The sequence below is a fragment of the Tachypleus tridentatus genome, chromosome 13 (assembly GCF_004210375.1).
Source record: "Tachypleus tridentatus isolate NWPU-2018 chromosome 13, ASM421037v1, whole genome shotgun sequence".
NCBI lineage: Eukaryota > Metazoa > Arthropoda > Merostomata > Xiphosura > Limulidae > Tachypleus > Tachypleus tridentatus.
In genome coordinates, this window is record NC_134837.1 from 237,296,948 (window position 1) to 237,437,217 (window position 140,270).

A 140,270-nucleotide genomic window follows, 5' to 3' on the forward strand; every position below is an offset into this window, starting at 1 on the left:
CACTTGAATTACTCATCTTTGTTGCAAAGTGGTATCACTGACGATGTATCCGATTCGATCTATGGTAGTTTTTTAACCTTTAAAAGCCCTAAGAGGTCCGAAAGATAATTCCAGATGGTCAAACTTTTTTCTTGTCACCCTACTTCATGGCTAATTGATAGTTACAATACCTATTCCCACTAAAATCTCTTCGTAAAGATTTAAACTTGTAAAGTGACGAGTCCTCGAGCCTCTCAGAAAATCTGTGAATCAAACGACATACCGTTGACGCGCTGACTTTATATTCTACCTATGGTCCATTATGCACTAGCATACTGGACATAGGCAAGAACAAATTAGTTTATTCTGAAGGCGCATTTTAAAGAACAGTCAAATCATGGAGGAAGGTCCTGAAAAACTCGCATCAGTAGTAAAACTCAATTCTCAGGTATATGCATTTAATTTTAACTTTCATACACTTAATTTTTTATTCATTTCCTCTGGTTAACGATGTATTTTTTGTGTTTTACTTTTGCTTTCTTGGTGTAATATGCTTAAACGATATTCTAATTATCTGGCTTGCTGTCGTAGTTTTATTTCACGATTGTTGATTTTGATAAATTACATTTTTATTTACCTCATGGTTGTTGGAATTTGTGTGTGGGTGGCATGGCCTCAGTTAAGAAAGATTATTATAACTAATCTGTAATTGAAGTACCATTCAATTAAGATAGTTTTAACGTTGTGGGAATAACCTGAAATAAAGTTTTTCAATTTCCCGCAACGCTACATGAGGCCTATCTTATCTGCACTAGCCGTCCCTATTTTAGCAGCGATAGACTAGAGGGAAAGTTGCTAGTCATCACCACCCACTGCCAATTCTCTTACCAACGAATAATGGAATTTTCTATTACATCATCACGCCCATACAGCTGAAAGGTCGTGCTTGTTGGGATTTGAACCAGCGACCCTCAGATTGTGAGTTGAGCATCCTAGTCATGCCGAGCCCTAAAACAAGGGTTGCAGTTGAAATTGCACTCTTCCTCAAATAGTTTAAAATATAAGGCATATTCCAAAATTTTCTATGCATGTGCTGTGCATTCTGTTAATTCATTCTTGCAAGTCAGATATTGAAAGATCATAAACACATTAATCCTTTTACTCAGATGAAGGTTACATGCAAAACGGATTATCTTATGGAAGGTTGTATGAAGTTAGCTGTGTCCATACCTGGAAGAGAAAGGAATCCATCTCAAAAGGTTGTAACATGTTATTTCGAAAAAAAATATGTTAGTAATCAGCAGATTATAGGTTATCGTACAAAGGGTTAATACTACTATAAAAGTGAACTATCTACAAATTTCTGTAACTTTACTCCATCCTATATAACCTGTGCACATTTAGAATTTTTCCAGCTTCAGCCATTGGTTCAAGCACAATGAAGTCCACCCAGGTGGTAAACACTTTAATTGACGAGTTCTGGAATTGAAAAAAAGGCATCTTGGGCAGCGATTGGCAGGAGACTTGAAACCAAATTTTCACACACCTCTTATATTGAATCAAATGAGCTAGTTAAAAGAAACATGGAAAGAAAAATATATACAGTTCACGCGTTTCTGTTTTTAGTTTAGTCCTAATGATTTTAAATGCTTCATTAACTTTTGAGCGCTTGCTAAAACAACAATTTTTTTTACTATCCCCACCCAATTCATTCTTTGAATTATATTTCGGAAATCTACATTTTGTGGATATTTTAAACTTATCTGTTGGTTATCAGTATACTTAAATTGCCTTAAGTACACTCGTTACTACTTAAGTTTACTGTTCGCGAGGATCGTAAAGTAGTTGTGTTGGAAAGTAAGTAGGGTTTCGAATATATCAAGATAATCTAATCAAGAAAATCAGTTTCAATATTATTTTATTAGCCTTTACTTCACAAGTCCGTTAAAATTTCAGACAACATTCATACATTTTCACACTGAGGTAACAAATATTGTTTTCACACAAGTCCAAATACTTCTTTTCCTGATATATTATGGACATTTTACAAGAAAAGTTACGAAAAAAAACACTGACCATGTCATTTCATGTTTTATATAACACACAAGCACAACCACCACAATTTCAACGTCCTATCTGTCTGATCTGCACTTTACAGACTCGTCGTTTAATGCACAATAATAAAATAAAATTTAAAAAAAACTTATTTAAGCTAATAAAATTCAATAAAAAAATCAGAACAAAATGAATGTGGTTAATTACGTATAAATGTCCTCAACTGACACAAGTACAACTGCTTAAAAGAATTATGTTGTAGAATAAGAAATTTTCGCGAACAATAAACAGCTGTTAAACTATAAAATTAAAAAAAAAAAATTGAGTTGCTATATACCGTAATATAAAAAGTAACTTTGGCTCTATTCATATAAGTGGTAAAATTTACAGAAACTAATTAGCCAACATACCCGAAACTGACAGAAAAAATGCAGTAAAATTCCAAACAAAAATCTTAGTACTGATTGGTTTATTCGTTTTATATCGAAGTAATGGAATATGTTGAAACGTCAGTTACTGAACTTCACACGTTATTTGGAATTGAGTAATACAATATCCATTAATTTTTGTAGAATTTAAAAAGTTTGTACATTAAATATCAATCAATTCATGTTTAAATTTTCATGTTTCATACACTTAACATATCGTACAACACACACAGAAACACGTCAACATATAACAACTTTATATAAATACAAAGGTTATTTATTGAAACATTAAAATGTTAATCAAACATTAAACTCAAACTATTTCCGCTTTGTAGATCAGGTTATCACCATTTTAATGATAGACGTGTAATAACTAGTTAACTGGTTCCACTTACAATGCAATCTGTACTGCTGCAGCCTGTCTACTCTTCTTCAGTGCCAGTTTTAGTTTTTATTACTATTTTCAGATCCATAATTGAATACAATTTCGTTTATATGTTAATACAAACCACTACTGAAAACTCGTCCACAACTTCATATGGCATTCCATTATAATTACTAGGATACACAAAATACATCTCCATATATGTTAAACACTGACGATTTTTAAAGTGTTACGTTTCAAGTTATTTATCGTTTCAAACATTAACGGCAAAAGTAGATCTCGGTATTTTTTTTATTTAATTTTTTTTTAAGTTTTCTTCTTGTTAAGCACAAAACTTCAAAATAAGTTATTAAAATCCGGTTTTTAGCATAATAAACCGCTGAGCCACTGAGAATATTTTCTGAGAGTAAAAACTGAACCACCTCCAAGATTCGAGCCCGTGAATGCATTTAATGGTACAGTTTCACTTTAAAACACAAAATTCAAACTTTACCGTAAAAAACAGGAAACTATCAAGTTCTTGGAAAACCAATAAACTAAAAATTGAATCGATGTTTAGGGTTACTGCTGGTATTTGTATTTTTTATAGTCATGGTCACAAATGTTTTAGTGGCTTTCCTCATTCCCAAATCAAAACAGTAACTGAAAAATAACATCAAAGTATTGTAAAAACAAAACTGAAAAAAGTGAAAAAATATTTTTCTATAGTTAATAATAAAATTCATGATAGCTGACGAACAATTGGTATTTATACATTTGAAGGCACATTACATTGTGTTAATGAATTTTTCTTGTAGGAAAGTTTTATATTCTAATCAAATTTTAATAACATCTGAACCTGCAATCTGAAACAATGTTGTTGTTAAAAAAGTTAAATCCTACAAGCTGATTGAGTTATTTTTGTGATAAACATTTTTATTTTAAAATGTTCAACCTTTATCAGTCATATGTTATTAGGCTTAAGACTTCCAAAAGTCGAAAAAACAAACAAACGTGGTTTCTTTATCCAAGCTAAAATTATCCCTTCTCACGTAAAAACTATTTTTATAAATGATAAAAGCTAAAGTTACCCAAATAGTAAGCAAGCTATTGAACTTTAATTGTGTATTTAATGATTAATATTTGAACATTATGATTATCTTTATAAAATAATTAAAATCATTTTATAATTTCTATCGTTATGAATATAAAGATACATTCAATTTGTATCAGTGCAAAAGATTTTTGTACAAGTTCTATTTTATTCTTACCACAAGACATTTTTAAATGACACCAAAGTTTTATAAATTAAATAACTTGATAAACAATTATCAAGGTGTCTGATTAAATGTATAGAATACTATACGTTTTTAAAATTTTGGTACATACTGATAAAATGTATATAAAGTATAGCTTATTCATGTAAATTTTTAATAAAGAACAACATAATTATTACTATACATTTACTATTATTGGAATAGCACTCAGCAACACACAGTATTAATTGTAAACCCTTTTCCAACCCGGAGTTTTGTTTTGTAGCTGTTCACTTTCAAATAAATGTCTAAATCAAAACTAACACAGATTAAACAAACTTAAACTACTTGCTTAACATTGTTAAAAAAAAGTTCAATAAAACAATTTTTATTCTGTTAAAAGTTCAAGAGATACTTACTGCAACTGCAAAACATTTTCCTTCAATAAATTGGTTTTCAAACAATAATAAAAAACTGCAAGTTAAATTATAGTGAAACTATATATATTTTCTACACAGCAATGGATAAGAATGCCTTTGATAAGAAAAAAAAACATACAAATACCTGTTATAAATTTTGTTTCTGGTACAAGAAACAAAAAATCAATTACCTCAAATTCTTTTTCCAAATATCCACTAATACACATTATTTATACTCATCATGAAATTCAAAATTTTCTGATATTTCAACATCTGTTTAAACTGAAGCCACATGACTTCAAAGCTTTACACAAATGTAGAAAACAAGATATGCATTTACACATCCTATGAAAAAGTGTTGTACGTAGCATGTCTTAGAAAAAAGGAAACATTTAACATTCCTTAAAAACATCAAAATTTAAGCTAGCAGACTTACAAAAACCAGATTTTGATATTTCTAAAACCCTATGTACGAATAATAAACTATAGCATGAACAAAAACTGTATATATTATACCGAAATAATACTGTTAATCAGTCATGCTACATGTACTAAAACAAAAACTGTTAACATATCCGAAATGTTGTGTTTAAAAGTGTGCAAAATTCAAACCTCATGTTGTCTCTATTTCGTTTAATACGCTTTGATCCTACAGTATTTCTTAAGCGATTATGTTCAGTATGTATTTGCATAAACTAATTTTGCAAACAAATCAGTAATGAAACACTAATTAAAAAATATGAAACCACTAAAACATTTATGCAGATTGAACGTTTACATACAATGGAATGGCTACATTCAACAACAATTAATATTTTTTTTGTTATCATACAATGCATACACGTTTCTTTTTTCTGTTGAGTAAACTAAACAGTGTATATATAAAACCAGTTTGTCTATTACTTCCATGATATGCATGGAAAATGAACACATTCATTCACTGAACAAACAACACACACATGAATTGTGTTATTAGATCTTTTTGCTAACAAGAAAAGTATCCAAAAAGAGTATACAAATTTAGGACTTCAGTTTTTGTATATTTAAGCAAACTTACACATCACCCATTAAAATCCACAAATTCTACTGCATCTCAGTTGTCCAAAATTTCCAGCCCATACCAAATTTTGATTAGCTAAGTTGCTACAAAGTGATAGTGGCTCATGGAGTTATTCTTAACCAAATAGTCAATCTCAAAGACATGTATTCACTTCTTTCTACTGTCTTAATCAAAAGAATATCTCTGCAGTGTAAGGGCAATATGGTCTTTATTTTATCTAACACTGTTTTAACATATGACTGAGCGATGTAACTTAACTGAGTTGACTAGATTTATAAATGGGTGATTATGATGTGCAGTAATAAAAACAAAAACGCTGTAAGTTTCCACTGGACTTCTTTGCTTTGTCTTAACAAAGTCTCACAGCATTTCAAAAGCAGAAAGTGAATTGCTTGCATCCCAAGGTAAGCCACTACAAAACTAAAAACATCCTGTATTTGTAAAAACTTTTAAAATAATTATTAATCTCAAAAGGAGTCATTCTGGTCCATTTTAATTTTTTTCTCTTTTCAATTCATTTGTTACTATTTGTTAAGTTGATGTTTCAATCTCTACTTTTGTCTTGGTTTCTTCTGTTACATGGTTAGATCCTTCTTGTCCTTCCTAGAATATCACAAGAGATACAACCATTTTTTAGTTAACTGACATTAAACAATATATTAACTACCATCAAATGGGAACAGTCAGTAGAGTGCACCTTTTGTATAAACAACTATTAAATACATAAACATTGTAACTTTTGTTTTTCATATGGAAAAACAAAAAAAAAACAAAAAAAATTTACAATTTAACTCTATAAATGAACATAATTATGGATATGAATTTGAGGAATTATTTTAAAGACTGAAACAAGAACACCAAAACAATAATGAAACAATTTCTTAGCCCAAACAATTCTTTCTGAGAATGGATGTTTGTCATGAAATTTCCACATCCTTTTGTCTACCTTTGGAATTCTAGGGGAAAAAAGAACTTACTAAATTGGGAATGTACCATTTCATTCTGAATTCTTTATATAATAATCAATATTGATTGGTCTTGTCTATTTATCAAATGCTCAGATGAAAGAGTGAGAGATCATAAATTTACACAAAAGCAGATGAACTGACAAATGTGAAACAAAATTCTGAATGGTTTCACCAACATTTTTATAATATAAACAATATCCAATATGCCATAAGCTTTTCTCAGCAATTTTCAAGCCAATTTTAAAATCACTAAAAACCTGTGTCAATGTTAAGTAGCCTTTAGGCTTGAAGAAAATTAAACAGTGTTAAAGCTCTACACTCTTAATTGTAAAATTTTGCACTACTCTGATTTTTAACAGAGTAGCATTTCTGAATTTGACAACTCATTTTTTTTTCCAAAACAAAATTCTCGCTGAAAAAAATGTTTAAATGAATACTAGCTTGAATATGAGAATGAATGTTCAGAAACCTCTATTATTTTTCAAAGTTATAATTTTCCTATACTGAAAATTTATTTCCAATAAGTACTTACTTTTGCTCATAAGATTACCTATTCTCCTTCAGTGCTGTTCTTTATGTGCAAACATTTTCTTTATGTGTGCCATCAGCAGAACACCACCACCACCCTAATCACAATTGAATAGTTCCAACCTTGTTCTTGTGGAATTGCATACAGAAGTGTGCTTTTGTGGTCAACCACTCCAGTGGATTGGACCTGGAAGTGGCAAGGACTCTTATACTCCACTAAAGAAAAGAGGGTAACAATGCAATGAAAAACCCAGAGGAACATCATTGCTGGAGACAATAAAATGGGTGACCATGAAACCATATTTTGAAAAGCAGACCATATGAAGTTATTCACTCAAGGCATGGCAGAGATGGGCAGCATTCCCATGTAATTTATGGGTAGTACTGTTTGGAAGGAGCATGTTCATGAAGCAAATTATTGTGAGGTAATTAACCATTAAGTGATCTTGTGGAACATTTAATCTCTATCGTAAGTATGCTAAACTATAGATGAAAGACAGCACAAGTTAACATGACCAACAGTGGAGATTTAAATTTAAAGAACACCTGGTCAGGCAGCACTTACCACAGAGTGGAAACCATGTGATAAAAATGGGAGAGAAAAGCTTTCCGAAAAAAAAAAAAGCATACCAGTTAAAGGCACACCAAAGTCTGGAGAATGGTCACAAGCAGAAGATTAACCCCAATGCAGATGAAAGTGATATGAGGACAATAGTAGGATCAACGTACTAGGAGTGGTCCACATGTCAAATTCTAAAATCTCCTCCATTGCAAGACAAAGAGAAGAAGTGAAGGAAAAGGTGAGAGATCAGATATGATGGAACAACACATGGAGAAAGGTATGGCAGGAAGAAGACAGGGAAGAACAGGTCAAATGAACCAAAAGGCAAGCCCCATTCATAAGGGTAGGAGATGAAAGGTCATGAAGAGAGGAGAATTGCCAAAGGATAAAAAGTAGGTTGCACATACTCCAAAACATGCAGTATGTGCAATATAACAATGAAGCTCCCTGATCAGACACAGAAGTCATTCTGATTCTGATATAGGGTAAAAATGGAATATAACATGTGAAAACCAATTAAACAAAATACAACAACAAATGAAAAAACCAAGATAACCGCAGAAAACATTTATTTTTACCTACAAAAGACCAACACATGCACACCACAACTATATGGTACCCCCAAACCTCACTGTCCACTGCAACCCATAATGTCAACCTATGAATCTTTTAACTACAACTGTGATAAATATATAACATGGGTATTTTCTAAATATGCAACATCAGCCAGTTCCGTTTACAAACACTCTTAACTTTAAGTATATTCTTAATCAACTAAATCATAAAGCCTTAATGGGCAGTTTTGACGTAATCTCTCTCTTCACAGAAGTCCCAACAACTCAAGCCTGCAAGATAGCTTTAAAAATTTATATTCAAGAACCCAATCCATTGATACACAACCCCAGCAACCAATCAGAAACCCATATAGAATTCACTACCACCAAAACCACCTACAAATAAATGACCTGTGTAAGGGGAATCCCGTGTCACCATTTCTAGCCAACATTTTTATGACACAGATTGAATCACAAATAATCAATTCAGCCTTACACCCACCACTATACTGGTATAGGTATGTTGATGATACAATTGCTGGATTCACATCTACAGAACACACACTTTGTTTTTTTCAATTGCCTTAACTCTATACACCTAACATTAAGTTCACCTGTGAACAGGAAAAAAAAAATAACCAAATAGCATTTCTTAATCTCAAGATCACAAGAACTGATACACAATTCAAAACAGAAATTACAGAAAAATCACCCATAGTGGATTAAACATTCCCTGGGACTCAGCACATGAAACAAAACAAATTAAGAAATCAAATAAAACACAGTCACAAAACTATGCTCACCCGATAAAATTAACAAGTCAACAAAATTAAACAACACTTCATCAACAAATTTCCTCAAAACAACTTGGAAAAAACTATACGCAAATATCTAGACCAACAACAAACAAACAACAATAAATCCCAACACACAACAAACTACAAAACCTTATACTGCTGCACATCATATGTTCCTGACATCAGCAAAAAAATAACCAACCTTTGGAAAAAACTTAAAACAAAAGATAGCATTCCAGTAAACACCAAATTTAGTCAAAAACCAGGTATAACACTCAAGTCCATACTATGTAAAAACGACACTGACAAACACAACACCAACATTATTTCTAAAGTACAATGCAACAACTGCCACAACTTCTGTATTGGAGAAACAAGCAAAAAAATGGAAACAAGATTCACAGAACACAAAATAACACCTTCACATGTTTATGAACACTGCACATTAAATAAACACAACATAACCATAGAAAAACCTAGACATTAAGTAAGGAAACAAATATAAACCAATGCAAAGTCAAAGAAGCCCTACTTATACAGCAACTGAAACCGAAAATAAACCAATATAAAGGAACACCATTATATACCTACTCTAATTAATAACCTAACAACCACCTACAATGCTCCCTACAATCCTGTACCTGTTTATACTCTCATCCCTAGGACGTGTGTCCAGCAACAGTCATGTTCAAAATCTTTCTTAACCTGAAGATGACCTAGGAAGGTCGAAATGTTGTTCTCTCCTTATCAGTAAGTGTTAATACCCATACTAGTCATTCTGAGATACATATGAGTAAGGGAAATAAGAGAAAAGGATGGACATCCCTTCCAAGCTTTCTTATGGAGAAAGAAATGGTAGAAATAAAGGAGAAAACAGGTATGGTAAAGGGTATATGAAATGTCAATGGCAAACAAATCAGACCATTGACATTAACAGGCAAAGTTTTGTTTTGAATTTCACGTAAAGCTACATAAGGGCTATCTACACTAGTCATCCCTAATTTAGCAGTGTAAGACTAGAGGGAAGGCAGCTAGTCTTCACCACCCACTGCCAATTCATGGGCTAATTTTTTTTTTACCAATGAATGTCAGGCAAAGAAAAGAAGGAAATATGTTTTAAGAGGCAGATGAAATAAGGAGCACAAGAAAAGTGGTTCAAAAGGAGGGCATGGAAGACCACAATTATATCCCAATCTGGAAGAGCAGGACATATTAAAAGCCTCCATATTTAGAACTCCAAAAGGAACCATTTATGCTAAAAAAATTGTTTGTCACACTAGAAGCACTAAAAACACAACATACATCTAAACTCAAGTGCTGCCAAACAAGAAGTGAGGGTTTGGTAGAGGGAGTCGCACTCATCACACAAGCATGTCATACTACTATTGACTTAAAAATGACATGATGATTTACATGATAAACCAAACAAGAAGTGAGGGTTTGGTAGAGGGAGTCGCACTCATCACACAAGCATGTCATACTACTATTGACTTAAAAATGACATGATGATTTACATGATAAACCAAACAAGAAGTGAGGGTTTGGTAGAGGAGGGTAGAGGGAGTCGCACTCATCACACAAGCATGTCATACTACTATTGGCTTAAAAATGACATGATGATTTACATGATAAACCAAACAAGAAGTGAGGGTTTGGTAGAGGAGGGTAGAGGGAGTCGCACTCATCACACAAGCATGTCATACTACTATTGACTTAAAAATGACATGATGATTTACATGATAAACCAAACAAGAAGTGAGGGTTTGGTGGTAGGAGTCGCACTCATCACACAAGCATGTCATACTACTATTGACTTAAAATGACATGATGATTTACATGATAAACCAAACAAGAAGTGAGGGTTTGGTAGAGGGAGTCGCACTCATCACACAAGCATGTCATACTACTATTGACTTAAAAATGACATGATGATTTACATGATAAACCATTGGAATATAGTCATTCTAACAAGGCTTGTGGCATGCATAAAGAAAGCTTTTGCATATAGAGGGCAGCACGGAACAATAACTAAACTTGTGAGAGGTAAGTACCATATTGGAAGATCTGTTTATGTTGATCAATGCTAATGAAATATATTAAAAGTAAAACAATAACAGCTACAAAAAATTGTTATAAATACTCTGAACCACTTTTTTTTTTATTCCCTCAATTCAGCAGTAATACCAATAAAATACAATTTCACAAAGCACCATCTGCTGTAAAAGAACACTTACTTTTTCATAAAAATACGCATCTTCAAATAGACTATTTCATCAGCTGACTAGTAATGCTTAATTTTTACCATACAATATCAATCCATTAAACAAAGTTGTGATGTCATCCACTGTGTAAAAATCTTACATATTCTGCAATTAACCAGTTAATAGAGCATCAGCAATTCTTTTATATGGATTTGGTTTCCTTAAATTAAAACCATGAAAAGAAAAAGAAATGAAAAACAAACAAACTTAAAATTAAATAGTTTGTCCTTTTAATGTCCTGAAGCAGGTTGAAATACATACAGTTTGGTCACAGTCCTCACAAAACCAGGTGTAGCCTCTTGGTTTAGGGGATTTCTTCACTGGAGGAACCAGACAGTGGAAATGGAAGCAGTTCTTGCACTCATCACACCTACAGCAGCCCCAATGTACAGTACCTCCCATAAGTTCAACTCAAAAAACAAAACAAAACAAACAAAAAAACAAACTAGCTCTACCAAAGTAATAATAAAAAAGTAATAAATCAATTTTAAAAATCTGGATTCTTTACCCTTTCTTTACATGCAAACAGTTATAAAAAAAATAAATAAAGTAACACAAAGATAACAAAATTTGAACATACAAAAAGGGCTTACATACCATTATGTAGACATTTAAATCAAAGCTAAATATTTGTAACAAAGATTATTAAATATTATTTCACTGTATAATAAAAATATATAATTTTTGCATTACTTATTACTAGTTTGGCAAGTATATATCTGCAAATTTCATTGGACAGAAATTTTAAAATGTCAATTAAGAGCTTTTGCAGTTAAAAGCTTAACGTGTCATAATAATGTCAAGTTACAGAACAAGATTCATAATAGATGCGATATAATGTCACAATCACACTGATAATTTAAGTCAAATTTTTCTGATCTACTACAGGTTCCTAATAAGAAGCCTGTGTAAAAAAAAACAGATCATCTAATACTGTTTGTTGAATGCCACTGGTGAAAATTCATTTCACTTAATACTTGAGCTCCTTATATCAACACTGTTATGATTGGATGAAACAGTTTTTGAGTAGTCTTTTACAAAAAAAGTTTTATATGATTGATTTATGTTTTGTGTAAGATTGTAATTTAAGTGCATAACAAAAAAACTGCAATCTGCGATTGTATCTGATGAATGAACTTGACAATTACTGGTGATTTACTATGCCAGTTTCTGTAATTATATTAAGTCTTATGTAGGGTTATAATAGCTGTTTGCACAAGAAATCAGTTTTCGTAACCATAATTGCAACCGTAATTTCTCTAACAAGTAGCCACTATTCATAAATAAATATTCTGAATAATTTTTCATCTTTATAAGAACATGGAGGAAATACTGTAACAAAAACAGTAGTACACTTCATAATCTAACAGTTGAAATCTGCATGTATAAGCATTTAAAAGGATACAGCTGACTCCAGTTTTTCAGTCACAACATAAAAGAAGCCATTTCAAAACAACAAATGTAAATTATTCATATCACTTGCTTTTCATTCCAATATAACCAAGAAGTTATTTTCCATTGAAATACAACGTTTTATTTCAAGTCAAATTGCCTATATTAGTTTTAAATTACACACTTACTGTTAAATAGTATGCAATCATATGTCCATATAGTACAACTGATCATAAAAGATATACAATGTTTCTGTAAGCCTTCATGAAAAATGATAAAAAGAAAGTTACTATAGAACAAGAATACCACAGACACCACAGTTCCAACTGATTTCTCTCACACTCAATGCACAAAACCAATTTTGTGAAATTTAAACACTGTGGAAAATATTTTTCATCGGTGGTGCCTTGAACATAAAAGAATATCATAATACATGGTAAATTAATTTAAACATGTTACAGAGATGGAGTAATTCAGTCTAGAAAGTTAAGCTTATGGTCCCTAAGTGCCACCAGAATATATATATTTTGGTTACATAAAAATTACCAAAAGAAAACTTGATTTATGGAATCCATGCATGTCTTTAGTGAACCAATTCTTTAGGTTTTGTTAGACAGAATACAAACAGCTAGTGGTGTACTTAAGGTTGTGGGAACCCAGAGGCTAATAATTTTTGTGGGCCCTACATCTCATGTAATTTACATAAAATGATTAATAGGTCCTCATTAAGACCATGGGCCTTGGGGCTGAGTTCCCTCTGGCCCCTACCTAAATATGCCACTGGAAACTGCCAACATTAAACATATCAGTTTCCTCAAAACTTTACCAGTGTGTGCTTGGAAAAGAACATTCCTCAGTTTTCTCTCTTTGGTCAACATAAATTTGATCAAAAGGAATACTATATAAACATTAAAAGACATTTTAATAATAATAAATGCATATACAGTATATTTATTTTCTTAATAAGTAAACTGTTTTAAAAACTTTCCAGCAACCTTGTGAATGACACATTATGCAATACATAATTATACACAGTGAAGAGCTAAAAGCACTTTATCCAAATAATTAGATATTTCTCTAATAAAACCTTATAAAAATTACTTGAACAAAATAATAGTCCTCATCTCATGCTGTTATACTGTGCTTATTTAAAACAAAACAGTGTACAGATTCTAGGAAACATGCAAATGACGGTCTCGCACCAAATGGATTAAACCAAGCTTTCAGTTATATTATTTAAAAACATTTCTGTTAGTGCCATGACAAAATGATGATTATTTCTTCTGAATTTTCTGCTATAATACCAATGCAACTAAAGGCCAAGGAGAATAGTTATCATTCCAAATTAAATTCTTAATAATTTTGCATTAGATTAAATTATTAAAACAAAAAAAACCAAGTTAAAGTGTTGTGGCTTTGAAGAAGATGAAAGTTATCAGTGTTATAGTAACTGAAACTTTACTGATAAATAATGTTAAAATAGTATTTAATAAGAGCGTATTTATTGTTATAAAACAAACCGAAGAATCAAGAATAAGTTAGCTTAAAAAGAGAGAGAGAGAGAGAGAAGCTAAACAACTGATGTTTTTTTTCACTACCATTTTAATTAAGAAAATGTTTGTGTATTAATCTAATTATTCAGCCCATCAAGCAAGATTTATCAATACTTCCAGCATTACTCCAAGTGCATTTTTCACATGATAGAGTATGATCAGATTTGATATTCTTACTTAAAAACTTAGTATTGCAGCTGTAGCAGTGCCTATTAAGGAGCAAAATATAGTTTCACACACATACACTACTTATTGGTCTCTGAAAATATAAATGTTTTTCAATCCACACAAACATATTCTTCACTTATGTGAGAGAGATAGAAAAGTTATTGTACTTTAAGAAAGGACAAACAACATAAAAGTTGATTAATGCATATTACTAACTTAATATAGTTCAGATTTATCTGGTTATTATGATCATATAATTTGTGTATCAGAAAATACATCAAATCACCTACAAAGCTTTGCTTGTTTTGCATTGGACTCTTAAACATCTTCCTAATTATGTAACCATAAATTAGTTAAATTTCAACACTAGTCTTGATCATACTTTGTGTATCCAAACTTATTCTTAATAATTAAATGCATAAAATGAATTACCTTTATGTCTAAGTCTCTATGTGAATTCTCAGGCCTTTTAAACTTGATTAAATAGGTTATTTTATATATGAATATAAATATGAACTGTGGTATCTGTCTCAGCATTAATCTTTTTCCTATTTGAAAAGTTGATAATGCAAGTCTCCAAAATCAATTTGGAATTGATGGGAGATTTGATTTGGTTTTTGAATTTCATGCAAAGCTACAATTGGGCTATCTGCATTAGTCGTCCCCAATTTAGCAATGTAAGACTAGAAAAAAAGCAGCTAATCATCACCACTCACCACCAACTCTTTGGCTACTCTTTTACCAATGAATAGTTGGACTGACCATCACATTATAATGCCCCCATGGTTGAAAGGGTGAGCATGTTTGGGAACTGATGGGAGGACAAACATGAATAACATTGATGTTGCATTTTATTTCACAAGGAGGATATTCTGCACTAACTTGTTAGGAATTAATCAGACTATCACAAACATTTCAAAATTTGATATTGAAAGAATAAAAATGTAGGTTTACCATATATGGTGATCCTGTGTACTTACTGCTTAACCTAGGTTTACCATGTTACTATTCAGCAGCTCTCAGTACAACTGAAATGCTCAATATTTATTTTTCACAGTAGGTAATATACAAGTAGATCAGAGCTTTGGCCCTCAATTGATAGGCTAACTTAAACTTTTTCCATAATTGGAGGTGAGTACTTTTGTCTATATATTATACAATTTACTCAAGCTGATTGATAAATCTATGATACTACAAAACCTAGTATGATAAGCAGAAAACCATCCAGTTGTGTAAGCTTTTACTGCATCTCACATACCAAACACTCTTATACACACTTATAATCATATGTTTACAACTGAACATGAAACAGAACACTAACAGAAGACCTTACAAAATATATTGTGATTACTATGACCACAAAGTACAACTGGTTAATCTCACCTAGATAGGTTGTTTCCACAATGAACATTGTTTTGTCAATTTTTTTTTCTCAACTAATCTCAATGAGTTGTATTTAACAGTTTAACATTTTTTGTTTAAATTTGTAACTTACTTTCTCATGAATGCATTAAAATTGAACTTTTGAAAAGTTATTCAGAAAAACGAAGGACACTATAAAAAGTGAAGACCATTTATGGTAATTATTCCTATTTCCAAGAAGAAGAAAAAAGTCTCTTGGACTTTCAGTACTTAAAAGTTGAAACTAGATCAGTATATAAAAAAAACTATTCCCAAGAACAAAATATTTTTTGGACTTTCAATACCTAAAAGTTATTGTTAAAAAAAATATTTATACAAGCAATTTTAATAACCTAAGCTTTTTATTCAAGTATACAAAGTCCACTTATAAATTATTGTGATTTAGAAAACAAATAATTAACAAAAATCTGGAAAAATGAAATATAAATAATTCTCTCAACTAACAGTTAAAATCTACATTACATTTTACCACATTAAACAACTATTATGGTTTAATGAACTAAGAATTAACAAGAATACTGTCCTATCATCATTGTATTACCAAAGAATGTTGCCTCATTCATCTATACAGCAATAAAGACAAACCTCACAAGGTTGGTGTTGCTACCAGATTCTCCACAACGAACACAGTCAGTTCTTAGGTCTTTCTCTGCTGCTTTACGAGTAGGTGTTGAGCTAAGTCTAGTCACTATCCTTAAAGGCTGAAAAATAGTTTGTTTTCTTAATTCATAGTTAAAATAAATCAAAACAGTATAGTTGAGAAGGGGGTGAAAGATTCTATACCATTATATATTTTTAAAGTCCAAGAACAGATAATTTATATTCTTTATTCAGTTCAATAATGGAACTTATTCTAATGTTGTATTCCAAATGTGTTACCAACATGAATTTTAAGTTATAAATTTCAGTAAGCTACTTAAATTATAAATAAACAAATTAAAAATAATGATAAAAAAAGGGATAAGGCAAGTTTTATTTCTGTCTAATATACACAACAAACTGTAAAGACAGCCTACTTTTACGATAGTGACAAATAGGTTGGCTAGAAACTGATCAAATGTAACAGAAGACATTGTAGAACAGCTTCAAGTCTTACAAATTGTGATTAGTAGGATCTAGACTTTCTTTCAGATCACCAATACAGTTAGAGTTCTGAACAGGGTTAAGTACTTTTCAACAATGCAATAAGATAACTACTATTTTAAAATATTGGCTCAAAACAACCATTGATTGTAAGAATCAATGTTTACAAGCAGTAACTGGATAAATTAGCATGAAGGTGTTAATTTAAAAACTGGTTTCTTAAGGGTCGAAATATAGGCAAGACAACTAACATGAGTAAACTTGAGTGGATGGCATGACAGTTTCTTCGACTTGTTACCACCAAATAATTCATTTTCAGCAGTCAAATATGTGGATTAATATTTTCCTATGAAATAAATCATTTTACATACAAGACATGTATATATTTGAACAGCAAAGGGCTTAGATCCAACATAAATTTCACAAACTAATAATTTTGGTAGAAATCTATACTGATTTCCATTTTTTTGTTTTAAATTGGTTATGACATGTAACTGTGAATGTTGTGAGGTATAGAAATACAGTTGTACAACCATTAGGTGCATCTGATCAATAATACTGTGCTCCCTCTCACAATGTTCAACTGTTTTAACACTTTCTGGTTTAAAGGGTATCAAATGAATAATCTAGCCATCACACTTAATGAACTCTATTCCAAATGAACAAGTTCAATTTCATCTCCAAATAACAACAAACTGAAAGCAAATCTAATGAATGAATGAGCCATGTTACCCCAGTAGTTCAATAATTCACTATTTTAAACTTGCCACATCTGTATTATACAATAGCTGATGAATGCTTGAGAAAGAGGGCCAAAAGCTTGCAATTAAGTATTTTAACAAAGATAAAAATGTGTGTATAATTCAGCAAAATAATTCATCTTAACTGAAACAGTTTGTTCTTATTTTATTTCATAAAACGTGTTTCATTACCAGCCTAAAATAATCTAACTCCCCCACACACACATCATAAATCTTGAGTAATTTACACAAAAAGCCATTTAATAAAGATTACCTATATGAAGTTAATCTCATGTATCTCATCATGAAATAATAAACTGGAAACACAGAATATTCATTTCACAACTAACCTCCTCTAGCTTATCCTCAGTTTCAGACATAAGGACTTCAGCTTTTCTTTTGGCTGAAACTCGAAGACCACCTCGACGACGACGAATATTTAATTTTTGTTTTGAGACTTGTTTTGAAGGAGAGCTGGAAGCAGTATTTTCAGTTTCTTCTGCACTTTGTGTGGAGTCCTTTGTGTCTGACACATCCATGCTTGTTTCAGTCTCTTCTCCTGCAAAACTGTCCACAGAATCAGCAGATACTCTTAACTGTCTTTGCTGTCTTCCTCTTCTCATTACCTAAAGCAGTTGTAGCAAAAACTGTTGAAATCAGTCACACTTTTCAACAGTTTATACAATTATTTAACTTATTTACATTCATGTGCGATAAGAAAATACTCTTAAACACACTAATGTTCCCTTATGCCATCACAGAAACTACTGCTACTCATAACAAACCCCTTCTACACTTGGTACAAAATCCATAGTATCAAGTGTAACACAGGATGTTTTATTTCTCAAATAATATAATAATTGCAGGATTTTACTTACCAATATGATAAAACATATTTTTTAAATTTGACAAAAAAGTTAACTATTGTTTATGTTTTGAGGATTAGACTGAATAGAATTACACACAGGTAAACATCGATATAAAACGCATCGATAAAGCGCGATAATCAGTTGGTCGCGATGGGGTCTTAGGCCACAAATTTTTTGGGGTTTCTACAGAGGCCACCGCTTAATATTACCACTGCTTAATGTAATCAGCTGGTTAATGTGATCAAAAATCAAAAACCAAATCCACTTCAATCTTTTTGTATGGTTTTCACGCCGCATATTGTGATCAAACCCCGCCTGCATGTAATAATTCCTGGCTGTCAACTGCAGTAAAGTACATAATCTGCCAGTCATAGGATAGCTCTCAGTGTGTAGGCAAGAAGTATCAAAACTTTATTTTCATTAAAACCGCAAGTCATCCTTGATCGACCGATGGATGACGAAGGATGAGTCATATACACTCATACACCAGTGACAGTGGCATGAAGTGCTGCAAATGATAGCATCAATGTTAAAACCATATAAATTTCTAAGAAACAGCTCGCTCCCCAGAAGCTTTCAGACGAAATAGTTTCTTGAAAATCTGCGACGTCAGCTATTCCCTTTTATTCTAACATCGCCGAATAACTGAAAGGTCTTGTAACACCAGCTCGTAGGCAGAATTTCGTTGACTGAATCAATTTTGTCGTGAGTGAATGGGATAGTGACCATCGGGTGGCAACAGACTGCGATTTTCATATTTTTTTCAACATACAGCGTATTTATACCCATGGAGAAGAGAGGCACCAAAAGGAATGCTTACACAGTACAAGAGAAGATACAGATTGTGCAGCGAATCCGAACAGGGAAGCAAGGACCAAGATTATGAAAGAAATAGGAGTTCCAGAGTCTACACTTGAGGTTGGCTGAAGAATGAAGATCAACTGAAAGAATTCTGCAACCAGGTAGACAGAATGACAGGACTACAGGAAGAAAGCCAAGACAGCAGCAGACCCAGCAGTGGACATGGAAGTTTATGATTGGTTTGTGAGACTTCGAGCAGACAACATTCCCATCTCAGGAACCATGGTCCTTGCAAAGGCAGAGAAGACCTACCAGCAACTATACCAGAAAGAAGATTGGCAGCCCACCCATGGATGGCTACAGAGATTCAAGGAGCGGCACGGCATCAACCAGATCAAGATTTGTGGAGAGGCAAAGTTGGCAGATATAGCAGCAGCAGTGGAATTCATCCCTCAACTACAGGATTACATCAAGGAGAATAACTTGGAACTGAACCAGATCTACAATTGTGATGAGACAGCACTTTACTACAAGGCTATGCCAGATAGGACATTCGCACTTGGACAGAGACCCAGACATCAGGATACAAGCAAGTCAAAGACAGAGCAACTTTACTTTTCACCTGTAACTGGAGCGGCACCCACAAGATTCGACCACTACTCATTGGCAAGTTTCGACAACCAAGATGTTTCCATCACCTCAACATGAAGACACTACCACTTGACTACAACAGCAGCAAAAACGCATGGATGACAGCAACAATCTTTGAAGAATGGTTTCATCAGGAATTCGTCCCAGCAGTCAGGAAGCACCTCAGAACACAGAAGAAAGAAGAGAAGGCCGTACTACTATTGGATAATTGCCCAGCACACCCGCCGCAGAGAACCTCACCAGCAGAGATGGAAAGATTACCGTACTCTACTTACCCAAAACACCACCAGCAAGATTCAACCACTTGACCAAGGGATCATCGCCAGCTTCAAGAGAGAATACAGAGCTCAACTGGTCAAGGCCATAGTCGATGACATCAGCAACGTACCAGAGTTCTTGAAGAAGATGACCATCAAGGACGCCATCTACATGAGCAGCATAGCATGGAACAAGATAAGCCAGAGCACCATCATCAATTGTTGGAATAAAGGACTCAAAGAAGCAGCACTAGAACCACAACCAGAACCAATAGAAGAAAAAGATGACATTTTCCATGGATTTACAGCAGAAGAAGTAGCAGAGGCAGAAAGGAAGTTTGTAGACTACCAGGATGGACTCCCTTGACAACCCTTGTGAAGCAGTGGGCCGAGATTGACGAAGTAGCACCAGTTACCCAGCCACCCCTCACGGATGAAGAGATCCAGAAAGCAATAGAGAACCCAGCGGCAGCACCCACAGATTTTACCACTCCAGATGAAGAAGAAGAAGATGACCCCATTCCAGAAGAACTCAGGAATTGCATCACCTCAACTCAGGCAGTACAGTACACAGAACAACTTCTATATTGGGCAGAACACCACAATCTAAGAATTTGCAAGATACTACAGATCCAGGACCTAATGAGAACTGCGAAGAGGATGCAGAACCAAGGAGGAAGACAACAGACACTTTTGGAGGCTTTTGAAAGAGAGAAGACTACTGAGTAACTATAACTTTGTGCATTTCAACTTGTTTTATGTGCTTACTATATTTTATTGTTATTAAATTTTTTGAAAAATCAGTTTTTGTTTCAGTACTGAATTAGTATTTTAAACTTTGCCATGACATTTTTTTATCTGGTAATTATATGACTTCAGTTTGTACTTAGATTTTAATAATTAGTAAATAAATTATCAAAATTAATTACTATATGTATTAACTTTTAAAATTGAACTAATTTTAATCAGCATCTAATCGTAAAAACGATCACATGATTGCTCTGACGGAACTACTTTTAGAATATCAGCCCCCATCAAAGTAATGAATTCGATAAATTTCTTTAGAATTCTGCTTTTTACATTTAATTTCAGTCTTAAAATTGAGTTTAATAAACAAAAATAAATAAAAAAAATGCTATATCATTGGTGTAAGTAGTTTTGTTTGTTTTTCTTTATTTCACTACAAAACGCGTAAATTTTGCATTATCGCTCACCCAGAGGGTAAAAAAAAAATATAATCAAATCGGTATAAGGCGCAATCAGATACAACGCGGTCGAATTTTTTGGACCCCAACTAGTGCCTTATATCGATGTTTGACTGTATTTAGTAATTTGAGTGTCTTTCCTCCCCACTTCAACAAAGATCATTTTCTTTAGCCACTAGTAACAAGAATTTAACTAAACTTCCTCCCATTCCAAAAACCAAAAATCCAATAAACTAGTTCTTCACCTTTCCCAGTTTCTATCAGTGTGATTTTTTTGACTAACACATATTGCATGGTCCCTAGTCAAAGACTTTTTGAAATTTTAAGTGAACTAAGAGTGCTCTTTTTCCATCATACAGATGGAACAATCAGGAACAGTTGTTTGGCATAAACAGTTTTGTTATTTTGTGCCATTAAGATCAAAACACCTAACTGTTATATATATATATATATCATGTTCACATCAAAACCTATATCTAATTTTTTTCTATAGGTAATAAACAGCAAATTAGTATGTACCGAGGCAAAATTCCAAATTTGTAACAACAGATTGAACAATATCTTAAGTGTTTGTTTAGGTACACACACATGCACACTAGTTGAATTCAAGTTAATAATATTTCTCAGGTAAAGAAATTTTAAACTTGTGAAGTAATGTGTGTTAGTAATAAATAAATCTAAGTTAAAAAATGTGTTATATAGAAATTTTACAATATTGATAAACATTTTGGATTTTAACTTTTTCTTTATCAGAGAGATACCCGATATTTTCCCCTTTTAGAGAGAAAATACTCTAATTATGTAAAATGTAAGCTTGTTAACCCTTAAACGGCAGCCATCATCAACTGATGTTTTCCTAGTAAAAGGTGGCCATCACCAACTGATGATTTCTTGCTTGGCTCTCGGCACAGCTACCATCAATTGATGATACAGGCTAAAAACATTAGTCGACAACTCCCCTTCCCCTAACTCCATACTGACCGTACCCACACAAAGCATTGCGCCAGAGTCATTTTCTCAGTGTAAGTCATGGAGGACAAAAGGAAGGGTGCATCAGCTACGGGAATAAAGCATAAACATTTTTCATCAAAAGAGAAAATTGAAGTATTAGCACATGGTAGTTATTCCAATGAAGAAAAACTTATTTTTCACCAGTATCAAATTCAATTGTTTCAAGCTCTGAACATGATTTATGTAGTGAATTATAATCTACAAGTGCTTTAGAATCCATTGATTACCAATGGTTAAGGTGTCACAATTATAATCCATATATTCATTTTTTTAAATAGCAAAAACACTAGACTCGCATATGAATCTAAAGAATATGAATTTTTTTACTGTTATATTTGATCAAAGTACAATGAGTCGTATTGTGCAAGAAACAAACAAATATTACAAGTTTTGTAAATCCTTGAATTCCAAAGAAAGTGGATGTCAAACTCAGTCTACTTCCTAAAGTAAGAAATGGGAAGATACAACTACTGAGAAAAGGTACAATTTTTGCTCTGTTGTTGCTTATGCCACATGTAAAAATACACCTATTGGCTGATTACTGGAAGAATGATCCCCTTATAAGAACTCCAATTTTTTTTTCAAAATGCATTACCTGAGATTGATTCAGGAAGATTCTCAGATATTTGCATTTTGCAAATTATGAAGAACCAAATGCAAATGCTCAGCTATGGAAAGTTTAAGTGTTTACAAGAGTGAAGATTAAAGCTAGGGAATTTTTTCTCCATTTCAAAAAGTAGTTATCGGTGAATCATTGATCATTTTCAAGAGTCACATTGTTTTCAGGCAATATATTACAAGCAAGTGCAATAGATTAGGAATAAAGATCTTTGTATTATGTGATTGTGAGACAGGAATTGTATTAGATATGATTATATATTCTGCAAGTGATATATATGTCCCCAAAGATACCCAATTAGGATTTTCAGGATCTGTTGTCAAGTGATTGAAGAAAGAAAACCTTGGAAAAGGTCATATATACTGATAATTATTATACAAGGGTGGAATTATGAAACTTTCACTTTGAAAAGACTTTTTTGACAAATAGTTGGAACTAACTGAAAGAACATGAAATTTACACCTCTGAAAAAGGCAAATGTTGAGACCAAGAAGCAAGGGAATACTTTAGCACTTCAACAGAAAGACAAAAGTCCAGTTACTTTGCTTAGTATAGTACATAAAGATGAAACAAAATACAGTGGAAAGAATAATTACAAAACTAAACAACCAATAACCAAACCTTGTATGATTTTAGATTATACTATCAATGAGGCTAGTTGACAACAGTAGCATGCAAATTGGACAAACTGATTGCCTTCATAGATGTGTGAAGTGGTAGAAGATGCTCTTTTTTTCACTTAATTAATATCTCAATTTTAAATTCTTGTAACATGTACCTAGTTAAAACTGGCAAGAAGTCATCACTAAGACAATTTAGTTACAATGTAATTTACCAATTATTGGAAAGATATGGAAGGGTGAGAAGACCTTTCCCAGGAAAACATAGCCTTACTCTTCCTAACAGAATTGATGGAAAAGAAGCATTTTTTTCAGGACTTTTTAGAAAGCATTCCATCATCAGGAGCTAGAAAAAGTGGACAAAGACAATGTCAAGTATGTATGCATACAACAGGAAAAGTGAAAGATGGCGAGTACCTAGTGTAATAAACATACAGTACCACCGTACATTGGATAACGTTTTTGTGATTTTCATACCTTGAAAAATATTTGAACTTGTAATAAATAAGTCTTTATTATGATTTTCTTTTCATTCATATATTGTTCAAAATTCATAATCAAATTGCTAAAGATTATATTTAAAGATTTTTTTTCTCCCAATTTATGTATGATGAGTTGCTACCTACAACATTTTTGCTGTTTAAGGGTTAAACAGTATCTAGTTTGGAAAAACTAAAAAAAATACTTTCATCTTAGTTTTTACAAATTTTGGTATAAAGTTCCATTTTATATTCAGTAAACTTCAATTTTGTTTATATTCATTTAACTCTTGCTACCAGGTCAGTTAAATCGACCAGCACTGTAATACTTTTGTACTCACTATTGTTTCTATACTATTACTTTTATTAGTACACACTGTACATTATCCCAAAATTTGATAAACTTTCAGTTTAAATTAGAAGTATTTTCCACACACAAAATGAATTTTAATGAAATATAATTTTCCACATTAAGATTAAAAATACTTTTCTTCCCCTCAAAAATAAAATTTTATTTGCATAATCTCTAAAACCTCCTAAATGTTTTATTTCAGTAAAACTGTTTTACCTCTCTTCTCTATTGCAACTTTTATACAAGATTGGTCAATTTGACTGATCTTGTAACTACTTACACAAAAAAATATCAAAATAAATCTAAATTATCCTTTTTTCTTTCAAGAATAACTTCAAATTGTGATATCAAACTATACTCGTTAATCCTAAATAGTTTTACACACACATATCAATCTATTTATTTATTTATACTTGAATTTATTGCCTTTTGAATCCTACCTAATTATTATTCCTGCCATTACAAGTTGTAAATCATTTGGCAAATATGTAGCTCACGTTAGCTATTGATTTACATTATGCACAAATTACACGAGTTGTACTGAGCAACCTTGGGGAAATTAATTATTATTATCACTACTTTTTTACTATTTTACTATTGCCTGACTCACTCTCTAAATCTAAACTCACTTAAGGTCTTATCATAAAAGAAATTTTTTGTAGCTTTTACATTAAGATATTTTGACCAAAAGGAGACTATCATAATTCTTAGATCTGTAGTTTATCCTTCAGTATTCTTAACCTCAAACATCTCACTAGATTCTGCTGTTATTTGTTGCAAGAGATGTATTGACAGTTTATAACTTGCTCTATCCAACACTATTTAACCCTGTCTGGGCCAGCAAGATGATACTGTATCACCCATTTGTTTTGCCCGACACTTGAAATGTTTAACCTAATAGCATGAAATTTGGCACCCTTTCTCTGCAATATGTGCTTGAAGAATTATGGAACTTGGTTTAATATTAGTATCATATTTTATTCTGTGAACGTGTGGTAAATGTTTTGAAACGTACTTTTAAAAAAACATAAAAAACTGCCTTCTGTCTTAGAGTGTTTTTTTAACTTTGTGTCTGAAATTACAATTGTTATTCTTCAAGTGTGTGTGTGTGTGTGTGTGTGTGTGTGTGTGTGTGTGTGTGTGTGTGTGTGTGTGTGTGTGTGTGTGTGTGTATTTACAGGTTATGTTAACTGGAACTACACAGAGATTAAAGTTCAAAAACATTTAAAATTTTCATTTGCAAATTACAATAAATAAGTTTTGCAATGTTAAAAGTAGAGCATTTTCTTCTCCTTACTACAAACCATATTTACCTTTTAAGCCATAAATATATGATATTTGTTTCTCTGTTTCAAAGTTATGCCAAAGCTACTAAGAGAATCTACCACTAACCCCAGTTTTAAACTGCTGATTGAAGAGAAGACAACCAGCTGGCAGCACATGCCACCAACTTTTGGCTACTCTTACCAATCAACAGTAAAATATTACATTAAAATACCTCAACAGCTGAAAAAGCAAACATGTCCATTGGTACCAGGTGTTGAATCTAATTTATTTATCAACCACTAGACCATGCAAGTTGAGGCATGATCATGTAAATTATTAAGCTGGGCAAATTAAATCAGTAAATCCAGATGTATTCTGATAAGATACTTATTAGTACCATTGCCAATACAACTGCAAGCAAAGGTATGCATATACTGTGGTATAACCAGAAGTTACACAACAACACACAGTGCATATAATTAACTAAGACATAAAAGTAAGATATAAATAAAATTTAACTATTTCTCTAACTAATGTATTTATCTAAGAAAACAACTGTAAGTGCTACTGAGGATAAAATTATTAACAATGCTAAGAGTAGTTTGACTAGTTTTCTATGGAATCATTCATGCTAATTCTAAAATAACTATTGGGAAAATCATATATTAAAGTGCACTTTTTATACTGGATATAAACATTTAGCTCAAATAAGGGTATATCAGAAGTCTGGACCTACACAGAAACACACACAATTTATTATTCAAACTGCATGCCATTAACTATAAATGTATTGAGCCCTTTAATGTGTTCTTTCTAATTTTCCACTTGAATAAAAATCTTCATGTTTAAAAACTTATGTTTTTGTATTCTTATTAGCTTGTAGACAATGTTTTTTTAGTGGTTTTTTTTTTATAGTGGTGTATGGATATAGAAAAATAAAATTCTGAAATTTTTGAGACAAATTACTTTAATAATTCTTATAATATTTAATGTTTCCATTTCAACCTTATGGGAATTGGTTGGAATATTAAGATCAATAACTGGTTCATCACACTGATCAATCTTGATAAGTAATGTAGGAACACTATTTTTCATTAAGTGAAAAAACAAATTCCAAATTACTCAAGTTTTTGTGGAATTTTTTTTGTCTTTATGTATTTTACTATCCAAGATAAACTTGTAGCAAAGAAATGTGTGAAAAAGGTTTTGGATTTTATTTTTAACAGTATAATTGTCAAGCAATAAACTAATACTACTTTGCATTTAGACAACAAATTCTGAGAATTATTTCAAGCCTTTAATGATATAACAAAAACACATCTTGGAAAGTTAACTAACAGAACACTTGTTTGAATTATATTTGATTTACTACATAAATATCTAATTTTTTTGCAAAGACATTGAAAAACAAAGATACAGCAAATGTATAAAAACAAACTATTTCCAAAAATTAATATTATAATTAGCTGTAATCACTTAAAGAAAACAATCACATTCCAAGCTGTTTGACTAATGACCAGTCTTCAATTATTCTGAGTAATTATCACACCACAACTGAATCATTTTATTCTCTGCAAAGATGTCTTCTGGTATTATCACAAGTTTTTGTTGCCAAGTAGTAAACAATGTATTATCTTTTGTTTTTACTACCATCAGAATGAATTTGAGTAGATTATATATTATCTACAACATACAATGACAAGAATCTTTACTGATTTATCACATGATATCTAATAAATATTTTAACAACGATTAAGTGTATTTAGTTTTAGAGTTATCTTAAACATATGTCTAGGAAAAACCCACAGAACAGTATTAATTGTATGTTCAGCTTGTTACAGGTTTTGTACTACAATATGTACATGAAAATACTTCATGAGAGAATAATCAATTATCAATTAATTGAATGTACTTGAATAATAAGCCTAACAGTTAATCAAATTCCACTTATAATAATAAAACCACAAACAAAGAATAAAAAAATTACAAACAAACAAGACTTGCTAATTGTATTCTCAAGGGGAAGAACGTTTATCAAGTAAAAACTTTTGTTTTGGGATGAACAGGAAAGGTTTAGAGACAAAATAAGTATTTTGTTGATGTATAGTTTTAACTTACTTGTAATCAAGATATTACAAGACTGTCTCACTGTACACAATAACAGTCACCAGTAAGACCAATCTTGTTATTTCATAACCAGTTTTATAAATGACTAGCAGGAGTACCTGTCCATTAAATAGGCAAAATAAAAACTTGTTTGTAAGAAAGAAATAGTTTATTTTTTTCTTCTTAACATTAAACATTAAAGAAACAATAAAAATACATAAAGATACAAATACTAAAAAGAAAGACTGTTTTCAAAAATTCTATCAATATGAAATTATAGCTTCCATTGTTCTTTAAAAGTCACCTGAAATATAATTTTGGTTTTGTCTTAACACATTTGCACAGTACTGTGGATGAAACAGATAGCTAAAAGGTGTGAACAAACACAATCTTGGCTTTACATTGTATCATTTGATAATCACTTTTAGGCCTGGTTGTGTTATAGCAAATAAATACAGTCTTAAGTATCATGAGACCTATTTTGGAAAATAAGTATTCTTGTTAGAAATCTGTGTGTAGACCTTTTTGTCACTGATCTCATCTCAGACTCCACTTTTTTCTTTTTTAACAGTTAGACAGACTTACTGACTTCAGAGTAAAAAGGTACAAAGACAGGTTTCATACAGAAGTCACAAGTACTTGTGTGTGTGTGTGTGTGTGTGTGTGTGTGTGTGTTTATACACATACACACACACCAATTCAGAGAAAACTGTGTGCTGAATCAATATGAACATATCTATAATAATTATATACAGAATACCAAATTTTTTGTAATGTTTTCATACATATATTAAATCTTTATTCTAAACTACTGCATTTGATGATTTTATTGACAAATAGATGTGAGAGAAAATACAAAATATAATTTATTAAGAGGTTCTACTTAATACTGAAACAAAAAACTGACCTCAAAAGATGATGTAAAAGCAAGAACTTATTTTTCATATAGTGAAAATGTCTATTCTATAAAAATATAATGATGATATTTGACCATATAACAAGCTGCAAATATCATAAAGCTTTGTTTATCATTACCTTCATGTTACTAGAAACTTTGTAGCATGTGATAAACTTGTAACATAGCTTAAGATGATCAAATCATGTAACTGTGTTTTTTGTGGTATAGTTTAAAAATGCTTTTCTATTTAAAAAAGTCCACAATATTCATTAAATGAGTTACAGTATGACAAACCACAATGTCCAAAAACATGTTTTTTAAAATTGTACTCACCCTTCTCTCCACTAAAGCTGGCTTGTTAACAGGATTGAATTTTGTGGGGCCTTTGACATGATCACGTAGCTTTCGTGGTGCATTTGGGTCTACTTCTTCTTCATGGTCATCCTCTTCAGTCTTGTCACATTCACTACACTGCCTAAGTAGGAAAACTGTTAATAGTAAATATGCTTTTACAGGCATTTTACATCTAATGTTTTATATTTAGACAAAACTTTATTTTTTTACAAAAACATTAAAACTTAGAAACTATGATCATGAAATAAGCTTGTTTCAATTATACATTAAAAAAAAGCTAGTGCTAAAATTAATGAGTTTAATTGATTATAGCAACATTTACTGAATACAAGTTTGTCTATTATATTACATTACTCCAGTAAAACTAATACATTGTATTATAAATATTCAAACTGACGTAGCCCATGACACACATTAAAGTGTTACATTAGAAGGAAATATTTTTCTAACAGCTTTGTCAATGTAATTTACTTTAAACATTTTTTTCCTGTATACATCAGGTATAAAATTATGAGGAGAAAAGATTAACTTACTTATGAAGTAATACATCTTGCTTATATTCATTACAGCATACATTAATAAACTCTTAAAATGATTTAAGAATTGTCTTTATTTCAACTTAATTCAAAGAAAAATAAATTTTTGTGACTTTCCTTAACTTTTTTCAAAGCATTCATAGCTTCCTAGAATGGGGAAGTAAAAATGTCTCAAAACAAAACATCACCAATTTGAATAGTACAATTCCAAAATTAGTTTTGTAAAAGTTAAATCAGTTACTGTTCCTCAACTGTGGTATGATATACACTTCAAACATCTCATCTTTGATATGCCATAGGCTAACGATTTAAACAAAAAGAAAGTTTATTTTCTTTCTATTCTTTTCATCTGTATAAATCAATACAGCTTCCACTTCGAAAGAAATTTGCACAGAAATCAGTACAAATGATAAAAAGTTAAAAATCAGTTTGTGTACGAATCCTGATGAAGCCTCAAAGGCAAAATGATGGATCAAATAAAATGTTTTTTATAATTATTAGGAGTTTAAAGGAAGTTTTTCTCTTAACTTTTAATTTAAAAAAGTATTTACAATTTTAGTAATGGTAAAAACATAACTTCTATTGCATGTCAGTAATAGTAAACACTTTGAAACAACATGTGATGAGTTTCTAGAAAAAAATTATAAACAAAGTTTATAGTTTTATAAAATAAAAGACTCAAATTGAAAGCTTTTTAAAAACTGAGAAAGATGTGAAAATCAGCAATTGAAATTACAACAACGGGGTAAGCATATGTCTTAATGAAAAGTATTTCATAAAGAAATAATTTTGGATTTCCATAACTGAGAATTCATGCAAGCATCATAAAAACAAAAGGAAATCCTCAATAGCCATGACAACTGAAATTCTTTTAGGAAGGTTTAGAGTAAATTAATCTACTTCTATGCCAGTAATACCAAGCAGGAGGTGCTTATACACTTTATTAGATTACTTGTCAGAATAATCAACCAGCCTAATTTCAAACTGAAATTCTCTTAGGCAGGATTAGAGTAAATTAATCTACAAGACCTTGGGTGTGTTCAAAAACACCAATAAAAAGGAGTTCATCCCCTGAATCCAAATCTCTAATTAGATTTCAAATTGGTCAAAAGAGGATGGAGCTTTAAGCTAAAAGTTTATACTTGAAAAACTCAACCACCCTATGAACCCCTATGCCATGACTAACAAGTTATTTTACTTTACAGAAACTACATAATCTGTAAAATGTTCAACTCAATGTGCAAACAAGTTCCTCCAGTAGTTTTGTTTTTGCAGTGCAATAAAGCAACTCATATGACATGTGTATCAAACCAAAGCATACGATAAAGTAAGGGTTAATAACCAAATATAGATTCAAAACTAATTTATTTAAATGTCTAGGGAATAAAGTAATTTCAATATTAATTAGTTATCTTTTGGAGAGGCTACTATGAAAAAAATACATAACAATTAAGGTTACTTCAAGCTTTTAGAATATAAATTCATTAAAAATATTAATATTTAAAGAACATTTTTTACTTCTATTTGTTCAAAAATTTCTGCTTGCAAAATGTATGTCAATAAAAGTACAGTAAACTTATTTATTAGTGATTTGGATGAACTTGCTTTTGTTCACAAAGTAGTTCAATATTTGGAGTTATGGTTGTTACCTGTAAGTGCAAGTCATGTTCAATATTAGCCTGTTTCTACATTTGGTCTTTGTAGCTGTATTCAGTGAAAATGTTTGCTCACAAAGATATGTTGTTGGAAAACATCAAAATTTTCAGAGGTCTGTTACTTATTTCATGGTATTCCATGGCAATTTGAATCCAAAATTGTGTAATTTATTCCTGCTGAAATTTTGTTTTTAGGGTGTAATCAGTTGAAATTTCTATAAGCTGTTCTTTCTCTTTCAAAGACAAACTGTTGGTATTTGCAGAGTCAAAGGAATTTTGAACCTACAGTAATTTTTCTAAATAAGGGAAGCACTCCCCAGTAGTTTTATATAAATCAGGTATGTGCTGCAAGATTGAAATTTTTGCATCTTCACTTAAGGAAATTTCATTCATAAGTAAAAAAACCACTGAGATTTTCAAAGCATTTAAGTTCTTCCATAAGCATACATTCACCTCAAAGTTTTAGCTTACGTTGAAGCGCTTCCATTTCACTCTTGAACTTTGAAGTGCGTTACCCTGGTATCCTGCATTGTAGCATTCACTTCATTTATAAAGGCAAATATGTCCGAAAGGTGAGCCATTTTCTGTATTCAGCATTTGTCCCTTAATTTGTATGCAAGTTCAAATTGACATTCAGATAAAAAGAAACCTATCTCCTCACACAGTTTGTAAAACAGAGCAAGCACTTTTCCCAAGAAAGCCATCGGACTTCAATATGAAGCAGCAAATTTTTATGCAAACTTCCCATATCCTCACAGAGTAAACTGAAGATCCTCACATTGAGTGGTCTTGATTTTATAAAATTAACTATTTTTATGACATCACCCAATACCTCTTTTAAGTCTTCTGGCATTCCTTTCATTGCAAGTGCATGACAATGGAAACAGCAGTGGACACTCCTGATGTCCGAGTTTTTCCCGTTTCTTTTATGAGTGCCACTGCATCTGAAAATTTTCAATCACAGCTGCAGCCCCATTAGTGCAAATACTTGAGCAAAGCCAACATTGGATCTCATGTTCTTTCATAAATAAATTGATCAGTTTAAATATTTCTTTGCATTTTGTTTTAGTAGGCAAAGGTTTACAAATTAGCATGCCTTCTTCAAAACTGGCTTCATGAATGTTGCAAACAAACACAAGCAATATCGCATAACCTCCAACAACTCATGATTCATCCATCTGAAGTGCAAGAGTTGGACTCTCTTTAACTTGCCTTATCAACTACATTAAGCAATTTACTGACACATCCTTGATTCTTCAAGAAACCAAGTTGTTAGAAAGGGGCACAGAGTTCATGTTTTAAAGACATTTCTCATCAATCATGCATTACCAAATCTTTTATGAATGGTTTTTATCAAATCTTCTGCAATTGTATGATCTTCACCTGCTTTTGCAATACAGTAACTAACACTATGTGAAGTAATAAGAGCACCTTTGTTGTCCTGATAAACAAACAAACAAAATGTAGCTTTCCTTGGATTTAATTGAAAACTTTTGTTTGAAATACTTGGAAGTTGGATTTTTTAATTGGGAGTGTTTGATTTCTAAATGCCATTTTAACTTTGCTGGATGCAAGTTACTGTCACTTACTGTTGCACATTCAACACAATCCACTAGGTCCATCTTCATTACCTGTCTGTGTAAAACCATATTCAATAAAATTTCCATCATACTTTATTTTTTTCTTGTTTCGGTTCTTCTTGCATCTTGAGTTGAAGTGCTTGCACACAACAACAACACTGATGAATTCTTATTAGACTTAGGCCTGGGAAGAATTTTACTCGTATGAGATTTATTACCGATATTCAGCCACTTATCCACTATAAGGGTGACAACTAATTATTAATTTGTCCAAAAACGTATTCTTATATCTTTGGCACTTCAAAAGTATTTTCACAGACACAAATTAGCTTCTTAATGAAAATTCGTTCAAGCATTTGAGTTTTATCATCATATAATGGCATGCTGACCTAAGATCAGTGTTGCCACAATGAAGTCAGATATAACAATTCATGGAAAAAAGGCTACCCTGTTATTTTTACCTCTTTTTTTAACAGAAATATTTTAGCCAAATAACAAAATATTAAGCCAGATCTGACTTAAGTTTAAATCTAGAATGAAATAAAACATGACGTCAGAGCTCACTAGTATCAAGTTTGTCTAAATCAAACTACAACGAATGTAATCTAACCAAACAATTACCAATTATAATTGTCATATATACTTTATATGAATATACTTTGGAATTGAAATAACTGATACTGCATCACAATGTTTCAAATTTGGACAAGTTTCAGCTATGACATCATGTTTTATTTTGTTCGAGATTTAGCCGCTAATCCAGACCTGACTTTTAAAAGACAGTAGACATCACCACCCAGGGTTGACCGATGTTTCATATGAAAATTAATAGGCTATCTTGCATCTCCAATGATGCATGCAATCTTGAGATGGTGGCATATCTACGAGCTACCAGTGGTGACACTGTCGAAGTTAACCGAGATTGTATTAACATTTTCACTGCAAGAACTTCCCTTAAGCTAAATAAAATTGTCTGGCATTAGGTAGAATAAAATATTAAAAGGCCCAGAATGAGATGAACCATGCTTTATACAACTGCCAATGAAATCATCATACTGTCAAGTCGATAAATCATACCTCATTTTCTTCCAAAACATGGAAAAGTTTCAGAATTGCACCACCTAAGCTTATTTTATATTGATGGTGTCAAACCAAGTAAGGAGCAATAATTCATTGCTTTATATTTGGCACATTTCTACATCAGCTACTAAAACTAGAATAAACATAAGAAATAGGTGAAAAGATCAAAAGAAACTCTCAGGAGATTTACTCTGGAATTTAGTGATTATACTGAAAAGCAGAGAGAGTAATATTTTGTTTTGTCTACTTTCTGAGTCAGCTCCTAACAATAAAATTATTACCAAAGAATCAAGTATGATGTTACAGAAGAGAAAATAACTAAAAGAAATATAAAGCTTTACTGAAAAGTCTTTCATATTTAATTACAAGATTTTTTATTTTTCATTTATTTTCTTTATTATTATAATGTAACTAAAATGTAAAAACTTGTAATGTTTACTGAAAGTCTGCCAAATTTTGTAAAGATACACATACCATTTTAAAAGTTAGTAGTATCAAACCACAAATGACTGAACAAATACAACATGGTCACGAGGTCAGTCAATTTTGAGTCCATAGAGAATGCACAAATACTGTTAAGTGCTTTAATAGTAAACAGTGATAGGTGCCAGTTTAAAGCAGAGTTAAAATCCTTCATCATAAGATTGAAAAATTAAAAAAACAAAATTTGTATATGATGTATAAAGAATACACATTACTACACAATGGCCAAATGTTCAGATCTTTGCAGTTACAGTTTTGGATTGGAAAAATCCAAAATGACTATGATTACTTAGTCATATCTCTGTAAACAGACAATTGTAAATAATTTATATATATATATAAAATCCTGTGTTTCTTACCAGCCTTGAGACTTAGTCTTCTTTGGCATTCGAGTTAATGGTGGATCTAAACAATACAGATGATAATGAAGTTGGCAGCTATCACATTTAGCCAGTTGGTGTTGGTCTTTTGACTGGTGACAAATCCCACATCTACTAAAACATACTAATTGTAATATGTAATAACCAAAGACTTGTTACATTTATAAAGTTATTTTTAAAGAGCAAAATCTAAATACTGACAACACTTTTTAAAAGCTTTAGTAATATCTTAACCTCCTTTCACTTTAATATAGTACCAGGCATTGTTAATATATGCATTATTTAGTTAATTATAGTTTATCAAAGACAAGGACAGAATATGAACAACAGTGATTAAATAAGGAGCCAACAGTTTACGTTCTTGCTACAAGTAGGTTAGAGTAAGCTTGTCATAACCTTTCACAAATTGAAACTATTACCAATGTAGTCACTGTTTGAAGTAAAATACAAAACTACACAATGGACTACCTGTGCTCTGCCCGTCACGAGTATCAAAACCCTGTTTCTAGCATTGCAAGTCCACAGACACAGCACTGTGAAGCTTATTATCAAGGTATATGAAAAAATTTAACAAATCAAACATAGTTAATAAATCACATTTTAATACAAGTTTTAAGTTCTTTATCTTATAAGGAAATATTTAAATTCAAAATTTTCCCCATATGAGAATGGAGACATTTTCCCTCTCCTATAATTTAATTACCACCCCTCTTTGAAAGCTACAAAAATTATATTTTGCCTTAGTAATATCTGTAGTATAATGAAAAATTAGTTAAATTCTTCACTTCAACCTTATTTGTTTACAAAGCAATAAACTAGAAAATCATGCCACATCATCTCTTTCAAACTGCTAATAGTTCTAACATTCATTATAATTTTTTTTATTTGCAACCAGTACAAGGGCAAATTTCTAATCTATCAAATGATACATTACTTTTTAATACAGAACATTCTGTCTTCAGTTTGAAAGATTGTACTGTAGTGTCAAGTTCTAAACATTAATGAATTTTTTGAGGCTCTTACGCAAGTCATAAGGCCAGTACATTGATGACAGATATAGAACATTTTGCTTTGTGCATATTGATGTATTTTGTGTAGTTAGATGTATTATTCAAATAAAAAGTATTTAGTAATACCATTACTATAAACAGCAGAAAATAAGAGATCAAAGATAAATACTATATTTTTGTTATAAAAGTAACTAAAACATAAAAAAAATAAAAAGCATTATGTTACATGATGTTAGTCTAGGTAAGATAATGAAAAAAATAAATGTTAGCAAGGTATGCTCATGAGTAAGTCATGTGGTGGTGTTCACCCCATTTGCTGGGAATCATTTACTGTCCTGAGATATTAGTGACTTACATTCAAAAATTTTATGAAACCACATACTGTTCAAGTTATTGAGTTATTATAGTACAAAACCATAGCTAATAATCTATACTTCAACTGTGTAAGTTTGAGTTCTTACTCCTATAAGACTAAATTTAAAAAAAAAATTCTGAATTTCTTCTAGTGCGACACATCATTTTCTCCAAGTATCTTGTCTTCTCTGTTTTATCTACTTCCCCCTCAGTAACTATGAAATTAAATGTATATTACTCACTACAAGATTTTAATTACTCAGACAAATTACAATTTTCATAGCATTTAGTTTTTTTTTAGTTATAGAGCAATCAAATAGAAAATCAGACCTCTCTTGCCACACACCACCTGTCACATCATATTTAATTCTATATTATGTATAACCAACAGAAAGCCAAGATTTTCACCAATTAATGAAATATTATACTACTTTGTTTGTTTGTTTTTTTAAATGGAGAATTAATTTTTCTGTTAGTACAAGAGAAGGATAATGACTAATTTGGATGAACGTGTAATGGCTCTTGTCTCATAGTTAGAAAGCAAGAAGAATTGTGAGAAGTAGAGGAAATTGTCCACTTTTTGAATGTTATTAGGCTCTGCTCTCTGGTGCATTATTTAATAAAATAAATTATTTAGTGCATTACTACCATTAGTATAAAACAATTGTGTTGTTAACAGTCAACAGCAAAAAAGAAGAGGAAGAAAAAGGTGAGTTGGGTAAGTATTTTATTACTTGTTTCTCATATTTATTATAAAGTTACCTAAAGTGGGAAAAATATGGATCTCAAAGTTAGTTAAGGTCAAATTAGGTAAAATAAATACTATAATAAAATTGTTTCACAAGGCATGAACCCATGCAGCTTGTGGGTAATGTAATACAATATTGTAACATCAACTCTTATATGTTCCAAGTGATTTACAATTTACAATGTTGAAAATAGCAGTTAGACATTGTTCAAAGGGAAATAAAATGATACATTTAGGTATAAGTAGATGTATAATGTTATAAATTTAAAGTTACTTTTAAATGAAGGTATTTTCATATTACAAATTGAAGACATTATAGAAAAAATAAGGTTAATTTAGATTTATTCCTTTTTTTTTGGTAGTTATGAGGTCAGTCAAATTGACCAGCCTTGTATCGAATTATGGTAAAGAAAATAATAGAAAAAATGTTTTACTGCAAATAACCATTTTAAATATATTTATGATGCTTTAGAAAATATTCAAATGGAATTTCAGATGAAAAAAGGTATTTTTTAATCTCAACAAGAAAATCACTTTGCACACAGACTAGTTAAAAAGAATGTTTGATATATTCAACACAAATATCACTTCATAATTTATTAAATATACTTTTGTAAATAAAAAGATTTTTTTACACATGAAACATTTATAATGTTTATTGAAAGTCTTCCAAATTTTCTGATATATTATATCAAAACTCTGAAGACTTTAAATAAGTACAAATAGTTCAAATGGTCAGTCAAATCAACCGAGCCTGTGTTAAGAGTTAAATACTGTAACTTAAGCTATGAATATGCCAAATGATTTACAAATTGTATTTCAGAATTATTAATTACAAACAATTCAAAGGACAAGAAAACAATAAAGTTAAGTATAAACAGATATAAACTCTTATGAGCCTAAAGATATTTAGGATAAACAATTGTGGTATTAAGTGACAAACTACAGTTATTTTAGAAACGTAAAAGGGTAATTTACATTTGTCTCTATGGTTATAAGTTTAGTCAAACTGACTGAGGGTATAGGGTTAGGGTACAGAAAATAAATAAAACAAAGTATAAATGAAAACAAGTTTGATAGTTAGTTCAAAACTTTTGAAGATAATGCAAATGAAAATTTTCAGATGAAGCAAAGTATTTTTAATCTTAAGATAAAAACCACTTTGAACTCAGGACAATCAATTATTTGACTCCATATATTCTACAGGCAAATCATTAGTAAAAATACTTAAGAACAGAGATTTCTTTTGTGTATAAAAGATTTGTAATGCTTACAAATTTTTTTACAAAATTCAAAGAGAACATATGTATCATTTTAAAAGTTACAGTATGGAATCTCTAATGGTTACTTTGGGATCACAGGGTAAGTTTAATCCATTGATCCCATAGTAAGAGTTAAGATGTGTTAAAGCCATTGAGCAATAAAACAAATAATTTTAACAACTGTTTAAGAAGTCAGTTCTAGTATAAGTTGTGAAATGGTTCATCCTTTTCACTTATCTTAAGTTTTAAACATTTTTGAAAAGAACTTGGTGAATACGACTTAATATTTTAAATAAATGCCATGGAGGTGACCAGTTTAAGAAATTTAGCTGTAACAAAAACTAAGCAAAAATTTTGTTTATTTAGTCTATAATAATTCACATTTTGTTGGTGTTACAGAGTACCTACTCAAAAAATACTGATGAAGAATCACTTTTTCTGTTACTTTTACTAGGAGACTTCACTATGGGTTTGGGTTTTAATACTTCAGGCAGTGGCAACTTCTAAATAAATGAAAAGCAATTAAAAAAGTCTTAGAAAGCAACTCCAAACAGTTAAAAGAAAAAATTAAGTGTGTAATTTATTAATATATTTTTTTAAATTTTGATCAAGTTAATTAATAGTAAATATATACAAAGGGTTAATTACAAAATGTGCAGTTAACTTTCATTTTGTGATACAACCAAAAACATATCCAAAGAAATGTATGTAATGGTTTATCATCTCAAATCAGTTTGATTTATTACCTTGTATAGAGACATTTCCAACACACTACAGATATATATATATATATTTTTTTAATATTCTTCATTCAAGAGCACAAATATAATCTGTTTATAAAACAACAGGTTAAAGCCCTTACAAGTTTATTATAATACAATCACTGTCATTTCAAAAGTAGTAACAGTTAATGAATTAACTTAAAGTTTGAGCTGGTTTAGAGAAATTTGTCCAGAGATGCTTAGGTTTATTATTAAATGAGTTCATGTAAAATTAATTTCTCTACTAGACATGGCCATTCTGACAAAATTGTAGTTTGCAATTCACAGGATATGAAACTTAACATTTAGATCGATAAAAAAAAAAGTATATATTGAAACTAACTTTTCATTATGAGGATAATTAGATAACAGAGCAGTAATATATTAAAAAATCATTTAGCTTATCATTAAGACTATCATTAATAAACATACCTGAAAATGTGTAATTAAAAGATAAAAGTAGTTTTTGAAAAATTTTAAGGGAAAACTATAAAAGTCAAACCTGCTGAAGTTAACTTAACCCTAGATATAAAAAAAAAAAGCATACATGCACACAAATTTAAAGTATGGATAAGATTAGAGTTGTGTAAAGAAGGAACACTAAGAAAACAGATTGGTTAATTTTAACGTACAAATTTCACCTCAAGCAGGCTTGAAAAAATACATTACTGAATGTTGTGATTTAATATATTTCATACACTGTTGAAAAAATGTTTTTATTGTTGGAAAAACACTAGTTTGGAGTTTATCCTCTAACATAAGATAAATTCACTATTATATCTACTTTAGTTTTTTTCATCTTTGATAAGATTACCACCTGTCTTTCTGCCTGATGTTGATTTGAGAGCAGACAAACTCACATATAAACTGAACATCAATGATTAACTGTCTAATTTTTTTTTTATTTATCAAGATTTATAATATCAAGCAATTTTTATTGCAAACTAAGCATAGATGGACAAATAACTAAGTTAATAATTCAATGTTAGGTTTGTACTAATTCACAAGCACTTAGAAACTAATTTTTTTATAACCAAACATACACACTGAATTCAGCAATGTACTGTTATTGAGATTTTTTACAACATTAAAAAAACAGGTTATCTAAGACTTAAAGTTGAAACAATTATAAATCACTTAACAGCAACAACAAAAAAGGTTAAGTTAGTAAAGTAATCCTTTTTAAACTATAAAACAAAAAAATTAGCCTTATTTCAATGGAAAAAGACAATTAATACATCGATACTGACCTACTTGCATGTCAGAGGATAACTATACTTTGTGTTAAATTTTCATGATTATTTTGAAACAAAAGTGTATAGAAATGACATTCTAAAACCTATTACTTATGGTTTGTATAAAATGGACATGTTTCTATTTTGGCTATTAAATAGGAGCTTGTAGATATGAAAGTAAACAGAAATAGTTAATTTATCAATAAACAGCAGATTATTACCTTGTTTCCTGTTTCACACAGTATCTTCCAGAATTCAATACCTTTTTCAGTGAGCTCAAAATTAATTTTTTTAAGTTCTTCTGCTTCTTCCAGTAACTAAAACATATTACAAATAGTAAAAGCATTCACATCAATTAATTATATTATATAAATTTAAATAAGGTTTTCAATAGCATAATATGTATTTGATATTAAAAAATGAAAAGCTTAGACATATTACTATGCAACCTATATTTAAAGTTTTTCAAATTTTTCATTAATATATTCAGATTTTAGGGATAAATAATAAATAGTTTTACAAGTTCATGACTTGTTTAACTACTAGCTAAACCATGACCCAAATAAAACTGATAAAAGCAGGTTGTAAAGAAATTATCAAAAATCACAAAAATATAATCATTATACTAAAACTATGCATTCTAAACTGGAGTATTTGATATCTAATCTAATCCTGAACTTTCTACAGATACTTTCATTCATGAATAATAGAACTGGTTTTGTGCGTATGTTTGTTTCCTGTTAAGCACAAAGTTACAAAATAGCTATTTGTGCTGTTGCCCATCACAGGTATCAAATCCCAATTTTTAATATTATAATCACATATACCACTGAGCTACTTGGGTGTATGTATAAACGTTTATTTTGTTCACAAAATTTACGTATATGCTGTACGTGCAGAAAAGATGCACTTCAGATGTAAATCTACAATACACAGATTCATAGTAAGAACCACTTTTAAAAAAAAAAATTCTTTGTCCACTTGTACTGATTTCTTTATCCTAATATTGTAATCCATTACACAATGGCTCTAGACTATAAATGTGTAGTGATATGCAAGTGAGCAAGTACAATAAGCCAGGCTTTTTGGAATATATCTTTAGAGTATACTTTACTTTTCAATTCTCTAGATAGAGTATTATTGTTATTATTAATAATGATATTCCCTTCTCACAGTGGAAATACTTCACCAAATTGCATTGAACTTGGAACAAACATTAAGTAGTACTAGTTTATGTTTGAAAACATTAATACAACCTAAATTAGTATTTTTGTAACTTAAGATTATGAAATTTAAAACTCCATTCTGAAACACAGTTTTGAAAGTATATTAAAATATTTCTTGATTACAAGAAACCCACTTGAGATAAAAATGTACCTAAGGTATATTAAGGTATATTCAAATAATTTTTATTACTAGAACTTTTTATTATTATTGATCTTAAGGAACCATTCCATGTACCCAGTCAGTTTTAAGTCAATAATCATCAATGCATCTCTTTGTGGGTAGTTTATTTTGGATATAAATAAAAATATGACAAAAACTAAAAACCTTATTGGTGATTTAGAAACCATCTCATCTTTCAAATAAGTACCACTGTTATAAACGTTTGTCAGGCTAGATGGTTTTTATAAAAAATTGTCTTGATTGAATTCAATTTACATTTAATAAATATAGTATTTTTTTAATAAGTAGAGTTATGTTATTTGAATATTGTCTAAGACAAACAACAACAAAAACGTAAGAATAACATCCGAGTCAACCAAAATAGTATGCCCTAGTTTAATACACTACTCACTAAACCTATCTAAGTTCACCTTATGTCTTCTCATAGAGAAATTCTTGTAGCTTTCAAAGGGATATAATTTTACACAAAAATATTTTTAGAAACTATAAAAAATTATGATTTGTTCCTAAGTCTTCTAAAACTGTCCATTAAATTCTTTGTCCAATTATTCAGGATGAAACCACAAAATAGTCTTACAATTGCCTTATTTACCATATACTGAAATAAAAATATTGGACTGTTTTCAATACAACTGTTATTAGTAACTACTTCTAGTTATTTTAAGAGCAAAGCTTCAGTAGTAACTACTCAAACCCCACACTGTGAAGCCACAATGATATCAATGAAGGGATGTAGAAATAAACCATTAACAGAGGAAGAAAATTACAAGAAAATCAAAAGATGAGTCATTACATTTTCAAGGGATACCTTTTTACAAAATTCAAGTCTATCACTGTGTGATTTACAGGTCACTAGTTGGGGTTATGGAGAAATGAAAGTTGGAAACTTCCTTTTCATTCTTCTTTGGAGTTACACAAAATATTATGCAATGAGAGGAAATCAATTCTTAAATAATTTGCAAGTAAAACTAAATTGTACAGATATAATTATTTTTTGTTTCAAATGTTGAAGTGCAATATGGAGATATGTATTTGACACCTGAAATGTGCATGCTGACCTGAAGAGAGTTAAATTCATTTTACAATGATAGCTTATGATTTGTAGAACCTCTGTAAAAAGAGAACCACTTATGGGATGAGGATATATCTCTGACTAATTCTAATTGTGAAACTATTGCACTAATTTTTTCTTTGTCATTATATTTACAACATATTGCATATGTTTCTTTTGCAATTTCCTAAAACACCAGTTTACTATAATCAACAACACACAAGAGGGAGGGAATCTTATCGTCATGTTACCACAAATAAAAAAACAAACAAACATGTTTTACAGTGAAAAAGATATATAAATATACATATTGGAAGCTATACTAGTAATGTATATTTATGAAACATTTATAATAAATACCTGCTCATATTTCTGTCTCACATTCTGTTCCTCCTCTTGTAGTTTACTGTTTTGTTGAAGAAGTTCATCTAAGTGTCGCTGCATTGAAACCATGCGATTATTGCGATCTACAAGCAAGTGAAAAATATTTGAACAAGTAAATACAATTTGTTTTGCAACTCAAAGCTTACTTCAAAGTGTTTAATAAAGAAAACCAAAACTTTAAGAAATCACACATAGCAGAAATTTTCTGAGACATAACAAATCACATCACTTACCTAAATAGTAACTTATGAACTCTACGCTGAAAGCTGGCTGGATATGCCACTTCTTTCGAATATTGACCATGGTGTCTGAATTTGTCAAATAAGTCTGGAAAAGTTAGAACAGTCAGTCACTTGATATTTATGCATCTCATATTTTGACCATTACAAACTACAGGGTTAAAATACAAACACAAAAGTTGTGTCAACAAGAGCAGTGAAAGATCAGAATATGATTTTACCAGTTAGTGCAAGTATCAGGAATGAAAGAACTATTAGTATTACCCTTACAAAAAAACTTGTAATCACAATCCAAAAGCCTTCACATAATAAACATCAGCTGTTTTTTTAAAAATGTGTTTCATCTATATTTTTTTCTACATATGTACTAAGTGGCAAAGCTGTGAATACATACACACACACACATACATACATATATATATAGATTTAACTTAAACTTATTTTGTGTTTTTCTGTATAATATAGCCAAAACTGAAAAGAATAACTTTAGGTAACTGGACTTGTCTTAGCTTTCCCACACTACACTTGAATACTGTTACAACAACGACAAATATGAACTATCAACAGTATTTAAGGTAAGTCTTGTAGTTTTTAAGACTTAAGATAAAAATTTTAAGATTTTGTATAAAATTAGTTATTTTCAGAAAATGGTGGAGGGAAGAAGTTACTGGTAGTAGAGATGTAAGGTGATTATTATTCTACATTAGAAATGTTTAGAACTTTTAAGGGTGAGAGATGGTAGATAATGTTTTATAAATGTATTTATTAATTTTTATATTTTTGACTTTTAATACATCTTTTAATTTAAGGGTAGCTGCTTTCCCACAACTAGCTACAGACAGTGAAAGGCAGTAGGAGTTCAAGTGTTGTGGGTGTGAGCACTCAACTACAAACCCTTAATTGATTTTCCATGATTGCTGCTTTGTTTTTTTATTGTGTTTGGATTTTGTCTTATAGACGGGATATCCCCAACACCTTGGGTGCTAATAACACAAGCAATCTCCATCATGACATTCAGATTATGACTGGAAAGTGCAATGAATTTTTTAAAATATTTCCACAAAAATTACATCCTATTGCTAGTTTGTTACCACCAAAGGTGGGGTCATGGTAGTAAACAAGGATGTTCTAATTGACAGTTTCATACAGCTGTTAACAAACTGACATTTCAAAGGCAATCATTTGCTTAAAAACTCGCCAAATCTAACAAAGGTAAATTATTCATAACAGACCAAAAACAGATAAAGTGCCTCATTGCTTTGTTGTACAGATAACATGTCCTAAACTTCCTACTGTGGAAGTCTAAATTAATGAAGCCCTTCCTATTATATACTTTAATATTAAACAAGCATATATTTGATTACATGAGCTAAAATATGTAAATTCTGAATTCAAAACAAAGTATACACTGTTACATTTAAATATATTCTAATCTAACTTTACTTTTCTTTATAAAGGCTGGTAGAAGATATATAAGAGAATACTTCGAAGCTCATATTAGGTAAGCATGTTTTGAGCACATTTTAATTTTTATAAAAATACTTTTTCATTTATAATATTACTGTATTTAAAGTTTGTGTGGAAAATATAATAGTTTGTTTCAAAAATACTGAAAGTTTTTTGCTGTAAGTAACAAAAAAGTGTATTAGGCATAACCAGTCAATAAAATTTGAAATACCTGAAACTATATGTAGTGCCTGCATAAATTTAACGTTTCATCACTGACCATTAAACACAAACAAGAAAACAGTTTGATAATGTGGTATGTAACAAAATAAAAATGAAATGGAGAATAAGTAGCAAAACCTGTACCAACTAAATTTGCAAGAAGTAAACTGGAACAGAAATTTATGAGAGAACAAAATTATGAAAAGAAAATCTTTTTAACTCTACATTTAATCTTTTCTAGACTCACTTGTGGGGACATTCCAAGCATCTCTGCTTTCTTTAACAATTTTTTACATGCTGCAGGACTAGTTGTCAGAAGTCTTGGCATCTTTTGAGTTGGAACTAAAACAGTGAAGTTATATACAGTATTGTTAAAGCAAAATAAATTTAATAAAAATTAATTACTCTACTTAACATTAGTAGTAGATGTGTAAAGGTTATAATAATGTTAAGAATAATAATGATGTAATTGATAGCTTTTGCTACACATTTTCTAGTGAGTGAGTTTAACACTCCTACGAAAAGTGGGGCCTAATAGGCCCCAGAGCAACTTGAAAGGTTATTAATATTAGGCTAATAATTTTGTATTTATATGAAATTGCCATTTAAATCCATTAATGAATGGATTAACGAGATTCCCACTGTTCCTATCTACAATCTAGCGAAACCACAGCCAGGGGAACGGGCTTGGAGAAATCAGGAATAGAAACCTCTTTTCGTAGGAGTGTTAATCAACACCATTACACATTCTGATTCTGCTAATTATGGAATTATTTAGTATACATATAACATTTAAAATGTACTTGCAGTGCAGAAAGTTTTACATAACTTTTCAAAGGTTCATTGAATCTCAACTCCATAACCTTACAACTCTTACAAATATGAAAACTGAAGATACATGTATACCACATCTACAGAGAACACAGAATTACCAGTCACATTTAACCAAAGCAGCAACAGTACTGTATACAGTTCCAATTAGAATGATATAGTAAATACAATGTTAAGATATATTACCCCATGCAGGTGGCTTTTTAGCTTTTGTTGCTAAATACTTCTCCCTGTGCCAGGCAAGTTTCCTTTCTACTCTAGCCTTAACAAAAAGAAAGGAGGACAAGTAAAATATTGTTTACCAATACACATACTTGAATTACTCTCAGCATTTACTTACAACAAAATGCTATGTGACAGTACATAATTTATACTTGGTAAACCCTTCTTTGAAAATTATATATATCCATCTATATACGAGTAAATATGATTTACGAAAATAACAGAGAAACAAAAGTCTTTATGCAATACATACTTTTAAAATTAAAATGCCACACACATACAGACCTTCTCATCAGAAGGTGGTTTATCTTCATGTCTTTTATCCTTTGCTTGTGACTGCAAAGCCAGCCAGTTGCATCTCTTACTACGGGCAATATTCTTATCCCCATGCAGCTTGCAGTATGCAAAGAATGGGTCAGCAATACTCTGCAGGAAAATAAAGTTGAGTCAGTGTGCAGGTATTGGTATTAATACATCAAATTAGAAAAAAAAAACATCAATAATGATTTTGAATATACCATTCTTATTACACTGTTTCAAATTAACAAAAGTGTGAAAATTTAATTTTTTGCTAAGCAACACTGAACATCTTTCAAGCAATTTTTTTTCAAAGATATTAACACCATGAAAATCTAATTTTAAAACTTGAAATTAATATTAATCACTTTATGGTAAAATCATATGTTTATGTCAATTTCCCTTTTGGCATTATTATGAACCTCTTCTTTGATAATCATTTTAATGTTTTTGCACACTGTAAGAAAATATTTTCTACGAAACCAGCTACAAATATTTTAAAGGCAATGTTATACATACATACAAGAAAAAGTAAGTTGAATTAATCATTTAGCTAACTCACCAGAAATAATCTTACAAGTAGCCTAATCTATACATACACACAAGTTTACAGTATAAAGCATACATTCATACAAAACAATACTAGTGTTTACAATAAAGTTTGTGTGATGGTATTACTAAACAATAAACTGAAATGCATACATGCAAAAAATCGTTATTTGGGTTATAGTCCAACCAAAGTAATAGGTTCCTACATTTATAATATAAATTATTATTTGGTCAAAATACTTTTCAAAATTTGTATAATGTTTAATTTTTATTTTATTTCCAGAGATATAGACTTAATATTTTTTGTATTAATGTGTTTAGGATGATCCTGTTACCTTTATAAAATACTTAATATATCCATATAAGTATTTTACAACAAAACTTACTCACAACAAGAGCTACAATAGATGAGGATGAAAAAGCTGAGATCAAACAAAGAATACTTGAATGTAAGCATGTTTTGAAGTAAATGCACAAGAAGCATCTACACTAGGTTTATGTTCTACACACATTTGTTGACAGTGCCTAACTATCCCAGGTTTATGTTCTCCACACATTTGCTGACAGAACCTAAATTTTAACTGTACTTGGTTTACAACAAAAGGAACTTTCAACTGCTCTAAAAGTAATAAAATTAGTAAACACTTGATGTTTACAAAAATAAAGCCACAGTTTTACCTTCTGCTGGTGTATTTATAACAAAATTATTATAAGTACAAAAATAACAGTCAACAATTATGCACACTTAAGTTTAACATGTCTATAGTCACCAAATATAACCACAGTAAAATAATAACTGAACAGTCACAAACCTCTTCAGTGGAAGCTTCAGATAACAAGCCTTCTCTCTGGGCACTATCAGGAGAAACAGGAGATAAGTTCATCTATGCAAAAATATACTATAGGAAGTAGCTCTAATGGATAGAAATAGTAAGCATATCTTGTTGAAAGTTAGCTTAAAACTAGTACTAGTATTTTCACTATTCAGACAAATAATTATGACAAATATACATAATGAAACACCAACTTTACAATATGCAGTATACCTTCCACATACAATTAAAATCAAGAATTCAAATATGTGATGATATAAACAGTCTTAAAATGTCTAATTTCAAGTGCTTTGGCATGACATTTTTTTCCTGTTTGTACAGAGAATTTGTGTAACACAACACAAAGCATACCTAAGCTAGCCAACACACCCACCATCAACTCTAATTAAATAGTGACTGAGATTTGATTACGTATTATAATGCACCTAAGGACCTAAAATGCTGAGTGAATTTTTGCAACAACATGAAGTGAAACTTCAGATTCATATTATGTCATAATAACTATTATACTATTTTAGAAAACTAGACATTCTCATGGTGCTTTTGAATATTAAACCTATCCAGAAATGAAGTGTAAAACAAGTAATTATCATAAAACAAAATGATCCAGGAAAGTTAAAACTTGGTACTCACCACGTGACATGGAAGTAGTTTCGACACATACCAGCGTCACAGCTGATAGAAACCCCTGTCCTACTGAAACGTTCATCCTCGCACAATCCACAAGCCTAGCAATTTTAAAATAAACTCAACCTTACATATATTTAATGATGTAAAAATTGATTCTGCAGAAACACACACACACAAAACATGCACTAATCAAAAAATGAAAAGTAGAAAAATTATGTACCATGATGGAAGACATTTTCACTTTGCATGTGTGCAATAGAAAATGTCCAAATAATATACTTATAAATTGTGTTACATTTGTGTACTTGTAAAAAATAAAGAAAATTGTAAATTAAATTTGTCACTTATTAGTACATTACTCATTAGCAATAGATTATTTATCCTATTTGTAAAATATCCATTAAATATATACTAAATTACAATAAGTGTGGGAGTGGCACCCCTTCAACAACAGGTGATGCATCTCTCCACTACAGATCAATTTTAATAAAAATAATAAAAGTGGTTGATGAGATTTATCATTACCTTGACTTAGTTACACATACTGTTACCAATCATTAGAATTCAGATGGTCAATGACCTTGCAAATAACTTCAACTATAGTTTGTTTTCTGAGATTTGCAACTAGAGATTTCCCAAAACTGTCCAAGAACAGTTTTAACTGGACTTTGTCTTTTTTGTTCTTATAGCAAAATCACATAGGGCCATCTTCTGTGTCCACTGAGGAACTTAACTGGAGTGACCAAAGCAGACTGTATAGGTTATTTTAAATCACTGCTGAACACAAAATATGGTGTTACAGTACATTTTTATGAAAAAGGTGTATGGCTGTTCTCCATAAATGAAACTTATGCATTTGAAACACTGTCCAGCATTTCACAATATAATTAATTTTTCACTTTCCTATTTATTACACATCAGAAGAAACACGTCAAGCCATGACACTATTTACACCACCCTTAATTTAGGATGACAGTTATATGCAAGTCTTCTCCAGGGTATCAATAAATTCAAACCCATCCATTCACTTCTGCATTTTTTTTACTGCTTATCTTGATTAATTCTGGTTCAATATCCAATGTGCATATCCAGTAACTTTACAATTACTCAGTTAATTTAACAAAGAGTAATTAGTCACAATATAAGTGAAACCATACCAAATAATAGTTCCTTTTTTTGATAGCATCTAGACTTTAGCTATCTGTAATAAATGCTCAAACACTGAATTAAAAATTTACATCTAAGTTCAGTAAGAAGAGGCTCACTGGTAACTTTGTGCATGTTGTCCAAAAACCTCTAATACTAAAAGTGTATATTCATTAAATAAGTTCAACATTATGCCACATACCATACATCTTTAAGATACAAGTGCTATTTTACTTATACAAAAATAAATGTAGTTGCTTGCTTGAAGTTTGTCAAGTTAAAGATTTCTGTGATGTATAAACAAATGATAGTTTTACTTCGTATAAACTGATTTAACCCTACTTCTGCAGGACTTCCTGTTTGTGGACTAATATTCAAAATTTTACTATACTACTATTTTCTGAATATATGTCATTACATTTGGTATCAAATTGTATATTATAATCCAAATTTTAGTATACATTATTTCATTTTTAATCTAAAAGTAAATTAAAACATCCCTAAATATCAATTTTTCTGCATCACGTAGTATGTTAAATGCAGAATTGGTTCAAATTAGGTATTTGTGATGTCAAAATACAGTCTACAGTTTTGTATAAATTAGAAACAAATTACTGATACTTACTAACTAGAACATTAAATAAAAATCTCCTATCTTTTCCATTTGCTGAGATATTAACATGTGTACCAAATCAAACATAGTAGCCCCATTGATCTTTTTCCATATTTGGAAAGACATGCTTGTATACACTTGCTTCCCTATATTACCATATACCTGAACTGGTTTGTTTACATTAATTATTCAAATTGTCAAAACAAAACAGAACGTTAATATAAAGTTTTTTGTTGTTGTTTGTTTTCACACAATGTTAATGAGCATTTTATGGTATATCTGATATTCAGGCTTAAGTTGTCTGATGAGGCATGAGTAAATACACAACATTATTAATGATCTAATGGTGCAAGTGGTTACAAGACACTGGAAATATAAACTTAGGAATTATTTATGTTCTCATCTTACATTTTTGCAATGTAATTGTCTCAGTAAACAATGTTAAAATGTGGAATAGGTTTAGGAGGAAGACAATACCCATGCAAACTTTGTTCCAACCTTCAAGTATTCATTTGAAAATAACTTGAACTTAACTTCCTACAGATTAGATGGTAATGTTAACTGTTATGACCAGCTAGAACAAGTATCTATCTTTATTTTTATTTATTATTTATAACTGCATTATGTAACTTTCACCAAGAAACAGAATAAAGCCAAAATTTTTCATTTATGGAAGGGCAGCTATTCAAAATGTCCTAAATTTGTTCTTTACCTATATAAGTGAACACACAAGAATAACAAACAACCTACACTATATCTGAGGTACCAAATTTGTGATATTAATTCAGTTTGACTGAACTCCATTTACAAACCCCGTTTTCTTCAATGTGTCAAGTTCTCCTTCACACATACAAATATATTTTATAAATACACCTTTTATGTATCACCTTGTTAAATCTACACCCTTATTCTCAGCTACATAAAGCAGCTAGCCCTACAGAGAATGTCAAAAATATTTATGATGAGATTTTTTTTCCCTAGTGAAACCATGCTGATTATCTAAGAACTACTTTTAATCTTTGTTAAATGACTTTTCAAAATCTTTTCTCACTATAACCTTTTCACTTCCCTTGGAAAAATGAATAACATTACCAAAACTTCCAATCTCCTGACATGTCCAGCACTCGAGGATTTATAAAAAAGAAATAGAAGTGTTACACATATCCACTCCTTGAAACAATCAAGGAGATTTATGTGATTTGGAGCCTTATTATTTAAACTTCCCTGTTTTTGTTGGTTTAACAAACTTAGAATTAATGTGATCGGCTTGTTTCCATCTAAACATCATTCAGGATAAGAATTATTACTTATAACTTCATTTAGTATAACCTGAAGTAATAGCATAATTTAATAACCAGGAGCACAACAAATCACAAGAAAGAACAGAGAAGAACGAATTATTAGTTATACTTTCATTCAGTATAACCTCAAGAAATAGGATAATTTAATAACCAGCAATGCAATAATCATGAGAAAGAACAGAGAAGAAAAGATACACAATTATGAAAAAATAAAACACTAAAAATTCGTAGTTATTTATCTTAGCCTAAATATAAAATTATTGCTATTATACTTGACTATGCAGAGTCGCACAAGAAACAGTTATTTTTGTGAACTACATGACTACTCATTCAAGACACAAAACAAAACCCCCAAAAAATATTTAACTATTAAATAATCAAACTGTTCACACACAAAACAGTAAAACATTTCAACTAGTATTAAAAAAAAAAAAAAAAGCTTTACCATTTAATTTTTCAGAAATGTTTTCCTACTTAAATTGGTGGTTTCTTTAGACAGAGGTTGTGCATGTTGTTAAACATACACACAAGAGATTTCTAGATAAACAGCAAATAATAACACAAAGGCAATATTAAAAAACGTGTTTACATTAACTCTTTCAACTTGGGTATCCTTACTATACATGATACAAAGTTTGCGTTTTACATTCAAATTTTATTAAACTACCTTTTGTTTATGTTATATCAATTACTATAGCATAAAAGCTTAATCTATTTTGATAGTATAAAAGTTCCTAATTCAACAAGAAAATAAAAAAAAAATCCTAATTTCCCCTAGAATAACACACTCATTTTCTCTTGATATCTTGTCTTCTTTTTAACCATCCTTGAAAGAGTAAGAAATTGTATGTAAATTACTCACATTAGAATTATTATTGCTCACACAAACCATAATTTTTAAAAACTTCAATTTTGTTTGGTCACAGAGCTATCAATAAAAAAAATTAAATCCTTCCTGCCACACCCACATGTCACATCCTCCCTTTCAGGATATATCCATAGTTCTCTCTTATTTTAGTTATATATTGCATATAGCAGATAGTCAAGGTTTTCAACTGTAAACTTGTGTCTGTTCTGAATAGATGATAGTCAATTTCACTCAAGAGTACAAGAAACATTCCAATTACAAATTTAACTACCTTGGATGAATTTCTAAACAGCTCTTACTGCATAGTTAGGAAGAGAGAAAAATTGTGGTAGGTAGGAGAAATTGTCTACTTTTTGCATGCTATTAATCTATGTTCTCTGGTGCTGAATGTGCCCCAAGTGATTTGCAACTTATAATGGCATGGACAGTGGTTGGACATGGTTCATAGGACAATAAAACAATAAAATCTAATTATAAATAGATATATATTGCTACAAGCTTAAACTTACTTAGGATAAACAAATAGAGTTTCATGTTATAATTTGAAGTTATTATGGAATGATTTTTTTTTTTGTTACAAGATTGGTCAAACTGACCAATTTATTTTGGTTTTAATTTAATAAATTGAGATTTATTAAAAACAAATACCCAATATATTCATAGACCTTTTTTTTTTAAAATGCTTCACTAAAACATATTTTTTTGTATGTGAAAGATTCGTGATGTTAACAAAAATACTGCCAACTTGTATGACGATACACACCATATTGAAAGTTAGAAGTATTATACTTTAAGCGAGTACAAAGAGGTCGCACAGTTGGTTAAATTGACTGAGCCCATGTTGAAAGAGTTAATCAAAATTATGCACATTATGATGCTCACTTCCTGACACAAAATATTTCCTATTATACAGTAGTCCAGGTGCTTAGAAACTTGTATTTGAATTTTTATACAAGTAAATATTTCAGGCTGAGTTAAACTGCTTTTGATGAAACATTGCAACTCATCACATACTGAGCAAACATTAATTATTTTGAAATATACATGCTGTTAATTCATTCACGTAGAAACAAAAATGAATATTATTTACTGACCTTTGCTCCCCAACGGGAATAAGGCATTTCAAACAAGGTCACAGGAGTAAGCTTGTCAACATCACCAAATGCAACACCAGGGATGTAAAGGGCACACACAAGGTGAACCCATCTGTTCATTACAGAAAGAGAGAGAAAAAAAAGCATAGCCAATATGCAAATGTTAAAATATATTTTGTAAAACACTAACACTAATACACACTTTCTAAACTATTTGATGACATACACATTAACATTTAAAATGCTTACTATTAAGCACAAAACTAAACAATGGGCTGTCTTGGGCAATAAAACTCAATTTTTCACATTATAAGACCTTAGACTTACTGTAGATGATATTTAAAATTACTATGAATTTAACACTTTCATGGGAAAAATATCCAATGAAAGTTTTTGAAGAAACCAAATGCATAGAAGCACTTAACATTTCTAATGTTAAAGCTTTTACTAACAAACAGACTTTAAACAATTATACTATATAATTGTTTTCACAATGTCTGTGTGAAAAGACACCAACAAAACTGTTCATTTCATCAAAAGTTAAAGACATTTACAATTCACAAATTACAGTTGCAATTAAGCTTGTCTCAAACAGAGAGAGTCATGCAGAATAAGGGAGTGAGCAGCTTGTCTTTTTCTAAACTGACTACATGTATTTATTACAAAATGTATTCCCACATTTATTTTACTTAAAAAAAAAAATTCAGGTTCATTCTTCATTATGATTTTTCCAAAAACTTTGTGTATGATACATGTTTAGAAACTTTGGTTAATATTTGAAAAAAGCATAACGAGAGATCAATTACCAGTCATTATAAATTATGTTATTTATATATCACAAGCCAATTATAATTGTTAGGCTCATTAACCCTCTATGTTTGGGTCTGGCTCTTTTGCATAAAGAAATTTTAATTTTACATTTAAAATTTAATTAAACAGCTTTACTATCAATGCATGGCCATAAATTTGGCACAAGAACAGTTTATAATTCACATTTGTAAATTATCTAAGCTTAACTATTTAATTCAAAAACATAGGTTTAAAAAGAATTTTCTATTGTCATTTTTTTAGTTTCTACAGTAAGATGCTATAATTCTCAACCAATCAAAAGTATATATAATTAAAAGCAAAAATCTTTAATCCACCTAGTTTTATTATTTGCTGCACTACCAATCAACTTGCCAAACCCAATACAAATGGTAATTCCTTTTCCCTCCCTTCATTATCAAATTGTTTTGTTAATAAGCATATCATGGCTATAGACAAATTTGTGTTTGAAAGAGGGATTAAGTTCTTCTCTATACACAGCTCATTACAACTACTTGGCTTTTTTTATAGCAACAGAATAGCAATTTTTTTGTGCTTTCCTAGTGCGTGAATACCATTTTTGTGCTCCAAATGTCCAACAGAATATTAAAACTAAACAGCTTACTTACAAAGCTGGATAAATTATAGTAGTTTTGAAACATTCTATTCTAGTGACTGATACATGTTTATTCCAGAATACATATTTAAAAGCTATAAGAATTCTTTTTGGACCCAAATTTGTAAGACTCCATGAAGTTAAGAATGTTTAATCATACGCAAATTGCACTAAGTATTAAATCAACAAGTTCTACAAATCCTTATTTGTATCTTTCATTTATTGTTATAAACTTTTTAAACAAAAGTATCTAAAATGTAAAAATGACAATTTCCTCAATTTAGCCTAACAAAATCTCAGTAAAATGTCTAAAATTACCCTAGCACAAACATGTAAATGAATGCCTTACAACAAATAGGTATTTATATCAGTTCTATGGGAAACGACTAATGGGGTCTCTGTATGAGTTTACTTTTTACATAAAGTAGTAAGTACAACAAAGGACCACAGAAGCAAAATAAGGTAGGAGAAAAAGTCAGAAGTTGAATCTGTTAAGAAAGTCAATAGTGATATTTTATATATATATATATATCAAAGTAAATGCAGAGGAAAGAAATGGTGTTACTTATTTCATATTTTTCAACTTTTTGTTCTACAATACATTGATGATTTCACTAAATTTAGTGATAAGACACATATGAGACAAAATATAAAGTTTGACAAAAAAAGATTGGTTCAGAATTGTTGTTGTCTTAACATAAAGTTTCACAATGGGCTATCTGTATTTCATCCACCCATGTAAAACTGAATCCTTGACTTTGCAATGCAAATCCTTAACTTAGCACTAATCAAGTGAGGGAAATCCACTTAGGTTGAGGTTATGTAAATGAAATGTGAAAACTAAGATAAAAACAAGTTATTTTTAGTGTGAAAATCACCCTTTCTTCAGACCAACTCACTAAAAAATTTCTTTTTGAGAAAATAGTTAATTAAAAATACAATTTTTTGTGTACAAAAAGCTTGTAATGTCTCAAAAAAAACTTGCAAACACTTGTTTAGTAAAATTAAGGTTACTGTAAACATTGTTATATAGTTTCAGTGTTAGTTGTTTTTGACAAGAGGTTTAGATAATTAAAAAAACATTAATTTTGATTAGTTATTTTTAATTAATTGAAGGTTGTTTAGCTTAATCAATTTCATTATTTTTGTGTGTTTTGACTATGGAAAATCATAAGTGATGATTTGATTACTTTTATAGTTGGAAAGCAGAAATATTTCAAACTAATTACTTTTATCACATGAAGTTATTTTTTGCGACATTGATCAACGGTCATAAGTAACCAAGTTAATCACTGAACCATATAATTTCATCGATCTAGACAACCTTTATCCCACTGGCAGCTTCTTAAGGTAGTTCAAGTAAAAATGTTAAGTTTCAAGATATACATTACCTCCCAACATCTGTTTCTTTGAAGATCCCTCCTTGGTTTGGACACAGTTCACAAACCTATTGTTTATTTTCAAAACAAGACTAATTAATTATTATGAAAGAATAATAAATGTTTAAATCTAGATTTTATATTTACATGTTGTAGCTACATATGCCATCGGAGTTTCATACTCCATTGTTAATAATATAATATAATAATACTAAATATCATCACCATTCCTTCAATCTCTTTGACAATGCCTATGAAGTAAACAAAACTAGTTAATAAATTTGAGTCTTTCTTTCCTGTGCATTGTGGCTTACTCACTTAACATATTGTCACTGGTATACTGCTCATGACAAGGATTTAGTGTCTCACATTCAAAATTTTATTAAACTACCTTTGGTTTGCAGCATATTAATTTGTATAGCATAAAATCTTAGCTAATAATCCATATTTTAATTGTATACAAGTTTAAAGTTTTAATTCTAAAATACAATATTTAAAAAAAATTCCTGAATTTTCCCCAGTGACACAACATTTTCTCTCAGCATCTTCACTAATTTATCCACTACCTTTCAGTAACTATGAAACTGCATGCAAATTACTCACTACAAAGTTTATCACTGCTCACACAAACCATAATTTTTATAGCCCTGAATTTTGTTTGGCTATATAGCTATCAGGTAGAAAATCAGAACCTTCCTGCAACACCCACTTGTCACTAAATTTCTCTTTCAGGATTTGTTAATAGTTCTCTCATGTTTAATTATACATTACCAATAACCAATAAAAATTAAAGGTTCTATCTATCAAATGATGTATTATATAGTTTCAATTTCACTTTTTTAATACAAGCTTCATTCCAATGGGAAATGTAACAACCAGTTTGGATGAATTTGTAACAGCTCTCAACACAGTTAGATAAAAAAAAATTGTAATAGAATAATAGCATGAAAAATGCAGATAATTTCCTATGTTCTTTGATGCATTATTTAGTTAAATAGAAATTATTTAATGCACTACTACCAGTAGTACAAAAAAGTAGGGTTAAGTGTTATTGATAGTTGATAGCAAAAATATTCAGTAGGTACTTTATTTCTTGTTTTCCATGTTTATTCTTTATTTATTATTATTAAAGTAACTAAATTTTGAAATGGAGATCTCTCTAGGTTTGTAAAGTTAAAATAAACAATAATAACATAAGAAAGTTATTTCAAAGTAAATGTGCATGCTACTTGAAGTAGCTCATTGATAATGTAACATGAGGTGCACATTCCCCAGTTGATTTACAATTTAGTGCAAATACTAGTTAGACAGTTAAGAGGGCAATAAAACAAACTATAATTATAAACAGATGTACACTTATGAGCATAAGTCTACTTAGGATAAGCAAATGTTGTTCCAAGTTACATTTATAGTCAGTCATTCTTGAAAGAGAAATTATATACTCTTAAAAAAAAAAAAAAAAAAAAGCAAAAGGCAAAATTTGAGACAAATTGTTAACAAATTTATTCCGGGTAGTTCTGTATGACATGTGTGAAACTTTGCACATTCACTACTGAACATCCAAAGTCTGCAAAGGCGAAGTCCACGCTCACTAGTTGAAGTTTAACGTCACTCAATGTCAATAACGAGTATGACCCCCGTGAGCATCAATAACTGCTTGGCATCTCCTGCTCATGGAAGTGATGAGATGACGAATCACATCCTGTGGAATGGCTGTCCACTCAGCCTGCAAAGCTGCTGCAAGTTGAGGTAGAGTCTGCAGTTGAGGTTGTCGCCGTCACAGACATCAGTCCAACTCGTCCCAAAGACGTTTGATGGGGTTTAAATCTGGTGATCTGGAGGGCCAGGGAAGAACGTTGATGTTGTGGTGTCTCAAGAAGGCAGTGGTGAGTCGGGCTGTGTGAGGACGGGCGCTGTCATGTTGAAAAACGTCATTGACGTTCACCATGATGGGTTGCACATGGGGCCTAAGAATCTCGTCGATGTATCGTTGAGCCATAAGATTCCCTGAATGTGCAAAAGGTCTGTTCTGGCATTGTAAGCGATGGCAGCCCACATCATGATGCTGCCACCACCACCAAATCTGTCAACTTCCTGCAAACAGTTTGCTGCAAAACGTTCACCTGGGTGACGGTAAACACGGGTCCTTCCATCCTGCCTATGAAGCATAAAACGTGATTCATCGCTGAACCAGACATGCCTCCATCGTCGATGAGGCCATACCCGATGTGTCCGAGTCCACTCCAGCCGTGCTTGATGATGTTGCTGGGTGAGGATGATGCCTCTGACTGGACGACGAGATTGGATTCCTGCATCTCGTAGACGGTTGCGTACGGTCTGATCGGAAATCCTACGCAGCCCTGGTATGGTTGAGGCAGTAGACGTCGCAGTGGTGGTCCTATCCCAAAGGTGACGTAACTGGATGTAGCAATCTTGTGCAGGCGTGGTCACAAGAGGTCTGCCAGATTGTGGACGGTCATGAGTTGATCCATGTTGGTGACGATTCCATAGCCTTGTGATGGTGCTTGGGTTGACATTCACAGCTCTGGCAACATCTGATCGAGATTCGCCTGCTTTCAAGCAACCAATGGCGTTGTTGCGTTGTGCTTCAGTCAGTCTTGGCGTAACTGTATTGCGTGTGGGTGGCTTAACACTGAGCTATGGAGAACCCATCACTTTTATAGGGATTTTGCACATGTTGCACTTGCAGAACATGCAGATCTCTCAAACAAATTTATTGGACACGCATGCGTTTTGGCAAAAAATCCGATGTTTTCCTCCTTTTTTAAAGTGCACAACTTTTATTGTCATTTTGTCTGACAATCAGTGCCTTAACACATGCAACATCACATACTCTGAGCTTGTAACATTATTACATATATTTCTCTTTAAAATAAAAAAAATATCCCTTTTGCATTTCTTTTTTTGAAGAGTATATTTATTCTGTACTTTGTGATAATAAGATTTGTCATTGTTCAACCATTAGAGTTAGAAAAGAAAAAATAAAATATAAATTCTCACTGAAAACAAACAGTTGAAATATATTTAGGAGATTTTAAGAGATTACACAAATAAAATTAGTATGTTTGAGATGAAGAAAAGTCTTTTTAATCTTAACACTGAAATCACTTTGCACATGGCAATTCAAAAAAAGGTATTCAGTGTATAGATGGAAAGATCTTTATTACAGTTTATACTTCATTAAAAAAGGATACTTTGTACATGAGAAAGAGACTTATGTTTACCGAAAATCTGTCAAATTTTGTGACAAAGTATATTAAAAGTTAGTAGTACCAAATCTATAAAAAACTTTAGAGTTATGACAGGTCACGTGGTTGGTCAAATTGACCAAGCCCATGTTGAGAAAGTTAATTATTGACAATGCAATCATTTTGCCACATATGGATGAGAAAGTAAGGGCACTGAGTGTTATGAGAATATACAGTTGTATAAAATACATTAATTTTCTTGCACCTTGGCCACTTGAAAATATTAAAAACTGGCCACAAAATTACTCTCATAACAACCTTTTTATAACAAGGAAATGGACAAAGGTCTGGCTAAAACAATTCTGATAATAGAGTTCCTTAGATAATAGCTGGTATAAAAAGCATATAAACAATACAAAAACAAAAATTAGTGGGTATGTGCAGATGAACTGTAATAAGCTGAAATGAGTGAATTAACTAGCAAATGACACCTAAAAGAAAAAATTCTTGATAACACCCACAACTTAAAATAAAGTTTTTCTAAGAAAACTTTTAATAATTATCTGGAGGTTGTAAAGATAATGCACACGAAATTTGAAAAGAAAAAAATGTAGGAGGAAAATGTATACTTTGACTTGCATTCTAAACTTTATTGAAATACTATTATAAAAATTTATGTGAAACTGTGGATTATATTTCAAAGTTTAGTATTTTATATATTTTAATTTCTTAATTTAGAAGTAAATATTAAAAATCACACTTAAACATCAATTTTTGTATGTCACCTCATATGTTAAGTGTAGCACTGGTTTAAAATAGTTCTGTACAAATTAGAAACTCAAATTACCAATGTTAACAAGTTAGAATATAAAATAAGAACCTTGTATATTTTATATCTGATTAAATATCATTTATGTACTGAATCAAACAGTGACCCTGCTCACCTCTTTCATTTTTGGAAATAGTCCCTTAAATGCAATTACTTGTTTATATTACATATGATAGTCATTAGAAAGTTCCCTAAGTGGCTTTGTAAGCCATTTTAACGTGTTACAATATCTTGTTCTTTCAAAACAAGATTTCAAGGAGAGAAGTTTATGTCTTCAGTCTGCTCAAAATTTCAAAATTTTTAGACTGAAACATAGCTTAGTTATTAAATTACAATTTAATTCTATGATATTTATATTGTAGTTTATGATTTTTGGTTATTTAAATGCATATATAAAACTTAAAAAATATTTCACCTCACATCTTTCACATGCAAAATTTCTATAGGCTTAGCAACTTATAAGAAACAACTGAATAAAGAGGTTGTAACAAAAATAGATAATTGTTTGCTTTACTTCTTTCTTTACTGTTCTGCATTTTAAGAAAAATAACTGAAATTTAATAACTTATTTTAAATACTAATAACATGTAATAATTGAAATGCGACTGTATTTTACAAAATACAATTCCACTAAACCACAGCCTAAACAGGTTGCTTTGTACCAGGTCATTATAACTTCTGTATTGTTAGACACAATTGAAAGGTCAGTATAATAAAAATGTATAATGTTACAAGGTTTGAGCTAATTAGATTAAACATTTCTATTCTCATGTTGTCGCCTGTAGTCATTATAGCATGAGAAAAACAATTTACATTTGTTTTTTTTAATTTTTAAATAACTATAATGAGGTTAGTCAAACTGACAGACCTCACATAGGGTGGAAAAACAGACAAAATAAGTTTTATTGAACACAAATGTTTGAAATGTATTTGGGAGGTTTTGAAGACTACACAAATAAGATTTGAGATTTTTGGAATTTTTTTTAAACATGACAAAAATTACTTTGCACAAGAAATAGTAAGAAAAAAAGACTATTTTCACAAACATATATTTCATAAAAATACTTCATTAAAAAAATCTGATTTTTTGTGTACAAAGAGTTCAAACTATTATTAAATGTTTACCAAAGTTTGTGAAGATATGCATGTAGCATTAAAATTGTAGTATAAATACTTTTTGTGTGAACATGTTTATACAAACTCATATTTAATACTAAGCCCATAACAAATTATGTTAATATCAGTCATAAAAGAACAGGTTTATTTCACAATTAAGAAATTCTCAAAATAGTATAAAAGTCTAATTCATGTGAATTTGCAAGAAATTCCAGTTTCACAAATAAATATTAGAATAAATAGTTATCATTTTACCACTGTAATCCTTAAACTGCATCTTTAAGAAAAAATATTTATTAAATTTGTATTTCACTTTTGCATGTTGTCTAGGTATTTAGTTGTCTATCAGAAAGCTATTTATGATTTTATGGATTGTTAAACTTAAGCAAAATATTATTTTGGAAACTGCAAACTGATATAATTATAACATTTTAAAGTTAGGTATAACAATTAAATAAAACTTTAACAGAACAAATTTTAACTCTGAAATATTTAAAAAATATGAAGAAAGACAAGTTTGTTTTTCTAGTTTGTAAAAGTTTATGCTGTAATTTTTTTCTTGGGCAATTTGGAAACTAATGGGGTTTCTTTTATTGTTATGCATAAAACTACAAAACGAGGTATCTATGGTGTGCCCACCACGTCTATTGAAACCAAGTTTTTAACATTATAAATCACTAATATTAACTCAAACTACGAAAGATGTGCACAGTAAATGGTGTTAAACATTTTAAGTGTGGGATAGACACAGAAATATTGCTTACTGGGTTCATGTTTCCAGCTTTACATGCATCACAAAACCATGGTTCAGTAGAACTGGAAGACACAGTGCTGACTACAGTATCAGTGTCACTAATTCCATAACAACCTATAACAGTAAATAAAGAAATTTAGCATCACACTAAAAGCAGTTGCTACAATGTACAAACCCAACCATTCATATGAACATAACTAAAAAACAGTTCAACAATCATCACTACATGAACAAAAGAAACACCTCATGAACTACTAGCATGCAATATATTTAATGTGTTTGTTTTTTTTGTTTGTTTTTGGAATTTCGCACAAAGCTACTCGAGGGCTATCTGTGCTAGCCGTCCCTAATTTAGCAGTGTAAGACTAGAGGGAAGGCAGCTAGTCATCACCACCCACCGCCAACTCTTGGGCTACTCTTTTACCAACGAATAGTGGGATTGACCGTCACATTATATGCCCCCAAGACTGGGAGGGCGAGCATGTTTAGCTCGACGCGGGCGCAAACCCGCGACCCTTGGATTACGAGTCGCACGTCTTATGCGCTTGGCCATGCCAGGCCCATATTTAATGTGTTGCTGGGAAAAAACAATATCTGTCATATGTGCTTGTGCAGGAGATAAACAGTTTCATACAAAAAACAAATTACAATTACAGAAATATTTACAATTAAGTGAATACATATTTTAAATTTTATACAATATAAAATGTCATAAGTACACTATTTCAGTTCCCATCATCCTGCTATGAATTTTTTTAATATATATATAACAGTATAAAAACCAACTTTGAGTGACTAAGAAATGTTTACAAATTAGTTTGAAGTCATCTGTCTTATTGATAGTTCCATCACAAATAAAGGTTGTTCAGCAAAGAAACCCAAGGTAATGGGCTACAAGTTAACTTAATTCTGCAAATCTATAGCAACAAAACATTATCAAGGATACACACATAGCAAATATACAAAACAGTTCTGAACAATTCTGTAAAAAAAAAAGTAACCATTCTGAGAAAAAACAAGTAAACATCTATGCGATTAATACTGTGAAATATTACTCGTGGCTTATAAAAACTTGCTAGGACAGAGAAATGAATAATCAGAGTTTTGTAGTGAAAAACATTTTTAAAAAACTAATCTAAGTGTGGCGTCTTTTAATCACAATGGATTCACCTCAAATTCTATGGATGTTTCAGATTCATAATTCTAATGACACCATTCCAACAAACAAAAGGTCAACAGTTTTCAGGACAGCATGCTCTATCATAATTGATATAAAAGATGTCAGAAGCACTTTCCAAATTAATCAAAATTGAACCTTTTTTTTTTTTTACCACTACCAAGGAAAGATAGAAAGAATTGTTCACAGAAAGACCAGCCTAATAACATCTACTTGACCTGACTTGAAAAATGTATTGCTGATAATACTTACCTCTTTTCACACTTTACTTTTACCCCGATGAAAGTATTTCTCTGCCCACATAAGCATTTGTATGAAGTATACTTCACGAGCAGCCAGATGAAAATCTTCAAATGAGGCTGACATAGGAGAGATGGCTAGAGAGGAAGGGGGAAAGACATTAACACTCCTGAAAATAGAGGAGTGGAAACCAAGGCTGACCTGGCAAATGTGATACCTTCAAAATAACTCAACAGGATGTGGAGTGAATTAGTGCATGATTCTTGGATAACAGACAAATCAGATGAAAACCTGTTCAATCCTGGTTGAAAATATCTTTGCCCAAAGAAAGAGGGTGAAGTACAGGAAAACAGAGGGAGGGGGATAAAACATTTCTGCTTGTGGCAAAAGGTTCAATCTAAGGTGTGACAAGAATAGATCCATCAAAAACCTAGAAGATTAAGCATCCATTCTGTGAGGAAAGCTATGGCGAGATGTGATAACTAGTCGGTTGCTAAGTTCATTACACGAGGAAAATGGCAAATAAAGATAATGATCTGATGTTTGTGCACCAAAAATATCCCATGACTGAAAGCAAAGAGAGCTGGAATGAGTGGCCCTTTGCTTTGAAACTAATGGGACAGCTGTGAAATTATCTGAGTGAAGCATTACTACCTTCCCTCACAAAAAATCTGAAAATGATGTGAAGAGAAGTTTCCTCTTCTTTCCAAAGGTCTTTAAATTCCACATTGTCTACAAGACAGTCCTAGCCCAAGAGAGAAGTATCTCTGGATTTGGGAGGCACCACTAACCACAATCTTGCAAAAGGAAAGCCAACAGGCCTACCAGATAATCCAGTGCATCTGTGCAAATGTTCTACTGGTCCTGTAACAACCACAGAAGGGTTTGTATGTGAGCTTGACCAAAGAAAATGAGTGACTTCAAAGATGTCCACATCTCCAAAAGAGAGAGAACTGCATGTGCTGGTGAAGATGGAGACAACTGTACTTGAAGAACTATCAGTTTTATGGCCTGAAGATTGAAAAGGAGAAAGTTGGGACTGATTTAGTCTGGAATTAAAAAACTTTCCTAAATAGATGAAGCACTGAGTGAGAGTAAGAATAGATATTTTTGAAGTAACCCAGCTCTCACAGCTTCTGCTAACAGAGTTTGAGTGTGAAGTTTTGCCCAATGAGTGAATACAATGTTAAAATTATCTGACAACATGCAAAAAACATATGGGGCAAATATGATGCAAATGGAAGAGCATGAAACTGAAAAACCTGGTTGTTGTGCAAGAAAGTTAGATAGCACTGTGAAGACTCTGATACTGGAAAAGGAAGGTAGGCATTGGCAATGCCAAATTTCATTATTCATACACCAAGTAAAAAAAGCCACTAACAGAAGAGAAACGAATCTATTGTAAATCAAGAGGGCTGGAAGAAGCAACTGAGACAAGAAAGGTCAATGACAAGTTGCCAACTGCCCACATTTGTCAGCACTTCAAATGTTTATGGGAAATAAACATGAATTACCCACTGATCTGTGGTGAAGATCTCCCATACTAACACAAATCTTCCAAGTTGAGACCTTACATGTCCTGACCCTATAAGGTATTCACAGACAGAAAATTAAACTGTAGAAATTAAACATTTGGGACAGACAATAAGTTAAGATAGAAACGGAAGAGTTAAGACTGAACATATCAACTTGAAATTCCATGGAATTGGGAATACCAGCAAAAATAAGACTGTCTGAGAAAGGAAATTCTTCAAGACCTCCAAGAGCTAAAGCAGAAATGCAAATTTTCACCAAACTTTCAAATCAAGATCCCAAGGAGAGAGCAGAAATCAATAACCTAACCAAAGTAGAATTCAATAAATGATTAAGATACTCTTAAAATTGAGTAAAAACTGGTGATAAACCTCATACATTAGATGAAAAGGTGATAAAATATGCAAAACTGTTGTACATAACGAACAAATTTTTAACAACTGAGACCGATGAAGGCAAACCATGGGATCACATCTAGAGCTCCAAACAGAAAGAGAATATAACCTTCAGGAATTCAAATAATGAATCTCCAGGCAATAGAAAACCAAGATATGCTGGTAAAATTAACTAGGAGGATGAGGCATGGCAGGAACCTCTCTCAAATGATCAGAAAATCTGCCACATGCACAGTGATGTCTGGTAAAGGCAGGACAAATGACCCTCCCCATTAAAGAACGAAGTCACAGGAAAGATACTCATCACATTAGAAACTTACTCTTATAGTAACAAAATAGCTGTCCAAGGCTTGTGATAAGATGTCTGTGCAAATGAACATTGCAAAATAGGTGTAGAGGCAGAATAGCTGTCAAGACTCGTGATAAGATGTCTGAGCAAAGAAAGATGCCATAAATGTAGCTTAAATTTTCTCCAGTCCAACCATTATCCCATAGCACAGCCTCAGAGCCAACAGGAAAAAAAAATATCAGACTGCACGTAAGACTACACCTCTGCATGTAAATAGCTGCATGTCCTATGCAGAAAGTACCCCTTGAAAAAGAAAGGCTTCAAAATGTGTTTCTTTTCTTTTTTAAAGTAAAATAAACAACAAATGCAAGACCCACAATAACAGATCTAAAAAGAATACTAGTAATAACACTGAAGAGAAACCCACAGTAATCATGTAAGACTATCACCTTAATTTCTACAGCCAGAAAAGTAGGTAAGAAGTAATAATGGGAAGCTTATATATAAATCTTGTATAGAAAACACACTGACCTGATTAAAATCACTATGGACAATATAGTGGGACAAAGACTGGAGCTAGCAAGATATAATTTATACCAATGCTCTGATGGGCAAAGAAAAACTATTATTAGGCTTAAAGCTAAATTGCAAGAAGAGGTAAATGTTTTGGAATGTAGCAACTGGCAAGACCTTATGATAGCCACACCTAGTACAAACACATTATTGTGCAAAGACATTTGTGCTGACAACTACAAACAGTTACCAATTACAGCCTAAACTGTGGTGTACTTGTGTGAAATATCTGAATAAATATGTTAAAACAATTCTCCTCTATGAGTCAGTGTTTACACTTATAAACTACATGTTGTGAACACTAACATAGTGAACAGGAATTTATAGAGTTGGTAATGTCACTGAGACACCACATACCAAACTGAATGCATTCTACCAATTACAAGCATCATATTTGCAGTTTGTAAAACTTACCTTCATGAACCGATACTCCACAAAAGTCACATTCCACAATCTCATCTTCTTCTTGACTAAAAAGAAAAGCATGGTAGTACTAAACTGTCACAAATTTATTATACTGTTAACAATAAATGGCTACTGTGAATTGTGATTTCTATTTTCTTTAAAAACCCAATTCAATAGAAGCAATCCAGTAAAATAAGCTAATGACTGGAATGGAATTCACTGTTGTTTTCAATATGGCTTCAGAGAGTTAAGCAGTGAATCAGAAGTTTTGATAAGTGAAATATTTAACAAATAATGTCTCATAAAACTGTGAAAAATGTTTAAATTATTAAATTTACATTTATTATGCAGTTACAACAGTTTTTAATTGGACATTTTAATAATGGTATTTCAATAAACTGCCTGAAATTTTTGGATAACTGCAAACTATGCTGTTCTACACTTTTTGTATAAATTCAGAAAAAAATCTATTAACAATAAAAACTTTTGAAAATTGACAAGTCACATCCTAACCTGTGAGAGTAATAAACAGATACCACCACAAAAATAAACCAGAATGCAAGCAGACAAATATGAATAATTTAGCTTATACAGGTGTTTTTCCCACCATTATTGATGTTGAAATCCAAAGAGTAAAATCACAAGTTGCAAAAAGGTACTTATCCTGATTTTAAGCCATTTTGAAAAGTCAGATTTTAGGTTATAGGTGAATCTTTATAAGGTTAAGCTACATATTTTAGGATTTATAGCCAATAGTACTGGCTATCGTTATTGGAAAAATAAATTAATTTGGTTTATTGTTAACTGTAAAGCTATATGCTGGACTATCTGTTCCCTGCCTACTGAAACCTGATTTTTAGAGTGAAGTGCATGCATATTACCACAGAACCAGAGGAGGGAATAAAATATCAAATATATGAACTGCAATTTTTATTATGAAAAATAAAATAAATTGAAATAAGAATGAAAGGAAGTATTCTCAAGGCTTTTGGAAAAACAAAAAAATTACTGCAACAATTTTTTTTAAATCAAGAACAAAAGCATCAATGTATATCAGTGGCATCCCTCCAGACCAGAAAGGGTCAGTTTCAATGAATAAGAGTTGGTCACAGAACCAGAATATACTGCAAAATACCAAACTTACACTAAGATATAGAGTTGAAATAATTTTTTAAACTAATTTTAATGCATGCATAGCTCTTCAAAACCTGCATACTGATGAGAATGATCTACACAAATAAAGTAAACTAGCATATTTTTATAAATTAACCACATATTTATCAAACCTTTAATAAAAGTTGTTACTTACCATCCTCTCAATCCCTTCATTTGAGATTTTCACAATCATAATCAACATGTTTAGAACCAGAGAGGATATACACTGCTTGTAAGTACGAAAACTAACACATCGGTAATATGCCAAGCTGTTTATAGCCAAGGCTATGATGCTCTAGCTCAGGTAAAAACATAAAAGAATAATAATCCTTCAAATAATTCAAACATGTTAAACAAGATTTGTGAAATGAAGTACTTCCATGAGCAATTAGTGTACTTAAAATATGGGAAAAATTAAGGCCTAAAATATATTCCAGTAAATATCTGTTTTTGTTTTTTTCAAAGATATGGTTGTTTGTATGTGCCAAAAGAAATATTTTTTACTTACCTAATGTCACCAAGGCACACACTACAAATTAGAACTTTAATTCTACTTGATGATCCTTCACCAGAAATCTGAAGGGTGAAATTAGTTCATTGAATAAGTGCAATATATACACCATTTTTAACATTTATAAATTTCAATAAAATCATCATTAATAATACTTAAGTTGCATATTTAACTATTACAATGGATAAAATAATTAATTTAATCAGTCTATACAATATATTTCATTTAAATATAAACCAACTGTTCTTAAAAGTAACTTAAAACACTTTAATGGGAAAAACAACTCTGTGTACACATTTAAACTAGTTTAGTAATCATTTTGAAACTGTTTGTGCAGCAATCTACAAAGAACACAAAATTAAAAATAATGTACTAAAATTATAAGAACATGCTTTCAAATAATAATAATAATAATAAGTAACCTTTTCTCAATGGGTCACAGATCAAAGACCATGTCATCATATTTGTTGACTTGTATTCAAAATGTTATTGAATTTATGTCAAAAAGTTTGGAATCAAATTGTAAATTGTAATTCAAACTTTAATATTATGTTGATTAATTTCTTAAAAAGTAAATATTAAAAGAACACATCTAAATACATATTTTAAGTCATGTGGTAATTTAAATGCAGCACTGTTAAAAATTAGATGTTTATGATGTCAAAATTCCAAGTCTTCAGTTTTGTACAAACTAGGACCTAAAATTACCAGTAAAGATAAAATAGAATATAAAATAAGAAACTTCAATATTTTTATTTTGCTGAGATATAGCTTATGTACTTAATCAAACAATGGTTCCACTTACCTCTTTCCATTTTTACAAATAGTTCCGTGTATACTCTTACTGCAATATACGACATGTGAATAACCAGTCAACAGCTCAGAATATTCTCCTTGTTGTTTTATCAGCCATTTTAAGCTGTGAAAAGGCTACCACATACTTTTGAACCAAGATTTCAAGGTAAGTTACATCTTTAGTCTGCTCAAAGTTACATACATTTTAGACCTAAATACAGCTCAGTTACTAAGCTTAATTTATATTGGAATTCTATAGTATCAATAGTTTTGTGATCTTTGGTTATTCAGCTGTATATATAAAATTGAAAAAAAATTGTTTGATATCCTCTACATATGAAATTGTAAAAGGGTTAGCAACCTATGTTCAGCAACAACAGAGTTCAAAGGAAGTAACTAGAAGAGATAATTGCTTTACTTCAATATTTATTGTTCTACACTTTAAGAAAAACAAGTTTAAACTTAATTCCAAATAGTAATTATATATACAATAATTGAAATGTGGCTGCATATTATAAAATATTAGTCCAATAAAACAGAGCCAAGATGGGGAAGACTAAAGGTCAGCTTTATATTACTGGATACAATGAGTGCATGTGCACTGCATCAATGCAAGTTATGTAATGTTAGCTAGGCATGACTGGAAGGTCACTATACTAAAATATAACAAGTATGTAGATATATAGCATCATGAAAGTTAAGCTACTTGGACTAAAAATTTGTATTTTTATGTTTTATATAGTCATTCTAGCATGAAAAAAGAATAATTTATATCAATCTATTTTTTTTTTTGTTTAATGATGTCTACAAGATTAGTCAAGATTACCCAACATAAGGTAAAGAAAATAACAAAATATAAAGTGTTACTGAAAACAAACATCTTAAGTATATTAAGGTGGTTTTACAGATTACACAAATAACATTTGAGATTCTTGGGACAAATAGTTATTTTAATCATAACATGAAATCGCTTTGCACACAGACTAGTAACAAAAGAGACTTGATATTTTCACAAACAAATCTTTAGTAAAAAAAAACTTTTTTTGTGTACAAAGAACTTGTAATCTTTACTAAAAGTCTATCAAAATTTTCAGGTTTTATATGTACATTTGAATAATCAAAAAACCCCAAGTTACTATATCAATACCATAGAATTCCACTAGAATTTATCAAGCTCGGTAACTAGGTTGTATTTAGGTATAAAACAAATATGAATCTTTGAGCAGACTAAACACACAATCTACCTGCTTGAAATCTTGGTTTAAAAGTGGTAGTTTTTAACAACTAAAAATGGCTGAGAAAACCACTAGGGGAACATTATAAGCTATTGATTAATTATTCACGTTATATATATTGAGTAAGTCTATATACGAGACTGTTTCCAAAAATGGAATGAGGTGAAGGGGGCCACTGTGTTTGATTCAGTACATAAGCCAAATACATTCTTGTCAAAACTGAACTGACTTTATGAGTGAACTCCTGTGGAGACTAGTATCACCCCTACTGACATCTGAGAAAAACATAAATTGAACACAGTAAGAGGGCCCTCAATTTTGTCCTCTTCTCCAAGAATGGAGGAACTTGCTCAAACACTCAGAAGAAAAAAGCCTCTTTCTGCCACCCTATCAACTGTAAACTAGGGGTAGTAAGAACTCCTGAGGAAACAAAAGAATCCCAATGAATGAACAAATACCTCGAAATGACTTAGTACAAGTCACATAACACTTTAGGACCCTGACAAGACATAACAAATGATCAGGATTGGAATAGTCAAAGGTGAGAAATGGCTGGCAAATTGATTGTGAGAAGGATCTTTCCCCTTCCTTTGTGACCACAGTTTTGTCAAGAAAAGATATATTGGGATAAAGGAAAACAAATTTAGAATAATAGAGAGTCCTATGCATTTCATGTTGCAAACAACTCTGGACTGATAATGTCTACAGGCCAACAATAACAAAAAATATAATTGAAGAGAAGGGTGAAAACAAAGAACATTAAGCTTAGGGAATCAACAAGCCTAACATAAATGAGGATTGAAAAACTTTCCAATATTTAGAATACCCAAAAATAGCAGATAAGGATGCCTTATACAGAGCTACTGAAGAAAACACAAGATATGTCTCGCATATCCAAGTCAGGAAAACATGGCAGATACTTGGATGAAGAGGGTTTAAAATTTCTTTTAATACACCCCTTACAATAAATACTCTATTTCCTTTGAGAAATGATCTTGGCTGGCCTATAGAGAGATATGGTTAAATACAGAGAAACTTTAAAAATTAAACCTTCATATTGGACAAAGGACCACATAACTTCCAAACATGAAGATTGAGTTTCCAAAATGTTGGGTGAAGAATGTCTGATCAAAGTTATCTCACCAGAGACTGCCAATGTGAAAGAAGTATAAGTGAACAATCCTGAAGAAACTGAAGAAGCAAGAGCCATATTAGAGATGGCCAATATGATGCATTCAAGAGAACATGACATGGAATAGAACAAACCATAGTCACAACCCAAATAAATAGCAAAACTGAGAGGAGGGGGGGAGTCATACATTGGTCCAGTATATCCAGATCCCACATTTACAGCAATCAAAATGAAAATGTATACAAATATAAATTTTCATGCAGCCAAGAAAAGTTGGGATTTGCCCATTTTAATTCTTTTTGGGGAGAAGGGAGTTTAAATAAACTCATATTTTTTGGGGATTGGATCAATAACTTGGCCATGGTATTTGTAAAGATACATTCTTGTAGCTCCCAAAGCAGTGATATTAAATTTAAACCAACACCTTTTTTTAAAACATAGAAACTGATATTAAGATAAAATTCAAATCAGATAGTTTAATCATCCATTGTAATGACCACAGATGTTTTAACCAAACACTACATTCATTTGTAAGAAGTATATTTGATAAAACTTGTAAGTTATGTCATCACCTTATAATAAGACTAAGTTTTTTTCTTATTACTACACTTTGAAAGGATGTATAAAAAGCATTTACAATAGAAGCATTAAGGGTTTGCAGAAGTAAAGCATTCTAAAATGTTACCTTCAAGAAATGAAAAACCAAGACAGAGTTTGAAGCCTATGGCTTTGTTACTAGATGTTTTCCAACTAGATATCCATATCTTAAATGCCAGTAAAATGTTTAAGAAAAAATTTACAGATACCCTTTGACGAGCTTGGCTTTGCCTTTGCATGGCTTTCTCAATCAACTCCCCTACAGAATGATCTGGAACTTCATTCTGTGGTGGTTGAGTTGCAGTTGGAGCAGGAATAGGGGTCTGCTCTACTTTTTTTTCTACTTCTTCCTCAGACTTACTTTCTTCCTCACTGCTAGCTGAGGTATCTCCTCCATCATCTGATCCTCCTGTTTAGAAATATTAAAATACACACATTATCACAAAGCAAAAAAAAAAAAATCAAAGCAAACCTAGAAATTAAATTATAAAACATGTTGTAGAATTATTTGTATAGTGAAATTTAAATTTTCAGACACCATCATTACAATCCTTACAGAAGCAAGATGGCTAAAGTCCAATAGAGAGTTTTATTTGGAAAACCTTGTTTTCACATTGCTCACTCCAAGTTGAATGCTAACTGGCACGGAGCTGAGCCTAGAATACCTGACCATAGTCCATGTATGGAACAGGTACAGCAGTGATAGTGTCAGAGCAGACAAATTTACCTGCGATGTTGATGAGCGTGTTCCTACAAATACCAACATGGCATGGTACCCAGTAAAACTGAATAGAAATAGATGTTAAAGAGAAATGGACCAGTCGGTTTTGAATATCAGCAAGAACAGGGGAAGAACTAATATGAAGTGATTCCAGGTCCGGTAGAGAACTAAGCGAGTCAGTATAAATAGTGCAATTTGAGTACTGCTTAGCTTCTAGGTGATCCAGAGTAAGAGAAATAGAGTACAGTTCAGCAGTGAACACAGAAGCCACAGAGGGAATTCTGCGCACAACCACAAACTACCACAAACCATGGCAAAGCCCACAGAGTAATCTGATTTCGAACCATCCATATAAATGGGAATAAAAGGATGGTTAGATAGATGTTCAGCAAATAACAGTGGTTCATGAGACTCTGTGTACAAGCTCTGAACTAGGGAAGTGCAGAAAGCTGCAGTGGAGAACCAAAGTCCTTGATGATGAACAGAGTCCAGAATCTTCAAGGCCAAGGTCCTGGCAGAGCCATAGACCAGTGATCCATAGTCTAGTTTTGATCAACTAAGAGCACAATCTATCTTTAGCACAGAACATCGATCCACTACCCCAATGGTGGAAGAAATGACACAGAGGATGTTCAGTGCTCTTGTATATTTGACCTGTAGCTGCTTGATGTGTGGTATAAAGATCAGTTTACAGTAAAAAATAAACCCCAAGAACTTTGTCTCAGGGATCACTGGTAGCACAATTTCACCGATACAGAATTCAGGATCAGAGTGAATACCCTGTTGGCAGCAAAAATGCATGCAAATGGTTTTAGAGAGCGAAAAGTTAAAACCATGTTAAAATCTGCTGTGGTCCACTTCAGTAAATGATTGAGGGCAGTCTGTAGCTGCTGCTCAATATACCTCATGTTTGACGATTAACATGAGATGTGAAAGTCATTGACATAGAGCCTGTTTGCAAGAGTAAGAGGGAGTTGTTCACTGATGGCATTAGTCTTTATACTGAAAAGTGTGACACTCAAAACACAGCCCTGAGAAACTCCAAGTTTCTGTAGAAAAGAACAGGAAAGTGTCGAACCCATGCAAACTTGGAATCTCCTGTCCATTAAAACATTTTAATAACAATTGGCAAATAACCATGTAACCAATATAAATGGAGGTCTTGCAAAATGCCATACCTCCATGTTGTATCATAAGCCTCCTCAATGTCAATGAATATTGATGCAAGATGCCGTTTGAGACAGACTCTGATTGACGTTTCAAGTCAAATCAGGTGGTTCAAGGTGGAGCACTCTCATTGAAACCCACACTGGGTGGGTGAAAGGAGGTTTTATGAATCGAGGAAACAAACAAGATGAGCATTAAGCATCCTGTCTAAGATCTTACAGAGACAGCTCATCAAACAATTGGACAGAAGTTTGAAGAAATCTTGGCATCCTTCCTAGGCTTAGAGAAAGGTAGGACAATAGCCTGGTACCAGGCATCAGGAAAAACATTCTCCTGCCAGATCCAGTTAAAAACAATCAGAAGAACAGCAAGAGGAGCAGGAGATAGATGGTACAGCATTTCATAGTGTACATCATCAGGTCTGATCGATGTACTGCAAACTGATGAAGGGTCAGTTTGAGTTCAACCAGCATGAAAAGAAACGATTATAGACATAGAGACAATCAGCTCAAAAGGAAAGAGGTGATCGCTCTGCCCAAATCTTGATGGCTAAGAAGATGGAGGATGAAGCAGAAGTGCTAGATTCCTGGTAAAAGCTTTCACCTGGAGTATCAGCAATGCTCCAGGTATCAGCTACTTCCTGGCCATCAGAGAGCAAGATTGAGAGGGAATAGAATTATATTGCCCAATGACCTTTTGAATCTTATTCCATATGACTTTTGAACTAGTGGCAGAAGATATGTTGGTTGTAAACTTAATTGAGGAGTCCTTCTGGCTTTGATGTCTTACCCACTGAGCACATACATGGGTCTGCTGGAAAGCGATGCAATGTGAGAGTGTGGGATACCTATGAAATGCATCCCAGGCCTGTTTCTGAGCCTTCCGTGCTGTGCCATGTGGCAAGCAGATACCACCACAAATGAGGATATCGTGGAAAAAGTGTTGAGATTTGAGGAATACATTGAGCAGCTGCCTGTATAATACAGTCAGTTACTGCTGCCACACAGTTGTCTAATGATGGCTTACAGACAATAGCAGGATCAAGTTCTGCAAGAGCACTGAAAGAGGGCCACTTTGCTTGATCCAGCCTCCACCAGGGCACATGGGTCAGGTGGCACTGACCACAGCCAGTCTCTCTCAAAATTATAGGAAAATTATCACTGCCTCATGGATTACTGTCAACCCTCCACAAAAGTGGGATAATAGTGAAGGGAAGCAAACTGAGATATCAATAGCAGTAAAGAACTGACTAGGTGCATGGAAAATAAGTATTAGAACCACTATTGAAAAGAAAAATGTTGTGATCAGAGAGCATATGCTCTATAGAGCGACCCCTTTCATCAATATCAGCACTTCCCCAGAGGGAATGATGTCCATTAAAGTCCCCCATGATTAAAAAGGGAGACAGCAACTGTTCAATGAGAGCACTAAGGTCTGATTGATCATACGTCTTTCCAGGCAACAGGTAGAAAGAACAAACACTGATGGTACAATCCAAGGAAACTCGGATGGCTACAGCCTTCAAAATGTGTGTTGAGTGGCAAAGACAGAGTAGGCATATGCTGATCAATGAATGGTGCCACCCCTCTGGGTACTCATCCATCACACAGCCTGTCATTTCTGTACAAAGAAAACTGCCAAAAGGTAATTGTATCAACAGGTTTCAGAAGTGTTTCCTGTAAGGAAAGGTATACAGGATGGTAAGAAGCAATCAGTGCTTTGATGTCATCCAGATTAGAACATAAACCTCAACACTTCCATTGTATCAAGGTGGCCACTTTGATTTATGTGTAGGCAAATTTGGTGCAGAGCCCTTCTGTTTATGTCAACTTCTTTTTTGTTTATTGTCTTTATTTGAGGGAGCTCTGTCGATCTCCATGGATCCTGCCCTGGGTCAACTGGGCAGGTCTTTGGTATTGGAAGAGGATTCCAGTGACTGAGGATGTGAACAAATGATCATTTTGCATCTTGGGGTGAGAGAAGACGTACTCAAGGAAATGCCCATACCTGGAACCAAAGGAAGTGGATCTTGGGGTTTGCTGGAATGTATATTAGGGACAGAGGTGGGTGTTGAAGTTGATTCATCAACTTGTTTAACCATGGAGGTCAAAAGACTTTTCATTTGGTTTGAGAATGATTCTTTTGGAAGCAGAGAGATCAATCTGCACTCCCACTGTAGTAGTGGAATGAAGTGGATAGCAACTTCTGAGCGTCAGGATAACTAATGTTATGAATCATTTTCAAACACTGCACCTCTTTCTTCCAACCATTTAGGGCAAAATTAAAAGTATGATGGGTGAGAGCCATTACAATTGATGCAATGAGGACCTGTTTCAAACTCATAAGCATCATGGTCCTTGCCACCACAACGAGCACACATCAAGGAACCATGGCATGATGTCCTCAATTGGCCAAACCGCTGACACTGAAAACATGAGGGTTTGGATTGTGTGCACCTACCTTACAATTAAGATAACCTGCCTTGATGGTGGCAGGTGGATGTGAATGTCAGAATGAGTGCATTGGTCAGCATCATAGTTCCATCTTTGCGAGTGGAAACACACCTCATTGCAGAAACTCCTTGGGTGAAGAAACCAGCGAGAATCTCTGACTCAGGGATGTTCTTCAATTTCCTCTCAACATTAACTCCTTGTGACAAATTTAAAGGAGCATGAGGCAGAATCTCAATAGGTATATCCCCAACTGCTTTTGAACTCAAGAGGAATTCACTGTGTTAAGATGTTGATGTTGCCACCAATATCACCAGAGTGAAGCTCTTTACTAACTTTGAAAAGTCAGCAAATCCCTCTAATCTCTTCTGAATGAAAAAGGGAGACATCTGCCCAAAACATTTGTCTGAAAGAGAATGTAGTATAAGAAAATGAGGTGCAGGTGTTACAGATGTTGAAAATTGCTACTCAGAATCTTCAAAACACTGTCATTTACTTATGGACTGTTTTTTCACTATTTTATTCAAGTTTGTATTTGGAGGATCCATAATAAAAAAGAATATTGTGGTTTCAAAGCATGAATATGAAAAATTGTATTCAATAAGATTCATGAAATGAATCCATTGAAAGTATTACTATTATAACAATTTCTACTTTATTCTGTAGGTTTGGCACATCTGAGCCATTCAAGTAATTATCATATAAAGGAAAGTATTATTATTCTTTCTTTTTCTTTTTTTGTACTCTGCAGGGCTTGAACTTTACATTAATCCTCTCACCTCAGGCATCCTTTACTTTGCATGACACAGTTTTTGTGTCTTATATTTAAAATTTTATTAAACTACTTATTACTTATATCATACGAATTAGTATAACATAAATCTTATATACTATTAAAATATGAATTATTAGCTAGGTTTTAAGTCCTTAATTCCATAAGACAGTATTAAAAACACTCCTGAATTTCACTTAGTATGACACTCTCTCTGGGCATCTTTATTTTATCCACAATCTCTTGAAAAAGTATAAAATTAAACAAATTACTAACTATAAAATTGCCAATGCTTAGACAAACCATAATTTTTATAGCCTTCAATTTTGTTTGGTTACCGAGCTATTAACCAGAAAATCAGAACCCTCTTGCCACACCCACCTGTCACATCCTCTCTTTTAGGATTTGTTAAAACTTTCCTCTTGCATTTAATTATATATTAACCAAGATGAAAAAAAGTCATGGTTTTCATCTATCAAATAGAATATGGTGTGATTTATTCTAAACAGATGAGAGCTAATTTAACTTGAAGTACAAGCTCCATTCCCATCACTAGCCATGATGAATTTGTAATGGCTCATCACAAAGTTAGAAAGTCAACAAAATTGAGAGTTAAGGGAAATTGTCTACATTTTGCATGTTATTAGCCTCATCTTCGATGCCCTATTTAATTTAAAAAACTTAGTACACTGCTACCATTAGTATAAAAAGATTAACTGTTAATGACAATAGAAAGCAATAAAAGAAGATTGGGTAAGTACTTTACTTCTAGTTTCTCATATTCATTATTTATTATAACAAGAGTGACTGAAAAATAGAGATCTTAAGTTAGTTAAGATTAGATTATGCAAAATAATAATAAAAACAATGTTTCATGACACATGCACACAAGTAGCTCATAGTAGCTTGTGAATACATAATTCGATAGCATAACATGAGCTGCATGTTCCTGAAATGATTTACTACTCATAATGGGACAAATATTAGTTAGATACAGTTCAAAGGGCAATAAAACAATAAAATTTAATTATAAATAGATGTATACTATTAAGAACCAAATAGTTACTTGGGATAAACAAATGTGGTTTCATATTACAAAAGAAATCATTCAAGAAAGAAAAATAGGTAATTTAGAGTAAGTTCATATTTTTAGGTTGTTATAAAGTTGGTCAAATTGATTGACCCTGTATTGAATTAGAGTAGAGAAAATAACAGATAAAATATAAAGTTTAAGATTTTTAAGGTAAGTATTTTTAATTTTAACAAAAATTATTTTGCATATGGACTATTCAAAACAAATATTCAATATATTCAGGGACAAATCTATTTCATTAAAAATACTTCACTAGAATATAATTCTTTTGTATGTTGAAAACTTGTAATATTAAATGAAAGACTGATAGATGTTTTGAAGATATATGCATTACATTGAAATTTGGCAGTATTAAATCTATAAAGACTTTAAACTGGCACAAAGAGGTCATATGGTCAGTCAAACAGACTAAATCCATGTTGAGAGCTAAAATTGGTCCTCTCAATTAAATTTATGTTTATCACACCTTTTGTCCAACTCTATTAACCACTTGTATATCCATGTCATCACAACTCTTAAGAAATCCAAAATATTACACTGTATTATTTTTCATTAGTTTACTATTTAGCACATCAAGGCAAGAAATATATAAAATTATTAACTTAACATACATTAGAAATCTTAATTAAATGTTTTTAAAAATCTGCATATTACGGTTAAATACTCCTAGTGCTGCTAATAATTTAATAGTAATGCAATACTTATAATTCATGGATTGATTAAAATATAACTTTGACATAATACTGGATTTAACTTTGAACCAATTTATCCTCAGGTCAGTGTTTAAAATCTACACTATCACAAATCCTGGACAAAATGCAAGATCTTACATTATGTGCATCTGTAACCAGTAGTAGTATACTATCAGATCTCTCCCAAGCATATTCGTCTTGGTTGGCAACTCATCACATGATCAAATTATGCATTGAAAAGAAGAATGCTAGTTCATCTCAAAAACGTTAACAAAATGGCAAAGAAAATTAATTTTAAAAAGAATTCAAATGCTAACTGAAAGTTTAAAATAATAAATGTAAACATTTTGTAATCATTAATTAACTAAACACCACAGTGCTAAAAATTCTCAAGTGGAGTACTAGACAAGAAAAATATGTCGTCCTGCATAAAAAGGAAGAAACCCATTGCAAACACTAAAACAAATGGAAGAGCTGTGAGCTAAACTAGAGAACCAAAACAGACCTTGCTGAAGCTTATTTTATGATTTTTCTTGAATGTATTTAGGATTTTAATTTCAAAAGTGTGGTTTACACTGAAGGATCTTGCTGACCATTTTCTGCATCTTTTAAAGGAAAATTATTTCCATTATTTTATACTTTTTGGCATTTCACTGAAAGATTGTATTAACCAAATGCTATTTTTGAGGAGAAAGGATAAATGGTTGATTGATTGATTGATTTAGTGTTTTATGGCACAAAGCAGCTAGGCTATCTGTGCCAAACGTCCGGTAAAATGGCAAAAATAAACGAAATGTAGTAAAATACAGAAAAAGAAATGAAGGTAAAACAAAACATCATAGAAAAAGCATAAAACCAATGTTGACACCCAGTCTAAATTTTAAGAGAGAAAGCAGAGTAAGAGAAGTTGTAAAGGACTTTCTCTAGCAAAATGGTAATGATCATAACCTGCCAGGATGACTAACAAGTACAAGAACCACCGTCAGTCACCTGAAATTGGCCTTTCCAGTCCTGGTTCCGGATTATGTGTTATTACGGGCATTATCAAAAAGTAAACTAATTAAAAGACACATAGCAAAATTGTAATAATCATTAGCCAAATGCCTAGTAAAAAGGTAAAAGTAAAGTAAATGTAATAAAATTCGTAAAAGGAAACAAAGGTAAAAACAAAACAGCAATTAAAGACAGAAAATGGCATAAAACCAATGTTGACATCCAGTCTACAAAGTTGTAAAAGACTTCCTGTAGCAAAACGGTAATGATCATAACCCACCAGGAAGACTAACAGGCAAGTACAAGAACCATCGTCAGTCACCAGTCAGTCCTGGTTCCGGGTGATGTGTCATTATGGCCAGTACCAAAAGGTAAAGTAATAAAAGTATTAAACGACATGCAGCCAAATTGTAATAACAACTCGCCAGGACGACTAACGGGAAGTTCAAACAGCAGCGTTAGTCACCTGAAGTTGGCCTTTCCAGTCCTGGTGTCAAGTTATTTAATGTTCTGGCCATTTTCCAATTTCAAATTGAACTAGAGAGATTGAGACTTTGAAAAGGGAACCACAATTAAAAATGTGTAATGAATAAATATCAAACACTTAAATGAGATTAAAAAGATTAATGGCCATTAAAAAACTAAAAACTTTATCAAGGTGGACAGTGTCACCATCACCAATAACACTGTCCAAAGTTACAGACAAACCCTGGGACAAAACATGTTGAAAATAGTGCCGTCATTGAGAGTCGTAACGATGGCAAAAAGGTAAAATGTGGCTTACAGTGATTTGAGTGTTACACAAACTACACAATGGTGCAACAGTTCCAGATAAAAGAAAACGATGAGTTAAAAAACTGTGACCAATGCGTAGTCTAGTTAAAACAACATCCTCCTTCTGAACCTTACGGAAGCTAGACGGTCAAAGCCCAATATAGGGTTTTATTTGAAAAAGCTTGTTGTCTCGTTGCTCATTCCAAGTGGACTGCCAGCTGGTACGGAGCCGAGCCTTGAATACAGGACCATAGTCTATGTACAGAATAGGCACAGTGGTGATAGTGCCAGAGCAGATAGATTTAGCTGCTGTGTGTGCAAGCTTGTTCCTGCGAATACCAACGTGGCCTGGTATCCAGAAAAACTGAATAGAAGAAGATGTTAATGAGAAATGGGCTAGTCGGTTTTGAATATCAGTGAGAACAAGGTGTGAGCCAACGTGAAGCAATTCCAGGGCCAGTAGAGAACAAAGCGAGTCAGTATAAATGGTGCAGTTGGAGTATTGCTCAGCTTCAATATGATCCAGGGCAAGAGATATGGCATACAGTTCAGCAGTGAACACAGAAGCTGTAGAGGGGATTTTGCGCACAACCACCAAACCGCAACAAACCATGGAAGAGCCCACAGAATTACCTGATTTGGAACCATCTGTATAAATTGGAATGGAATGATTGTTCGAAAGAAGTTCAGTAAATAAAAGACGGTACTTCCAATCGGGAGTATCTGCCCTTTTCAGACGACTGAAAGAAAGGTCACATTTGGAGGCTGTAATAAGTTATGGTGGGATGGGCTGACCAGTGGATTCTACAATGTTATCCAAGGACAGACCCAATTCATCCAATTGTGCCTGAATGCGAAGGCTAAAAGGAGCAATGGCAGATGGTCTGTTCTGAAAAAGTATGACCCACTGAGAAAGGAAAACACATCCCCAAGTGGGATGCTTTGGTAAGGAACGAAGTTTCAAAGAATATAGTAAAGACAGTTGCAAACGGCAAAGGTGCAGAGAAGGTTCATGTGATTCTACGAATAAGCTTTGAACTGGTGAGGTGAGGAAAGTTCCAGTGCAGAGTTGAAGTCCTTGATGATGAATGGGGTTCAGCATCTTTAAGGCCAAGGGTCTGGCAGAGCCATAGACCATTGATCCATAGTCGAGTTTTGATCGAATAAGAGCACGATATATCTTTGACATAGAACATCAATCCGCCCCCCAAATGGTGGTAGAAAGGACACAGAGAATGTTCAGTGCTCTTGTGCATTTGGGCCGTAGCTACTTTCAGTGTGGTATAAAGGTCAGCTTACGGTCAAAGATAAGCCCCAAGAACTTGGTCTCAGGGACCACTGGCAGCAAAACTTCACTGATACAGAGTTCAGGATCAGGATGAATACCCCGTTGGCAGCAAAAGTGCATGCAAACAGTTTTAGAGAGAGAAAAATTAAAGCCATTCGCCACAGTCCACTTCAGTATACGATTGAGGGCAGTTTGTAGTTGCCACCCAATATATCTCATGTTCAACGACTGACACGAGACGTGAAATTCATCGACATAGAGCCCATTTGCAACAGTGAGAGGGAGTTGTTCAGTGATAGCATTTATGTTTATACTGAAAAGTGTGACACTCAAAACACAGTCCTGAAGGACCCCAAGCTTCTGTACAAAAGAATGGGAAAGTGTCGAACCCACACGAACTTGAAATCTCCAGTCCATTAAAAAAATTTTAATAAACATGGGTAAATGGCCACGTAACCCATATATATAAAGGTCTCGCAAAATGCCATACCACCATGTTGTGTCAAAAGCCTTCTCAATGTCAAAGAATATTGATGTAGGATTTGAGAAAGGCTTCTCTGATTGATGTTTCAAGTCTAATTAGGTGGTCCGTTGTGGTGGATGCTGTCATCGGAACCCACACTGGGTGGGCGAGAGGAGGTTGTTTGATTCAAGGAAACAAACAAGACAAGCATTAACCATCCTCTCTAAGGTCTTACAGAGACAGCACGTCAAAGCAACTGGACGGTAGTTTGAAGGAATCTTGGGATCTTTCCCAGGCTTAGAGAAAGGTAAGATAATAGCCTGATGCTAGGCATCAGGAAAAACATTCTCCTGCCAGATCTGGTTAAGACAATTAGAAGAACATCAAGAGAAGCAGGAGAGAGATAGTGCAGTATGTCATAGTGTACATCATCAGGCCCAACAGATGTATTGCCAGACCAATGAAATACCATGTTTCAGTTCCACCAGCGTAAAGGGACAATTATAGTCAAAGAGACAGTCAGTTCGAAAGGAAAGAGGTGAATGCTCTGCCTGAGTCTTGATGTCCAAGAAGGTGGAGGAACAAGCAAAAGTGCTAGATACCCAGGAAAAGCTTTCACCTTGAGTATTGGCAATGCTCCAGACATCAGCTACCTCTTGGCCAGAGAGTAAGATCGAGAGGAGGACAGAATTGTAGTGACCACTGACCTTTCAAATCCTGTTCCATACGGCCTTAGAACTGGTGGTAGAAGATATGCTAGTTGTGAACTTAATCCAAGATTCCTTCTGGCTTTGACGTCTCACCCACCTAGCACGTGCACAGGCCCGTTGGAAAGCGATGCAGTTCGAAAGTGTGGGATATCTACGGAAAGTATCCCAGGCCCGTTTTTGAGCCTTCCATGCCAAGCGACAAGCAGGATTCCACCATGGACGAGGATATCGTGGAAAATGTTTAGAGGTTTTAGGAATACACTGAGCAGCTGCTTGTATAATACAGTCAGTTACCGCTGCCACACAGTCATCTATTGATGGCTGATTCATGATGGCAGGATCAAGTTCTGTGAGAGCAGTGAAAGTAGATCAGTCTGCCTGATCCAGCGTCCACCAGGTAAAGTGGCATCGTCCACGGCCAGTCTCTCTCAAAGGTAGAGGAAAATGATCACTGCCTAGTGGATTATTGTCAACCCTTCATGAAAAAATGGGAGAATAAAGAAGGGGAGCAAACTGAGAGATCAATAGTGGTAAAGGACTAACTATGTGCATGAAAAGATTGTGATCAGAGCATACGCTCTACAGAGCGACCCCTCCTATCAATAACAGCACTTCCCGACAGAGGACGATGTCCATTAAAGTCCCCCAGGTTTAGAAAGGAAGAGGGTAACTGTTCAACAAGAGCATCAAGGTCTGATTAATTATATGTCTCTCCAGGGGACAGGTAGAGAGAACAAACAGTGATGGTATGACCCAAGGAAACACGGATGGCTACGGCCTCCATGGGTGTGTTGAGTGACAAAGACAGGGTGGGCACATGCTGATCAACCAATATTGCCACCCCTCCATGTACTCATCCATCACACAGCCTGTCATTTCTGTACAGAGAAAACTGCCAAATGGTGACTGTATCAGCAGGTTTTAGAAATGTTTCTTGTAAGGAAAGACATACAGGATAGTAAGAAGCAATCAGTGTTTTGATACCATCCAGATTAGAACGTACACCTCGACAGTTCCGTTGTATCAAGGTGACCATTTTTAATGACGGGTGGGTGAAGTGGCTGAAGAACCCTTTTGTTTATGACCACGTCTTTTTCCTTACTGTCCTCAGTCAGAAGAGGTCTATCAACCTCCATGGATCCTGCCCTGGTTCGACTGGGCAGGTCTTTGTTATTGGAAGGGGATTCCAGTGACTGAGGACATGAACGAATGATTGTTTTGCATCTTGGAGTGGGAGAAAAAGATGTATCAGAAGAAATGTCTGTATTTGAAACCGAAGGATGTGGAACTTGAGGTGTGTTGGAATGTATGGGAGGAACAGAGATGGGTGTGGAAGTCGATTCAACCTTTTTAACCATGGAGGCCAAAAGGATTTTCATTTGTTTAGAAAACGATTATCTTGGAGGCACAGAGAGATCTGTCTGCACTTCCACTGTAGTTGTGGAATGAAGTGCAGCAGCATATGTCCAAGATGGAGTGAAAGACAGCAATTTGCAAGCCTCAGGATAACTGATGTTACGAGTCGTTTTCAAACGCTGCACCTTTTTCCTCCAACCATTTTGGGCAAGAACAAAAGTAGGAAGGGTGAGAACCATTGCAGTTGACACAATGTGGGTCTGTGTCATACTCATAGGCATCGTGGTCCTTGCCACCACAACGAGCACATGTCAGGGAACTGCGACATAACATCTTTGAGTAGCCAAACCTCTGACATTGGAAACATCGGAGAGGGTTTGGAATGTACGGCCGTACCCTGCAAATTAGATAACCTGCCTTGATGGTGGCAGGTGCACATGGTAATGTAAATGTCAAAACGAGGTTATTTGTCGGCAGTGTAACTCCATCTTTGTGAATGGAGATGCGCCTGACTGCAGAAACTCCTTGAGTGGAGAGACCAGCGAGAATCTCTGACTCGGGGACATTCTTCAAACCCCTCTCAACAATAGCTCCTCATGATGAATTCAAGGTAGCATGAGGGGTAACCTCAATAGGTATATCCCCAATTGCCTTTGAATTCAAGAGTTCACTGTGTTGGGTTGTGGATGTTTCAACCAATATGTCTCCAGATTGAAGCTTCTTTACTGACTTTGGAGAGCCTGCAAGTCCCTCCAGTCCCTTCTGAATAAAAAAGGGGGACATTTGTCCTAAAGATTTTTCTGAAAGAGAGTGTAATATAAGAAAATGAGGTACGTGTGTTACAGATGTTGAAGATTGCTGCTCAGTCTTCAAGACGTGGTCATTTACCTATTGCCTGTTTTTTCACTATTTTATTTAAATTTTTAAAAGAGGATCCATAGGAAAAAAGGAAAAAAATCACTGACCCCACCCATCATGGAGCCCTAAGAGGGGACGCACTACAATGTCATGCAAGGACATTGCAGCAACGCCAGGGTTTCGTGAGCACTATACCCAAACACCAGCATCAGACACAATGTCCACAACACTTGTTGAAAACATCCAACACTGGTACTTGGTTGACTCTAGCCCAAGTGGACCAGCTGATTGACCCAAGGGAGCTACCTATAGGCTGCCCGTCTACAGGAATTCAAAGCCAAAGTGGTGTGTTTGGGTTGGACCCCTCAACCACCAGGATCCTCTCCTCCCCTTCACGGGTCGTCACGCATGGCAAACACGTGGGTGGATGTTTAGATCCCAAAGGAGGTAAACTGAAAGAACAGAACCTTCCCTGGAAGGTCCCCTCACCATGTACAGGAATCCACATCGAGGGGGGATAAATGGTAGTTTTTGTGAAATGTTTCTCATCAAACTGGATTAACATAAATGAGTCACAACATAACATATTTGACAAGAGATTCGTCTTTTTTGCCCTAATTAAAGCCACCATTTTTGTGCAATGATGTCCCTAGTATGCTCTCATGTGTTTAATGTGTGCAGTATCATGACAAATAATCCATTTGTTCTGATCATCATGCATAAAGTCTTTGTCAACAAGTTTCAATCATGATGTGCATAATGAATTATATTACTGTTAAAGGGTTACATTGTTCATGTTGCATGAATCTACAAGGAGTTATGATATCCCTTGGTCAGTGCATATTATATATATATATTTTTGCATTTTACTGATTTTGTAATATTAAAATTAGTAGCTTAAGGACAAGTCTGAAGTAAAGACAAAGGAAAAGTGCAACACTTTTGTACTGCAATATAGTATTACTTGAAATTAGTAGAGATTCTATTAATTGCACTTTTCACATAAAGTGGTCAAGAAGATTGATATTGTTCTAGATACACTTTTTATTTGTCATTCTCTTAATGTAATATCTGGTCTGCCCATGGCAGTGATAAAACTGTAATGTTGTACATTATAAAAAATGCCAACAGCAGCATCCTTCAATGGAAAGGCAAGTGATAACTCAAGGTTTTTATAATTTACACTACTTACTACATACCTTCATGTTCATGCTCTCCTATTTTAAAATCACTGTCATCAGAACTGTCATCTAGATCCCCAAAATCTAGCATCTGTAAGTGTTTTTCCACAGGTTTAACTCTTCTTTTTCCTGGATCACGTTCCACTGTAAGATTAAAATTATAGCTAAGCACAAATAAAAAATACAAAACTTAAACAGAATTACATATAAAATGTAATAGGGTAAAAAACCCAATAAAAAACATTAAATTTGATCAGCTCTTTCAAAAAGAGTACATGTTGCAGTTACACAAGGTATACAAAACTGTCTTTTTCTAAAATTTAATTTTTTTTTTTTATCAGTTTCGATTTGGAGAAAAATTTTACAAATACAATTTTTGAAGTTTGATGGTGATAAGCAGAAGCTGATAACAAATTAATATTTCTTAATTTAGATGAGAAACTATCAAAGAACTGTACTTCAAGAACTTTACTCTTCATTTATTTATACAAATTTTAGGTTTAGAAGATTGTCACATTGTACCATGTTTTAGTTAAAACTCAAACAATGTACCTATGCACCTGTAGATCTCATCTTTAAATGTAAAGATATTTGCCACTGGAATGGATAGAGAGAAGGGCTGAATTTAAAAGTTTCATTTTTTGTAAAATGGTGATTAGTGTAAGGAATAGGTTGCCACTGGGTAGAAACTGACACCTCACATGATTTAAGGGGAATCATTGTGTTTCTGAAAAATAAAGGCTGCACTCAATATTTTCATTTACCTACTTTTTCTCAGTGGTGTATGTGAAAGACAGCCTTGAAGAACCAAATGGAACTTGTTCTTGTATTATGACAACGATAAATGGTTTTGTAAAATTTTAGAGTAAACGTTGATATACTCTCTCTTTACTCAAAATGTGCTAATATATTAAGAATAAAGAACAAAAACTGATGTTTCTGGCATAATTAAAGGTAAAAATATTAATTGTCATTTAAAGCTGATTAGCTTTGGTATCACAAATGTCATCATCAGAGCTAATATTAGCACTTAACATAGAAGATGGGACTTAATTTGTTACACTCTTTGTTAATGTCAATGAAATTGAAAATGACTTACAGCTTTAGAGAAAGTAGAGGTGAGTAGGTTACCATGAGAATTTATAGAATAATCACTTTCAATAATAGCAACTGAAGTATTAACTATAACAACTAAACAATTTAATGTTTGTCCCTATTTTATAATAAATGTGTGAGAAAAATAATTGCTTAACTGGTACAATTGTAATTCAAATTATCTGGTGTGTTGATAGTCTTGGTAATTTTAAACTTAAATGGCTATCCTTATTTTGATGTTCCCATGAAACAGCTTCTAACAATAACTGTCACATATCAACACACAAATAATTTTACACTTAAAATTTTTCTTTGTTGTAATGTTATACTTTAGGAACAACCCCCATTCTTCTGTTACAAAAATTAAACAATCAAATAGATTTCCTAAATCAAACTCAAAATCATTTTCTGTAGAACAAGCCTGCATTAAGCTTCCAAAGCTTAAACCTATTCGAGCTGGTAATTCCATCCTTTTCTTTCTATTACTCATACAGATCACCTATATGAATACAACTGGAACACTACTCAAGCTCTTAATAGTTTTAAGCAAGCACTTCAGCCAGTCTTTTCAACGTATTCTAAACTGTAGATATAAGCTCAAACTAAGCTTCACCTCATAGCTGGTATTATTTAAACTGGATATAACTGTATTAGCCTACCTAAAATGTACCAAGACCAAAGCTACACAGACTATGTACTGTAAAGAAGGACATGCAAACTTCATACCTGGTTACAATAATCTTATTCTTCAAGTCTAAACTGCTATCAGCAGAAATAAGAACTGTTTTTCCCTTTTTTTCCATTGCTAAATTACTCAAATGATTTTAGCATTTTATCAGTAATTACATATCTTCCCCTCCATTCTTCCATAACACAAATGCTTTATGTTAAGAAGTTTTTTATTTTCATAGTTTAAAAGTATAATTTTATTCTTCATAAAATTAAAACTTATGCCTCATTGACTTATTCTCAAAGAATGATAAGGTCTATCCATCATTTTAGTATCACAGGCAAATTGTACTATTCTAGAAGCTATTAAAGTTACTGACATAAGTACATAACATTTTCTAAGGGACCTCCAGTCTCACATTCTCAAATCAGCAGAATGCCTATTTAGAATAACTCTACTTTTCACTATGAAGTTTTTATCTTAAAATTTCCACAAACATCTCATGCACCAAGTTAATTTTTTTTTAAATAGACCATATGAAATGCTTGCTGAAATCAAGATAAATGTCCTCACATATGACAGAAAAAACTATCAAAATTTTTCAGAAACCTGGAACGACAAGTCTTTTTGAAAATAATGCTGGTAATGGTAGGCACATTTCCAATGATGTTCTTATTGACTTAACAAACCAAACTAACTGGTCAATACATTACTAACCATTTCTTTTCAAAGATAAGGAATTTCAATAAATAAAATTTACAATCAACTCTTTGTTAATCATCTTCAAAGCCTTAAAGTAAATTCTCATAAGGGTTGAAATGTTCTTTATCAAACAATTTGTCAAAAGTTTCTAAAAACAACTGCTTCTGTCACAACAAGGATACAACAAAACTTCTTCCCACCTCTAAAAACATTGGCATGTTTGAGAATCCCTTTAGCATCAATAAAGAATTTGTATCACTTTAGCCACATTTTGTTGTTAAACAAGCATCTTGCAAATTCTATTAATGGATTCTGTAGTTAACATAAGCAGAAACTCCTAAAGTCAAATACATAATTTGAGCTTAGGTTTATATAAAGAAAATTTCAAAGTGTCATAATACATTTCTATTCAGATTAACCACTCACTCTTGCAGTTTCTGGAAGTCAGCACTGTAGAATCAGGACACAACTCAAGACATACTTTAAACAAAACTAGTACAATATAATAATTACTAGCATCTGCAGTCTTATATGATTACTCTCCTAATCATACCTTGCTCAGTAATAAGAACATAGACCAAAATAAATTTTTCACATACCAAGTCAAAGAACAACTCCCCCCAAAAAAACAAAACAACAACTAGTAAGCATTTAACTTTTCTATCCAAAGAAACAAAAACAGGCTAAACAATTTTCCAAAATTTAAAATAATTTATAAAAATAAACTTATTCTTATTGCCACAACTGGTTTATCAATGTGTATTTCTTCCAGTTTTAACAACTTCAACACATTATCAATTGAAAATATTGATAAGCAATCCTTTTCCTTATTATTTAACCTTAAATATTTTTCACTTTCTCACTCTACAGTTTCCTTTGAAGTGTTTTAGTTATGTATTTACTTTACTAAACTGCATTTAAATGTCTACTACTAATGGACTAACACAACACACACAATGTTCAGCAGATTTGTAAAACATATTGCATTATAATGTGCTTTCAAACATATTCACAAAATAATTATCACTTGAAGAATAAGATGTTATGCAGTTCTAAAACTTTTACTGAAGATCACAAAATTAATAAGAATACAGAGTAAGTACAGTAAAACTAAGCCCTATATTAATAATTAGCACTCAGAATATAATAACAAAGATTGTAAAAAACCATTTGGTCAATGAAAATAGCTTGTCTCCCTACCACAACAGACAAACATTATATTAGTATAAAACTAAAACTACACAAGTTTTTGAATGAGGTATTTTATCATGAAAAACATCTTATGTATACATGGACTTAACAGTCAGATGAGATACACCTACAGTTCAAGTATAACTGTCCCTAAATCATCAGTAAATATGAGTGAAAAGTTTAGTTCAATGAGCTTTATTCACATTTATTTTACTATATAGCAGTTGTATCTATATTTCTTAAAAGCCTAAACATATTACAGACTTCTTCTAAACCTTTATATGCATCCAAACACCAACTTCAATTGGACTTGTTAACTGATATATTTTTAAGCACCACCTCACTTAAATAATAGGTTTCTTTTATATGCATTCCATAAGTATCTTTTAACTCAACATTTTCATTTGTCAGCAACATGATTTCCCTGTTAAAAATGGATAAACAGGATCAAATGGATCAAAGTAAACAAAGTTTACCTTCAATAACCTTTTTTTTTTTTTTAGTTAAACTCTTCTCTCTGGTAATATCTTATCTTAAACTTAATGGTACAAGAATCAGGTTATAAATAATTGGCAAGAACACTTTTGAACATAATAGTCACAGTGTTTGATATTTGCACTTTTACATTTTAAAGATAAAGAATCTTGTACCTTTAAGTTTAAGATAAGATATTACCAAATAAATTCCACAGCCTCAACAAAATATCGTTTCTTCCAAAATTAAACAAAGCAACAAAACCATCCCAACAATATCATGAATACAAGAGTTCACATATACGAACCAAGTGTCCACTAGCATCCGTTTCTCACTCTACAATAATCAGTTTATTCACTTTATTGTGGTCTTTCATAATTTTAGAATTACCCGTTCTATTCCTCAATTTTAAAATTATTTTTCATACTTAATTAACAATTATTATTATTAATATGCTCAACGTAAAACCTAATCCTACAGTAAAGCGAGTCCAAGATGAAATTAAAATTGAAACTCGACACAACTCGATAAGTTAGTTATTCATCTAAAATAAAATGTTTCATGTACTTTACAAACTTAACACGAACTTCATGATGAAGTTTAGCAAACAGCTGCGTCAATATAATTTATTATGCATTCTCATTTCTACTCAAAAGAACAAAAATTCGTAAATTTTAATTATAATTATACTCAGCTCTTGCCACTGATACGCCAGCCTTTACATCAGACTAGTAACTCAATCACTGTCGGTAACTAAGCAAAGGTTACTTTATCAATGTATGATAAACTAGTCCTACGTGCACTAGAACGTTAAAATTAATCTTAAGTTATAAAATTAAAGGACAATTCTAACATAGTTACTTTTATTTTATATATATATAATTTTGTAGGCCCAAGTCTTTCACACACTCTTCTTACACTTACGGATATAAACTTTAATTAAATAAAATGAAATAACGAAGTAGTACTTAGGCCTAACAAGCAACGTAACTTCCCATAGATTCAACCGCACTTTTTTTTTTTTTTAATTGTTTCACCACTGCTTTCCCGATTTGTTCATTTGACATGCTCGAAAAGCCTCGGTTCCATACTTCCGCGAAGTATGAATTATTTCATTTCCGTTTATCGAACCTGTAAAGCACTTACCCATTGCTCTATAAATAAAACCAGCTCCTGGAACTTCTGCGCTATTATTGGCCATCGCTAAAACAACAAATAATTGAGTATACTTTCACTTAAAATTATACTCACTCCGACCCTGAATTGTATTACTCAACAAATAAATCTGAATTTTATATTCATGTAGTGCTGCCCTCTATGAGCCGTTAACGTAAAAAGAAGTTTCAATTTTAAATATACAAATAATATTCGACTCCGGAAACAATATCAAGTTAGAGAAAACTACCACATTAACAGGTTTATTTCTTCTTACTTACATTTAACGTTCATCGAATATAACGCTTATAGTACAAAATCAATCGACGAAAATGCTCTCTTTTTTCTTCATAATGTTAGAAGATTTTAATTTTTTTTCTATTGTTTTGTTTTGTTGCTAATACTCATTGAAATTACATAAACACACGTTACTGTTGTATGCGTATATTTAACTACATATATATTATATATAAGACTGTTGCATATGAAATATCGGATTTTTAAAGCAAAATGTGAAACAAGTACATCTTTTATTTTTTAATTAAAATAATTGACTTTTAGTTTGCAAATGTTTTATTCCTTTAAAAATATCAAAATCTTTAAAAATAAAAATGATAATCTTTATGGGGAAGATCTGGTGAATATGGTGGAAGAGGTAAAGTTTAATATTGAAGTTCGTTTAGTTTTTGAATAGTAACACTTAAGACATGAGGTAGAGTATAGTCGTGAAGAGGTATGGACCTACTACAATTAATTGTTACTGGAGATTTTCGTGACAACTTTTGATGTATAATTTCAAGTTCACAACAATATGTCTTTGCAGTGATTGTTTCTCCTGGGTTAGGAATAAATAATGGCTCACACCTGCAGACGACCACCAAACACTGATTATAAACTTCTTAGTTGGTTTTGGCATATGTTTTGATGCTTCATCATAGTCAAGCCACTGTTCGATTCGTCGTCGATTGTCGTAAATAATCCATTTTTCATGACAAGTGACAATTCTACAGAGAAACGGATTGTTTTGGTTGCAAGTAAGAAGTAAGAAACAAATTTCAACTCGTCTTGTTTGGTGGTTTTCAGTCACTTCATAAGGTACCCATTTATCGAGCTTTTTCACCTTACCAGTTGCTTCAAGATGGGCCCGGCATGGCCAAGCGTGTTAAGGCGTGCGATTCGTAATCTGAGGGTCGCGAGTTCGCATCCCTGTCGCGCCAAACATGCTCACCCTTTCAGCCGTGGGGGCGTTATAATGTGTCCGTCAATCCCACTATTCGTTGGTAAAAGAGTAGCCCAAGAGTTGGCGGTGGGTGGTGATGACTAGCTGCCTTCCCTCTAGTCTTACACTGCTAAATTAGGGACGGCTAGCACAAATAGCCCTCGAGTAGCTTTGTGCGAAATTCAAAAAAACAAACAAACAATGCTTCAAGATGTCGGGAAATTGTTGAATAATGAATATAAAGTGTGTTGTCAAGTTCTCTCACGGTTTAGCGGTATCTGATTCAACAAAGTCCTTCAATTCTTCTTCATTAATGACTGTCTGATGGTGACTTTGAGTCTCATTTTCAAGGCTTGTGTCACCAGAGAGAAATCTCCTAAAACAACGCCGTACATTACCAAATGCATGACTGATATTACGAGCTGTTTTCGCCGCTTTGTGACCAAACTTGAACACGTACAAGAAAATTACACGAATATCAGTTTTATCCATGGTGACAAAAATCAATATAAATATGATTTACTTTCTGAAATAAGAAAGATAAAGTGAATTTGAAATGAACCAGTCAATATATTATATTTTAAAAAAAGGTTATTCAAGTGTGATATTCAGCATCTTTAGAAAATATTAAGAAGTAGGAACTTTCCAAGGTTGTTTGATATTAATATACAGTAACGTGTCATCTCTCTTGTCACAAGTGTACATAAAACCACTTTAACAGTTTAAACATTTGTAAATAACCTTCTCAGATATTTAATAGCTGTTATAGTTTACGGCTAAAATACAAAGTCTACAATGCTAGTTTTCTGTCATGTTTATTAATAAAAAATGTTCCTAGGAGTTGAAGAAATACGAGTTAGTCTGTTTTTCTCATATATGAACGTAAACGATGAACCTGACTACTTCGAAATCTCCAGTTTCACCAGAACATTGCTACGATAGAAAAACGATATCAGGGCAACTGGAATCCGTCAATGCTTGCTGACTGCTGTTGGACACTGCAACGTGATGCACCGGACATTGAATACAAACGAAAATCAGGAGCAAAACACTTTTACTTATGTTGAACTTAATAGCGTATTAGAAACATAAACGCAATTAAATAAGTTATTGCCGGTAAACAGTTAACTGTCTATTTCTCAGAGTTCCTACGTGATGAAGCAAAACCAAAACTATATTTGTGCATACCCATCAGGTACCTGTCACAATCATCAAAAACTTTTCAGGAAGCAAAACTTTTCAAAAAAATTGTCGTGCAGTGTTATTTTAGGGAGAACAAAACAATATAAAAACAATGTTTTCAGGTGCAGTGAAAGTACTACATATTGTAAAATTAAGTCAGATATAAAATATAAAAACAGAAGGTAAATTCTGTCAGATATTTTGTTTTTAGTTTAATTTTCACCACCTGGTTTACTTTCATTATGAACATGTTTTATTATAATGATAGGCTTTAACTTTTCTCTCTTTGAATACTTAATCTTCTATCTTTCTCTTCTCTGCAGCTTCTAAGCTACGTGATATGATGATAATTTTATGAACAACTGCTCTCTCCGGTCTATAGTGGTTAAACGGATGATTTGCTGGTTTTATTCTATTTTAATTGCAAATGTTACTTTTACACGTTATCGTGTTTAGTAACGGTCTTACTTTAGATGTTATGTTTTCTATTTTGCTTTGCGTAAGCGAGAAAAAAAATGTTTTAACGTTGCGTATAGGCTTGACATGATATCACCAATATATATGTGTTCATTGTTCCGTTCTTCAAACGTTGTCTGTTCAGGTATTTGTTTTATCTATAGGCTGTTTTTTTTTTTCAATTTCGCGCAAAGTTACACAAGGGCTATCTGCGCTAGCCGTCCCTAATTTAGCAGTGCAAGACTAGAGGGAAGGCAACTAGTCATCACCACTCACCGCCAACTCTTGGACTACTCTTTTACCAACAAATAGTGGGATTGATCATCACATTATAATGCCCCCACAGCTGAAAGGGGCAAACATGTTTGGTATGACGGAAATTTGAACCCGCGGCCCTCAGATTACCAGTCGAACACCTTAACCCACCTGGCCATGCCGAGCCTATCTATAGGCTGTAAAGCATGTTTTGATACAATAGATACTAGTAATTACATATATATCATAAAAATTGAAAGGACCAGATTTCATTCTTCCAAAAATATTTATGAAAGTGCGACACAAAGACAAGGCTGGAACTCAAGCTTCATTTTATTTTTTTTCACTGAAAGAGAATTGTATATGTTCCCTAAACACTTTTCTTATGTATTCAAAATCTTCATTGATTTTCTTTACGCATTTCACAAAATGTTCCTCTTTATTTAATCATTATTTCAGGGTTTTTATAGTGAGCTAAGATAAAAAATGTTGTTGACAATTTCACTCAGAAATGTTGAGTTGAACAATATTAACCGTTTCATAAGACTTTCATGCAGTGGTAGCAATAAGTCTTCAAATAAATTTTACATTAATATTCTTTCCCACTTTTTGTTATTATTATTATGCCTCTCGATTCCATGAAGGAACATAGGGCCGCAATCGCTTGCGGATTCATTAACAGGCTGGTTTTTTAAGTGAGTAGATTGTTAGCCTACCGCACAACCCCCGACCAGGAGGAGAAACCTTAGCCGTCCACAATTTTGCAGTGTAAGACTAGCAGCTAATCATCACCACTCACCGCCAACTCTTGGGCTACTCTTTTACCAACGATTAGTGGGATTGACCGTAACATTATAACGCCCCCACGCTGAAAGGGCAAGCATGTTTGGCGCGACTGGGATGCGAACCCGCGACCCTCGGATTACGAGTCGCACGCCTAACGCGTTCGGCCATGCCGGGCACTCTCCGACTTTAGGTTTAGTGAAAAATTGTTCTTTCATTTATTAATGCATTTATTTTTTATTCAGTTTTATTAAATAGAAAGGGGTAGCAATCACAGCTGATTAGTCTCCCAGAGGCACAGCGGTATGTCTAGGGACTTACAAGGCTAGGAACCGGATTTCGAAACCCGTAGTGGCCAAAGTTCAAATAGCCCATTGTGTAGCTTTGTGCTTAACCCTTAAACAATGAGAATGTTTTAGGTAGGATTTAACGGTAAAATTTAAACAAACAAACACAGTTGATGATACAAGAGTAATGTGTTGTAACGAACAGTATTTCACAAGAAAGTTTGTCAATGAATTCTGAGTTTAAATTGATGTATCTTATTTAACAATTTTACAATAAATTATTGGAGTTCTTGTGTATAGTATTTTTAAAGCCAAATATCTTTTGTTTAAAAGTTAATTCAAGACGTAATTTATTTCCCATTTTATGTTTGTTCTTGGTTGTACAGGGAACTACAAAAATCACTGTTTGATGCATTCATTTCTACTTGTCCCCCGCTAGTACAGCGGTAAGTCTACGGATTTACAACGCTAAAATCAGGGGTTCGATAGTCCGATGTGGCTTTGCTATAAGAAAAACACACACACACACGCACTCCTTTCTACTTACTAAAAATAAAATTGAAGAATTATCACTTCTAGGCTATGCCATGATGTTCTATTAAGAATTAAGTGATTTAAGAATATACGAATATACAAGTATAAAGCTTTCTAGCGATTCAGCGGTAAGTCTGCAGGCTTTAAAAGTTGGGTTTTGATATCTGTAATGGATATAGCACAGATATCCTGCTGTGTAACTTTGTGATTTAAATTTAAAAGAAAACACCCACACAACTTTTACAGTTCTTAAAAATTTACAACACATAAAATTTATTGTAACCCATTATTTCAAAGTTATTTCATTACTTAAATATTCTTCCTTTTGCGGTGATACATGATACAGCATACAAATTCAAAAATTATATATAAAAGTTGTGAGCGTGTTTTCTTTTATAGTTTACCGAAAAAGCCACTTGAATTTACTTGATTTTTGCGATGTTTTGTTGATATAAGATTGAAATTTTTATTACAACTTTTATCATAGTATTCAACTTACTAAACTTACTTTCTTTATCTACTTTTTACCTTTGTTCTATGTGTAGCACAGTGTTTCTATAGTTTGGAAATGTGCATACAATTGTTGTGGTTGAAAACACTATTTTCTTGTCAACTAATATTTGCGTTATAGCTTAGACATTTTAAAACTATGAATTTGCTTTAACTATGACACAGATAATTATGACAGAAATGGAGATTCAAACCCGTAAACTAGGTGTTTATTTTGATGTTCTTAGCTGTGTGTGTTTCTTATAGAAAAGCCACATAGGGCTATCTGCTCAGCTCACGCAGGGGAATCGAACCCCTGATTTTAGCGTTGTAAATCCGGAGACATACCGCTGTACTAGCGGGGGGCTGTTCTTAGCTTTAGGCTAGCTTGTTCTGATGCCAATAAACATTTGTCTGCTGCGGGTTTTCTAATTTAACTTCAGTAACGAGCTGAAGTAATTATTTTTGTGTAATTTTACTGCAAGTATTGCGTATTTCTCAGCATTATCTGGTTAGGCAGTCAGTCATTCTAATATCATATCACATTGTAAATTATTTAATGTGTTATAATATTTTTTGTTTCATTATATTGCTTTCTCTTTAAATTATTTGTTGTTTTTTTTATCTAATATAGATATTTATTGGTGGATTTATTGGCTAACCCAAATCGTTAGCTTTGGCCTTGAATTTTCAATATAACATACTCATGGCCTCAAAGTGCAGAGCGCGTTTTTGCGGTAACGGGACACAAACAGGGGATTCATTAGGTACAGGCTGGCCCAACTTGCGATGAAAACCTTAGTATTATTGTAGTAAATCTATTAGTTTAAAGCTTGTTTTTTCATATGAAGTAAAATTCTTAAAGTAAATGTATAAAAATAAGTTACATTGAAAATGTTTCGATTAAAGTTAATTTTAATTTTGTTCTCAAAATTAATCAAACATACCTAGTAAATAACGTTTACTACTAACAGTTTAACCATATAAAAAGCAAATTGTCTAATGGTTTGTCATATTACGATTTCTGAAATTATATTAATGAAAAATTGTCACGTGCCTAGGTTTAAGTGTGAGGATTAATACTTGTTTCGGCTGTTTACTCACACTATACTTTATTTCATGCTTCCAACTAACGATAAATACTGAAGCTTATATAAGCTTATATTAATCCTGAGGATTAATACATGTTTCGGCTGTTTACTCACACTATACTTTATTTCACGCTTTTAACTAACGATAAATACTGAAGCTTATATAATAACTTGGCTCCCCAGCGGCTCAATAGTAAGCTCTAGAGGTTATAACTGTAAAAATCAGGTCTCGATACTCTCGTTAGGCACAGCCAAGAAAGCTTGTTGTGTTGCTAAGCGTTTAAAAGCAGACGGATTTAAGAAACAGTTTACTCCAATTAAGACTACCCCGACTCTGTCTTACCAATCACTTACAATACGTATTATATCTGATTTATAAGGTTCTCTCACCTGTCTTAACAAAGAGTATTATAATATTTACTTTATCATTATAGAATAAAATTATAAAACCTCATTCTTTTCCTTTCATCATTCAAAGAGATAATTTGTTGTTGTTTTGTGTCCTCCGTAGGGAATCAAATTCCGGATTTTAGCGTTTCAAATCCGTAGAATTCCCGCTGGCACAGAGATGAATGGTAATTTCAATGACATATTTTTGTGTCAGCATTTTAATACATTTTGTTCGAAATATTTGTATTTTTTTAATGCTATTTTCAGACTGATTACACTGTATTTCGTTTCCTAGGATGAGATTATCAAAGTCCCGAATTAGAGAATATAGTTTGATCACGTACGGATTGAATTTTAATTTCAGTTAATCATTCTGGCAAGGAAACATCCTGTTTCCTTGTGTTGTTGTTTTTCTAATTTATATAAAGAGCAAAAGAACCTTTATATACTTAAGAAAAGCTAAAAAGTGATGAACTGTACTATTTTAGAAAATAAAGAAATGAGTGTAATATTACAACTCACCAATAAAACATTATTACATAATGTTTCCGCAATCTTTTTTGTTTTTTTTCATATGTACATTACCTTTCCCCGACACACTGTATACTGTAAACAAAGAAATATAAATAAATTCTGGTAACCTACGACGATTTTTTTTATACTACACTAATATCTGTGACTTACTAGTATTCCAGAGTTGTAATATTATCTATGGTATATATATACAGCAAGTGTTTTGCCTGTAGCACCTAAACATTCACTAGTGCTCTAGAGTAATCTTACTATCTGTACTATATACAGCAAGTGTTCTTCCCTGTAGCACCCAACTCTTGCTGTCTGTTATATCTCTGGTTGTATGTGACCCTGTAGTATATGAGGACCTATTATTACTCCAGAGCCACTCGGCAACTTGTGGTATCTCCGGATAATGTTTAGCATTTACTAACTGATAGCACAACATTTCATGTTTAAAGTTTAAAGTTGCTGAAAGTGTAGATTACTTTCAAAATACACGACTGTCGTTTAATTACACAGTCAATTTATACTGTCGATCATGGCATCCAATGTCTTTAGATTTATCGTGCTAAAAAATCAGGTTTTGATACCTGTGGTAGGCACAGCACAAGTTTCGCACGTGTACTTTCATGCTTAGTAACAAACAAAGTAAAAAAAAATAACAAACTACAGGCCATTAGTTACAAATTTAAATGTTATTAATAATATCTGCTCATGGAATATTTCTTTGCACCAAGCACTTTAACAGGAATACTTTTAGAAAAAGAGGGATTTTAACTAGAATTATTATTTATTTAAATGTGAAGCATACATAAATAAACTGTTTGAAAACATTCTAATCACGTTTAAAAAAATGATCTAGCAAACAGCACGTAAATGTGCCAACGTTAGTTATATAATCCTTTATAAGAATATCAAAAGCAGGTGGAAGTCTTCGGGTGTATATAGCATTGTATATTTAGAAGCTAAAATTCAGGTTAATCTTTTAAAGTTCTATGGTCTGGAACCGTAATCATTGCCTGTGGAATCTCCTCCAGCAAGTGTTCTCTCCTGCGGTAGCGAGATACCTCGTGCTCTGAAGCTTGTGGCTTTTCTGACTGGTGTTTTACTCTTCAGTACCTGGAGACATACTAGTATTTTGGAGCTATAGTTCTGTTGGTGTTGTCCCCTCCTAATACAGTTCCCTGCAATATTGTGTCCTCCCACTGTTATAGAAACTAGGGATAAAATATTTGTTTACTGTGGGTGTTTAGAAGCAAATGAGGAGACAATGTCTGAATTACAAGCTGTGTGCTTGTAAATTGGTTTACACAAAGTAACAAAAAAGACTGTAGAAAGGCAAAGGCTTTTAATTTAATCTACAAGTGAAGGCCCATTATATTCAACGTCACGTATAAAAGACGTAGCTAAACACAGTACAGCAGTACGAGTTGCCAAATATTTCACTCTTACTTACAATAAGTTATTATATACGTCATTTCACTGTCTGCACGAAAATCATATTAAACCAATCACAAGTGTTGTTTATAATATATTGTCACAATCTCAATATAGTTCAATTAGTAGCCTGGTGGTTAAAGCGCTTGAGCTCTTAATCTGCGGGTCGCGTAGAGCACTGTTCAGTGCTGGTAGTGGGTTGGGTTGACGAACAGTCCGTTATCTTGCTTATCGCTTTAACATAGAGACGGTTAGCACAAATGGCCATTGAGTAGCGAAATTCAACAACAAACTACTAAAGCGCCGAGGCATTCCTAAAAGTAAACTTAGAAGAAATTAATTCAAACGTAAAGCAAAACCTAATTAAATAATAATAGTAAGAAGATACAACCACGAATAAAATAAAATAAAATACTACAATCTAATCAAAGTTTGTTAAAGTAACAAATAAAATAATAAAATAAATTGTTAAGTAAGGTGAATCAGTTATATATTATATAACTCCATCACAACTTTCCTTCTGGGGAAATTAAAATCCTGTAAAAGAACGTCGTTCATCCGGATATAACGGTACTCGTATAACATTTCAATATAACATGACCTATAGTTTTTACTGTTTGTAGCTGTTGCTTTTTGCTTGACAAAATAAAGTCATCCAAGTCGCTGGTTTACTGTAGCAGCATTTGTTATTTTAATCGTACAGTAAAATATCATTTGGACCACATTACGCATGTTCTTTCGGTTGTAGAGAGAAGGATTGTGTGTGTATATCTAAGTTAGTGCACAGTTTTTCTTTTTGTTGTAATTAGCAAATCATTTGTATTAATGGCTTTGAGCTTTTTGAGGGCGTCATTCATATTTTGAGTTTGTAATAAACAATATTAAGTATAAGCAAACAATCAACTAATTCTTTTTACTATTTTTCATAAAATGAAGTTTATTTTGGTCATTGAGTCAAGGTTATTGCGTAGGACTGACGTAACACACAGTTTTTTGATATCTGAAATTACTGGAGATTCACGGACCAGTTTTGCAGAAGAACGGGTAAATTAATTATTGCAAATTGGAAGTAAGAAGTAAGACCAGTGAAGACAGGAAATAAAGGCTGGCAGTTAAGTTAAATAGTATTGCAGTATATTAGGTGAATTAAAATGAGGTAAAATGTATTTTGGGACCTATTGGTCCATCTTGGCTGTTCCATTTTCTAAAACGAACTAAGAATATTAATAGATATATTTTTTTTAAATCTTAAAGCCAGCCCTTATCATTCATATACTTATCACTTAAAATTACTGCCTACATAATATCCGAAGTCAATCCATTCCAGAAGCCAAACACCCTGTTGGAAAAATAAAACTGTCTTAGCTGAAGATAACTTCAACCTAATAAAAATTTATATTTGTTTCCCCTAGTCCTAGTATTCTCACAGTTAAGTATGTAAAAAAAAGATGATGTATCAACACTATTAATTCCCTTTACAATCTTAAACGGAGAAACTGAATTTAAATGAACAAAAGAAAAAATGAGCTGTATTTGAAATTAAAATAAAAAAAAACAACTATCAAGTCAAACACTTAAGGAAAAAAGCTACGATAATTCACGGTGTGACATGCAAAGCTTCTTGCACCATCTATAGTGATATAATATTTTAAATTATTGATTATTTAGTTTTAGCACTGTCATGGCGGCAACACGTGACGCAGAGTGTTTAATACTATCTTGTTTTAGCCATCTTGGGCCTTTGGTCTTTCGTTAGATGACGTTTTCTTTCCGCAAGAATGTTGCAGTACTATTTGAACTTGAATTAAAACTGGAATACCCTTTGCTGGTCGGACTTTGACGTCAATTAAATATGATAGCTTATCAACACTGTAGACAACAGAAATCACGAGAAAACTATCGTATTTGAAATACTAGCCTTTCTTTGCATGAGTTTTTCTCCCAGAAAGAAGACCTCTTGAATTTCGTTCAGCATGTTAGCGTTGAAGTAATCCATCTTGCGAAATTCTTAAATTCAACACTAATGGTCACTTAACTTGAAGTGAGGACTGTCTGTTGTTGAGCGTGGATATACACCCGTATTTCAGTATTGTGTTGTAATAAGTAAAGATTTTGTTCGTTTAATTTAAAGTGTACAGATTTTTTATTCACTACTTCTGAAAACTCAACCTGAGGGTCGCAGGTTCAAATCCCCATCACACCAAACATGATCTCCCTTTCAGCCGTGGGGGTGTTATACTGTCACGGTCAATCCTACTATTCGTTGGCAAAAATGTAGCCCATGAGTTGACTGTGGGTGGTGATGACTGGCTGTCTTTCCTCTAGTCTTACACTGCTAAATTAGGGACGGCTAGCACAGATAGTCCTCGAGTAGCTTTGTGCGAAATTCAAAAACAAGCAAACAAATCCTCTGGCCTTACACTGCTAAATTATGGGCGGCTAGCCCAAATAACCCTCGTGTAGCTTCACGCCAAGTTCAAAACAAATAAACAAACAAACCTTTTACTGGGAAACTTTACATATATTACTGGTTCGAACCTGTACTTATTGAAGAGTATTTTTATCAAAAAATTAGGTCTGTTCTTTCACTGAACTGAAGATGACCACTAAAAAATTACATTAGTTCGAAGAGTGCTTCACAGTGGACATTGTTCAATTTAAAATCTGTAGGTCTCGACAGTTAAATATGGCAAACTTCAATCAAGCGATATCATGGTTCGCCTCTACGTTATTTGTTTTTGTAGTTAATTAATAAATATGAAAACTTTTACAAAGTATCGCTCTTTATTAGCTTTGAAATTCCCTTTTCAAAATTTGTTGAAAACATGTGTATGCATAACGATGACATTTTTTAATTAGCTTAAAATATTAAAGAAATCACAGATTTTGTTAGGTGTACATTGATAATCATCTGTTATCAGTATCAAACATTCAGATATTTTATTTTTCGGAACCAGGCGTTTTAAAATTACATAGTTTACCCTGTATGTGTTCCGTAACATTTCTAAACATTTGTCACTGTCAAACCCACTTAATGATCGTCACGCTAGATCAAATTACTGACTGAGTAATACATTTAAAGCACGCTTGGAAAATCACGTGTGATTCGGATTAGAATAAACCACTTATGTGATTTCTTAATTTTATATATCTCTCTGGTTTTACATAACTAATGACAGAATTTTTTTGAACGAATCGTAAACCAAAACTAAAATCTTTATTTGTGGTTTTATATGTACATGCTTGATATGTTTACTGTTGAAAAATAAAAATTCCAGATAATAGAATGTAAACAGTTGTAGCATGATAGAAAAACTGTTGTTTACTCTTTGAAAACTAAAGAATCTCAGCAAATGTCTTGTATACATTTGTAGGATAACTGACAAGATATTGTTTATCGTCCAACAAAAAATATCTCAGAATTGTTACTTATACACTTGTAAGATAGTAGAAAAATATCTCTTTCGAGTTCCTCAAATAAAAATACTTGTATTATGCATCAGCTTATAATATATAACATTTTCAATATTTTTGAAGTTATACTGAGCATTCTTATACCTGTATACGTCTTTCAAAAGCCCTTTGGTGGCTTATCGATAATTCTGAGAGCTTTTAACATTAAATATTATGTTTCGACATCTATGGTGGGTAAAGCACGGATAGCTCATTCTGTAGCTTTGTGCTTAACAGCAACCAAACAAACAATTCTTTCGATATAATAATTTTTGAACTAGCATATTATACATATTGTTGGTTTAAAAACTCATATTAAATCAAGTAAATTTTTAAAGAGTCTTAGATTTTGTAAGAAGCTTTTTGTAACAAAAATAAATCAAAATATGTATGAAGCATAAATATAAATTAGTAGTCGTGGCTGTTTAGTGTGTAAACCTGATGCTCATAAATACTTTATTGTGTTACTTTGTTAGAGATGCTTAGTAGATTGACGAAGTAGGGACAGAAACGTATGACTTGAAACGTAATGAAGCACGGAACACTTTGAATATATATAAATCAGAAAGTCACCTGACAACCACATGCCTTATAAAGTCGCGGTGGAACGGCATTTATCAGAACTACATTTTGACATTGTTTAGCGTTCAGTAGGTAGTGTGGTGTCTTTTAAAAATTGATCGTTTTTTGGAAGGGCATCTCACAACCTCTTTGCTATACAAAATATTCATACACTGAGTTGATAAATATGTATTCAGATCGAGGATTTAGAAATGCTGAAACGGGAGGCATCCCTTGTACTAAAGACAATAGAACATGGACCAACTTCGGACAATTTGACCATACAGAAAGAGAGACTTCAATAAGTCACAATCCAGCTGTTGTAAGCGAATTAATACGTAATGTAGCAGGTAAGAATCCAAAGTTCGTGGAAAAAAAAAGTCGTCATCATGTTCCAGAAAAAAAAGTCTGCAACATTATTCAGAAGAATTTCGTTCTGGAAAAGTGACAAGTCGCGTGTTGCTTCCACGTATGTTGCATATCCCAATCAACTGGAAAATTAAGCAGGTATTCATACTATTCCATTCGAAGATAAAGCGGTCAAGTCGCCGGACGCACCTAAGAATTTCTGTGCGACATATCTGTTGAAACGGATATTAAGAAACCGTACAATGAAAGAATTATGGAATGCATTCATTCGAATATGGTATCTTTTGAGCATGACAAACTTATAACGGAGTCTTTTACAGTAGAATCCGCGCTGTGGAGCTAGTGTCAACGTGTACAGTCGTCAGAGAAGTTTTATGTTTGTTTGGAAACCAGCACAAAGCTACACATGGGCTATCTGTGCTCTGCCCATCACGGGTATCGAAAACTGGTTTCTAGCGTTGTAAGTCTGCAGACATACCGCTGTGCCATCTGAGGGCATGTCGGATAAGCAAAACCGAAAGTGGCTATCAGGACAGTGACAGCATGGTAAGGTTCCGCATTCATTTTACCATAATGTACTTAACTGTTCTACAACAATATATATTTATATTTGGAATTAACATTACGAAGATAGCCATAAATTTGGTTTTTTAATGTAGGTTAAAAAATCTTGTGTAAGTAGAAACTGAGCAAGCCACGTAGGAGGAATAAAATTCACATTATTTAAATATAGTTCGTTGTAACCATGTAAAAATGACAAAGATTTTTTAACGTAATGTTAGTTATCTATTCCTTAATCTTTCTCACTAATTAAACCTGTTAACTAATACCACCCTTATAAGATGGCTCATAAGGGGATTTATCTTTGTAATCAGCAGGTTTGTTTACCCAGTCGTTAAATTAGATACCCCTATAACTTTGGACGTTATAAATACACACACACATCGTTTATGAAAACCTATTCTAATTCTTGAGATTACAATGAATTATTGTCAAGGTTCAGTTGACTAATCTCATTTACAAACAACCATATAAAAAGCGAATAGCTACTGTGAGCTAAAATAGTTGAACCATTTCGAAATATTTTACAACCAGTATCGACGTAGAACCAGAGCACCGATAACAGGTTTTCTTTAGCCAATTTTATGTTCTTCCTTTTTTATAAACACAAGTACGAAAAATACAGTGTTGGGTGTCTACAAAAGGTTCGTATAAATCCTTCATCAGTGTTTATACAATAACGAGATATCGTACATTGTCTAATTTTCCAATCAAAATCTCTTAAAACTGTTGTTTAGTGCTAAATATGACACAATACATAATTTATTATTTGTGTTTGTGCTTTATTCTGCTGGAGATATCGAACAACGAATTATTTATTATATATATATATATACGCTATACTTGATTAAAATCGTCTTACAGAAACTACGGTTTTACGAAGCCTTTCATGTGTAGTTTTACTGAACACAGACTAAATTTGTTCATGTAAACTTGATTGATCGGTTCTGTAATCGTTTTTAAGTTTTTAGTTAAATAAATTAACCCACACTAAAATAACAACAATTCCAAAAATATATTACTAAAACCAAATTCATGGAAATGGTGTTCTAATAACATATTATGGTTGCAATATTTTTCAAGATATCAAAATTTCTTCACTTTTTCTCCATTATTTTGATAATAATATTTCAATAAACAACTTTTATTATCACTGATCTTTCATCAGATATTTTTGTCACAGTCTTTCAATACGTTGTAGGTATGCAGTACTAGCCAGAATGATTTTGCTAGACGTAAACGTTTAACAATGATTTTACTAGTGGTAAATGTTTAACAATGATTTTACTAATTTTTCATAAAGGCGGTCTTTAGACTACTTTTAACATATAGTAGTATTTAATACAGTATTGTTCCTTTAACTTCCACATATTGGTTACTATTATTTTAGGATATCCTAACCAACAATAATACACATATTTTTAGTGATACAAGATGGTTACACTGTGTGTGTTTTTAGTTTTAGATTTTGTAGCTAAGTTATGATATAATATTTATTTTGCAACAACAAGAGCGTGTTTCTTTTTCCTGTTTATCATACAGTGACACTCCACGTATCTGGTTATTTGCACCCGCACACGAGAGAACGCCATTGCATCACATCAGATGAAATGTGACATAACTACAATAAATCACTTGTAACATTAATTATTGAGCGGGTCATATATCTTAGAAGATCCGCGTTATAATTCAGGTTACATGATGTTTAGTTGTAAACGTTTTGTCTATACACTTGTTAACTCATTATTTTTAAGTCTTCCCAGCATCTCTAACTCATTAGGAGAAAGTTGGCGACAAGTAAACCGGGACTTGTCCTCAATCCGAAAAGTTTATAACCGGGTAATGGGGCCGCCTTTGTCCACTGTGCAGTCTATTCAATCACCACAGTTAAAAGTTAAGTAGCTAGGATTTAGCATCAAACGGTTCACGTGTTTTAGTACGGCCGGTTTGTAAAAGTAGATTTTGAAAGTGCTATAGTTCTGTACTTTACACGTAAGACTCGTGATTAAGTCAGTTTGTTCTTTTGTTTACTAAATGTCCATTGATTTACATTTTAATATCGAAATATTCCTTATATATTCGCCATAGCTTCAACATTTTACTTCGAAGTTACAGATATTTACGCGGGGCTATGAGTTTTTCGGCAATATTGATCAGTTTGACGCTGCTCACGTGTGTGGTTCATGGTCAGTTTTTCAGCAAATCTCAAGCGAATTCTATTCCTCGTATGGGCAGAAGGTCTGCCCTCTATGAGATCAGGGTAAGTTTTGAGAGTCATTTTCTATTGTTGTAAGTAAGATTTTTTGTTACAGTGACGTTAGGCACAGCTGCGTAAAAAACAAACAAACAAATCAAACTTCCCGATATTGATATTAAACGAAACAATCATCAGATTGTATTTAAATAAGACAGAGAAGTAGGACTGTATTTCAAATCTCAGTTTTAATGGTTATTTTTTGTTCTTCATCTAACTGTGAAGGTCGACTAAAAGCCAACAAAGTTGGTAAATATACTGACCAAACAAGTCGAACTCGACTTTTGTGTGTGCAGAAAATATCTAAATATTAAGAGTAGATTTTTCGGAACAAGTTAGTTAACAAATGCTTTTTCAATATATCTGTACACAAGTATGAATTTCTCTGAACATTCTGTATATAAATAGATGGATTTTTTTTTATTCTGAAAAGGCTATGTCTGCGTAAAAACATCTGAATTTTTCCAAACATGTCTTTATAATGTATAAAAACGTTGTTTCCTCTGAATATTCTGCATACAAACACGTGGAAAATTTTGAAAATGTTATTTGTATATACAAAAATATGCACCTTTTTCAACGTGCCTGTATACTCATTTCAATACACAAACTGGATTTGCGCAAAATTTGACAAAGTGTTGTATAGATTTTTAACTCACATGAATAGCCAATGTAAAATACATTTCCTCGTCATGAATAAATTAACTGTCTTTCTTTATACCTCTATCGTTGCTGAATCTCATTTCACATTTCTGTGCAATTCTATATGATTTTACTGTATGTTTTGTGATGTTTTTACACACACTGAACTGGTATATTTAAGTGGCAAACTGAATGATGCATCGTGTTTTACATTAATTTTTTTTATGATTCTACAGTAATACAGTCGGAACTTACCTTTTTTTCCCCAGAGAGCAAAGGAACGTCAAATTCTTACAAATGTAGTGACTTTCTTGAAAGAAAACGACCTCGATGACGACGGAGCTCTGTCATTGGTGGAATTACTGAACAGTCCCTTGAGAAATTTCATTACTCTCAAAAACATTGATTATCTTATTAACAATTCAGGGACGTTGTCCAAAGGTAATTATTTTAGGATCATTGTTTATATATTAAATGCAAAACTAATAATAGCAATAAAAACGCCCAAATGTATCACCAAGCTATACATACACACATGTGTATATCTTTTGGTTCTAAAATAACTAGGGTTGGGCTAACGTAAAAAAAGAAGTGCGCGTGGCAATTTTTTTTCTCTTCTAACACGCGCTATATTTTACTGGTTTTGATACAGTTAATTTTAATTTTATAGTTCTTTAATTATGAAAATATACAACACAGGTAACCATATAACAATTTTATTTTAATAACTTTCGAAAATAGGAAAATAATTATAAGCTTACTATTGTAATTTGCGATTACAATGTAATACTTTTCGATGCTCATTATGAATCAAATAAACTGGAATCTTGCGACAGTTAAGTCATTTAAGGGCAGAATGTAATCCAGCGGCCAGCTGCCCAACTGTAGAGCTGAAGTTCTATGGTTCGCGTCCCCTTACAGTCATGCATACACATAAAAAAAATCCATATCCGCACACTGGGATCGTTCATGTGTTATAAGAATATTGATGAAATACAATTATTTGGCTTGATAAGACGATCCCGAGAGTTGGCGGTAGATGGTTTGTCTTTTCATGGTCTATTCTTTCAAAATTATAGATAAATCTGTGTGAAATCCAAGTAAAGAAAAACTAAGTGTTCCTTGTGCATGCGTTTTGAATCTCTATGGTTTTAACACTACTTATAGACATAAGAGCTTAGCAATAATTATAGTACGAATGAAGACCAAAAACGTTTTTAAACAATCTCACTGACTAATTCACTTCCTCAACTCATGTTTAAGATGTTTGTTTGTTTTTTGTTTGTTTTGAATTTCGCGCAAAGCTACTCGAGGGCTATCTGCGCTAGCCGTCCCTAATTTAGCAGTGTAAGACTAGAGGAAAGGCAACTAGTCATCACCACCCTCCGAAAACTCTTGGGCTACTCTTTTACCAACGAATAGTGGGATTGGCCGTCACATTATAACGCCCCCACGGCTACATGTTTAAGAAATTGTGGTTTCTACCGACAGTGACCATGATTGTAAAGTCAAGGTTAATGTATGATGGATTTTATAAAATGTTAATTTATTTTTAAAATGACTACATTTATTTGTTATTGTCAATTGAAGAGTATTATTAAGATATGGACAGATATTTTCTAAATTTTTTGCCAGTGAAAGACACTTTAGTTACTTTGTTTCTATGTTAAAGTCTATATTATTGTTAAAATCACCAAATTTATCTAAACACAAAAATTAACCATAATTAAAGGACACTCAGCCTTTAGAACATTCTAAAATAAACTAAAAGATTAAATGAACTCTTTTTTGTTCAGAAAAATTATTCTAGGAACACCGAAAAAGCTAAGATATGTGTGAACATTTCTATACTTGGTGATGTATCATAATAGTATACCACCTTTAAGGATAAGTTTTCAAAGACTGATGGAGGATTGGCTATTAATAAGGGTATTTTCTTTAAAATATTTTTGCTTTCTCGTTTTTTAAACCAAGATCAGAAATATGCTTTGTATTTGTTGTAATATAATAGAAAAATAACGTTGGGTTATTAACTCTTTTTATGGTATCAAAATCCATTACAAACTAGAATAGAAATTTTCCAAAATAACCGAAAAGTTTACCCTTCTTAAGTATTTGAACATGTTAGTCTTTTAATTCAGATGTGAAAAATCAAAATTATTTCCGAAAAAAAAAGAACAAGAAATTTAATACACTTGTGACTCATATGCGATAATCTAAAAATTGTAAATTGAAATCTACCAAAATACATTAGTGTGACATCCAAGTTACGTACGATGCAATAACTTGTGACTTCATCGTAAGTCCTACACATTTTCTTATTTTTATATACAGATAATATATGGAACTTTGTTTTCGGAAAAGAATAATAATAATAACAAAATAACATTTTCCCTGATTCATTTAATATAAATAAAGATTCCAAGCTGAAAAGTTAGTTGTTCTGAGACTAATTTATGTGTATTTTTATAATTGTTTGGTTCGCTTTCATGTTTAGCTCAACGATTCATACGAATTATGATTTAAAACAGAGATGAAAATTATATGATCGTTTATTGAGGGTATCAGGCTTAAAATAAAACAAAGAAAACGTTGACATTTTAAATTCTTTCTCTCCCAGAAATACAGATGTTTCGAAACATTTACAAAATAAATAAAATTATTTTAAAATGAAGTATTTGAAGAACAAAAAATCAAAGCTAAAAAGTAATCCAAAATATAGAAATAAAAGGTCATCCTTCAAACTAACTAAAGGCAGGTTTCTTCCAAGTTAATGTTAAAGAAACTCACATAACTGTAAAAAAGTAAGAAAATATCTAGTATAATTGTTGAAATATATAGGTGTTTTAAAATACAAGTTTATTTTTACAATTTCATTTTTAAAGCAATTTTTGTTTTTGTATTTTTTAAGGTGGTGAAAGCAACAAGATATCTAACAAAAACTGACAATATCATTGTTCACGAAAACAAATGCAAATCAATGGATATTCCATGGAGATCTTATTTGTAAACTGTAAAGAGTTGTGTTTATATTCATCCCACGTGTTCTATTTATAAACTTTTATTTCTTTACTATTTCATCAAAAATAATTTTAACTCTTTATATAAATGTATTCATATATATTATTGTGACGAATGTAACTTCTTCAAGTATTTTATTCTCGTTTTGTGATTGCACTGTAGTTAACTTGTACTATATAATTGATGAGACACGATATCATAAAAATTTGTATATATTGAGTTGATGCGCATGTATCGCTGAGGGATCACAGAACTTCCTGCGTATATCGGTGGTTATAGTGTAATGAATTGTTGAAGTATGAATTATTAAACTAAATATGTTTCTCGAGTTTACTTTCTTTATTATTGACAGTTAACTCTTACACTGAACACCGATTATAAGTACTAATTATTTTGCCCAAGTTTTGTAAAAGAAATAGAATGATTTTCGTTGTAGTTATGAACATTTAAATAAACTAGTAAATATGAATTACACTTGAAATGTCTGTAGCAAAATATCAGTATCATTAATTAAAAAACAAAAAGACACGAGAAGAAAAAGTTTTTTCTAGAAGTATCCAGTAACACGTCTTCCAAGACTGTTTGAAAGTTCTCAAAACCACGCGCGTTGGCCTTCCAACCAGAGTTCGAATCCGCAGAATAACACAAAATGTTATTCGTACTTTAAGTTGTGGCTGCGTTACAAGAATGATAATCAGTCTTCTAGCGTAAATTGCTGATGGTGGGTGGTAGAACGCTGTTGACTAGCTGTATTCTCTGTGAAGTGGCGGATAATGTTTGTAACTTTACCATAACTACAAATTGCTAATTACTAAATTTAATTTTACGTTAAAAGGTCAAGGTATCGAAAAGTTGCAACCATGAAGATGCACTTTAATTCACGTAATTAAGTTATTTATATATTCGAGTATCAATTTCTAGAGAAAGAATTGAAATCAGGTTTAAGAATTTAATTCTCTCGACACTATTACTGTTTGTTTAGAATTACGCACAAAACTAGACAATGGGCTATGCCCACCACGGGTATCGAAACCAGGTTTCTAGCCAGTATTACTGAGGTACATGACTTAGAATAAGATATCTATCTATTTTGAAGCATTAGCTTCTACCAAGTCTATAAACAGGTTTTCAATTTCTATGATGGACAGCGCACTTACAGTCCATTGTGTAGCTTTGTGCTTAAAAACAATCAAACCAACTAAGCACTAGCTAAAAAAAACAAAACAGCAACCGAATGAAAATTTAAAGTAGAGAGAAATTTTATGGATGAAAACCATTCTGAATTTAGAATATATATATAAGCAATACGTCAATTGTGACATATCAAGGACAAGCCACCAGCTTTAAAAAACATCCCAAATTCATTATGTGGTTTTTTATAGAGGCTTGGCGCCAACCTTAAAATGTCACGTGGTTCGTAATTTATCTTACCACATCAGAAGTCAAATGTTTTCGTTAAAGACACATCGAAAAATTCAACATTCTCAGAGTTTAGGATCTGTATATTTTGTTTGTTTTTGAATTTCGCGCAAAGCTACACGAGGGCTATTTACGCTAGTCATCCCTAATTTAACAGTGTAAGACTAGAGGGAAGGCAGCTAGTCATCACTACCCACCGCCAACTCTTGGGCTACTCTTTTACAAACGAAGAGTGGGATTGACCGTCACATTATAACGCACAAACGGCTGAAAAGGATGAGCATGTTTGGTGTGACGGGGATTCGAACCCGCGACTCTTAAATTACGAGTCGAGTGCCTTAACCACCTGGCCATGTCGAGCTCTGTATATTTTGCCAAAGGCTATGTGTAAAACTTTACGGAATCCTCTATTGATACGGAATGCCGTTTACTAACAGAAGAAATTATTTAACACCTAGCATGACGATTTAAATATAATACTGCCTACAAAACCTCTATAACAATGTGGTTAACCAGTTACGTAATGTGTCAAACAAATAAAATGATAATTTATTTTTGTCGTCAAGTAAAGTAATGAAATCTAGGAAATAGATGTAGAAATATCTTACACTATTATAAACATGAATATAATAGCTGAAACATCGTAATAAGAAAACATAATATAAACGTATACTAAATTTATTTGTTTTGTGACTTGGGATGTAAAATTGGACATTTATTTTGTTTTATCGCAAAACTACATAATGAGCTTACGCTCTCTGCTCTCTGTTCATTGCGGAGGTTCGAATTCTGTACTTTAGCATTATAAAGCCATAAACTTGTTACGGACTCATTGGAGAATTTTTTTTTAGTGTTCGAGGACATTTTTCTAAGAAAACATAAGGCTAAAGTAAGGATACAAAAATATATTTTCGTAAGTAACATTAGTTGTTAAAGAAAAACTGAACAATCAACTCACCTTAATTAAGCTTACCAATAAAATCTTATTTAAGTTGCCCAAAGCGTAAGACTAGTTTTGTTTAGTAATATAATGAAGACAGAAACTTTAGAAAATTTTCTGAAATAAATTTGACTTTTACAAATTAGTTTAGAATTTTTGTGCAAAGTTACACAATGGAAATCTGAGTTATTAGTCCCTAACTTTTAACTCAAAGACTAAAGCGAATATAGCTAACCAACAGAACCCACCACCAGCTCTTGGAATGCTCTTGTCTAACCGAGTGATGGAATTAGACTTGCTTTGTAGCGTATCCATAATTCCAAAGTACTAGGCAAGCTTCTGTAGCAGCGAGACGCAAACAACGAATCCTCGGAATTCACAGCCCGAACATGCTAACTCTGTTCTGGTGATATGAACAAAGAAACAAAGGTTTATGTTGCTCATTTATCAAAATGCTTATCATAGTCAACATTTACACCAACAGAATCTTCTCAGTGTGATGTGTGTTTTAGCACAGTGGGCCCAGTTTTATGTTGCATCACTCTGCGTCGTTTCATTAATAGAGCGTTCACCTCAGCATCAAATAACGTTGCCTCGTTTCATTACTAGAGCGATTCAATGTCGTAAACTACGTTATCAAGCGCAGTGTTCGCAAAGTACTGCATGATATTGTATTACCAGTCTCATACGGTAATTCTAAATGAACTGTTTCCCTCTACAAATTTGGAGTCCTCTTGATTTTAACTGTGTTATGACAAAAAAAAATAGAGATTGCACGCAATGTTAAACAGGTTTAAAACAAGCGATTCGATACATGAAACAGTGAACACGTACGAGAATAATATTATGGATAAGTAACTGTCCTGGACTGGGAAAATAAGGCATTATATATTCAATTATAGAATGCTATTATCCTCAGGTCATGTGCTACCTACGTCGGTAATTTCCACAGAAAAATAAGAGAAGATATATTCTCAACGTAAAATCTGATCTGCGAATAAAAATGATCGTTACTTGCTATCCGTCTCTATATAATAAAACACACAATATACTGTAGGTAAATGATCCATAACAACAAATAACTGGGATAAAAAGAACTTCCCTGACCAATGTTCTACTTTGAACTTGTACTGTACGCCAAATCTGAGGAATAAATTAGCTAAACTTTATAAGACTTCACCTTACGAAATAAAGAAAGTAGAAAATATCAGATGCGTCTGCATATTACATTCTGTCTGCTTGTATATTACATCATGAAAACCACAATTAAAAAGTATAAACAAGGAAATGACATGAAGGCTGTTTCTCACACGCACTCTTTGGCTTCGTTACTGTTTGTCTTCTGAAATGAAAGATACATTTAAGAAGTCTATGATGTTGTCACTAGTAACAGATATGGTTGCTAGATGCTCAAGTTTATTTGTTATTTTACGATGGGTCGATGGAAGGTTCAGTTTGTTTGAATTTTTTGAAAATCTGCACGAGGTCTATCTGTGCTAGCTGTTCCTAAATTAGCAGGGAAGGCCACAGCTAACTCTTTTACCAACGAATAATGGGATTGATTTTCACATTATAACTCTCCCACATCTGAAAGTACGAGTATATTTGGTGGGACGGAGATTCAAACCTGCGACCCTTACCACTTGGCCTTGCCAGGCCGCGGTTATAAAGAATATAATTCGTGTTATAGTGTCATTTATAGAACTTGCTCCATACACTGTGCTTCGAAAGTTGTTTTTTGTATCATAAAGTATTTTTTACATCGTAATATGTTATTGCTACAATTAATTTTCGATATAGCACCATAAGAGAAAATAACTGAGTTTAATTGTGAAAAATACTGCAATATTTTGTATAGCAATAAAATATATAAACACTCAAATAAAACAAAAATATATATTGTAAAAATGTGTTATACTCGTATGCTCCTTGTTGATCTAACTGAAAGAAACAAAGATGTCTCCTTGGTATATTACAGCGCAGAGACAACATGAATGTAAAATGACACGCGACCTTCCTTTTACGTGCGATAAGTATGAATTTACCGGCCCAGTATGGTCAGGTGATTAAAGCACTCGAATCGCAATCTGAGGATCGCAGGCTCGAATCCCGGCCTTATCAAACATGCTCCTTCTTTCAGCCGTGTAGGAGTTATAATTCATTCGTAAGAGAGTAGTCTAAGAGCTGGAGGTGATTGGTAATATCTTCCTGCTTTCCCTCGAGTTTTAGACTTCTAAACTATGGAAGGCTAGGACAGATAGCCTTTGTTTATCTTTGCGTGAAATTCAAAATAAATTTATCAAGTCTGACTGTTTTCTTTCGCATATTCGCACTAAGTTAAACAAGGGCTATCTGTCCGTACTTTTTAACCTATAGACTAGACAAAAGATCGTTAATCAAAAACATCATTGTCAACTCTAATGTTACTATGATCTACTGGTTATGTGTGCCACTCCTATAACACAGTCACGGCTGCAAAGTGCGGATCACGTCTTTATTTACGGAGAAACGATATGCGCATAGGCACTGTGATCTACAGTCCAGCACACTAGCTACTAGGCCATGCACATATAAACTTGTGAAAAGAAGGATGTGGTATCGCCCACTTCGTATCGAAAATTTTTTAAAACTACGTATGATGTCAATAATCTTGAAATAGAAAACAATCTTACAGCTTTACTCTCAACCTAAGAAACATTGAAATAAAAAAGGAAATATTGTATAAATAATCAAATAATGAAGCCATATAATTTGAAAAGCAATAATGTAATACTTTAACAGGATTAGGGATAAGATATATTGTACTTTAAGTTGCAACGTTTAATAGTGATATGCAACTACTCTATATAGGTAAATTACGTCTTCTATTTATTCATTCGTCCTTCGGAAAAACCGAACGTTTCAAATCTTTGCTACCAATAGATGGCAGTAAAGTATACCACACAGTTTACTGTCAGATTTGGACAAAACCATTACACTTATATTAAAATATTCTATTTATATAACACAGAAACCATGTTTCAAGAACAAAGATCAATGACTAAAATTCAAAATTACTTACTTAGGTAGAAAAATACCAATACTAGCCGTTTCGAAATACAAAAATATACTAAACTCCAAATCAATTTATCCTTGAAGGACGAAGACAAAGCGCTTCACCTTAAAATAATATAGATAATAATGTTGGAAATTAGGGTATTTACATTCTAGTACTGAATAACCATAACTAAACAGACGTTGGATTTTCAAGATAATACAAATAAATGAACACCAGACTCTCATTGCATCATCGCATAGGAAACCTACATATGTACTCGGGAAACTTTATTCAAAACGAAAAAAGATTAGATGCATAGATTTTCTTCGTCAAATCTGTTTAGCGCTTAATAATTTAATTACAGCTGATCATATTCCATTCTTTGCATTTCCAATAAAAAAATACGTTTTGATTGAGCTTCGGTCCGATTTACAAACTAATTAATTCATGATATGGTGTATGTACGTAGTGAATAAAAAAAGTTGAGTCGAGCGAAAACACTTTCTGAGAACTTTTTTACTCATTCGAACATTTTTAACAAGAGGTATAAATTTCTACAAAATATCACTCAAGTACTTAATAATTGATTGAAACTAAAAATTAAATGACTAGAAGTTGTCTCTACAAACTTGCTTCTGCCCTTTTCAAATTGTTCCAGTGGAAGAACAATTTAAAATAACGTTTAAAAAATAATAATAACTTATCATATGATAATCCATAAGTAGTTCGGAATATTGAAAAGTTCTGCAGTAGGTCCATCTCAAGGACATTAATAACAGAACCGAAACTGATGACTTCTAGACATGGTCGGATCTTCAATCACATATAGTCTATCTTTATTTGCCAAATCAAAGCCATTGAGAATTGGCTGTAGTGGTGGCTTTATTCAGAACGTTTCGCATACTGACAGACCTGGAGAAGTACCCAATGTTAATGGTTGCTGTGTCAATTAGGAACTATATTATTTCCGTTGTACTTTAACAGACAAACAGTAAGATTCATCAAACCGTAAGTAAGCTCAGCCAGCCATTAAACCTTTTGGCACAAGCTTTCTATTAAACTTCATAAAGCTGGTGGCCTGACCCTACTTGGTTCCACCAGTTTTCAAAACGTTTTAGCAACAGCATTTACCACTTGCTGTTGGCTCTCTTGTACTCTCTGAGCCATTTATTCAAAATCAATAGCCTTGCTATACCAGTAGTATCGACATTTCAAAGTATGTTTCTGGAAACAGCAAATATATTTTTCTTCCACAATGTCACCAAACATTGAGGATGAAATTTTTATCTCACTCAGTTGGACTTGTGGCTGTGGAAAAAGCCATTATTCTATGGATTATTGGTCAATGTCTACAAGTGGAAGGTCCATGCTCTAAAGCAACATAAGAACTCATCAGTTGGCTCTTGTGACTTCTTGTTTATGACCTATGTTCGCCCTCCCAGGATACTTCAAAGTTGGGAGAGGCTCATTAATGCCCACCCATTATTCACTAACTTCACCATTGACACCCCAGTCTCTCTTGGCCAGTTTCAGGAGGTCTCAGCTAGAAATAGAGTTGTATTGCCCTGGATAAAGTGTCTGGAACTCACCAGATGTTGCACCACCATAAAGACTATCAGATGTTCATACTTTTCTGACAATGAGACTGATTCTCAGAGGAAAAAGCTTAATTTGTCATTCTATCATTAGCATTTCTCTCTCCCCAATCTGAAGTATCAGCACAATAAAAGTTATAGATCTTCCCAACTTCAGAAAAAACGTCGTGTACCCCGAAGATAAGATAAAGGAGATTCGAGCAAGGTATATACTATCGAATAATTTTGAGTTTTCTGTGCCAATTCTGTTCATAAAAGTATCTTTTTTAGCACAACCAGTGTGTTTATGTGTATGTGTGTGTGCGTTTAACACAAAAAGTTAGTTATCTACACTGAAAATATAGAAGCTGTTACAAATTTGCGTAGGTTCTACTTAAAATTATAATTTAATACCTTTCTAGAGAGGTTTGGGTTACCCACGTGACTGTTGGTAATTCTCATTGATCATAAGACGTATTCTGATCAACTTGTAGAAAAGGTCGCTATCTACACTTATTCTATGTACAACCTTCCACAAACCTTTCCCACGAGAACATAGAGATGATATCGCAGGTGAATGACATATAACAATAGGTAGCTAGAGAGAAAGAAGCCTAACGACAACTCTGGTCGATATATTTCGTGAATCCGCACATACCTAAATAAATGAAAAACTTGGAAAATTACATATAAACAAATGCATGGTATTCCCACATGCACATTTACATCAGAATAGAAATAAAAAAAATTTATTTCATTATATATTTCTGAAATAAATGTATTTTTAAAACATTGGAAGGAATATCAAAATGGAATATTACTTTCAAGCTCTCTTTTTAGCAGTAATTTAAAAACAACTTATAAGAGTGAAATCCTGAGTTCGATTCTCATAACAGATACAGAACACATAGTTCACTCTACATCATTAACCTAAAATACAGAAACAAAACGTTTATTTCCAATTAATAATATTGAAATGTTGCGTTTATATTGTATTCTAACAACAGAACATTTATATTGTATTCTAACAACGGAGCATGGCCTTCGTTGATTAATTCCCATGTTTTGAAAGTTTATATAACAATCTATTTTTAATCTAGATAGTTGTAAAAATAGATAACAATTCTTAGATAATTAGCTTCAACAGATTTAGCTCTATGTTATGGTCAGTTAATGTTTTGTTGTAAACTTTATTAATTTCTAAACGTTCACTGCAATTCAACATTCATATTGATGTGATATTGGTTTGTACTTATATCTGTCAACTCTCCAATGTAACTGACAGACAAGTCATTATGAATCTCGACTTACAGTCTGTGGATCGCGAGCTCGAATCCCTCTCCCATAAAACATACTCTTCCTCTTAGCCATGGAAGCGTTACAGCGTAACGGTCAATCTCATTATTCGTTCACAAAAGAAAAGCCCAAGTGTTGACTAACTAACTACCTTCCCTCTTGTCTCTCACTGCTTAATTATGGACGGTTGTCGCCGATAGCATTTGCGTAGATTTGCGCGACATTCTACACAAACCAAACGGTAAAGTTCTACATTCCTAGTGTTACCTTCCCTCTTGTCTCTCACTGCTTAATTATGGACGGTTGTCGCCGATAGCATTTGCGTAGATTTGCGCGACATTCTACACAAACCAAACGGTAAAGTTCTACATTCCTAGTGTTTCAACGGTAAATCTGAAGCTTGGACTCTAAAAATAAGGTTTTGATTCTCGTTGTAGGTCATGAGCCAGTATTTAGTTTTTTTTAATTAAAATCCAACCAACACATATGGTAAAAAATATAAAAATAAATAATCCAATCGACAACCCCAGTTTTATTATGAGATTTTTTATAAGTACACAGTTGTTGCTCCCCCCAGTGGTATAGCGGCAAGTCTGTGGATTTATAATGCTAGAGCCCCCCGCTTGTACAACGGTAAGTCTACGCATTACAACGCTAAAATTAGGGGTTCCGTTCTCCTCGGTGGGCTCAGCAGATAGCATGATGTGGCTTTGCTATGAGAAAATACACAACAGACACATATACAACGCTAGAAATCGGGTTTCTATACTGTGGTGGGCAAAGCACAGATTGTGTAGCTTTGTGCTTAATTATAAACAAACAAACACTTGTAGCTGTATTTACATTTTACTAGTTGGAGTACCTGTCCGTTAGAAAGGTGAAATAAAAATTAATTTGTAACAAAGGATAGAAAATTGTGCTTCTATTTTTTATTCAAATAAGAAACGTTAAAAGTGTTAAAAATGTATAAAGGTACCACAACTACAGAAAAAAAAACATATTTTTTTCAATAATTCTAGCAATAGTTGTTACATAGTTTATTCTAATACGGAGGGCCATACGACATTGGTAGTTTTCCGAAATTAGATAGGAAATTCCTCGTGTCATCTTGTGTCAAGTTTGGTGCTGATTGATCAAGAAATGTGGAAATGTATAAGGAACGGATATGTTCACACGTATTGATGTTAAAAACAAATAATCCTAATAGAGTTTGTTTGGGGATATCATAGGTTGTGTGCTGGAGTAGCCTTTGGTAAGCATAATTATCATAGGTTGTGTGCCTTTGGTAAGCATAATTATCATAGGTTGTGTGCCTTTGGTAAGCATAATTATCATAGGTTGTGTGCCTTTGGTAAGCATAAATCATCGAAAATATTCCTTTTCCTTGAACATACTTTCTCAACAGCGTCTCACTTTTTAATTTGGATGAAATATATGTCTGTACTAGTTAATGCACATATTTGATGTTCAAAAGCTTCTTCTTACAAAAATTCAATCTTAAAATTCATCATTTTAAGCAGGTAAATAACAAGTATTAAAAATGTAAAATGTTTTATATGATTTCTTATGTAAAAGCCATGATGCTAATAGAAGTGTGAGTATTAGCAGAAATATATTATCGTTAGTTCGTCGTGACTATATCAAGCTGCTTAAATAAATTACAATTGAAAATTAACCCAGTACTGAAACGTTAATTTAATATGCCGTTTTGACTTTTGTTAATTAGAATGCATTGTTTCATCCTTTGGATACCCTCACTGATATTTTCGGTCATAAACGCAATATGTAACTATATGAGGAGATTAAATTATTTTATGACTGATTACTTCATAGTACGATGCAAAAATTCCAACAATAAACTCACTAGAACACGATATTCCGAATTCAAAACAAAATTGAGTTTGTAATTCAATTTTCTTTTAATCAGTGATGTCGAGAAAACCCACTTGTAGAGAAATATATATGTAAAAAACGGCTCGTTTGGGTTGAGAATATATTTTACGTAGAGGAGTGAACAACGTTTCGACCTTCTTCGGTCATCGTCAGGTTCACAAAGTTGTCTTCTTTCTGTTGGTTGTTTTTGGTTGTTTTCTTGTTTTTGTTTTCTGTAGAAAGTATCACAAGTCTCCTGGCAAGATCTTCTAAACATGTTTTGATTTCTAAGGTTGGAATGTACCTTTGTGCTATTGCAAAGTTGAGTCCTTTGTTAAGTAGATGTATCTCGTCTGACGATGACCGAAGAAGGTCGAAACGTTGTTCACTCCTCTACGTAGAATATTTTCTCAACCCAAACGAGCCGTTTTTACATATATTTTTCTCAACTTTCTTTTGTTTATTGCAAAAACACAATTTCTTCCAAAACAATCATAGTTCTACACAAGTCATGCTCTATAATTACAGAAGGAAGCACTTAGAGTCGAGACATTCTCATATAGTAAGTTACTAACATACTTGAATAACTCTGGCTATAAATAAATGACCATTTCGCTAATATATTATGAACTTTAATGTATAATTTCTATAGTTTAATATCTTTCCACTTCTAGTTTTAAAAAAATCACAAACATTATAGGAATGTTCAGTTCTGGATATATAAATAAAGTTATAAGAAACTTACAAACTAAGTTAAACAAAGAGTCTGTGAAAATCAAGAGCAAAGCAAGACTATTCAAACAAAAAACAATGTGTTTAGAACTATTATGATTATGCATATAAGTTAAAGCCAAAATGAACACTCAAACATAGATTAGAAACAAATACAAATAAATTAAATTAAATTCTGAGTATATTGTGGCCTTTCAGTGGCACAGCAGAATGTCTACGGCCTTAAAACGATAGAATCATGGTTTCGATACCCGTGGTGGTTAGAGTACAGATAGCTTACTGAGAAGCTTTGTGTTTAAATTAACAACAGTATGAATGGTAAAGGTTTTCAAATACGTAACATGCGCACGAATGTATACTTACAAAAATATCTACAAATTGTGTGTTTAAAAAAAAACGTAAATAAATTCATCTAAAGTCAGCGCATTTTTTTAGTGAAGTAATATTAAATTTTATTTAAAACTTAATATTTGTTTTCTCTGTATTATGACACTAGCAAGTCTACTTCAACACATAGGGTACTTCGGAAGGTAAGGCTTTCACCGAAATAAGGTGTGTCACCCAGTAAATCATGAACGTTGTTGGCAAAGGTTAATTTTGTGAAAGACTATTAAAAGTTAGACACTTAATTAACACTATTATGTTCTACATTATATTATTTAAACAGTATTATATCTGAAGAATTTTTGTATTAATAGAAGCATAGCAGTTAATAATATTTTAATTACTTGATTTTAAAAATAATCGAATATAATTATATTTAGTACTTTTACTGAATTCGATCGATTTAAGAAATGAAATAAAACGTTTCGCTATCATAGAGATTAATTTGTGTTACTATTTTTTCTACTTTTAAGATTGGGTGTTTTGTCTTTATTAGTATTAGTTGTAAACAGGTTCAAGTTTGATTTTTAGAAAAATAGATTATTTCATTTGCATGATAAACTAGTAAAAAACAGGGTCGGAGAGAACGTAGTCCATTGCTACTAAAGGTTTATTCAAATACTGCCAAAAATGTTTCATGGTTAACAGAATTCTTCGAGAAAAGGTGTGAAACACGTACACCAATTCAATTTGGGTTTTAGTTCTGATATGGGGCCTGGCATGGCCAAGCGCGTTAAGGCGTGCGACTCGTAATCTGAGGGTCGCGGGTTCGCATCCGCGTCGCGCCAAACATGCTCGTCCTCCCAGCCGTGGGGGCGTTATTATGTTACGGTCAATTCCACTATTCGTTGGTAAAAGAGTAGCCCAAGAGTTGGTGGTGGGTGGTGATGACTAACTGCCTTCCCTCTTGTCTCTGCTAAATTAGGGACGGCTAGCACAGATAGCCCTCGAGTAGCTTTGTGCGAAATTCAAAAACAAACAAACAAAGTTCTGATATGAAGAGATATGTAGTTTCAATGGGATACGGGAATTGGAATAGACAGATAAAGCCAAAATACACGCTGTAATTTAAGAACTATGTCTCTTTTTTTTTTAATTATACACGATGTAGTATGAGTTTGTTTGTTTTTGAATTTCGCGCAAAGCTATATGAAGGCTATCTGCGCTAGCTGTCCCTAATTTAGCAGTGTAAAACTAGAGGGAAGGAAGGAAGCCAGTCATCACCCCTCACTGCTAACTCTTGAGCTATTCATTTACTAACGAATTGTTTGGTGTGACGAGGATTTAAACCCTCGACCCTCAGATTACGAGTCTAGGGTCTTAACCATCTAGCCATGTCGGGCCGTAGTTTGTGTTCTAGTTTTATTTGATTGTGTTCTATGTTTAGTTACTATTAATTTGAACTAGATGTTTGGAATTTAAAAAATTGAACAAGATATTACCATGGATTATCATCGGGCGCTGCCTAGGTGCCAAATTGTTGAAGATTCTAGCGCCCTTCCCCTCCCGTGACACAGTGAAATGTCTGCGGACTTCCAACACTAAAATTCGTATTTTTATACCCGTGGTTGGCATACACAGAGAGTCCATTGTGGAACTTTGTGCCAAATTACAAATAATGAATAGGTTCTAGCTTGAGTGATGAGTAAGGACGTAGCTACAATTTCTGCCTAGAACACCAGCTAAGCTATTATAGGTCCTGTTTGTAATAAAATCATTATAACACTTCGAAAACAACCCAAAAGTTTAAATACCGGTGTTTAGTTCATTATATCGGAAAAAGGATTATGTTTCAACTTGCAGTATTAATGTGTAAATAACTTATATTCTTTAGATAATAAAGAATGGTTAATTAGTACTGGAACAAAGAAAAAAATTAAATTATATTTAGTTTATTAGCTCAGAGCTACACACATGCCTATCTATATTTTGTTCACAGTGACGAATCAAATTCCGAATTTTAGTGTAGTAAATTTACCGATAACCTTACAGAAGACATCAGATTGAAATATTCAATTCAAACACATGACAAATGAATTTCAGCTTTTAATTAAAGCCTAAATGTGTAGGGGAATCTAAAATATTTAATTAAATTAAGCAGTTCGGGTCCGGCACAGATATTCTATTCACTAAATTAAGGGCCCGACATGGCCAGGTGGGTTAAGGCGTTTGACTTGTAATTTGAGGGTCGCGGGTTCGAATCTCCGTCACACCAAACATGCTCGCCCTTTCAGTCATTGTGGCGTTATAATGTACAGTCAATCCCACTATTCGTTGGTAAAAGAGTAGCCCAAGAGTTGGCGGTGGCTGGTGATAACCATTTGCCTTCCCTCTAGTCTTACACTGCTAAATTAGGGACGGCTAAAGCAGATAACCCTCGAGTAGCTTTGCGCGAAATTCGAAAACAAAACAAACAAACACTAAATTAAAAATTTCCAAACCAAGTAATTTTGAACGATTTTTTTTCAAAATATTTGAAAATGCTTAATGTATTCTGTTTGATTAGTTGTTCGCTTGTCGCTAAAATATGTTTTTCATGATTTTACAATAAAAACATCCTATTTTCGTGTATGACAGTAAAATAAATAAATGAATGAACGGGTTTAAACTATAGAGTGCCATGCTATTTTTGTAAATTCCAATGTTCATGACGCTTCTAAATTAAGAGGTTCAAAATTTTTAACTTCCATGTTCTGAATACAAACCACTTTTCAACTCCGTGAGAGTCATTTCTATTATCTAGCTCCAAATCGTGAGAGGTCAAATACCTTGTGATACTTGGTTCTGCTAATTGTTTGTTTTTGAATTTCGCGCAGAGCTACACGAAGGCTATCTGCGCAAGCCGTCCCTAATTTAGCAGTGTAAGACTGGAGTGAAGGCAGTTTGTCATCACTACCCATCGCCAACGAACAGTGGAATTGACCGTCGCATTATAACGCCCCACGGCTAATAAAGCGAATATGTTTGATGTGTCAGGGACTCGAACGCGCAGGCGTCTGATTACGAGACGAGCGTTCTAACCACTTGGCCGTGCTGGGACGGTCGAGATCGCTCAAATATCTTATGGTACTTAATTATGCTAATTGTTTGTTTGCTTTTGAATTGAGAATATAGTTCTCTGTGATGACAGATTTGTGTTCCATATGGTATCGCTGGTACAATATCACAAATCGTATCCATGCTACTAACATTATATCATGACAAGAACCGTTTCTATTTAATAAAATCGACAAAGAATATTTTGATAAAGTAACTCTAAACCCAAAAGTACTCCACTAAAACTTTCCAGTAGGACCTCAACAGCGGCCATGGAAACTAATAAATTTATATAATACTTATTGTATTGATTATTTAAATAAAATCTATATAGTCGATGCTCTTTGCATGATGGTTTAATGTGGGAGAAAATATTGTTTATAATTTATTAAACATATGAGTGACTGACAATCTGGTTAATTTTTGTAGCCCTTATGGATTTGGGTATCTAGAATATATTTTGTTATTAGTATTAGAGTTACAAAAATATAGTTAAAATAACATTACAATTTTCTGTTTTTTCTTCTGGAAAATTTTAACTTTATAGAAATAATAAATATATCATATACTTTATTTCTTTTTCGTGCTTGCGATTACGTCGATTTTTTTAAAAGTTTTGTTTTGAATTTCGCACAAAGCTACTCGAGGGCTATCTGTGCTAGCCGTCCCTAATTTTACAGTGTAATTTTTTTTTAAAGTAAAGCATCTAAAAATATTATAGTTTCTTGTTTTTGTTTTATGGGTTTAAGTTATATATCACAAGATGGAGTAGTTCGATAAGATAAGCCTTTTTTTCTAAAGCTTAATACGACTTTATACGACGTAGTTATTTCTATAAGCCATATTCTTGATGTCCCCCAATTATTCAGCTGTAAGCCCACACACTTATAACTGAAATCCAGAGATCGATTCCCTGAGAGGGACAGAATTCAAATAGCCTGTTCTGTAGTTTTGCACTAAAGAAAACAAACAATACGTTTTTGGTATATAACATAGCATTAAGATAGTCATATTGATAACATATGTCTTTTAACTATTTTAGTCTTTGCAATATTAAATAAAATATCTAAGTTTCTGAGCTATCTTTAATGCTTTCGTCTTATATATTGCAAGTAAATGGTAGAATGTAAGGTACTAGCGACGTAAAATGGATTCATGCGTAGGTCGTAATTGTCTTTATCTCGTAAATAGTTAAGTAACATATGCAGTAAAGGTGACACAAATTATCTCATTCTAGAAAGTATTAAGATAGGTTAATATTGCCAAGAATATATGCCAGGTTGCATGAAATATCCAGTATTTAAAAGAAACACTTGTGATTCAAAACAGTAGGAGGACGAATGGCTTACAAACCAAAAATTCATTTGTTGGATAATAATAATAATAGAATTATTATGGAAATAACCCAAAGTCAAATGTATTGAATATTGATTACAACGGTCTCAGAACTTTTACTTATTGAATATTTACTTGACTTCTGTATTAATCACTTTCGATTTCTCAATGGTATTTAAAAATTTTGATGTATTTTTATAGTCACCGCGGTATACTACAAAAAATAGTAAAAATACTGATAGATTTCCTTTCTTAAGTCTACTTTTTAAATATAAAAGTCATCAAGATAAAATGTTCAAATGCAGTATATTAGCTACGAAAAGGAAATTATAACATTTCCCACTATTCTTCTATTATCATATTATTGATATGACAATTTTAATTTTATAAATAAACGAATTTATTTATAGTTTCACATTTAACTAATTTTTTTTATGTTGTGGCTCTGTATACATTGTTTACACGTGGAATCAAAACGTTGTTTTTATCGAATGTTGAAAGTATTTTTTCAGTTATTTGCTTTTTTATTAAGATCTGCACATATAAATGGTAAATCAATTTTTAAGTATGATACATATTCTAACTTGTTTATATTTTTAAGCGAGAAAAAAAAAAACACATGACCCGGCATAGCCAGGTGGGTTAAGACGTTCGACTCGTAATCTGCGGGTCGTGGTTCGAATCCGCGTCGCACCAAACATGCTCGCCCTTTCAGCCGCGAGGGCATTATAATGTTACGGTTAATCCCACTATTCGTTGGTAAAAAAGTAGCCCAAACGTTGGCGATGGGTGGTGATGACTAGCGGCCTTCCCTCTAGTCTTACACTGCTAACTTAGGGACGGCTAGCGCAGATAGCCCTTGTGTAGCTTTGCTCGAAATTCAAAACAAACAAACACATACGCACATACAGTTACTTTACGTGGAATACAAATATAACATTCAGGTAATGAACTGTGATTTATAAACTTTTTAATCGCAACCAATCAATTCGGAGTGTCTAGACTCAGGGGTGAAATTCATACATTCACACAGGTACTCGTTTGGTTGAAGTGGATCTGTTTTGAAAAATAAAATAATCTACATGCAAACAAATAAACAAAAAGACAAAGCAGCTCATATAAGTCCCAATACTACTATCGCCTTACAAAATAAGTTATGGCACTCAGAACAAGCGAGGATTGACAAAATTTCACCACCGTCTAGGATACATATTATAATAAATTCACCTAACATGCTGAGGGTCGAGAATGCTCTAACAACAGAGTATCTCAACCCTGAAAGATAATACTGGTAGATTTTAGTGATAAACTGTATTATAGAGTCTCTAGTTTTGTATAAGATAATTACATTTTATTTGTTTTTTAAAATCAAGTTCAAAGCCAAACTTGTTACTTTTACTATAATGCAGTACAGTGAGGAATAACATATTACTTTCGAAATGTGTTTTCCTTAACATGGAAATGTTTGCATAAAACTTTATCTCACAGTTACGGTTTTAAACGCCTTCTGTAAACCATATGATTCAGTTATTTGGAATGAGACAACTATCATGATTTTTACCACATACATCAAAGCTTCATTTGATTTTATAACATACTTAAAAGTTTCTTTGGCTTAATTTTAATACACGATTTCGACTTGCACTTTAACCACTGATACAGTAAGTACCTTACAACACGATCCAGTCTTATACAAATTAACAATAAGTTATTTCCATGTTTATAACTTACTTTAAATTTCGTAACTATGACACGCACGGACCAGATTTTCACTTACTTCTCTAGTGTATACCTATTCGTACGCCAATATACTAACACGAAGCTCATTTTATTTAACTATCGCTATTCAATAAATAACACTGTAAGACATGTTTCTAAGAATACATGTTAGTATAGTAGCATACGATGATATAAAATTCGTTAATCATTTGTCTGTTTTCATTCTAAGGATTTAGCTACTTACTGTAGCGCTCGAATATGAAATGTTTAAAAAGTGACCTATCATTTTCGAATTATTCAAGAGGCGATAGTTATAGTTATTATTGTGTTAGGTGAAAGGCAAGGTTGCTTTTCCTTCGTAAAGATTTTTGTCCCATAATGATATCTTTGAAACATGCAGTTAGAGACAGTTGTAATACATTTTTTAAGGAGAGAAACTTCGAATTTTTATTTTATTTTATTTTTCGCTGAAAGCAAAAGTTATTTACGTATCCTTTTAAAATCATTTTCAATATGTTATTTAATGGTATATTTTAAACAAGTCAGTCGGACTGAAAATATTTTTACGTTTCCAGAACATTATTTGTTATTAAAACAAACGAGTCCTAAGAAACTCTCAAATTATTGTTTATTCGTACATCTGAAAGGTTGTTTTAGCTTTTAAGATATAACCACTCATTTTGGTGAGAAAACAATGTGATTCTAATTTCATTGGTTCATTTTCGTGTGTGCCACACACCTCCAGGTAAATGAGGATCATTAATTGGTTAACAAAAGAGATACTCTGTAACGCACTTTTATGATAAATAGTAGTTTGGCTTACTTTGTTCTTCAGATACAACTTGTTGAATAGAAAAGTTCAGCAGCGGCAAATGAATAAGCAGAAACACTGGAGATAATTGTGCTACAGAAATAACTTAAAAGTTTACTTGCTTAATAAATCAGTTTGTTTCAAGGCTTAAAAGTTAACTTATTATAAACATATATATCTAGAATAATTTATAAAATGACTGAAGGCAGACAGAAGCTTTGGGTAAGACTGGCCTTAATCTGTATCATCATATGTGAAGTTGGAGGTAAGATTTTTTCTCTCACGTACATAGTAGTTTAAAATATATATGATACAAAATATGTGCTCACAGTACATTTAAAAACATGGTTTGTGTATACAAATACTGTTTTAATTTATAATTTTCTCAGTAATAGCAATAAACTTTAGTGTTATTAACGTTATTAAAAAGCGTTACTTTGTGCTTATCTGTGCGTAGAGTTAACAGTTAATCAGTTTAAATGAGGACTAAGCTATCAGATGAAAAAAAAAAGATGATTTGTAAAGTGGTAAAAATCTTTTACTGCTTTGTTTGTATTACTTTTGTTTTATTGTTATAAAATAAAAACAGATTTATCGAAGTTTCTTCTTGATGATCACAAAGCTGTACAATGGACTGCCTGCGCTGAGTCAATCGCAGGTATCGATCACCGAATTTTAGTATAATAGACCCATAAACATACCACTGGAATACCTGGTAGAATTTGAGAAACAAATAAGTAAGGGAAATAAGAAATACTCTTCACTTACAGATTATTAGTGAGAGTAGCTATTTTAAATAGACAAAAATTGCACACCTGCCTTTTACGTGCATTGTAGTTTTGACGAACAAAACGCAATACTTTGTGTGTACATGTTTTAGTAGATCCGACATGACCAGTTGGTTGAGACGCTCGATTCGTAATGCGAGGGTCACGGGCTCGAATCCCTGTCACACCAAACATGCTCACCCTTTCAGCCCTGGGTGCATTATAATGTGACGGTCATTTGCACTATTCGTGATAAAAGAGTAGACCAAGACTTGGTGGTGATGACTAGCTGCCTTACTTCTAGTCTTAGACTGCTAAATTAGGGACGCTTAGCACAGATAGTGCTGGTGTAGTTTTACGCGAAATTCAAAAACAAACAAACAAAGAAATAAGTTTACCCTAAATAATTTCAATTTGTAATCCCTTAAATGTACACTTCTACGCAACACAATTCTCCACACACATTCGAGACAAAGGCTAGTCGCTCTCAACACTCAACACATAAGAGCACTTTCTTGCCTTTCTACACTTCTCACAGAAATAGTCCAATCAGCTCTATTCCGACACTTTGTGTTCTCATCCTACCTATACGTCCAACGTTATCATTTTTCGAGACTAGTCTTATCAAATCACATTTAAGAGTATTCTTTCGAAATTTCCAGCCTACATTGTCGCTAATGTAGCTACGAAGTTTGATTTGTATTTTCATGAGTTTTAGAATTAAATCGAAGTAATTTTTGTTCAAATCCAAAGGTAGCTCTCACAACAATGATTCAGAACACAGATCTTAACATTTACTTAAAAGTTTCAGTCTTAATTGAGCTTAAAGGCAAATCTAAGAGGTTATAATAAAAAAGAAACTAATTCATGTCATAAAAAATGTAGACTGAAAGTCAAAATAAATCTTACATTATTGGATTATGTTTCAATTCCCGTATTATTATTCTTACATATTTAAAGCTACTTGACTCATAGTTTTTATAAAACTGAAGAACATTTTCCGCAGAATTAAACAGAATATTTTAATTTAGCTAGTATTTTTCACGATTTTTTTCTAAACGTAGGTTGTTAGTGAGTGTTTTGTTCGATTTGCTAACATATCTTTCAGACTAACTTGGAGTTAATTATATACTATGCAAAAGAACGAGATATATAGTCCCTTTCATAGAAACCTGAAAGATTGTTTTGTTTTTGAATTTCGCGCAAAGCTACACAATGGCTGTCTGTACTAGCTGTCCCTAATTTAGCAGTGTAAGACTAGAGAGAAAGTAGCCAGTCATCACCACCCACTGCCAACTCTTGGGCTATTCTCTTACCAACGAATAATGGGATTAACCGTAACATTATAACGCTCCCACGGCTGAAAGGGCGAGTATGTTTAGTGCGACGGGGATTCGAACCCGCGACCCTCAGATTACGAGTCGAACGCCTTAACTCACCTGGTCATGTTGGGCCAAACCTGAGGAAACTTATTTTTATGAAAACAATCTGTGTTATCTTTCTATTTTATAAGCGTGGTAATTTAAGTTATCAAAGAAATATAAAAGAGTTCCTAACTTGGAATAGTTACTAAATTAACTTTCACACTGAGTTGGTAAAACATTTGTTTATAATGCGATCGGTACCTGAATTTATCGAACTCAAAGGAAGCGCTAAACGTTAATTAACAGAAGCAAATCTCATTTATGAGTGGGAAAAAAACGTAAATGAACAATTTCAAAGGGCTCTTAATGTTAAAATGATGTATTTTAGACTGTGTAACAAACAAAATGGAAGAAGGTTAGGGCTAAGTGCAGTGAATATTTGTATATTTTCGAAACGTGTACGAAAATGGTGAAATATTCTTTTTCTCCCAATATTGATATAAATATACGTACGTATACGGCAAATTCTTCATTCATATACAGATTTCTTTAAATAAAAGGTGAAGTATTATTAACTCATAAGCAAACGTAAAATATTGTTTTAAGCCAAACGTTTAAGATTTTACCAAGCAAAATACTGATCAAAATTACAGTTAGAACTTTTTATGTGATTATTATACTACACATGTATCTTGGAAGCAAAGTTGCACTTTTTAAGTTTCTCCTAAAGCCCATGTATTGCAGAAAAATTACCGGGAAATTTCTACACTCTTTATAAGATTCCTTAACATTTCTTGGCTCAATAGTTAAAGCATACACAAATAGCTTAAGTTATGTTACTTCAATATCTCATGTAAAAAAAGAACAACAAAAAACATAATAACCGCTGACACATACGGTGTTACTAAAATTATCAACAAATATGGTAGAAACACTAAGGTTGTAATGAACGAAAGGAAACCCTTATTAATTTGACTTAGTCGTTACCAAAGCTTACCAGGTAAATGTGTTTGACGCTTGTTTGAAAAACTTAAGTATATCAAACCAACCGGGTGCTATCATTTCCTATCATTAGATTGCAAATGTCTGAACATATCACCAATTACGAATCCTCTACACGAAAAGTGTCTTATATCGCATTACGCTATTATTTATTATATTTATTGAATTCTTTCATTACTCGCCTTGACATGAGTGAACATTACAAGTTTTTTTATACGCATTTACGAAGTTATTTATTCCAAAAACTTGAAATATATATGTCGCCATTCCATTACAAAAGACATTTGATAATTTAGCATGTTAATGAAGTTTAGTTTATAGGTACTTGCTGCTTTAACAAGATAATGGAAGCTAGACACATGTGATGTTATTATTATGTTTGTAGAAAGGTGACGGTATTAATACACTGCTGGCCAAAATCTTAAGGTCAATGAACATAAAGAAAAACATTTTGCGTTGTTAAACTCTACCACTTATTTAAGTATAGCTTTCGATGAAAATAAGAAAAGAGAAAGTAAAAATATCAAATTTTTTTAACATTAAATAGGGAAAATGTGATCACTATGAAATTAGCCTAAATACTAGCTGGTCAAAAGTTTAAAACCATACCAAAAAGAAGTCCTAAACAGGGTAGGAAATGCCCAACAAAAGGTCTCAGTAGTGAGTTGCACGGCCGTCATTGCGAATAACTTCAAACATTAGCTTTGGCATGGTCGATATAAGGGTTTGTAGAAGGCTGGCTGGAATGTTATTCCAAGTGGTGAAGATGGCTTCACAAAGATCATGCACTGTTTGGAATTGACGTCCATTTCTATAGACTTCCCTTGCCATCCACTCCCAAACATTTTCAATGGGGTTCAGTTCGGGCGAACACGCTGGATGGTCCAAAAGAATCACGTTATTTGCCATGAAAAAGTCCTTTGTTCTGCGGGCATTGTGGGTTGCAGCGTTGTTCTGCTGAAAGATCCAGTCATTTCCACACAAGTGAAGTCCTTTAGTCAATATGATGTTCTTTCCAACATGTCAATGTAGCCAGCTACTGTTTGACACCCCTGTATAACCTGAAGCTCCATTGTTCCGTGGAAGGAGAATGCACCCCAGATCATGATGGAAGATCCTCCACTGTGTCGTATAGAAAATGTCTTCAGTGAGATAATCGTGCCAGTAACGTTAGAAGCCATTTGGACCATCCAGGTTAAATTTTTTTCTCATCAGAAAACAAAACCTTCGTCCTCTTTTCTACGTCTTATGTTTGGTGCTTCTCAGCAAAGTTTAACCAAGCTGTTTCGTGGTGTGGAAGGAGGCGCAGCCTTTAAAGATGTTTACGGTTTTTAAAGCCTTTCTCTCATACATGCCGTCTTATTACTATTACTTTTTGGTGGCCCTGAAAAGGGCCGTTTGATATATTGTTCATGTTTACCGACTTACTTCTTTTCGGTCTTCTTGGGCAATAAGACAGCCTGAATGTTTGGCAGAACGCCTCCCTGGGCGATAGTAACACTTTGTAGCAACTTGTTGAATTCTTCGTCATTATGAATGGCAAGTTGCAAGTGACAAGGAATGATCCTAGTTTTCTTGTTATCACGTGCAGCGTTACCTGCTAACTTCAAAACTTCAGCAGCCTAAATCTTGGGCCGACCACTTAAAATTCTCGTTCCGTATCTCTCAGGGTCTTTTAATAAATTTGCAACAGCAGTTTTACTCCACCCAATCTCACCACCGATGGCACGTTGAGAGAGACCTTGCTTTTGCAACTCAACAATTCTGCAGCGCTCAAACTCTGTCAACTTTTTAGCCTTTGCCACGTTTTTACCCAATGTAACACAAGAGATGTCAGTGGGAGATGTTTACAACGATAATGCTTGAACACAAATTACTAAATTTTGTTACGTGTTTACCGATTAACGCTTCGTTTCAGTATGGTCTTAAACTTTTGACCAGCTAGTATTTAGGCTAATTTCATAGTGTTCACATTTTCTCTAACAAATGCTAAAAAAAGTTATTTTATTTCTATTTTCCCTTTTCTTATTTTCATCTTTCGAAACTCTACTCAAATAAATGGTTGAGTCTAACAACACAAAATGCACATTTTTTCTTTATGTTCATTAGCCTTAAGATTTTGGCCAGCAGTGTATGTCACTTTTCCGACGTTAGAGGTAAAACATGTATGGAAACAAATAGGAAAACAAGTACATCATGCTACCATGTTTAACTTGATGCTTTAAGTTTTAAACTTTTAAAGCTTAAAGCTTTACTATCGAATGGTAATGTTACACAGATCTGAAGATTTTAATTATAGTTTTTCCCGGTGATCAGCGGTAAGTTTTCAGTCTTACAACACGAAAATATTAGGTTTGTTTCCCTGCGGTGCAAAGAGCGTGTAACTGTGCTAAAACAAGTAATATGTTACTAATGATATAAACATTACGTATGCAACCTGTCTTCAATCGAATTGCAAAAAAAAAAAAAAATGTGAAGGAATTGTAAGAAACCGAGACAACTTCGAAATAACATTTTATTACAAAGTTGTATGTTAAGTATTTTAAAATACATTTAAATAAGTTCTGAAACCTTTAAATCAAACTGCCAACTAGATGTTCAAAAAAGAGACATCCATAAAATAGTTAGGTTAAGAAATCATAAAAATTAACGCTCTGTCGAGAAAAAATAGACATTAGATTATGTTACCGAAAAGAACAACAAAAAAACAAGTAAAATTCACATATCTGAAAACAAACGTTCGGTCCATTTGTTAGTGTTGTTATTATGGCCTTTTACAGCCCGAAGCTGACTAAAACGAATTTTTTCGGAGGAGGGGATATATCTCTTAAATATTTTCTCAAGTTAATAGTCTTAAGGCCTGGCATGGCCAAGCGCGTAAGGCGTGCGACTCGTAATTCGCATTTTCGCGCCCGCGTCGCGCCAAACATGCTTGCCTTCCTAGCCGTGGGGGCGTTATAATGTGACGGTCAATCCTACTATTCTTTGGTAAAAGAGTAGCTCACGAGTTAGCGGTGGGTGGCGATGACTAGCTGCCTTCCCTCTAATCTTACACTGCTAAATTAGGGACGGCTCGGTGCAGTGGGCTAACAACCTACTCACTTAAATACTTGTTGAAGAATCCGCAAGCGATTGCGGCCATATGTTCCTAGATGGAATCTAATGGTGATAACTAACTATCTAACTAATAGTCTTATGTTTAATATAACTTTGTAACATTAGTAGACTCAAATTGACTGTATGTGTCATAAAGTTCATTGTAAAATATGTTCGTTTATTTGGAATTTGCCAATGAATGATTTCTAGCCTTCATGGTTAACCGACACGATTAACAAACGTTTCAGTCTTCATAATGTATTACTGTTGTCAATGAGTTTTACGGTCTTCACAACGCATTACAAACTAACAGGTTTTGTGTTTTTTTTTTTTAAGTAACGACCACTTACTTTAAAATAAGAATAACTAAAAATATTTCTGGGACATTTTACTGATTAATTTATAAAGATTTTTATTATTATCAGAAAACATGTTAGGAACAATCGTTTTTATATTATGGAGTTCCATTAAAAATCTTACCATATATCATAAGTGTTGAAGATGCGATTCATTCATTAAATAACAAAAGTCACTTGACCAATACATTAATCGCTGTCACCCAGTGGCTACAGAGCTTCAATACTGTAAATCTGGTTTCAATACCCATGGTGGGCAGAGCACAGATAGCCCATTTTGTAACTTTGTGCTTAATTACAACGTGATTACTGTAGTAGCTCTTCCATAAATACAAACATCATCTTTGGATATAACGAGTAGAAATTAATTCTGTAAGACTTTTATCGTATGAATCACTCTTACATCTCTCATACTTTAGTATGACGAAAGGACAGTGACGACAGGTCTCGACGGTGCAAGCTTTGTCAATCCCCCACAGTTTTTACTTCGTTTCTACATATGTGACATAAAATCTATCTTCATAAAAATGATACCTTGTTTGTTTTTTGTTTGTTTTGAAATTCGCGCAAAGCTGCACAAAGGCTATCTGCGCTAGCCATTCCTAATTCAGGGGTGCAAGCCTAGAGGAAAGGCAACTAGTTATCACCACCAACTCACCAACGAATAGTGGGAAGTGGGACTGATCGTAACATTATAACGCCTTCACGGCTGAAAAGGTGAGTATGTCTGCTGAGACGGACATTCGAACCTGCGACCCTCAGATTACAAGTCGAGCGTTCTAACCACCTGACCACTCAGGACCGAATAACCATCCCCACAGTTTCACAGTGAATTTCAAGTCCTCTGCCGGTAGAACTGTGAGTCAATGGATTTACAACACTAAAATCAGGGGTTCGATTTTGCTCAGTGGACATAGGATATAGCTTGATGTGGCTTTGTTATAAGAACACACACTCACTGAATGTCGAATGTTTTCTACACGTAACATCCTTGCATGAGTGATAAGGGGTTTTTATGATTTCAGCTTATGTGATAATTTTCGTGAAATAAGACTTTTTTATACTCTCTCTTGTAATTTATATAAATTAACAATTTGAAGTTATTTATTTCAACGTATATTTATTACTGTTACTGTTATTGCGCAAATCTACATAATGGATCAACTACACTCTCTTCGGTCCGAGAAATCCAACCACAAATTTTAGCGTTGTACTTCTGTAAACTTAGCATTTGGCTGACCCAAACAGAAATATACTGTTTTTAGTTGCTAATAAAAATAATTATAATCGCCGTAATTTGACCTTACATCACGAAAATATAAATATTGTATGCTAAGTAAAGTGACGTAAAGATAACAATATATGTGTTTTTATTCACAATTCGACCATGTTTCCTTTTTTCTAAACAAACTCCTAATAGTTGTAGAGTTAACCAACAGTTAATTCTAGATATAACTAAAACAAATAGCACTAAACAAGTAACATACAAGCTGCAGCACAGAATGGCTGACGTTACATTTTCCTGTAGCCATAAATGATCTAATCTAAATGTATACGAAAGATCTATGGTTCCAGCCACGATGTTGCATAACAAGCTCAAAACTTTCATTTACATATAGCGCGTTATAAATGTGTAAGTCACTCTCATTAATCGACTAAATAATCTGGACAAAACTTTTGTTCTCTTTTTGTCAAGTAATTAAACACTAGGGTCGACTATAACTAAGTATAGGAACCTACATTCTAGCTAATAGCTCATGAACACAAGAGATACCGTATTTAGAAATTAATAAGTTCTTGCAGGGTAAGGATGCATCAGCCAAAATGTTATTCGAATATTTTTACGTTTTTGAGACAAATACAAAATACTCTAAAGTGTTGGCACCAAGAAAATGTTGTTTTTTAAAAAGAGTTATGTGATGTAATGACCCTCTCTGTTGAAAGATTGGTGTAAATAGTTAGTTTAGGTGTGAAACCCAATGTATATATATGAGAGTGGTTTTAACGTCATTGTCCTGTTACTGGGAGTTCTAGTTCGATAAGCAATTTGCATATAAACTAAACAAAAGTTAAACAGTATTACCAGGTATTAAAGTTCGGTGAAATGTATTATAATTATCATTATCTTATAATGTCATAAAAGGTAACAATAAATTCAGACATATATACACTGTAAGTAATGCAAATTTACTGTGTAAGCTAGTCATAACGCGTTGATAGCTTGAACACATGCTGCTTTAACAGAGATGTGGAGACGGTGAGTTCTGCCAGTTCGCCGATACTGGGACTGCGTACAGGTGCTATAAACGTCTAATGCTCATCGAAATTCACAAGGAAGCTTCCCTGGAAAGTAAACGTTTGACAGACGAAAATGTTATAAAAAATGAATTTAAAAAAGAAAAGGCCTATCGAATATGTGTTAACGATGTTTGCTAGGTTTTCTATTCAGCTGTGTTTATGAGGATATGACGCTTTATAACTTGTTAAATTATTCGGTCGCGCTCCACGCTTCATGAACTTTGTTCTTTAGAGAAAAGAAATTAAAATTGCTGCCAAGCTAAACAATAAGGTATTCTTTATGGAAGTCACCTCAAACATGACTAAACAAAACATGGACCTGGTCGTAATGGCTAAATATTTGATTTTGAGCTCGACATAAATGTTTGTGTGGGTAATCTATCAAATATGTCACTACTATAAAATAAGATTACTTGATTGAAAAAACAATATTCGCTACAAGTACCGGCTTGTTTGTTTCCTTTCCTATATATACGAGTTAGCTGTGTGACAGCAACTTAGATTAGTACATCTGAAGATTAATAAATCACCTTGAAAATCGAAGATTCGCTTACATATGCGTGATAATATTGCGAGTTAGCCTATGTAACAAATATTTTCTTAAATATTGAGGATTCGTTCCATTATATTAATGTAATAAATAACGTCACAATGAGGGCCTGTGAAGCTTCAGAAACTTGTCATTAGTTGCAAGTCATTTCTCCAAGTACGTTTTATCTCTCTGTTTTGCCACCTTTGTGTTTCTTTGAATTTCTCGCAAAGCTACACGAGGGCTGTCTGCGCTAGCTATTCCTAATTTAACAGTATAAGACTAGAGGAAAGGCAGCTAATTATCACCGTCCATCGCCAACTATTTCACCAATGAATAGTGGGACTATGGTGTCGCATTGTAACACCCCCACGGCTGAAAGGGCGAGCACTTTTGGTGTGACAGGTTACTAGTCAAGTTCCCTAACCACCTGGCAATGCCAGGCCCACTTGTCACCTTTAAAACAAAAAGTTAACAGCACTTCTGTTACACCTTTGGATGTAACAAACGCGCTGACTCCCCCAGTCTGTTAGTTAGAAAATGTCAGATGCTTGTACGCACTGCAATTATGTAACTTTCGGTTTAAGCGTTACAAGCTTTTAAGTTCAGGGGCGAACCAGTAGGGAGGATAATATGTGTATCGAGAATAACAGTTCTATATCTTTATTATAGAAAACAAACTGTTTGTGTCGTAAACGTATCTGTTATACATCTTCCGTTTCTTATAAAATGAAATCATTCTCTTAAATTTCTTCATTAGAAACCCGTTGCATTTGAATAGTTTAGGATTTCAAAAAGCACAGCTTGTTATTAAGTTGTAAAAGCATCAGGTAATAAAATGAACTGAAACCTTCGAGTTGAACACTATAAAACATTTTGATATCAGTCAGCTTCTCTATTAATGTTTCTGCCAAAGACAGGAGGTGCTTTGGTTTGTTTTGGGTTTTGAATTTCGAGCAAAACTACACGAGAGCTGTCTGCAAGTAGAACAATTAAAAACACCAGCACTTGTAATTACCCAGTGTTTTAATTGCCAAAGATATGGACACATCTCCGCGGCATGTCTAGCACCACCAAGATGTTGCGGATGTTGCGGTGAACACCATATATCGGCTTGTAAAAAAGAGCAAACTACACCAAAATGCTGTAATTGTGGTGAAACACATACAGCAAATTATAAAGGATGCGACAAATATAAACAGATTAAACAACGCATCTATGAAATAAAAACAACTAAACCAATATAAGATAACACAACAAACACATACAACTACAGGACCAATTACATACCAACAAAAGCTGAAAGAAAATATTACACAACCGAAACCACCTACTAAAGAACAACAAAATCCAACGA

General features: G+C 32.7%; 2 protein-coding genes across 11 annotated transcripts; one reads left to right on the forward strand and one right to left on the reverse strand.

The window, feature by feature from the left end:
- Positions 1–1,883: 1,883 nt before the first annotated feature.
- LOC143237396 (PHD finger protein 14) lies at positions 1,884–91,996 on the reverse strand. 9 transcript variants are annotated; one of them, XM_076476609.1, is made up of 23 exons: positions 91,838–91,996; positions 86,578–86,703; positions 72,251–72,450; positions 68,280–68,347; positions 66,626–66,681; positions 62,015–62,118; positions 56,109–56,164; positions 53,295–53,406; positions 48,276–48,370; positions 47,622–47,664; positions 46,249–46,389; positions 45,928–46,003; positions 45,158–45,252; positions 43,237–43,330; positions 42,980–43,086; positions 40,383–40,478; positions 38,574–38,668; positions 34,771–34,902; positions 29,057–29,198; positions 17,940–18,215; positions 16,352–16,467; positions 11,493–11,601; positions 1,884–6,164 (listed from the first exon to the last, which is right to left on the reverse strand). In XM_076476609.1, exons 1-23 carry the CDS (start codon positions 91,890–91,892, stop codon positions 6,093–6,095), a joined length of 2,466 nt encoding a protein of 821 aa, XP_076332724.1. In that variant the 5' UTR covers positions 91,893–91,996; the 3' UTR covers positions 1,884–6,092. The 9 variants fall into 9 exon arrangements, with proteins under 9 accessions (XP_076332724.1, XP_076332723.1, XP_076332728.1 ...); XM_076476608.1 differs by having other exon boundaries at positions 34,771–34,905; XM_076476613.1 differs by lacking the exon at positions 91,838–91,996 and adding an exon at positions 91,660–91,770.
- A 13,255-nt stretch (positions 91,997–105,251) lies between these two features.
- LOC143237397 (uncharacterized) lies at positions 105,252–111,674 on the forward strand. 2 transcript variants are annotated; one of them, XM_076476618.1, is made up of 4 exons: positions 105,252–105,414; positions 107,518–107,689; positions 108,595–108,766; positions 111,237–111,674. In XM_076476618.1, exons 2-4 carry the CDS (start codon positions 107,561–107,563, stop codon positions 111,269–111,271), a joined length of 336 nt encoding a protein of 111 aa, XP_076332733.1. In that variant the 5' UTR covers positions 105,252–105,414; positions 107,518–107,560; the 3' UTR covers positions 111,272–111,674. The 2 variants fall into 2 exon arrangements, with proteins under 2 accessions (XP_076332733.1, XP_076332732.1); XM_076476617.1 differs by lacking the exon at positions 105,252–105,414 and adding an exon at positions 105,860–106,073.
- Positions 111,675–140,270: the final 28,596 nt, after the last annotated feature.

What these genes read in the sequence shown, in the direction of transcription:
- LOC143237396 (XM_076476608.1), bottom strand. Translation starts at nt 91,892, where the DNA reads ATGGCCAATAATAGCGCAGAAGTTCCAGGAGCTGGTTTTATTTATAGA. An exon ending in TGCTTGGAATGTCCCCACAA is followed by an intron (nt 43,331 to 45,157) that starts GTGAGTCTAGAA and finishes TAACTTTTCCAG; the next exon opens with ACTTATTTGACAAATTCAGA. An exon ending in TGTGTGAAACAGGAAACAAG is followed by an intron (nt 38,669 to 40,382) that starts GTAATAATCTGC and finishes TCATTTATTTAG; the next exon opens with AAGTTGCCACTGCCTGAAGT.
- LOC143237397 (XM_076476618.1), top strand. Translation starts at nt 107,561, where the DNA reads ATGAGTTTTTCGGCAATATTGATCAGTTTGACGCTGCTCACGTGTGTG. An exon ending in CTGCCCTCTATGAGATCAGG is followed by an intron (nt 107,690 to 108,594) that starts GTAAGTTTTGAG and finishes TTTTTTCCCCAG; the next exon opens with AGAGCAAAGGAACGTCAAAT. An exon ending in TTCAGGGACGTTGTCCAAAG is followed by an intron (nt 108,767 to 111,236) that starts GTAATTATTTTA and finishes GTATTTTTTAAG; the next exon opens with GTGGTGAAAGCAACAAGATA.